The 144179-nt window shown below is 40.2% G+C and overlaps 2 protein-coding genes across 2 annotated transcripts; both read right to left on the bottom strand.

The window, feature by feature from the left end:
* Positions 1-33241: 33241 nt before the first annotated feature.
* Positions 33242-93238, bottom strand: LOC132828405 (plakophilin-1). The gene is made up of 14 exons (XM_060845474.1): positions 92861-93238; positions 91996-92099; positions 71211-71659; positions 63288-63417; positions 61872-62079; positions 60129-60294; positions 57107-57224; positions 54705-54875; positions 53901-54077; positions 45391-45544; positions 44233-44419; positions 41578-41662; positions 39204-39328; positions 33242-36554 (listed from the first exon to the last, which is right to left on the bottom strand). The coding sequence occupies exons 1-13, from the start codon at positions 93042-93044 to the stop codon at positions 39227-39229; spliced, it is 2235 nt and encodes a 744-aa protein (XP_060701457.1). The 5' UTR covers positions 93045-93238; the 3' UTR covers positions 33242-36554; positions 39204-39226.
* A 24510-nt stretch (positions 93239-117748) lies between these two features.
* On the bottom strand, positions 117749-133582 carry LOC132828204 (inhibitor of nuclear factor kappa-B kinase-interacting protein-like). The gene is made up of 5 exons (XM_060845150.1): positions 133205-133582; positions 130592-131205; positions 130262-130415; positions 123350-123470; positions 117749-120967 (listed from the first exon to the last, which is right to left on the bottom strand). The coding sequence occupies exons 1-5, from the start codon at positions 133478-133480 to the stop codon at positions 120708-120710; spliced, it is 1425 nt and encodes a 474-aa protein (XP_060701133.1). The 5' UTR covers positions 133481-133582; the 3' UTR covers positions 117749-120707.
* Positions 133583-144179: the final 10597 nt, after the last annotated feature.

Genomic DNA, 144179 nt, shown 5'->3' with positions numbered 1-144179 from the left:
ATTAGGCAAAAGCAAGATTAGCTGAGTTGTCTGGAAATGACAAAACAGATTCGAATTAGGCCAATCAGTTTAAACTATACCCCGAAAAATATCAAATTGCAATCCAGTTTGAATTCAGTATATTGACAATCTTAAAAGCCAGTGGCACAAACCATTGCTTTGGGAGCTTGTGGTCAGGATTTGAACTGGTTTAGACAGATTTGAATAGATTTGGGGTTACGAAAAGTCCCAACAGAGTTAAACACTTGCAGGTTAGAGTCCGAGATCTTTAAATAAAACGTTAAGTGAGACAATTTGTTTTGTTTCAATGACTTGTGATTGATTAAATTAAAAGTGAGAGAAATGGCTCTGAAAATTGCTAAAGAGGTTCTGGGATTTGCAGATGATACTCAAATTTGCCAAGAAAGTTTAGAAGGAAAGAAAAGGGCTATACTTTTAAAAGTAGCAAATAAATTACATTTGGGTTTAACCAAGGGCAAAAGTAATGCTGAAATTTTAAGGGAATTACTCAAACACTTAGGTGTGTCAGAGAAACAGACAAATGCAGTAGGGGTAGGAAAACTTTAATTATACCTGAGGAAAATGGAGCTAGAAGATAAAAGAAGAAGAGTGAGGGAGAGAGAGAAAAAAAAGAGAGAAGGAGAGAGAAAGGAAAAAGAGAGAGAAGGCTTTCAGCTGAGCAAAGAGAGAGAGAAGAAAGGGAGAGAGAAAGAGAGAGAGAGAATTTGAAATTGAGAAGTTGCAACTGAGTCAGCAAAGTCAAGTTAACAGGATGGAGTTTAAAAGAGAAGGTAGTGATATATGCAAAAATGTCAAAACTCTGCCACATTTTGACGAGAAAGATGTTGAAGCCTTCTCTATTTCATTTGAAAAACTGGCGAGGCAGATGGAGTGGTCTGAGGATTTATGGGCAATGCTAGTTCAGACTGAACTGGTAGGCAGAGCTAGTGAGATATTTGCTGCATTGTCAGATGAGGGTCAAGAGATTATGAAGAGGTTAAACAGGCTATTTTATGTATTTTTTTTGGTACCAGAAGCATATAGACAGCGGTTCAAAAACACAAAGAAGAAACCAGGTCAGACTTATGTTGAGTTCAAAAGAATTAAACATAGACATTTTGATCGATGGGTACGTGCTTTGAAAATAGGTAAGACTTTTGAGCAAAGATTATTTTGCTGGAAGAGTTTAAAAACTCACTTCCAGAGATGATAGGAATTCATGTGGAGAAACAGAAAGTTCAGGAAGTGAGAAGGGCAGCAGAATTAGCAGATGAGTACATGCTGGTGCATAAGACAAGCTTCTGGCCAGAATTTTGTCCTGTGAGGGATTGAAGTTGCGAGAAGGGGAGATCCTACACTACGAAACCATGAGTAGAGAGGGTAAAGTGGGCCACGAAAAGTCACAGTGCTGGTCGTGAAAGAAAGGCACTGTGGGAAAAGAAGCTAAGCCATGGCATTAGTGAAGGTAGTAAAGGAGACCCCAAGAAGAGCTGAGGAGCTGCAGAAGAGTGCACAACCTAGGCAGGGGCTGGGTATGGAGTTAGTACCTGATCTCTACAAAGAAATTGCCTCTGTGGGCAAAGTTTACTCAAAAACAATAGTGGGAGAAGGACAAGATGTTATAAATTTGAGAGATACAGGATCTAACCAGTTGCTGATAGTAAGGGATGAGCGAATATGCACTCTTTCTGATCTGTTACCTAAGAATGTGATAATTTGTGGGATAGATGGACAGAAATTTAGTGTTCCCTTATGTAAGATCAAGTTGGAGTGCCAACTCAAGACTGGGGAAGTTACAGTGGGAGTAATTGACAAGTGCCAGTTCCAGGAATTCTGTTCTTAGGAATGATTTGGCAGGATCCAAGGTGGGAGTGACTATCCCTTGTTGTGGAGAAGCCAAGGAATTTCAAAAAAACTTGGGGGTTAAAACAGAGATATCCTGGTATTTTCCCAGACTGTGTGGTAACCAGATCCCACTATCATAAGTCACAGCATGAATCAAAAAGTAAAGAGAAAGATGAAGAAGTTGAGGTTCAGTTAGCGGATACCTTGTTTGACGTAATGGTGCAGGAAAAACCTGAACAGACAGAGGGTCTGACAGAAGTGTTTAACCCTAAAAGGCTAAGAGACTTGCAACAGCAAGTTAGGACGTCAAAAGATATACATGTGGATGCATACTCCGAAAAGGAGACAAAGAATTCTAGAGGATTATTATCTGAAAGACAGAATCCTCAGATGGAAATGGCGACTACGGCAGGTTAGTGCAGAGGAGAAGTGGGCCAAAGTGCACCAGATTGTGTTGCTGGTAGCATTCAGACAGGAGGTGTTACCGATAACACATGAACGACCTGTAGGAGGTTGCCTAGAGGTATGAAAGACTCAGAGTGATTAACTTTTGCCGTGCATGTCATAGATGCCAAATGGTAGGTAAGCCACAGGCGGTAATAAAACCAGCACCTTTGTTGCCAATTCCTACATTTGCAGAACCTTCCATGCGGGTTAGCTTTCCCAAGAACTAAAAGTGGGAACCAGTACTTGCTAACCATAATGGATGTATCTACCAGATTTCCAGAGGCAATTCCATTACGGAATATGAAGGGGAAAACGGTGGTAGAGATGTTAGTAGTTTTCTTCACATGGTATGGGCTACCCAGAGAAATTCAGTCAAACCAAGGGTCACGTTTCACTGTTAGGCCTTTTAAAGAGGTTATGGATAGCTTAGGTATACAGCACTTTAAATCCAGTGTGTGTCATCCTGAATCCCAGGGAGCTTTAGAAAGATGGCATCAGACCTTGAAGACCATGTTAAGAACATATTGTCAAAACTACTCGAATGCTTGGGATAAAGGTATCCCATTTGCATTGTTTGCCATTAGAGATGCCCCAAATGAATTTACTCAGTTTACTCCCTTCAAGTTAATATTCGGGCATGAAGTGAGAGGTTCTTTGATATTAATTAAAGAAAAATTTACAGGACCAAAGTTGGAGATCTCACATTTAGATTATGTATCGGAGGTGAGGGAGAGATTAAATCGAGTAGGTGAGTTAGCTAAACAGCACCTAAGTAGGGGATAATGTAAAAAGAAGCAGGTGCAGATAAAAGCTAAGACCTGAACATTTTCCCAAGCAGATGACATGTTAGTACTGTTACCAGTGATAGGAGGTCCCTTCAAAGCCAGGTTTAGTGGTCGCTATCAAATTGAGAAAAAAATTGAGGCAAGTGAACTATCTAGTAAAGATGCCAGACAGAAAAAAAATACCAATTCTGTCATGTGAACATGTTGAAACCGTATTATACAAGAAAGAAAAAACTGGAGAAACAGGTATTAGTTACTGCCTGCAGAGTGAGTCAAATCCAGATTAAGTGGAGTTTGATATGCCTCAAAATAGATTTTAAAATGAAGAAGTCCTTGAGGAGTGGGATAGGTTAGTAAAATATCTGTCTCAGGAGCATTGAACACAGTTGAAAGATTTGTTACTTCAGTATAAGGACATATGTAAGAATAGGTTGGGGAAGACAAATGCTATTGTACATGAAGTAGATACAGGGAAATCTGCTCCGATAAAACCACACCCCTATCAGCTTAATTCTTTCAAAACCAGACTGGTCCAGATAGAAGTGGAAGCTATGCTCAACGAGGACATCATCAAACTAAGCCAGGGCAAATGGAGCTTGCCAATCGTCTTAGTTTCCAAACCGAACGGGACTCAACGATTCTGTGTGGATAATGGGAAAGTCAACACTATTACAAAATCGGACTCACATCCAATTGCTAGATTGGAGGACTGTATTGAGAAAGTTGGACAAGCCAGTTACATCACCAATTTGGACTTAATGCGTGGTTACTGGCAGATACCTTTATTAGAGAAGGCAAAATAAATTTCTACATTTGTAACCCCAAATGGGCTATATCAGTTTAAAGTGATGCTCTTTGGAATGAAAAATGCACCTGCCATATTCCAAAGACTCATGAACACAGGTGTCACTGGGTTACCAAACTGTGCAGTTTATTTGGACTATGAAATGATCTTTAGCAAGCTCTGGAAAGATCACATGGTACAGTTGGCAAAGCTTTTTGAATGACTATGAGAAGCAAATCTGGTGATAAACTTAAATAAAACAGAATTTGCAAAAGCAGTAGTGACGTTCTTGGGACATAACATCGGCCATGGTAGGTTGACCCCATGGAAGGCTAAGACAAAGGCCATCGAGGAATTTCCATGACCAACCTCGAATAAAGAGGTGCTTTGATTCTGAGGACTCAGCAGATTCTATCAGAAGTTTGTTCCAAACATCAGCAGTGTAGTGGCACCGTTAACCAATTTGCTGATGAAGAACAAAGTTTCGGTGGACAGAACTATGCTAGGAGGCATTTGGCCATTTGAAAGTCATATTAACCACCAAACCAGTTTTAGCTACACCAAACCTTTCAAAACCACCATCGATGCTAGTGACATTGGAGCTGGAGCTGTACTCTTCCAGGAAGATGAGAATAGGATTGAACTGCTGGTTGGTTACTTTCTGAAGAAGACCAACATCCACCAGAGGAAATACTCCACAATCGACAAAGAACAATTGAGATTGGTACTGGCCTAACCACATTTGAATACGTATGTCACAAACAATGTGTCAGAGCTGGTTGTGTACACGAATCACAATCCAGTTCCATTCTTATATCCTTAACTCTAAAGTGTTCTAAGACTATTTAATTAGAAACTTATGTTCACGATTTTTAATTTAAAAATCATATCTGTTGTGGGTTGTACAAATGCAATCAAAATGCATTATCACAGATTTTACTGATAAAGTTTAGATGATATTTATATTTATTTATTTTTTTATATATAGGTATGTGGGAAGAAATTAATGTGAACGTATATTAAAGTTATCTGTATGTTAGGGTAATGTGTTTAAAGAATAGAGAAAAAAATGAAGCCATCTTTTTATTATGAAGGTTCATTTTTTTCTTAATGGGAGAAATGTTCTGAAGATGTAGGTGTACTATATCTTTAAGAGAGTTAGAAGCTTGCAGAACTATGTGACAGCCCCAAGTGTTCTCAATAAGTTAACAATGTAACATTTGGTTGAAAGCTAGATTGGCTGGGTTGCCTGGAAAGATTAGTTCAGATTCCCTACAGTGTGGAAACAGGTCCTGCAGCCTAACAAGTCCACAACGACCCTCCGAAGAGTAATCCACCCAGACCAATTCCCCTATATTTACCCCTGACTATTGCATCTAACAATATGGGCAATTTAGCATGGCCAATTCACCTGACCTGCACATCTTTGGATTGTGAGAGGAAACCGGAGCACCCAGAGGAAATCTTCATAGGCACGGGGAGAATGTGCAAACCCCATACAGACAGTCACCCAAGGTTGGAATTTGCGCTGTGAGGCAGCAGTGTTAACTACTGAGCCACCGTGCCACCGTGCCACCCAAAACAACAAAACAGATTCAAATTAGGCCAATCAGCTTAAATTATGCCCCCAAAAATACCAAATTCCAATCAAGTTTGAATTTAGTACCTTGACGATCTTAAATGCCAATGACAGAATCCAATGCTTTAGGGATGTAAGATGGGGGGAAATTGAACAGTTGGGAGGAGAACAGCCAAGCAGCCAGCATGTAAAGATTGCCAGAAAAATAGCTCTCTTAAAAGGTACCTTTATCGATCGGTAACCTGTGAAGCAGAATGGCCAAGAAGAAAAAAAGACAGGAATACAGAGAAGAACCAAAAGCTACCTGGTCTTATGCTAAGAAGTTTTGTTTTGTAAATCTTAACTGGGATTTATATCAGACCAGTACTGTAGAGGGGACAATAAAAGATAGGTTAGAGGAAGGAGTTGTAAATAGTTGTTAGTTAATTATTCTCTGTTATACTTTAAGATATAAAGTTGTTGATTTTTACTTTAAATAGTTCTTGGCCTCTGGAATTTTCACAGATTACTGCATGGGATAAATCTTTTCTGTATTGCTGGTCTAAATTAAGCAGGAGGCTTTACCCCATGTCATAAAGTAAAAAGTGATGCAGTACATTTTGCACCATTGTGTTCCCTGCACCATCCTTACCTCATTAAAATAAATTCACCTGGATAGCACTTCTACAGTATCATTTTTAAGTGATGAATTAATTTTGAGGGCACAAAGCCACAGGACTAATCCTTGCCTTGCATCGGGTATGTTCATACTTTGATTGTTTATTTGGAAGCACTAGCTTTCAGAGTGCTGCTCCTTCACCAGCTGGTTGTGGAGTTTAAGATCATAAGACACAGAATTTATAGCAAAAGTTTACAGTGTGATGTAATTGAAATTATATATTGAAAAAGACCTGGACTGTTCGTTAAATCTCTCATCTTTTAGAATGGGCATGCTGGTGTCAGTTCTTTCATATGTAAATCCCAGAACTTCTTTTTAAAATAACATTAACAATAGGTGCCATGTTGTCTCAGATAAATCATTGAAGGTGTGAGGTGCCCTGTGTGAGGCTGTCTGTACCCCAATGTTCAGACTGGTTCTATTTCTAAGTCAGGGTTATACAGAATCTTACAAGGATTCATGCAGTTTTTGAGCAAAATAAAACATAATTCTCCAAGTACAAAACCACCCCACAAATTTGTGTGTGTGTGTGTGTGTGTGTGTGTGTGTGTGTGCGCGCGCGCATGAGGATGGTATGAGTTAAAAAGGTAAAAACAATGACTGCAGATGCTGGAAACCAGATTCTGGATTAGTGGTGCTGGAAGAGCACAGCAGTTCAGACAGCATCCAAAGTGCAGCGAAATCGATGTTTCGGGCAAAAGCCCTTCATCAGGAATAAAGGCAGTGTGCCTGAAGCGTGGAGGGTTAAGCTAGAGGAGTGTGGGGGTGGGGAGAAAGTAGCTGGGAGAGTGTGTGTATGTATGTGCATGTGTGTGAGTGTGAGAGTAAAGGAGTATAAGTCTGTGAGAGGGGTGCATGTGAGAGTGTGGAAGTGTATGTCATAGAGTCATAGAGATGTACAGCATGGAAACAGACCCTTCGGTCCAACTTGTCTAAGACGACCAGATATCGCAACCCAATCTAGTCCCACCTGCAGCACCTGGCCATATCTCTCCAAACCTTTCTTATTCATATACCCATCCAAGCACCTTTTAAATGTTGCAATTGTACCAGCCTCCACCACTTCCTCTGGCAGCTCATTCCATATACGTACCACCCTCTGCATGAAAAAGTTGCCCCTTAGGTCTTTTTTTATATCTTTCCCCTCTCACTCTAAACCTATGCCATCTAGTTCTGGAGACCTCCACACCAGGGAAAAGACCTGATCTATTTATCTTATCCATGCCCCTCATTATTTTTTAAACCTCTATAAGGTCACCCCTTGGCCTCCAAAGCTCCAGGGACAACAAGCCCAGCCTATTCAACCTCTCCCTATAGATCAAATACTCCAACCCTGTCAACATCCTTGTAAATCTCTTCTGAACTCTTTCACGTTTCACATCACCTTTCCGATAGGAAAGAGACCAGAATTGTACATAACATTCCAAAAGTGGCCTAAACAATGTCCTGCACAGCTGCAACATGACCTCTCTACTCTTGATAGAATTTCCTGTTCCTTGGATGCTGCCTAACCTGCTGTGCTTTAACCAGCAACACATTTTCTACTCAATATTCTGACCAATAAAGGAAAGAATATCAAAACACCTTCTTCACTATCCTATCTACCAGCGACTCTACTTTCAAGGAGCTGTGAACCTGCACTCCATGGTCTCTTTGTTCAGCAACATTCCCTAGGACCTTAACATTAAATGTGTAAGTATATGTGTGAGTCTGTGTGTACGTATGTGAATGTGTGTGAGTGTAAAGGTGTGTGTGAGTGTAAAGGTGTGTGTGTGTGTGTGTGTGTGTGTGTGTGTGTGTGAGTGAGAGAGAGAGATAAAGGAGCAGTGCTCCGAAACCTAGTGCTTCCAAATAAACCTGTTGGACTACAACCTGGTGTTGTGTGATTTTTGTACACCCTAGTCCAATACCAGCATCTCTAAATTATACTTTGATGGCACTTTGTAAACAATAGGAGAGGTTTCATTGTCAAACTTCACAAGTGAGGATTGTGGCAGAGGCAACAGTACAGTGCCTGTCTGGGAGGATGCAGCCCTCCTCATGATGTGCTAAATGGACACAAACGCTGTATATTAGACACTATCAATGAAAAAGATAATCAAGCAGCAGAGTATGTGTAATGAACTGACAGGTCTTCTGAACACCTGAACCTTTCTCCTGCCAGAAATACATCACTACATTAGGGGGAGGTGATGATCTGGTGATATTATTGCTAGACTATTCATCTAAACATGAAAAAAGAAGTGCTGGAAAAGCACAGCAAGTCAGGCAATATCCAAGGAGCAGGAGAGTCAACATTTGAGGCATAAGCATTTCATCAGGAATGTGGTGTGGGTGCGGGGGGTGTTGGTAAAGAAAGGGCACTGAGAGACAAATAGGAGGGTGAGTGGGGCTGAGGTCAGGTAGCTGGGAAGGCAATAGGTAAATACAGGTGGGGAGGTGATGGTGAAAGGTTGGAGAGAAGGGTGGAGCTGTTAGGCAGGAACAAAGATGGACAGGTAGGACAGTTCAAGAGGACAGATGCCAAGTTGAAGGGTTGGATCTGGGATGAGGTTGGGAGAGGGGAGATTTGGAAACTAGTGAGTCGACATTGATGCGGTTGAAGGGTCCCAAGGTGTTCTTCCCCCAGTCAATGAGTGGCTAGGATTTGGCAGTGGGATGATTTGACTTGCATGTCCTTGGTAGAGTGGGAGGGGGAGTCAAAGTGTCTTCCACAGGGCGGGGGGGTTGTTTGGCGCATGTGTCCCAGAGATGTTGGAAGAAACATTCCACGACTTAGTGTCCTGCCTCCCCAATGTAGAGGAGACCACATTGAGAGCAACTGACACAGTAGATGCGGTATTTGGATGAGCAGGAAAATCTCTGCTTTGGGGGAAGGATGCTTTGGGGCCTTGGATGGAGGTGATGGGAGAGGTGTAGACACATATTTTGCATCTCTTGCAATGGCAAGAGATGGTGCCAGGAATGGAGGGTGGGTTGGTGGGGGGAGTGGATCTAACAAGTTGTTGAGGGAATGGTCTCTGCGGAATGCTAATTGGGGTGGGGAGGGAAATTTACTTCTTGCAGTGGGGTCTGACTGTAGGAGGGGGAAATGGCAGACTACTTCAACTGCCCCTCCCACCCCCTGCCAATGACATGCAAATACTGGGCCTCCTCCACTGCCAAATCCCAGCCATCCGATGCCTGGAGGAAGAGCGCGTCATCTTTCACCTTGAGACCCTCCAACCACACGGAATCAATGTCGATTTCACCAGTTTCCTCATCCCCCTAGCTCCTCCCCCCAACTTTATCCCAAATCCAACCCTCCAACTTGGCATCCGCCCTCTTGAACTGTTCTACCTGTCCATCTTATTCCTGCCTATTTGCTCCATTGTCTGCTCCAACTTATCACAATCACCCCTCCACCTGCATCTACCTATCGCCTTCCAAGCTACCTTCCTCCCAGCCTCACCCCGCCCTTATTTATCTCTCAGTCCCCTTCCCCCTCCCCCACCCCACATTCCTGATGAAGTTCTTATACCTGAAACATCAACTCTTCTGCTCCTCGGATGCTGCACTTTTCCAGCGGCACATGTTTTGACTCTGATCTCCAGCTTCTGCAGTCCTCACTTTCTCCTATTAATGCAGAGACCCAGGTAATGTTTTGGGGGCCTGATTTTGAATCCCACCATGACAGCTTGTGGAACTTGAATTCAATAAAAATCTTATAATTGAGTCTAATTAAACTGCTACAAAAACACAAATTGCTGGAGAAAATCAATAGCTTTGGCAGCATCCGTGGGGACAAAACAGAGCTATCAATCGGAGTCTGGAGATTGAGTTCTGATGTACAAGGATTTTGAAATCAGTGTAAAGCATCAAAAGAATTACAGATCCAAGTGGGGAGAAACTGGAAAAGGGGAAGGTCAAAAAATTGCATCAAGGTTGAAAAGCAAAGTTCCTTGGGGCAAGAACAGGAACAAACAATGGGTCAGCTGAGGCATTCCGCTGACAAGGGTGTTGCTGTTGTTGTCTAGCAGGCCAACCTCTACAGTGCAGAGGCTGAGTGCCAGCTCTCAGATACTTCCTCCTATCTCCCCTGGACGATCACCCCACAATAGAACATCAGGCCCTTGTGCTCACAATGGTCAATAATCTCATTTCATCTGGTGATCTCACCCCCTACTCTGCCTCCAAGCTGATTGATCCCAACTCCACATATCTCCCTTCCACATCCTTCCCAAAATCCACAAATAGGTGGACCAATGGTTCCAGCCTACTCCAGCTCTACTGAACTCATCTCTTCCTACCTTGATTTGTTTTTTTTTTCTCACTGGTCCAGTCCCTACCCAATTGCAGCCAGGATTCCTCTGATGCTTTACGCCGGTTTCGTAATTTCCAGTTTGTGGGCTCCAGCTGCCTCCATTCCTTTGTGCATCCATTCCCACCAGGACTGTCTCAGGGCTGTCTGTTTCTTACTGGAACAAAGGCCTGAACAGTCCTCAACTATCACCACCGTCCTCTGTTTGGACAAACTTGTCCTCACCCTGAACAGCTTTTCTTTTAGCTCCTTTCATTTTCTTCAGTGGGGTGGCCATGGGTACCAGTTAAGCCTGTCTCTTTGTGGGGTACATGGAACAGTCCTTGTTCCAGTCCTATTTCCCACCCACAACTCTTTCTTTGATACATATCGATGCTGCTTTCCTCTCTCATCTGGAATCGGAACAATTTATCCATTTCTCTTCCAATTTCCACCCGCCCTCACTTTCACCTGGTCCACCTCTGACTCCTCTCCCCCTTCCCTCCCCTCTGCATCTGTGTTTCCATTTCTGGGGACAGGCTGGCCACCAATATCCATGAAAAACCCACCAACTCCCATCTTGACTACACATCCTTACTCTTTGCATCCTGTAAAGAGTCTATCCCATTTTCCCAGTTCCTCTGTCTGCCTCACATCTGTTCTGATGATGCCAACTTTCGACAATGGAGTCTCTGAAATCTCCACCTTCTTTCCCAACCGAGGATTTCCCAACACTAGTGTTGACAGGGTCCGAGTCATCCCTGCACTTCTGCCCTCACCTTCTCTCTTCCCTCCCGCAACAGCAATAGGGTCCTGACTGTCCTTACCTACCATCCCACCAGCATTCACATCCAGAGGAGCATTAACCGCCATTTCTGCCACCTCCAGTGGGATACCACCACCAGACACACATCCCCCTCCCTTCCTTTGTCTGTCTTCTATAGAGTCCATTCTCTTCTGGACACCCTTGTCCACTCTTCCTTCACTCCCAACACACCCACACAGCCCACCACACCTACCTTTGTAACTGCAGAAGGTTTGACCCATGCCTGTTTACTTCCTCCCTCCTCAGTATCCAAGGCCCCTAACACAACTTCCAGCTGAAGCACTTGCACTTCACATAATCGAGTCTACTACATTCATTGCTCACAACATGGTCTCATCTACACTGGAGAAACAAAGCGTAGACAGGATGACCGCTTCACAGAACATTTGTGTTCTGCCCACACAAAAAAGAGACTCTGAGCTTCCAGTTGCCGACCACTTCAAAACACCACCCTATTCCCTGGCTAACACTTCTGTCTCAGGCTTGCTGCAGTGCTCATGTGAAGCTCAGTGCAAGCTGGAAGAACAGCTCCTCATTTTCCACTTGGGGATCCTGCAATCTTTCAGACTCAATATTGAGTTCAACAACTTTAAGGCTTGAGTTATCCCATGTTCTCGCTCCTACTCTCACACTTGGTCTTCGTATCACATAACCTGTTGTTAGCCACTAAAATCCCCATTAACAGCTATTCGCCCTTCTAGCCCAATTGTTATCCACACTTTTGTCTGCCCAACCATTCATCTCTCTCTTTGGGCTCTGTCCCCATCTATCATTTACCTCTTATCCATCCCCCCACCCCCTACTTTCTGCCAATAAAGCAACATTTTCCTTGCTACCATCTGTTCTGAGGAAGGGTTACTGTACCCAAAACGTTAACTCTGATTTCTCTCCACAGATGCTGTCAGACCTGCTGAGCTTTACCAGACATTTCTGTTTTTATTCCCATTCGTGAATTTTGGGAAGCAGTACGAAGCAGGTTATATGGGATAGAGAGGACTGTTAGGTCAGAGGCTGCGCAGGAGAGATTCCCAGATGAGATGAAACTGGTAACAGTCATCGTCATAACAGCTTGATATTCAATAGTGGGGTCATTACCAAAGGACAGATAGGAAGCGGTGCCTGAGAGCTGACACTCAGCCCATGTAATGTCGAGTCAGTATGTCAGACAACAGCATCGTCCTTAGTATCAGGTTTGACAAATTCAGGATTGAATTGAGAGCAAGGAATGCAGTCAGTTCAGAGGAAGATAGGTTTAAATGGATCAGGGGAGCAGAGACATTAAGGTGACCTCTGCCACATAAACTGTTCTCAATGAATATCTGAGTGCAGGTAAAAGGCCAAAGGGTGGTGTCCAGGTGGAAGGAGAGTGTTGGAGCTGGGTGAAGGGGTCTGTGGGATGGGGAGAGGACTCTTGTCCAAAGAAATGGGCACAGAGGTCATGAAAAAAAGAGCCCAACATCATGTTGTGTCTGAAATTCATTTGAGTCAAGGGCACAGAGGGATAAAACTGAGACCTTTGCTGAGTACAAAATGTTCAGCATCAGGCAGCAGAAAATCAGAAGGGATTGTAAATACTTGACAAGAGATGGGATTAGAAGAAAGCATGGAGTTAGAGGGAATGGGAATGGAGGAAATGAAACGGTTGTCAATTATAGAGGGGGAAAACAATCTAGCCCATAAAGAAAGGAAACCTGCTGACCTTACCTGATGTGACTGCAGGCCCACACCAATGTGGTTGACTCATAACTGCCCTCTGGGCAATGAAGGATGGGCAATAAATTCTGGTCTCGCCAGCAACACCCATACCCTGTCAGTAAATTTTTAAATGTTGACACATGAATGCACATGAGGCATGCCAAACAGAGTAGCAGAGGAATCTTTTACAGCCATATGATGATCCATCCAGATTGTGGCTAAAAAATAACAACAGACCTATTCACAGTGCATGGGGAAAACTACATACTCGTGACACACTACTTCGCCAAATTTCCCATTGCTTAGTAACTTCACAACACAATGACGTGCAATCAGGGTAACTACTGTGTTCAATTTGTTCAGTATACTGGAACAAACAGTGTCTGACAATGGACTGCAATTCACTAGCAAACCATTTTAAAACATACAGCAAGTGATGAGGGGCCAATACCACACTGTTTCAGAAAGCATTGTTCGGTGACAATCTTGCAGAATGTATGAAATGAACTCTCAACTTCCTGCACATCAATAATTGTGCAACAAAATTTTAGCATTGCATTGCTGCATCCTGAAATACCAGTGAATTACCATCCCCAGCACAATGTAGGCTTGGAGGTTGAGTACAAGTAACCTCACACAGCCCAGCATTGTCCAAGTGTCTGAAACACGGAATATTCTTCTTCAAAGACAGAGGAGAATGAAAGAGATACATGACCAGGGGACAGTTAGAAACTACTACAATTGTGCAGTGGGCACAGAGTGAGAGTCAGAAATACAAGTGTGAACATCTGGATACCATCAAAGGTTTCTAGAATATGCAACCAACCCAACTTGTATCAAATCATTTCTAATCATAGTGTGACATAGTTGAAGGAACAGAAGTTAAATTAAGCTACTGGTACAACCTGCCATTCATGTACAAAACTCTGATGATGATAATTGTGCAGTGATATTATGTGACAGCAATTAACAGCAAGACAACCAAGTTATCAACTAAAAACAACGATCATGACAAATATATCTTCAGCTGGGTATGTGATCATCAGATCAGGATGAGTTATCAAACTTCCAGGTTGTTATTACTGATGTTTGAATTGTTAATTTTGCAATTTGTTTTTACTTGTTTATCCAGTTAATGAATCAACAACACATGCCGATGTACAACCATGTACACCTGTTTGTGATTGTCATTTTAATCTTTGGAAAACAGGGTGTTGGTTTCTGTCTCACAGCTAGTACGCAATATACTTTTAAGAGACATGCTCACAATATCATCATCGTATCTTGGCAAATGAGCTGATGACATAAAAGGTTCAGTCTCCACCTTAATTGGGTCCCCCTAAAACATGACACGTTGATAAGAGCATGTTACTATTTCTAACTAAATAGCTTAATATTAGCTCAGACATGGCAGTGCCTACGACTATAACACATACATATATCACAAGCTGTAATAAACATTGATTGAATCTCTCAATACCACATTTCCCGTATCCAATTCCTCAGTTACTGGAACTAACATAAGCGTTGCCTATTCAGTGACAAATATCTGCTCAAGGCAAATCCCACAATACAGTGGCAACCAAAACTAAAAAGAATATTAAAGCAGAAACTTTAGGGAGCAACAGTATTGGTTGGTGAAGAAGTGAGTGATATTTTGAGTGGGACTTCTACAGCAGAGATGTAGATGTCAACCAGGAGAGCAACTGATAAGTTGAGTCAGCTGGTGCCAAATGGTGCCAAAAGATTTTAGTGACAGATGCGCTGAGGTTGGGATGGATATGTCTGATGTTATGAACCGGGAAACAGGAGGTCCTTATGCTGGATAGAATATTGGGAGTAGAATCTTAGATTAGGTTGACAAGAAATCCAATATTGAAATGAGGCCAGTTCAGCTGGAAAAATAACCTAGGATGGCAAAGGTACAAAGTTTACAGAAGGAATGAAAATGATGACTTCAATCTTTCCCACCTTTAGCTGGATGAGATTGAAACTGGGAGTTGATCAACAGGTAGAGTGTTGTCAACGCAAGTTATGGTAAGAATGACAAAGAGGAGGAATGAAGGAGAATAAAAATATAATGGTAGGGATTGAATTAATCAATCAGGCTGAAAAGTTAATTTGGGTTTTATGTTCATGCTATTCACTCACTTCCCGATCAACATGATGACTGACACTTACAAATCTAGCTGGATTTCATGGTTTAACAGTTCTTAATGAGTTTACAAGTCCTGTAATGTTCCTGTAGTTGTTGTGGTTGTATTTTGGTTCTTTTCCAGTCACAATTGAGAAATAGCCTGCAGTAGTCAGAACTTTTGTTAGCTGATTGCTGTCTGACAGCCCATGATATCTTTCCATGGTCAAAACAATCTGCATACAGTCAATTGTTGTTTGACCAGTATGGCGGGAAGGTATTATCATTTCTCACAGCTCATACAATGCAACTAATCAAAGGAGTGCTTTATTTCCACTTGTGAACACTTGTTCTAAAATATATAATTTACTTAATTGGAAATGGTCAGGTCCTTGCCAACTTCAACTGAACATGAGATTATTTTGGAGGTTAAAGGTAATTCAATCCACTTTAATTAACGCATTCAGATTTACACAAATTTCCCTCACTGGAACATTCATTATTTATTCACCATTTCAGGAGGTTGCACTGCCTTAAAATCCATGGATTGATTGCTTTGAAGATGAACTCCTTGGTAACTGTTCTAAGTTTATGTTTTGCTAGTTGAACTTGTGTGACCTTATTCTACACCCTGTTAGTGTTGCAGCTGTATTTTTATTAACCATTTCAATGCCAAATATGATCCTAAGTACACTCCTAAGATGACTTGCGGGATGATGAAGGATAAGGATAATAGACGGGTGGTGGTGTAATCAGGATGAGGTCCACAGTTAACTTAGGTCACTTGCATGCGGACCTGATTAATATCAACACCACAGGGTCCACTTGCCATTTCAAACGAGGTCCACTTGGGGCCTGCTTCCTCACCGTATTTGCACTTGGCCATGTTTCAGTGAATAATCCCCAAGATCCTTCCTTCACACAGAGAATTTGGGTAAAAGAAAATGATGACCATTGAGAGGTCTCCTTTTTAAGCTGAAAAGCTCGAATTTCTTCAACATTATCGCATAATTCAGAGGCGTGTTATTAGAATTAGCCTTGTGGTTATTCCCTGAACGTCCTCCAGATTTTCGGTGTCTCCCTTGTTTCTTGGCAAGAATTTGGCAGGTACTCATTGTGTAGGTCTTACCAAACAATGCACAGTTTAATCATACCTTATTGGGATAAGTATTGTATTGTTTAGCCCACACTGTTAACAGACTATTCGAGTTTTTTTAGATGTGATCTGTTTTGGTTTGTTCTGTTTACTGTTGAATTCCACAGTCTCATTCAATCTCATCCTCAGTAGTTCAATAACAGTCATCAAGTACATCTCATTGTCATCAATATTTGGAGATCAACCCTGCATTTGTTTACCTATCTTTGCAGCAAGCCACATTAAGTATGCCAATATTCAAATTCCTTTCCTCCCACTGCATTAATTGGCTTTAACATTATTCAATTTTTATTACCATTTTCTGTTGAATCTTGGGATTTTCCGAGCTTTCCTTTTTCATGGAATTAAATGTTGCTATTTTGAATGCTGGTGCTTGAATATTTTGAATAGTTCAATAACATGGTTGAGTGGCAGATGTGGCCTTTCCCTGGTGCTTTCCTAACTAGGGGAAGTTCCAAACCTATCTATGAGGTCAGATATTTATTGATTTCCCACGGAACTTTGAAAGATGAAACCTGATAGCCGACTATAGGAATTTCCTTTCTGTCAGGAATATATAACATTCATTCGAATTTTATGGAAAAGGCATGGTTTCCTTACCAGAAATTGAAAAAAAAATCAATCCTGCAACTGTCATAATTATTTATGATTTCTCAAGGAGGTACCTTCTTTTACAATATTCCTTCTTGCAACATAAGTATCACTTACCCTTGAACATGCCTTAAGTGGCTTGCCATGTCATTTCAGAGGACAGTAAAAAGTCAGTCAACTTACTGTAGATCAGGGTCACATGTAGGTCAGACTAGCTACAGATGACAGGTTTTCTTCCCTAAAGGATATTGGTGAACAATATGGTATTTTGCAATAACTAACAATAGTTTAATAGCCACCGTTACCTAGAATATTTTTCAATTCCCAATTTTTGTTCACTTGAATTTTGTTAGTGGCCATGGTGGCATTTGAACCAATACCCATATGTCATTAGTCTAGATTACGAGGCCAGTGACATTACCATAAGGCAAGGGAAGAAATCCTTTTGTGAAATGGCTACATGACAAAATTTTAGATCTTCCCTTTGTCTTAGAGTGGACATAATGAGAAATTGTCCAAAGAACACCTTAACAGGAAGATGCCCTATCCCAATAAAAATATAGAGCCAAGCTGCTGTAAGAAACACATCAACATACAAACTCAATTAACACTTAGAGATTCTGGAAGAAGGCCTGAATAAAATCACTTCACTCAAAAAGAGCACTAAAGAGAGGAAAAGACCTATAAAAGATATATGGGGCTGTTAAGATATATTCAAGATCCAATGCCGATATCGAGAATAATTAGTAAACACATAGTTAATCTAGGGACTGATTTAATGGAAGTGATTCAGGCAGAGGTCCATAAAATACTGCATCATTATGTTGGCAACCTGATGTCATGCTGCCAATCTCTGATATTACAAAGCCTAATGGGGCTTGAAATTGGAAGCCCATCTGCCTTCAATAAATGAACAATTAGAGACAATTCAAGTCATTAACTGAGAAATTGAATGAAATTTTCGATTTCCCGCTCCATTGCACATAGCCCATAGTTGGTAGAACAGGCCCAAACTGCATTTATTCCAAGAGGGTAAATATAGCATCAAAATCTATTGCATAAATTGACAGTGTGAACCTATGGATCTTTGGATATCTTTGTAAGGTACCCCAGTTTAAAAGGGACCTATAGAATGAAGTGAGAAGTCAGGGATCCTGGACCCTGACAAGGAGAAGCTTTCAACAAGGTATCTGGAGGTTGCTTCTTCGATGGCAACTGTAAATTCTGGAAAAGGCTCTTCCAACAAAGAGGAGATCAGGAGAAGGAGTCTCAGGAGAACCAGGTACATCATGCTAACCATGTATGATAGGGACTTGGTGATACTCAAGTAGAAGAAGGGCACACGATTAACAGCAGCCAGAGATGTCCGCATTATTTTCCAAGCTGCAACACATCATCCATCAAGATGGTGAGAAGTCCATTTTTCAGTAGAGTGAATAACTTCATCACCCATGTAGTTCACACATGACACCCAGACACCTCTCATCTGTCACTGCTTCAAACCCCCTGTGTTTCATTGCCTGACCTCATTGCCATAGGGTGTCATATCTTAGGTCTCATTGACTAAGCCTTAATAAGGTGGCTGGCACTTAATCATTTTTTAACATTGAAGTGCATAGACATATGTGCACTCCTGAATTCACTCTTGACTCCTCCAGGAAATATAACATCTTGCTCCAGGGGTTATTTCTCAAACTTTCTCACCACTCTGCAGTTTTGTACTTTGAATCAGGGAGCTGGTCATCATAGGGTTGAGATCAGTTTCTTTTTGTCTGGTATCTGTCTAATTTCTGACTCAATAATAGCAGATTAAACTCAACCTTTCAGACAAAAAATATTAGTCAGCAAACATATAGTTTGCCTGAAGCACAGGAAAAGAACAACTTATCATTTTCATTTAATGGCATTATCATATTAATCCTTCACGTGTGTGTGATTTGTAAGTAAGCAGAGAAAATGGGTACTTTGTTTTTCTGAAGATGATATCCCTTAAATGGGAACAGAAATTGCTGGAAAACCTCAGCATCTGTGAACACAAAGCAGGGTTAACATTTTGGGTCCAGTGACGGATGGGTAAACAATTGGTGGAGAGGGAGTCCAGAGAGAGAGAATACATTGGTTAAGCAAACAAAAAAAAATGGGTGAAGGTCAACCTTTGAGAATAAATAACGGCTAATGGGGACCATTAATAGTTGGCAATGGGTTACTTATGATATTAGCACAAGGCCTGGTGCAGAAGGGTCACTGAACCCAAAATGTTAACTCTGACTTGTTTCCACTGATGCTGACAGACATGCTGAATTTTTCCAGCAATTTCCGTTCATGTTTCTGATTTCCAGCATCAATAGTTCTTCTTTTTAAATGGGGGCCAGTAGGCTCATTTGGCCAGATTACTAGACTTTGACTCAGATCTGATTTCCATTCTGGCTGAATGAAGCCTGACTCATCACCCCAGCCCTGAGAGTGGGCGGCAATAACAAACGACTACTGTCAAAAACTGCCGAGGGAAGCAGGTTGGGATGAGGAATCGGCAGCCAATCAAAGACCCAAGGACCAGCCTTCAGGTAGATCACTCATACCACACAGCCAGGGAGCATGAAATAATCAACACTCACTGTGCAGCCAACCAGGTAAAAGTGAATGCTTAGAGGCAGATAACACTAATAACTGCAATAGTAAAGGAAGTAAACAGAAATCGATGAGCTGGGGTGGTGGGTGAACTTATAAAAATGATCACCATTAATGGCTTATTGTTTTGATGAATGTCTGAACATACATAACACACCAAAATATCTGTCTGTCATGGGTGATCATTTTGTTGAGAGCATTGTTGTCTAGCTGGTGATCAATGACACAACACCCACTGCCAAGTTACAGTAATGCTTGTAGAGCAGATGATGTGTAATTTATTTTTGATTTTGTCACTTGTGCTGCAAATAGATGAATACAATCACAGCTACAGCAACAGTGATTTTGTTTGAAAGCATTCCAGACTCCACATGTAGGAACATAAGGAAACGGAGTAGGCCACTCAGCCTCTTCAGCCTGTTCCATCATTCAATGAGATCATGGCTGATCTGTGGCCTAACTCCACAATATCTGCCTTTGGCCCAAATTCCTTAATAAATTTGCTTAATAAAAAATTATCTAAGTGAGATTATACCAGCCTCCACCATTTCCTCTGGCAGCTCATTCCATACACAGACCACCTTCTGCATGTAAAAGTTACTCCTTAGGTCCCTTTTAATTTTTTTCCCCTCTCACCTTAAACCTATGCCCTGTTATAGGACTCCCCTGCCCTGATAGAGAGACCTTGGCTATTCACCCTATAATTGCCCCTCATGATTTTGCAAACCTCCATAATGTTACTCCTCAGCTAAAACACTGGTTTAGAAACACAGTCTCATCATGCTCATGTGTTGTCACCAAATTTGGATATACAACATTCTATGCAATTATTCAAGTCAATAACAAATAATGTGAATAATTGAGGCCTTAACACAAATCGATGTGGGACACCACAAGTCACATCCTGCCAATTTAAATATGCTGGTGATACATGGTTCTCTCTCTCATGATCCTTCTATGTCTCTAAATAGTCAAACTGCTGACAAGAAATATTTGAGCAGAGATATTCAAAGACTAAACATTGAAAAGACTAAAGCTATTACCTTCACTTCCATCACAAACTTTGATCTTAGCCACCAACTCCAACTCTGTCACTGACAACTTCTTGATGTTGAACAAGACCATTTGCAGCATTGATATTGTATTCATGTAAATAAGCTTCTGAATACAAAGACAGCTTGGTTTCACTTTTTATCATTACCAATGTCATAATTTTCTTAGTTCATTTTCTGAAAGCCCTCATCACTACCTCTGTTTTTTTTCCAAACTTTGCTATACCAATGCTCTCCTGGCTAGCTTCCTGACCTTTATCATAAACTGAAACTCATCCAAATATCTATGCTGCCTGCATCGTAATTCATATCAGGATTCAATGTCATCCTGTGCTTACTGATTATACTGGTTCCTGGTCTGGTAATGCCTAAACATTAATTTCTCTTTTTGTTTTTAATTTCTTCCATAGTTTTGCCTTTCTGTATCCCTCTATCCTCCTTCAAACCTACAATCCTTTGAAATCCTCTGGCTTTATGTGAGTAAAGTATATTTTTATAATTAAAAGCACTAGGTAAACTCTAATGATTATTATATTGTACTTGTTATGTTGTATATCGCAGCATGCCTCAAATTATAGAAGGGACATTTGCTTGGTGGAGCACTGACAACTCCTGAAGTTACAGTGATATCACAGCTTACTTCATAGGCTTATATTTATATGCATCAAAGACAGTCCCTGCTTTTTTTGTACATAATTCCAAACACAATGGAGGACATTATAAAATAGCTGTTCATAAGTACAGGAAATGTTTGTATCTCAGGTCTTCAAAATTACATAAATCAAAATTAGAATCAGATGCGTAAGTATGAGCATTCATAAGTTGCATGTTCATAAGTCAGGGCCCCTCTATGCTATATTTAAACTCTCCTATGTAGCTCAATATGAACTTTTGTTTGATAATTGCTTCTGTAAACTCCCTCACGATAACTTTGTGTGAACACAAATTGTGTTAAATAGTGAAAAGTGCTTCTTTTCTCTCAGAAAGTAGCATATCGTAATGCAATTTGGATACAGCAACCACAAGTTTGATAGAGCTGATTCCTCATCATGTCATTATCAACCACATGCCAAATGTTCAGTCTTGAATCTTAACAGCAAGCAGCCTTAATGATTCATGCACAGCTACCATCTGTTTCATACAAATGCATTTGGGTTTATTTGGATTTCTAGCTAATATATTGTTTTATCTTCATTTTTAAAGAAGAGAAAATAACATTTTACCAACATTTGTCTGAGGATGGATTAAATTGTTATATGTAACAGATTAAACTGGGTCAACTGTTCCCATATCAACACATCTGGGAAACCAACTCAAGTTGCCTACAGCTCCATTAAGTTCATTGTCAAACAAAATTGCACATATTTAAATTAAAATCCATGGTTCAAAAGTCATACTTTGTTGGGTGTTGTGTAAATTTATCATTCCAGTCATTCCAATGATGAGAGTGAAAACATTAAATGAAGATAGTTCTTGTCTGCCTCACACTCATGGACCAGGAGCACAGTGAGTGGAATTAGTATCAACCAGTAGCCTGAGATTGGCCGATAGCTAAGCCACAAATGTCAAATTAGAAGCTTAAGTAAATGAGGTCAGTGTAAAGGAGGCTGCCAATTCTTTATGAGCTCCTTTCACAGAGTTAATTTAAACTAATTTCATCACCATCATTAGAACGCTGTAATACTCAGTCCACAACTGTCAATGCAGTCATTTTAATACCTAGCTTAAAGTATTGTTAACCATTAAACTCTGATATTTTTTATTTTATTGCCTTGTTTTGGAAATTTGATAAAGTTTACTGAAATAATAGTTCTAATAACACTGTGAAAGGGCAAGTATTTATACAGTTCTGAATATACCTCTAATGAAATTCCATAACTTGACATCAATATGTATGATGCAAGTTAAAATATTCTAAGATTTATGATTAGATTCCCTACAGTGTTGAAACAGGTCCTTCGGCCCAACAAGTCCACACCGACCCTCCGAAGAGTAACCCACCCACACCCATTTTCCTCTGACTAATGCACCTAATGCTATGTCAATTTATCATAGCCAATTCACCTGGTCTGCACATATTTGGACTGCGGGAAGAAACCCATGCAGACATGGGGAGAATGTGCAAACTCCACACAGACAGTCACCCGATACTGGAATCGAACCTGGGACCGTAATGCTGTGAGGCAGCAGTGCTGACCACTCAGCCACCATACTGCCCAGTATATAGATTCATAGGTGTGTCTGGTTGGAATTTGGAGTATCCTGTTGGGAGGAGCACTCAGGTAAGTTCAAGGCAGGGAAGGGAAATTCAACAGCAGGACACTAACGTGAGATTTAACACCAGATGAGGTTATTACAGTCCAGCAATGGCCAACAAAGTAGCTCAATGGACAAATCCTACATATCCAATAACACTTTAAAAATCTGACCTGTTTATTGATGGGTGCTGCTCAGTCTGCAATAAATCCCCAAAAAGTCTGAGTGGACTTGTCTTGATGCCTGCTTTTGTTAGTACAGGTAGTTCTTCTGTAATGCGATAGTTGCATTCTTGTGCAATCCCCCATTATAAGAAAAATTGCAAATTTAGAAACAACACTTAAACCATTGGTGATGTAATCGTATTATAGTCAACACACATTTAAAAGTTCGGACTTTAGAAGCAGTGTCCCCAGTTCATCAATCATGCTACAACGAATTCACATTAACAAATTGCACTTTAAAGCAGAACAACCTGTGGTTAATTTCTCCATGCGGGTCCCTTAAATAGGCGAATCACCATTCAAATGTATTTCTAGGGCTGAGAACCTGTTTTAGGAAGAGTTTTGCAGTCAGATGAATGTAGAATCAAATAGGGAAGAGATTTTATCACTTCTAAATTCATCATTGTTACATCCCATTCATACCCATAAAGTGGGTGCACAGGAAATCCCTGATTTATGAACATCCGACTTACAAATGCTCATACTTATGAATGCAATCCCATACAAGGGGATTTTAAGGCAGCATTTGCTGATACTGACAACTGTGAACAATTATGCATAAATGTTCATTCCAGAATGTGCTGTTCCAAACACTAATGTCAAAATGTAGACTTTATGTTTGACAATATGAACAAATGCATTTCTGCCATACACTGGGAAGCATGTGTGGTTTTGAACCAGGCTTCAATGGTGAACTTGGGAGAGAGAAATCCCAAGGGACTGAGAAGGGTAGAGATGGAGAGCATGGGAGTGGGTGCAGGAGTTGGGGGGAGACAAGGAGAGTGCAGATGTTGGGAGGCCCTCCCCAACCCCCCCCCTTGCAAATCTCCTTCCAAAGTCCCCGGGCTATCTCCCCATTCCCTTCCCCTCCAGTTTTCTCCTGGATCCCAATTCTCACCTTCCTCAAAATGGCTGGATTCCTGTGCCTTCATGATCTCCAACCCACATCCCCACCAACCTTACCCCAACATTGGTCTTGATTTCTTAATCCCACTCCCTGTCCTGATCTCTCAACATAGAGTTTTACAAAATCATGAGAGGAATAGATAAGGTGAAAAGCAAAAGTCTTTTTTCCCTAGGGTAAGGGAGTTCAAAACTAAAGGGCATATTTTTAAGCGAGAAGAAAAGGTATAAAAGGGACCTGAGGAACAACTTATTCACACAGAGGGTGGTTTGTATGTGGAATGAGCTGTCAGAGGAATTGGTGGATGGAGGTACAGGTCAACATTTAAGAGACTTGTAGACAGGTACATGAATAAGATAGATTTAGAGGGATTTGGGCCAAATGCAGGCAAATGGAACTGGTTTAGTTTGGGGAACTTGGTCAATTTGGAGGAGTTGGACTGAAGGGTTTGTTTTCATGCTGTATAACTCTATGACTCTAACCTTCTGCCAATCTCTTACCCTCCCCCCTGCCATGTCCCGCAAAATCTTCACACGCACGATTTAAAGTGGTGCTCAGCATGCATGCATCAGTGTCAGCAAACACAGCCTAATTTCAAAGATACAACATACAAATATTTCCTGTACTTACAGACGGATGCTTTCTGTTGTCCTGCAGTGTTTCAGCTTGTGTGCAAATCAACATTTGAAACCTGGGGACTGCTTGTAATTTATTCTGCCACCTTCAATCTTCAACTCTGTTTTCATTGCTTGCAGCAATTGAGGAAACCTTATTCAAATTTCCATTGAACTTCACCTGACCCTCAATTCAAAGATATTGGGACTCATTGAGACTAACAAGTTTGGATCATCTTTTGTTTTGCAACAGTCTATAAAATTGTGTAAATCCATGAGTCAACATTTCATATCTTTATGTGAGCTACTGCTGTTGTATATTAACATACAGCAAACATTAAAATTTGTTTTACATTATTACAATCAGTCTCATTTCTACTCCATTTCAGAGAAAGCACGTGTGCTGAGAAACCCAAGAGATCTTTTAGTATTCATTCTGATATATCTTTATGTCAATCTATTCAAAGATGTTCTTAAGCACGTCTGTACCAGGTGGGAGTCGTAACCTGGACTCCTAGCTCAGAGGTAGAGTACTATCACTTTGCCACAAGAGCCATCAGCTGTTTCTAGAAGATCACCTGAGACAGAAACATGGGCAGCCAGCATACATATGGCCATAAGCAAGATTCAATAGGCACTCACATACCCTCTCTGCAACACCAAAACATAAAGTTTAACTTGTAATCAGAGTAACAAGTTTCTCCATAATGGCCAAATATCAGTATGCATCCTGTTCCAGAGGTAATGGCAGAGAATCAGGTGATAGATTTCTCAATAGCTATGATCTGTGTTCCACCTTTTAAATTGGCATGATGAAGTATATTATTATTTAAGAAACAAAAAGCAGAGCAATCTTAATAATGCATGAAACAGCAGGTACTGATTCACTATAAAGTAAAGTAATGAATTAGGGGTGCAAAATAATGATGCATAAATTAGGAATACTTTAGTAATGTAGACCACCAAGATATATTAATTCTTCTACAGGAAGGTGGAAGAATTTCAGTAGTCAACAATTTATGTGCTGTTCATTTTTGTTTTCCTGTGTTTTTGCGATCAATTTGACCTAAAAGTAGATTGAAACCATGCTTTCACATTGTTTTCAGAACATGGGTGGTAATATCAAGGTCACATGATTGTATCGCTCAAATTCTCATGAAAATCAAAATTTTTCCACAATTCCAAGACAAGAGAAGTTGGAAAATACCAAAATAATTACTGTAGATAAGTTACAATGGAATTTGACTTTAGATTTCAAAAATACTTTGTTTATTTTGACTTATGAATAATATATGACTTTTCAGAATGTAATACATCCAGTTCCTCACATAATATGACAGAAAATGCATTCAATTGTCTAAGTTATTAATTATGCAAAGACCATGTACTTGAAATAAGACCCCATGTAAGAACCAGCCACCAGCAAAACTAACCAGAAATAAAGACAGAACATTTAATTAATCAAAAAATGAAAGTTAAATCCCAACAGAAAATAAGGTTAAAATATCAGATTGAAAGCTAGTTTCTGCCTAACTTGCTATAAATGTAAAGCAAATTGCATAAAATTTTGTCCAGAACAGGATTTATATGACAAAATAAGATTTAAAATGGGCCATTGCATTTATTGGAAACTGAAAACTACCCACAGCAAAGGGTGTGGATGCATTATCATGGTTTAATATTACTGCTCATTTACGGACTTCAAAACGAGCATCAATGAAAGCAGTTCTCAACAAGCAAACTTCTACAACAAGTAGTAAAGGAATGAAATATAATATGAATGGAAGCTTGAGAAAAAAACCCTGATGGCTTTTCATTAAAGTACTTATTTCATGCCAAGTAGTAAGATGAGGTTGGGTGTGATAGGCCATAAAAACTGGGGAGTACTGATATGAATAAACTTGCACAGTGAGGATGTGGATTGTTACAGACCAGACCAGACCCCTTCAAAATATTTTAATAAAGTAGCCTAGAGCCTAACTTTTTTTCTGATTTTAAAGGCAGATGTGAAGTGGGTGTTCAAGTTGTGATGTACAACAACTTAACAAAGGAGCTGTTCCAATCCAGTAACATCCCATAAACACACCCCTTGGCAAAAAGGTAAATTGGAAACAGATTTGTGCAGGCAGGGGGGAACAACATCCAAAGAGATTTCAGACAGAAAGTCAATCAGAAAACATCTGCTGAAGCAGCAACCTTTCCTGGACTCCCACATCTTGTAACTGCCACATCTAAACCAAACTCGAAATAACCTTAAGTGGAAGAACTAGCCACTCCCCTGCCATTATTAAACTAGACTCTTCCTCGATCCCTCGGCACCTCTGCCTCTATGACTTCAAGGACAAAATAACTTTGTTAAAGAGACAGTGTAATTACAAGATGTTTCTGGAGGATGAATTAGCCATAATTATTAAGATTTTTGTTCTTCTTAATGTTGTTACTCTTCTCACCCACTCATTTCAATGTTGTCAGGGCAAAGGAAGATTAAGACTAAAACATTTTATGCCTGATCTTTGGTTGCAGTTAGGCTGTTCCTTTGGTTCCTGGCTTCTGATCAGATTCCAAAGAGCAGAACAGTATGATATCCCTTGAGAAAGCCACTTTGTGATAATGTGTGGAGAATAGGTCCAGTATGGTATTAGAATAGACTTACAGTATGGAAACAGGCCCTTCGGCCCAACAAGTCCACACCGACCCGCCGAAGCGCAACCCACCCATATCCCTACATTTATCCCTTACCTAACACTACGGGCAATTTAGCATGGCCAATTCACCTGACCCACACATCTTTGGACTGTGGGAGGAAACCGGAGCACCCGGAGGAAACCCACGCAGACACGGGGAGAACGTGCAAACTCCACACAGTCTGTCGCCTGAGTCGGGAATTGAACCCTGGTCTCAGGCGCTGTGAGGCAGCAGTGCTAACCACTGTGCCACCGTGCCGCCCGTAATTGGTGTGAACTAATTAAATAAATTCTGCAGAATGTGTAATTGCTTCTTAAATGTTTTGTGGGTTTGTTAGTCCTCTCTCTGCTCTTAAAACAACTGGCACCAAAGGATGTAGATATCTTGTGTCTCAAATATGGAGGACTTGAATTTAACTTTAGGTAGGATTAGTGCTTTGGAGAGGCCAGGGTGAGTGACATGCTTGCATGCTGAGAGCTGAAGAGATTTAACTTCTGGGCATGCAAGATAGTGATTCTACCCTATCCATCCAAGCTACAGTCACTGTCTAGTTGGCCAACAGGATCATGCTTTCAAATAGCAGGAAGCTGCTACATGAAATATTGACTCCAAGCAGAAGTACATTAAGGATAGGAAAGGTTTAGAAGGATATGGGCCAAATGGGGTTAGCATAGGTGGACATTTTGATCAGTATGGACCAGTTTGGGCCAAAGGGCCTGTCTCTGTGCTGTAGGACTCTTGTGACTATGACATTCAGCAAGTAGCTTTGGGTGGGATATTAAGGGATTTTGGGAGGAATCTGATTGTGTGGAGGAGGTATGGGGTGTATGTTAACAATTCATTTTGGAGGCAATCGGAACTCTTCTACTTTGGATCGACAAAGAAACAAAATATATTTTTAGAACACTCTTCGCTGGCTCTATCTTGGAACTGGGTGCAGTTAGTGATAAGCTCAGCAGTGCAGCACTAAAACAGTAGGCATGCCAATACTTTTTGTATGAACAATGCCTTTGGCTCGATCTTCAAATATTTCTGTCATAAGTTCTGGAATATCCTCCCTAAAATTTTTGTACTTTCACATCTCTTTGTCCTCCATAAACTCACTTATTAAAAAAAATACTTATCGGATTACTTTCCTTGGGTCATTTTACTATGTTAAAGGTGCCATTTCTTGGCTTTATAGGGAAAGTGACAGTTGTTGCTGCACTCAGGATCAGAGTCGAGAGTGTGGTGCTGGAAAAGCACAGCAGGTCAGGGAGCATCCAAGGAGCAGGAGAAGTGACATTTTGGGCAAAAGCTGTTCATCAGGAATGAGGCTTGTGAGCCAAGGGAGTGGACAGATGGGAGGGGGTTGGAGCTGGGGGCAAGTTAGTTGAGAGTGCGATAGATAGATGGAGATGAGGGTAATGGTGATAGGTCAGAGAGGAGGGTGGAGCAGATAGGTGGGAAGATGGACAGGTAGGACAGTTGCTGAGCTGGGAGGTTGAATCTGGGATAAGCCGGGGAGGGAAAATGAGGGATCTGGTGAAATCCATATTGATCTGTGTGGTTGGAAGGTCCCAAGGTGGAAGATGAGGCGTTCTGCCTCCAAGCGTCGGGTGGTTAGGGGTATGGCAATGGAAGAGATCCAGGATTTGCATGGTCTTGGCAGAGTGGATCAAGCCTAAAAAATGACAGACTGAGCCTCCATTGCCCCAGTGACAATTTGCAAAGTTAAAGACATTCCCAGTGGAATGGTAACTTTTAGTCTCTAAAATTTAAAATGACATTACACTATATCAGGATAGGAAAGGAGTAAGCAAATCTCCCATTTCATTTCAATTATACACCCCATATTGGACATGAGGTTGCAGGGGTTCTATTAACTTCTCCAGTTGGTATTTGCAACGTTCTCTAATTCTGAACTCAGACAAATTTGCTATCGGAGACTACTTAAAATACATCTGTTCAGGTCATCATTATCCATACCCTGCATAACCCTTAGCTGCTTTCATGATACAGGGCCTATTATAGACAGAGGACAAGATCTCACTGCCATTCAGCTATGTGGAAGGAGTCTTCTACTGCCAGGAACTCAAATTCAACAGTACCGCAACAAAAAGCATATGTTAGCTTCATTAAAGAAATGATTTTTTTAAAAATGTAGTATCTTTCAGTCAGTATACATCTTCTAGGAAACAGGTGGAGTGCAGAAAAGGCAATGGTAGACTCACTACTATGCCCCCTCTCCCTTTGATAGAGCAATGAGTACATTTTCCACAACTGAATGACCATTAGCCCCCATCCAGGGAAATTAACCATTTTGTCTTGTGTACTATCTTTTAAGTGGAGTAATGCATTGAAGGGATAGACAGGTGAGTTATCTTTAAATTCATTCAGGGGATGTAAGTGTTGCTGACTGGGTCAGCGTTTATTGCCCATCCTTTATTGTTTTCAAGAAGGTGGTAATGTCTGCTTGAAGAGCTGCAATTCATTTGGTGTAGGTAAGCCTACAATGCAATTTCAGAGGGAGCTCCAAGAATATGATGTAGCAACACTGAAGGAACAGTGATATATTTCCAAATCAGGACGGTGGGTTGCTTAGAGGAGAACCTGCAGGTGGTAGTGTTCCCATTATTCTGCTGCCATAGCCCTTCTAGTGGTCGTGGGTTTGGAATGTGCTGTCTTGGTGAATTTTTGCAGTGCACCTTGTAGATGGTATACACTACTGAGACTGAGTATCAGAGATGGAGGGAATGGATGTATTTGGATGTGGTGCTGATGAAATGAGCTGCTTTGCCCTAGATGGTGTGAAGCTTCTTCAGTGTTCTTGGAGCTTCATTCATCCAGGCAAGAAGGGTGCATTCCATTATGTTCCTGACTTGTGCCTTGCAGATAGTGGATAGGTTTTGAGAAATCATGAGTTGTTTACTGCAGGAGTCCTAATCACTGACCTGTTTTGTAGCCATGGTATTTATAGGGCTAGTCCAGTTCAGTTTCTCAATAGTAACTTTCATGACGTTGATAGTAAGGGTTTCAGTGATTATCATGCCATTCAATATATAGGGAGAATGGCTGGATTATCTCTTGTTGGAGATGCTCATTGCCTGGCAATTGTAAGGCATGAATGTTTCTTGCCACTTGTCAAGTCAAACCCAGATACTGTCGAAGTCTTGTTGCACTTGGACATGGACTACTTCAGTATTTGAGGAGTTCCAGGGAAGGGAGGAGAAAGAGTGCAACTAAAAATATTATAACAACCAGACATCTATTGGGAGACACCCCTGTCCAATTTCACTTATTTCTGCTACCAAGTTGCTTGCTAAATTCAAAGCTATGAGCACTGTACCAGGCAATTGTAGAAAGAAGGTATCAATAGCTATGAAAGCACAATTTGCCAGAAACATATTTTGACAAACCATATAATTTCAATAGTTACAAGCACATGGTCAAAAGTAGGGTTTTCTGTGGCAAGTTACCCACCTCCTGATTCTTTGCTTGCCTGAATGATTGTAACATACAGGACAAAACAACCCACATGAGCGGCATTCCATCTACAAATTTGGATGTTCATGCCTTCTATCAACAGGATTCAGTGTTTGTAGAATGTATGATACACTGCAGCAACTCACCAGAGCTTCACCAACAAATGTCACAAGTCCATGAATTCTATCAACCAGAGGGACAAAAACAACAGAGAATGCTACCATCGGATTCTTCACCAAACTAGCACATACCTTTGAAATTTTACCATTGCTCCTTCAACATTTCTTTCCTGGGTTAAAATCCCAAAATACTCCACCAAACAGCATGGTGAAGTACCTTGACAAGAGTTCAGTGATCCAAAGAAATAATTTCAGCATCATCTTCTCCAGGGAAATTAGGAATATCAGGTTTCATTGGGAATGTGAGATGCATTCTTGATTGGTAAAGGGATCAAGGGTTACATGGAGATGGCAGGAGAATGAGGTTGAGAAACATATCAGTCATGATCAAATTAAGCAACAAATTTAACGGGCCAAATGGCCTAATTCTTCTCTTAAGGCTTATTAGGTCTGGTCTTGCTAACAACACCTATGTCATTACTTATATAAAAGAGAGTCTTGGCTTGAGTTTTGTGTTGGATTTTTAACTCTTATTGAAACAGAATTAGAAGAATTCACCAATATCTCAACAATCATCAGTGCTTCATTAAATTTCCAGGCACAACATTAAGCATTCAGTTCCTATATACCACAGCTGTTAAATTGATAGCATAAGTTAGCAACACATGCTTTATTAAAAAAAACTGACATACTTCTATACACAAAAATTAACACTCTAATTATGCTTTCCTTGGATTATGACTTCACAGCTAAATCATGGAATGTTTGTCTCTAGCTCAGCCTCAAGTAAGTCATAGTATATCTGATGCTTTGAGATATGACTAAATATAAATGCAAATCTTTAAGAAATAGTTCAATATTAAATTATACTATTAACAGTGTTCATTACAACTGCATCTATTACAATTTCCTCCATTCTAATAGCACCAGACAGCCTGCAGTTTTATTCTAGAGTTTCCACATTAATGTGCATGGAATTCATTACCTGGATTTTTCTGTTCTCAGCTAGGTGAGCATTTCTTTGTTGAATAGTTTAAATCGGATTTCAACCCATTGCAGACCCTCTCTCCATTTTGGGAAATTTTCCATCCTTTGCAGATTCTCCAGCTAATAAACACATTTCCCCTTTACAGGTCTTCAGCCACACACCTCCACTCTACCACATTCTCTACCCATTTCAGTCTCACTTGCCTGCACAGCTACAGAGCCTTCCTTCTCTATACTCTTGCTCAGCGTCCTTCCTTCCCTGTCCAGCAGCCTCGATTCCTGCACTCCACCTTGCTGAACATTGCCAGCCAATTTGCTCCTTCAATTATTAAGCTGGTTCTCTCCTGAATTTGCTGGTGATAGATACACTGTAAAGCTATCAGAAGTACAGGAGAGAACCAGCATGTGATTGGCAAAATTCCACACTGTTACCTTCCATTCTCTTTCTGGGGGTGACTTTACTAATCAGCCTCATAACTAATACAGGCATTTTTGGGGGGAGTTTCAGGACACATTTACCCACACTCCCTATATATTTTGAATATTGCCACTGATCCAACATACTTTGTTTTGTTTTTAAATTAGAAAAATAGTAAAGGCTCACTTATCACAAGCTGCTCATGTAATCTGAACTAAATATTTAAACAAATATTGATTGATTATTCAAAAATTGCATATTTTAAATAAGTATGACATAGAAATTGCCTTTCTTGCTGCCAAATCACACTGGTGTCAATATTAGATCAAGTTCATATATAATCTATCAGGACTTGGTTAGCAAATGAAAAATGAATAGTGACCTCATACTAGACCAGTTTAGTTTCTTTGATATTTGAGGGTCAAAAATACACTATCAGCTTCAACTGGAGTGCTGCTTCCTGTTTGGAGCACGATGCTTCAGGAAGGCAGTAAAGAAGATGCCAAACAATTTTACAAGAATCGTTCCACAGAGGAGGAACTCCATTCGTATTTTCGACTGTTCTCCTTAGAAAAGAGTGAGGCTAAAGGGAGACTTGATACAATGACTTTGTATTAAAAAAAAATGCAAGACAATAGGCAAATGGTGAAGAGTCACACTGATTGTTCCTTCAGAATGGTCACTTTCTGTACCATAACCATTCTATCCCACATGGACATTATTCAAACACCATTGTGGGATTAGCAACACTTTCGTGCATGCTGTTTGCAGATGCTGTGCCCGTTGAACTTATGAGGGACAGTCCAATATAGAATTTACAACTCACTGGCTGTACATTATGAAATCTGGCACTCAAAACAGGCCACGACTATTACCATCAGCATGTTAGCTAGATAATGATGACATTCACATGAACCTTTATTTCACAATTCATTCTTAGTTCTAGATTGAAGTGAAGATAGAATCCAGATGGAACGTAACCACATCAGTTTGAACAGATCCTGTAATGCTGCTTGACCAGATTGTCTAGTCATATCTCTCACACTACACACAGATACACATAAAAAAACTTCAAATGAATAACCTCAACAAATTTGTGACATACCTTCATTTAATTTTTCTTTATTCAGAAAGAACTTAATGTATTTCCTGCAACATCTGAAATAAGGTATTTAACTGTACAGAATTTTAAAATGTTGTGGTTATACAATCTTAGATAAAACAAAAGACTTAATATATCGCATTTTGACAATATCAACACAGACTGCCTTATGTTAGATGTATTGAAGGCCTGCATTTTAGACCCCAAGCGCCACCCCTGGACATTTTCCCTCAAATCCCTGTGGTGCCACCTGCTTTGGCTTTTTAAAAAAACTCTTGTCAAAATACAACTCTTTCACACTTCCTAATGTGTTTTCTTTAGCTCAGCATCCATTGTGTTTTTTTTAAATTTGATTATATCTATACAAAACATTTTGGAAATCTTTCTACATTAACGATGCTAAATAAGTGCAAGATGATGTTGTTGCACCCTTGCAGATACAGTGAACTGGCTTCCACGATTTTCACCCTTTCTCTCTGCTTCTATTTTCTTAATTACCAGTTGTCCTGCAGCTTCCACATGATGGGAAGAAAACATAGCAACAGGCTGAGCTGGCAGGTGTAGCCAGGTGCTCCTCAGAAGTCTCACATTGACTGGTTTCCACATCCAGCCTAATGCCCCTAGTTGAACAAGGAAACTATTCGATACCAATTGACACAACATCTTGGTCAAAATTTCAATAAACGACAAGCTTTGCAACATATCTTTCCAAATTATCCTCTGATGGGAACACATATTCTACATGCTAATAGTGTATAATAAGTCACTCTTCACTGGTTCTGAGACAAATGCTTTCAATTAACCTAATTGCACTGAGTTTGACAAACTACTAGTATGTCTCCACATCGTCTTTATCAAGACAAAACTTTCAAGTATCAGGTCCAATACAATTTAGCATCAATGGCAATAACACTCACGCTTAATTTTAGTTTGTAAATATTCTACATGGTACAAGCTAGCAGGCTTTAAACTGACTGCCAAATTGCAACTCCAAAGTCTGATTTTAGTTTCCCCTATTTAAAAAAAATTGACATTCAGCAAGATGCAAATGCAGGAACAACAAAAAGAGAATCCCCAAGCAATTTACAACAACAGTTTGAACTCTACTTTTGCCTCCATAACCATAAAAAAATTCAATGCAGTTCATTTACAAGCTTTGTAAATATCTCAAACCATATGATTGTTAAAAGAAAATATATCATGCACAGCAGGATTGTGTGCATTGCAACACTCTTTAATATTCAAGAAAATATGTCTTTAATATTAAAACTAAGCTGAATGTCTGATTATGCTAATTATTTTACATATGTTTTGTCAGAAGAGAAATCTATCAAATAAGATAATGTAAAATACTTTTCTCTGGTCCTAAAGCATCTTGTCTAAAATCTGTACTAAAAATAGTAAATGCAGGAGATCACAGTGGGGCAGGCAATATCGATGGAGAGACAACAAGCTGATCTTTTGAGTCCACATGACTCTTCATCAGAGGCTGTGCCTGTTGACACAATCTGGGTAAGTCATATTGGAACTGTATTCATGTAAAGGGGTGGTAGTAAATTTGGAATGCACATCCACTAATGAATTTAATTAGTAACAGCCTGAAAGATTTGATATGCAATATTTAAGATAGATTAACAAACTACTTTCATGCTACGTTGAAAATGACAGCGGGGTATTTAATCAGAGCTATCATTAGTTTTTTTTAGTATTCTGAACAAAATCAGAATGAATGATTTTGAAAGGGTAATGAACAATATCAATGTTTTGTTTTGCTGTGGTCGGACACTGCCAGTAAATTTGGAAACTATCAGAAAGAAATCCAACATTGCTGACTGCTTCAGAGATCAAATCAAAAGGTAAAGATGCCAATAGAACCCATTGTATGGTTGTTTATGTTTGATCCTGTTTAAACTCAGGTATTCGAAGATTAATTTACTGTGAAATTGTTTTTAATATTTACTAAGTTTGATTTATTACTGAACTTGGTTTGTGAGATGCGTTTACATAGCAATCCCATTGAACCAAAAAGGTTATGGACATATGAGGCAAATAACAGGTCAAACAGTTATAAATTCCTACTTAACAATGGCATTTTAAGCAGGATTAAACTATTACTTTCTTCGGAAGAGATCAAAGAGAGTGTTATAATGTACATTCATAAACAAGGAACATGTGTAAGCAGCAGAACACACATGACATGTATGCTTAGAGTGTAAATCACAAATCAAAAAGATTCAATGAAACAGTGAACATTTTTACTTTGTCTTTCTGTTGCAGTTAGATCTGTTCATAACAAGTCAAGACTGTAATGTATTTGTCTTCTCAATGTATATTTGTTATTCTAACATTCTTAATTAATGTTTGCAGAGGCAAATATTGGAATAACAAGTTGGTGGCATCAGAAGAATACAAAAAAGCTTATGTGTTTATTGAAAGGATTGGAGATCTGAAGTGTCATCTGCTAAACAGCTAAGTTAAGTTATTCCTACTGAAATAAAGTAACAAAATTATCTGATGCTATTTTACATAGAACTTTCTAAACAGGTAGCCAGTGTACCCAAAGTCATGGTGCAACAATTTATCAACCACCTTGCTGTTACCATTAATTTAAACCTGACTAATAAGCACATTTGCCAGAATTTTATGTGCAGATGTCTGCCCTTGGCTTAAACAAAAAAAAAATCAGGGCAAGCCTTCTTTCAGCTCACCACACAGACAATTTACAGCATGTTAGACCATTAATTGGCTTGAAATAAATGACTCCTCCAACTGGAATTCCCAACTCAGATCAGCCTGCCACAGAAATGGTAAAGTGCTGGCACTACATGCAGTCCCTAAAAATATGCAGTTACTTAGCAATGGGCAACATGGGGTGGATCTATTTGGGGGCCTCCACTGGACAAAGGCTGTGGAGGACCCAATCCCAGCCCAGTAGTTAATCGCTTAGTTGAATGCATGTATGTATGTATGTATGTTTGTGTATATGTATGGATGTTGAGACAGACAAAAAATCATATTTGTATGTATACATGTTTGTGTGTATTGAGTGTGCACAAAATTGCAGCCTTGAAATTTTGTGGCAAAGCTTGTTGCCTGATGAAAATTTTCACACTGACATATGAATATATATCGTGAACTGTAAGCTTGCGATATTCAATTTTACGAGTTAAAGCAAAGATAAAATTGCGACCATTTTACTTTACCCCTCCCCACTCCCAAAGCACAACATTTACTTGTGGCTTAACATGCAAATTTTCTCCATAAATTCAGCATCATAGGAGTTCCATTGAAATGATCTTTAGTCACCAAAAGAGAATCCACCTGGAAAATAAAGTGAATCTTTAAATTTACAGTGATCAGATCTGATCTTAACAATATGTAACTTATGAATACTTGCAGATATAATTCAGATGAAAATGTGTTACAAATTGATAAATTCAGGAATGTTCTTGGTAGATTGCAGCATCTTTACAGTCATTCCAATTTTAAATGTTAATGGAGTTATGAAAGATAGATGTATTTCAAGAAACTCAAATAAATCAATTGAGAGGAAACATATTTTAAAAATATTCCATAATATCAAAAATATATTCCCCAAGAAATATGTAAAATGGCATCATTAATTTACAAAATGTGTGAGCAAAATAATTTAGTGCATTTCTACTTTAGAATAAGGTTTCCATTTTATAAAAAAGACTTCAAAGTAAACATCATCATTTGATTAGGTTGTTAACTTTTGAGCGCTAATCTGGCCAGGCATTTCATGGAGCAATACAAGAAAAGGAGGAATTTGTTGTATTTTCTATTGTACAGGATTCTCTTACCAGGGATTGGAAAATTAGGTTTGGTAATTAGATTTGCCTTTCAGTAATTAAACACATGATTGCGAGATGAGATTATTGACAATAACCTGTTCAAAGGCTGTTCTAAATATTATAAACTTGGACTTTGATTATCGATTTCAGAATATTCTTGGAGAGGAACACCAAGAAAACTCTTTGAGAAGACACATGCTTTTTCTAAACAAATGATTTGAAAGTGTAGCACTTTCTTGATTGTATATTGAATGCTTATTTACTCATTAATAGTTCATTAAGGAAGATCTTTGTACTTTAACATCTTTCATACACAACTGACTTTTATAACTACACAAAGACATGGCTACCTCTTCCTCATTTTACTAATGAGCTTACTTGATCATATAATAAGGGTATGTCTAATCTGATTGCAACCTCATATCCACAATCACATCTACTTATGATAACTCTTTCACCTCCTGTTAACTAAAAATTTATTGACCTCTGCCTTAAAAATATTCAAGCACTCTATTTTCACGATCATTTTCAGGAAGACTTTCAAAGAGCATCTAGAATCAGAGTCATGCAGCATGGAGACAAACCCTTCAGTCCAACCTGTTTGTGTTGACTGGATTAATCTAGTCCCATTTGGCAGCATTTGACCCATATCCCTCTAAACTTTTACTATTCATAGACCCATCAGGGTGCCATTTAAATGTTGTAGTTGTACCAGCCTGCAGGACTTCCTCCGGAAATTTTTTCCAACCATGCACCACCCTTTTCATGAAAATGTTGCCCCTCAGGTCCTTTATATCTTTCCCCTCTCACCTTAAACCTATGTCCTCTAGTTTTGGACTCCATTACCCTGCGGAAGAAAAGACCTTGCCTATTCACCCTGTCCATGCTCCTCATGATTTTATAAACCTCTACAAGGTCACCACTCAACATTCGACACTCCAGGGAAAAAAGCTCAAGCATATTCAGCCTCACCCTATAGCTCAATCCCTCCAGTCCCAGCAACATCCTTGTAAATCTTTTCAAGTTTACCAGTATCCTTCCAAAAGAAGGGTGACCAGAATTGTACATAGTACTCTGAAAGTGGCCTCACCAGTCTCCTGTATAGCTGCAACATAACCTCCCAGTTCCTGTACTCAATATTCACTATTCTGTTAACCTGCGACTCGACTTTCGAGAAACTATGAACCTGCACTCCAGGGTTTCTTTGTTCGGAAACACTCCCCAGGTCCCTACCATTACCTCGTCATGTTAAATAGCTAACACCATATTTGAAACAGTGATCATTTGCAACAGTCACGGGAATGACTGCAGAATTCTGAGGTCTAAAGTGATTTTGTATAAGAACCAGAACAAGTTAGTAAGCAGGAACAGCAAGTAAATAGGAAAGCTAATATGTTATCCTTTATTATGAAAGGAATTGAACAAAGAAGTGAGGATCCTGTACTTCAGTTACACAAAGCATTACTGAAGCTATATTTCAAACACTGAGAGCAGCTACGGTCTCCTTATTTAAGGAAGGATCTAAGTGTGTTGGAGGTGGTTCACAGGACATTTTTGAGTGATTTCTAGAATGAGAATGTTGCCTGAAAAGAATAATTCAATAGGCTGTTCCTGTTTTCACTGAAGTTTAGAAGAACGAGGGAAGGTCTTCTAGCAGTCATGATTCAACCTCTGAAAGAGGAGACCTAGGCTCAATTCTCAACTGTGAGAAAATGAAGACTGCAGATACTGGAGGGTCACCTGAGAATCCAAGGCTCAGGAAATAAGATGCTCCATAGAAAACTGTTTTGTGTCACTAACTGAGAAAGTGCTGTTAAATATATTTCCAGGATAAGCTATAACACTGGTCTTTTTGACTGCTATTTTAACAGTGATCTAATGTGGGAAGTCACTGCTGCTCCCTGCTACATGAAGATAGTGAATAGGGGCTTCTTCCTAAACTTGTGAATAATATGAATTCAATGGATTTCAGGCCAATTAAGAATGAAAGTCACAATAATTTACCTCAATAACAAATCAAGGCAGTCAAGCTCTGACAAAAAAAAAGACTTCAGAAAATGTGCTTCATCAAAAATTGGCATTTTAAACCTACACCTGTATCAAATCACAATCTAATTTAAGATCACAATACTTAAAGAATTACTTCTCCAGTTACCTTGAGAGTATTGAACATTTCAGTTAAAGGAATTTTTTGCTTGGGATCCTCCCTGCATTCTGTTGAGCTAATTTGACAGCGGCTGATGTCAGGTGATTTACAAAGTCCTTCTTGCTAAAACCCTCCTGTTAAAACACAAAAGTGTACAGTCATTTCAGTACATATTTGTTTTACAGTGGGGAGAAATAAATACATTGTAACAAAACATTTTGATGTGTTAGATAAAGAAAAATTTAAATGCTGTTACAAAACAAAACCATTCATCTATTAGCACAGCATTTAGACCATACATGGCTCAGTTCACAATACAGGGGTACAGTGAAATGACTCCACAGAGTCGGGTATCCCATCAACAATTCATCCTTTATTAGTATGTGGAAAGGCCTTGAGAGTGGTCCAGCTCCCAGAGTGTCAGACATTCCTGTTTTTTTTTGTCCCGTCACCCTTTATTTGCACATGCACAGTACATTGCACTGACCCTGCTAGCTCAGAGCCAGCTCTGAGAGTGAGCAGAAATCCTGACACTCCTGTTTATATCTGTAAGCCAGGACTCCCTGATTGGCCTAGATTAACAGCCCCAATCAGGAAACTCATATTCTATGAGGTCCACATTGCTGACCTCATTACAATCACTACACACAGCATTTTAAAATTTTTGATCTGATGCTTAAGTTGTTAATGTGGTACCCAATGTCTTATTTCCTTTATGTGAAAATGCAATCTCATGGGAGGTCATTTATTGTTATTCTTTCAAAACATTCTTCATTAATTAAGCCTCCACATGAGTTTTCAAATTCAAGCAGAAAACTGCTTAACTCTGGCTCTCCAAAACAACTCCATTACCTACACGACAAGTCGGGGTGTAAAATTCACTACTTGCTTGCATGCGTGGAATTATAACAGTGCTCAGGAAACACTCAGATCAGAACAGTCCCTCTGATCAGCCCACTATCTGAGATTGACACTTGCCTTCATCACTGGCACACAATGGCTATAGTATGTGCTATCAACAGAATACACTTTTGAAAACTTATCCAGGTTACTTTGACAACAGCGAAACAGGGGAACAGATACTTGCTATTCAGACTCCTCATGTCTGTCCCATCACCACAGCTGTTCAAAAGCTTAACTCTATTAATCTCCCTTCATTCTAATATTTCTCATTATCTTTACCTAACAAAAATCCAGTACTCTCAGTCTTAACATCCTCAGAACTCTCAACATCCACCAATTAAAAGGGCAAACATGTGCTTAGAAACAGCATTATGTAAAATGTTCCGTCTAAGTCAGCACAGCATCTTGATTTGGGCATACATAGCTTCAGCTTCATTGAGTCAAAATCCTTGAACTATTAAACAGCATTGTAGGAACCTCTGCACTTTGACTGGACTGATTCAAGAGGCCAGGCCACTGTTATATTCTCAGATATGAATTGTAATAGTACATCAGAACATAGGATCGCGGAGCAGGAGTAGGCCATCTGGCCCTATGCACCTAATCTGTCATTCAATAAGGTCATGGATGATCTTTTCGTGGGCTCAGCTCTATTTACCCCTGCTCTCACCATATCCCTTAATTCCTTCCTTGTTAAAAAAAAAATCGTAGCTTTAAAAACATTTACTGAAGTAGCACTAACTCCTTCACCGGGCAGGGAATTCCACAGATTTAAAACCCTCTGGGTGAAGAAGTTCCTTCTCAATTCAGTCCTAAATCAGCTTCCCCTAATCCATGCCCTCTTGTCCTAGCTTCACCTGCCAGTGGAAACATCGATCTTATCTATTCTCTTCATAATGTTATAAGTTTCGAAAAGAGTCCCCCCTCATTTTTCTAAGTTCCAACGCATATAATCCTAGTCTACTCAGTCCCTCCTCATAAGCCAACTGCCACAACTCTGGAATCAACCTAGTGAGCCTCCTCTGCACCCCCTCTAGTGCCAGTACATCCTTTCTCAAGTAAGGAAACCAAAACTGCATGCAGTACTCCAGCTGTGGCCTCACCAGCACTTTGTACAGCTGCAACATAACCTTCCTGCTTTAAACTCAATCCCTTTAGCAATGAAGGACAAATTTCCATTGTCTTCCTAATTATCTGTTGTACCTGCAGGCCAACCTTCTGCGATTCATGCACAAGGTCACCCAGGTTCCTCTGCATCATTAATACATAATGAATACCTTGTTAGTTAAACTCACATCTGCAAAGAAAGCAGCAATAAGAAAATCCACCACTTTTTGGCTTCAAGATTGGAACACCTATCAAATCCACCATGCATTAGCATGTTGGTGGATACATGAAACAATTTTTCACATATTAAATCTTCATGGACAAAAAAATTCCATCCAATATTTCAAGCAATATCCAAACACTTTGTACATACCCTTTTGAAGAAATTCTGCAAGTCTTTCTGTGCCCACATTTCATAGAGGAAGAGACAGGCAGCTTTACCAGCTGAGGGGTAGGCACTATAAAAATGAAGCAATAAAGCTTACAAATACAATGCAATTTAGATATAAGTAATTCTGATCAACACATCACACTGATATATTGGTGTGGAGTTTCTCGTGATGTTTGATCAGATACCAGTTTATTCCAAAAAGAAGTAAATAAATGATCACTAAAGCTCAGGATTTTACATTGTCTGGTTTAAAAGTTTATTCATGTAAAATATCCCCCCCACAAAACTGGCCACATCCCAATGACAGCGGCAAGCTTTAATTGAGTGTTGGTCACAATCTTAATGTCTCAAAACATTGATGAAATAGTTATTTGAAGCCAATTCAAAAATACGATCAAGAGTATTAAATCCATCAATTGAAGAATGATTCAAATCTTGGCAATCACTCTGTTGTGCTGCTGGAGAATGAACTTGTTTTTTCACAAGACAAAGTGACTACACTGCCTAATTACACTGATTGATAGGAGCCATTACAGGTACACAATCCTTTGTCCAAAATCCTAAAATCCGAAAAGCTCCAAGATCTGAAGTTTGTCTTATGAAGTTTTTTTTGTCCATAACAACATTGCTGGACGTGTAAACAGCTAATCCAACTCCACACCCACTCGACCCACGTCACATCTGAGTGACGTGGGGGTGTGGCCCAGCACTGGCAGGCATCAATTCTCTCTCAGCGCTCATAGTACTCAGATGTGAGTCTGCTGTTTGGTAAGATTTTTAAAATTTCACCGTTAAACTGTCACTTATTCCAAAACCTGAAAAATGTTGAATTCCGAAAACCAGGATTAAGGATAAAGGATTGTGTATCTGTATAAACAGGTTTGCACTGAAATTTTAGTGGAATTTAACCTTGGCAAAATTGGGGCATCATGTAGAGACTGGCTAGACTGAAAGGTGCATGTAATTTTCTTAGGAAAGAAGATCCCCTATTTGACTACCATAACCTTGGAAGTAGTTCAAAAACCACCCTCCAACCACTAGGGATGAATTCAGATTTCTACAGTTTCCTCATTTCCCCTCCCCCCACCTTGTCTCAGTCAAATCTCTCTAACTCAGCACTGCTTTCCTAACCTGCGATCTTCTTCCTGACCTCTCCGCCCCCACCCCACTCCAGCCTATCACCCTCACCTTGACCTCCTTCCACCTATCGCATTTCCAACACCCCTCCCCCAAGTCCCTCCTCCCTACCTTTTATCTTAGCCTGCTGGACACACTTTCCTCATTCCTGAAGAAGGGCTCATGCCCAAAACGTCGAATCTCCTGTTCCTTGGATGCTGCCTGACCTGCTGCGCTTTAACCAGCAACACATTTTCAGCAAAAACCCAGAGAAGCAGGAATTAACTAGTCACAGCCTTTAGATCCAAGATAAGATAGCCAATGTGGAAAATTGTTTAATAAATTCCTTGCAACTGAATTTTTGATTAGATATCGTTTTAAGATTCAACAATGGTGTATGAAATGCTCACTGATTCCAGAACAAAAATACTAAGAGAGACAGTTCCTCAGTGAAAACAAAGCAGAAAAAAAAAATGCATATATTTAGCACAAAGCATTTTGGCTGAATTTGCATTTTGTGGTCAAAGTTCTGACATAGGATGAACAGCTGTGAATTAATTCCATGTTATCATCACATCAAGAATAATGGGAGATCTATTGGCGTTAGAGGGCCAATAGAAGGCCCTCCAACAAAGGCATAATAGCAGGCTCAATCGCCCAGCTGGGAGTTGCCAATGCTGATAGGATAGAGCAAATATAGAGGGCATCAAGATACAAGTGCTCTCTGAAGCTTTCTTGGAAAAGGTAATAATAAAACTGGCCACAACTGCTGGACTGCCACTGAGGAAGGGAGCCCCTCCACTGAGTGGCTGTGAAAATGAACACCATGTTTGCAGCCACAGAGCTGGGTTGGGGAATCTGCCACGCGGCAAGTCCACGTGACAATCTTTCCTGCAGAATTCAACTCTGGAAGTAACCACTCCTTCATATTTCCGAATGAATACAAGTTTCATGATTTAAATCTGAAGAAATACGATTTGCCATTGCCTTAAGTTGTGCAGTTATAAGGTTCGAGGGATGGAAAATTGCATTTAGTGTTAGGAGTTGTGTTGTAACATCAACTTATAACAGGTAAGACACTGGAACATGGTACCTAATCAGCTCCAAACTGGAACAGCCTTTCTTGCTTATTAATACAGTTTTTTGCATCTTTCTTTTGAAACAGAGATGAAAAGAAAATAGCAAAACAAGAAAGATGATGGATCAAATAGGGAGGAAAATAAACACCAACACAGTATTGTAAGGAACAATGGCCTCATTCATCACAGCAATATTAATCTATTATTCAAAACAAACTTAAAATCAATTTTGTTAGGCAAAATAAAGTTTTCAATTAACGTCAGTTACAGGGTTCACAAAATTATATTGTGAAGAACACAACCAAAAAGTAAAGAGACTGAGAAGCATCAAAGCATTAACCCTATAATTGACATACTGCCATATTCAAATCACAATGGTTCAAAGGAGGATTTAAAAAGCAGTTTGGTTGCTATAATAGGTAAGATACTTATGATAATGTACCTGGATTTACTGAGGCTCATAAGATTATTCAACATCGAACCCTGTAGTACTGTTTTTGCTATGGCAGTATTATTGGGCACCAGATTTCGCATAATATTACAGGCGGAAGCAATGGTGTCATCCGAAGTCTTGGAGCTATTACCTCCTCCAGGAAGAAGTCGTGCTAACTCTGGCAATGTCTGAGATGCTGAGAGAAAGTTTGAAAATTGGTTAATTACTCACGTCTTTATACACCATTAAAATCTCAATGTTGACTTGACCAACTCTTATGTTCTCCCTATTTTATTCCTGCATCCAATACCACCCTGGGTTTTATAGCTGAATACATTTCACATGGACACAATGAGCATATTACTCAAGAACAGTATTAAACCATGGTGTGCAAACAATTAGAATCTAAATGCTATGCTTGTGCAGCATTCCTTTTTATAATTATTCTGACAGGCAGTTGACTTGTTCGATCATATTTTAACTGTACAGTAGCTGGGTCAAGTGATCATTTGCTAATATTCCCATGGTGTCACTCAAGGTTTATGAACTAGAAATGGTAACTGATCTAGGCATTCTGCAGAGTTCTCCACTCTCCTGCTATAACCTTTGTAGAAAGCTTTAGTGGAAGCCTCAGAGAAAAACTGATGGAATTAAAAAGACTCTTCTACAGAACATTGTAGCAGGAGTGGATCATTCTCGAGCCCTCATCTCTGTTAAATTTTGGAACAATTTCAAGGTTTGATGTATATCTCAATCTTACTTATGCACTGTTCATCCAGATTCCTCAAAACCTTACATTAGAAAACTCTATCTACTACTACCTTGAAAGTTTCAATGAATAGACACCCACAGTCTTTGTGGGAGGTTGTTCCAAACTTTCATTTTATTGACAGCAGGGGTTTAGGAGGTGGTAATGTCACTAAATGTCAAGGAGCGATGGTTAGATTCCCTCTTTTGGAAATGGTCATGCTTTTGCTACCACCTTGTTAACCAGTTCTGGTATTACAATATAGAACAACCATCTCATGTAAAATAAAGAGATTTTTCATAAAGTCACTTATGGGAATAGGTAAGACTGGCTGGTATCAGCTCTGGCTGAACAATGCCTAGCAACGTCAGTCTTGGTTGGCACATGCTTTGCGAGAGGACTGAAAACAGATGCCTCACCCAAATCTGGTTGAAGACTATTGTGCCTTGACATGTTGTTCAACAATGAAACTGCAGTTTTCTGTATGTCTGGGTTGCTCGACTGGAGAAGGTTTGCGATCCGAGGGAGTGCCCTCTCCTTGTTCACTATGTTTGAACTCATCAGGTATGATGACTTGAAAAAAAAACCAAAAGCAATTAAATATTTCCAAAACTATACAAATACTGTCAATATTTCCACTAAACACATGCCGATTTGCTGATAATTTAGATGAACATTAATAGGAAGCTTTAAAAATTGATATTGAAATAGGAAATCTGCATCATATCATACAGAAAGTACAATTTTCATTTTTGTGTAATAATTTGACTAATTGACAAAGCATCATTTTGCACAGGATTACTTCAATTTCCATAGAAAGGACACCCAGATCAGATAAGTCCATAAGATGTAGGAACAGGAGGCCATTCAACTCCTCATGCCTGCTCTAACATTCAATAGAATCATGGCTGATCTGATGTTCCTCACATTCACTTTCCTGCATTTTCTACATAACCCTTCATTTCCTAAAAGATCAAGAATCCATCTATTTATCCCAGCCTTAAATAGACACAGGAACTCTACCCCTACAACTCCCTGTAGCAAGGAGCTCTGTGATTCTCAACTTTGAGAAAAGAAATTCATCCTCACCTCAGTCTTAAAAAAAACCCTTTCACCTGGGACTATGCCCTTGGGTCAAAGACTCTCCCATCAGGGGAAACATTCTCTCAGCTTTTACCCTGTCAAGCCCCTAAGGAGCTTATGTGTTTCAATGAGATCACACTCTCATTCTCCTAATCTCTTATGAGTCGAGTTCCAATCTGTTTAGCCTTTGCTTATAGAACAATCCCTCCGAGTGAACCTTGACTGAACTGCCTCCAGTGAAATAATATTTTTTAAAAAAAGTAAGAGGATCAAAGCTTGTTGCAGTACTTCAGATGTGATTTCACCAGCCTCTTGTGCAGTCGCAGTGAGACTTCCCTACTCTTATACTCCAACCCCCTTGAAATAAGGGCCAACATTCTGTTGGACTTGCTGATTACCTGCTGCACCTGTGTGCTACTTTCTATGTCTCACATAAAGATGACCCCAAATCCTTTTGCGCTACAGCTTTGCTGTTTTTCTCCATTTAAATAACACCGTTCTTTCGTTCTCCTTTCCAAAATGAATAGTTTCACATTTTCCCACAATTTATTCCATTTACCAACTTCTTGGCCACTCACTTAGCAAACAAATATCACTCGGTAAGTTGTCTGTATCCCCCTTGCAACTTGCCTTTCTACTAATTTTGAGTTGTCATACACGCAACATTAGTGTCATTCCTCCAACTCATTAATATCTATTGTAAACAGATTCAGTCCCGGCACTGACCTCTGTAGAAACCAATTAGCTGAAAATACCCTTATCCCCACTTGCTGTGTCTTGTTCATCAGTCAATTCTTAATCTATATCAATATACTCCCTCCAACATACTTTATGACATAGTCTTTTGAGAGGTAGCTTACTAAATGCCTTTTGGAAGTTCAAATACATCACATCTACCTGTTTCCCCCTATCCACTCTGGTTGAGACTTTCTCAAACAATTCTACTAAATTAGTCAAATGTGATTTCTCTTTCATGAAGCCATGCTGACTCTGCTTGATTAGATTAATGATTTTCCAAAATGTATAGCTATTACTACCTTAATAATTGATTCCCAACAATAGATGTTAAACTAATTGGCCTATAATTACCTACTTTTGTTTTGCTCCCTTTTTGAATGAGGGTATCATATTGCCAGTTTTCCAAATACTCTGGTACTTCTCCACAATCCAAAGATATTTGGCAAATTACAACCAATGTATCGACTATCTATGTAGCTCTATCTTTTATGATCCTACAATTCCATCCATCAGGCAAAGAGTTTTATCTATGTTTAGCCCTATTCAGTTGTCTAATACTACTTCTATGCTTCCAGAAATGCTTCCTTACATCACCCTAAATAACTTAGCTCCAATTCAAGACTGGGTCTTCTTGTACTGTATTCCTTTTCTGGAAGAAACAGTCTTACTCCATTCTTGTTAGCAAGAATGAGGGCTGCACGATGGCACAGTGGTTAGCACTGCTGCCTCACAGTGCCAGAGACCCAGGTTCAATTCCCGCCTCAGGCAACTGTCTGTGTGGAGTTTGCACATTCTCCCCATATCTGCGTGGGTTTCCTCCGGGTGCTCCAGTTTCCTCCCACAGTCCAAAAACGTGCAGGTTAGGTGAATTGGCCATGCTAAATTGCCCATAGTGTTAGGTGAAGGGGTAAATGTAGGAGAATGGGTCTGGGTGAGTTGTGCGTCGGTGTGGACTTGATGGGCTTGTTTTCACACTAAGTAAACTAAATCCCTCAAATAGATTGACCACTTCATTGTGTCTGTAAACACCTCTAGCTGCATAGCCCGAACAGCTCAGTACCCTTCCAATTCTGGCCTGTTTGCTAGCTGTGATGCTCGTGCAGTGAATGAGGATGCCCTTAGAAGCTAAGATTCTAAGTTCTTGAATTTCATCTCTAAACTCCCCTCATCTTCACAGACATATCATGCAGTCATCTTCTTTAACAAAGTTTTGGCTATCTGTCCTAATGGCTCTGGGTTAAATTTTGTCCAATACTGTAAAGGGTCTTGGAATATTTTGCTTTGATAAAGTTGCTATTGAAATGGAAAATTGGCATTTTAAAGATGAGGTCAAATGATTTAATCAGGGTTTCAGAGATTAGTGACAAATGCTTATGACATAACTGCTGGGATGAAAGAGAATAGTTGGGCATCAAAATCTGGTGAGGTCTACGAGGAGAGGATGAGGTAAGGCATTGTAAAAGTTTTGCAGTGACTTATATGTATTGGTGGTATGGAGAACTGTCCTGGGACTATGAGGGCCGGGGGAGTGTGGAACTGTAGTTTTGTTAAGGGAATGTTTTTTGGAAACATTAAAATTCTGGAGGGCAGAGGCTTGGAAGGAAGGGTATCAGTGGATTATTGTCAAGTGCAAAGAACTTGGACCAAGGTTTAGTGGACAGGAAGCAGACTGGATGAATATTGGTGAGGAGTTTGTTAAATAAGTTCAATAAATTTTTCTTTATCAAAAATATGTAAATGTACCTACTAGAGAAGGAGCAAAACTTGACCTTTTCTTAGGGAAATAAGGCAGGACAAGTGAAGAGAAGTATTAGTGGGGAGCACTTTGGGACCAGTGATCATAATTCTATTAGTTTTAAAAAGTTATGGAAAATAACAGGCCTTATATAGAAATTAAAATTCTTAATTGAAGTAAGACAAATTTTGAAGATACGACACAGTAACTTTCAAAAATTGAATAGAGTGGACTGTTCACAGGTAAGTGAATAACTGGCAAATGGGAGGCTATCAAAACTGAGATAACAGAGTTCAGAGACAGTATGTTCCTGTTAGAGTGAAGAGTAAGGCTGGTAAGAGTTGGGAACAATCGCTAAATAAAAATATTGAGGTTTTGATCAAGAATAAAAAGGAGACATATGGTATAGACAACTGTGAGCAGGCTATTCTCCTGAAGAGTATAAGATGTGTAGAGCCGTTCCCATGAGGGAAATCAGGAGGACAAAAAGGGAAGATGGGTTTGCCTCAGCAGATGAGCTTAAGTATAATCCAAAGAGATTCTACAAGTACATGAAGAGCAAAAGAGCAACTAGAGAAAGAATAGGGCCCCTTAAAGGTCAATGCGGTCATCTATATGTGAAACCACAGAAGATGGGAGAGATGCTAAATAAATATTTCAAGTCAGTTTTAACTGGATGTTAGGGAACTCAGGGAAATAAATATTAATGTCTTGAAAACAGTTCATATTATAAAAGAGGAGGTGCTGGAGGCTTTGAAGAAAAACATAAAAGGTAGTCAAGTTAGGGATGAAATTACAGGGCCACTAGCAGAGACACTTGTATTACCTACAGCCACAGGTGAGGTGCCAGGGGACAGGAGGGTGGCTAATGTTGACCCTTTATGAAAAAAAGGCTGAAAGGAGAAGTCTGTATACCGATAAGTCTGACGTCATTGGTAGTTATGTTGTGGGAGAGGATTCAAGAAATAGGATTTACATGCATTTGGAAAGGCAGGACTGATTAGGGATGGTTAGCATGGTTGTGTGTTTGGGAAATCTTGTCTCACAAATTTGTTTGAGGTTTTTCAGACTGTAACAAAAACAATTGAAGGCAAAATGGTAGATGTTGTTTACATGGACTTCAGCAAAGCCTTTGACAAGGTTCTACATGGAAGAGGAATTGTAAAGTCATCTCACATGGGATTCAAAGTGAGCTTGCCAATTGGATACAAAATTGGCTTGATGGTTGGAGACATGGGTTGGCGGTGGAGGGTTGTTTTCGACTGAAGGCCTTTGACCAGTAGTGTTCTGCAGGGATTGGTCCACTGTTAGTTGTCATTTATATAACTGATTTGGATAGAAATGTAGGAGGGATGGTTAATAAGTTTGCAGATGACACCAAAATTGATGGTATAGTCGATAGTGAAAAAGGTTATCTAAGGTTACAAAGAGATCATTGCTCAATTGGGTCAATGGGCTGAAGAGTGGCAGATGGAGTTTAATTTGGATAAATACGAGATATTGCATTTTGGTAAAGCGAACCAGGGCAGGACTTATACTGTTAATAGTAGGGGCTTGGGTATTGTTGCCGAATAGAGAGAACTAGGGGTTCAAGTATATAGTTCTTTGAAAATGGCATGACAGGTAGACAAATACTTAAGGTGTTTAACATGTTCACCTTCATTGCTCAGCCCCTTGAGTATAAGAGTTGGAATGTCATGTGATGTAAGGGATGTTGGGGAGTCCTTTTCTGGAGAATTGTGTGCACTCTGGTCACCCTGCTGCTGGAAGGATGTTATTAAATTGGAAATGGTTCAAAATAGATTTGTCAGAATGTTGCAGGGACTGGAGGGTTTGAGTTCTAAGGATAGGCTGGAATCTTTTTCACTGGAGTGTAGGAGGTTGAGGGGTGACCTCGTAGATATTTATACAATCATGAGGGGCATTAATCAAGTGAATAGCAAAGGTCTTTTCTCGAAGGTGGGAGAGTTCAAAACTAGGGGACACATTTTTAAGGTGAGAGGGGAGACAGTTAAAAGGGACCTAAGGGGCAACTTTTTCATACAGAGAGTGGTTCATATGTGGAATGAATTTTAGATTAGATTAGATTAGATTCTCTACAGTATGGAAACAGGTCGTTTGGTCCAACAAGTCCACACCGACCCTCCGAAGTGTAACCCACCCAGACCCATTCCCTTACCCAACATTACCAAGGCTGAAATCGAACCCAGGTCCAAGGCACTGTGAGGCAGCAATGCTAACCTTTGAGCCACCATGCTGCCCCTGAACTGCCAGATGCAGATATAGTTACAACATTTAAGAGATTTAGATAATATATGAATAGGAAAAGTTTAGAGGGATATGGCTAAACGCAAACAGGTGGGACTAGTTTAGTTTGGGAAACTTGGTCAACATGGACAAGTTGAGGTAAAGGTAAAAACAAGGAATGCAGATGCTGGAAACCAGAGTCTAGATTAGAGTGGTGCTTGAAAACCACAGCAGGTCAGGCAGCTTCCAAGGAGTAGGAAAATCACCATTTTCCTGCAAAAGCCCTTCATCGGGAATAGAGGCAGTGTGCCTGCAGACTGGAGAGATAAATGAGAGGAGAGTGAGGGTGGGGAGAAAGTAGCATAGAGTACAATAGGTGAATGGGGATGGGGATGGAGGTGATAGGTCAGTGAGGAGGGTGGGGTGGATAGGTGGAAATGAAGATAGGCAGGTAGTACAGGTCATGGGAATGGTGCTGAGCTGGAAGGTTGGAGCTGGGGTGAGGTGGGGGAAGGGGAAATGAGGAAACTGGTAAAATCCACATTAATGCCATAGGGTTGAAGTGTTCCAAGGCAGAAGATGAGGCGTTCTTCCTCCAGGCATCGGGTAGCGAGGGAGCAGCGGTGGAGGAGGTCCAGGACCTGCATGTCCTCGGCCGAGTGGGAGGAGGAATTAAAATGTTGGGCCACAGGATGATGGGGTTGACTAGTGTGGGTGTCTCAGAGATGTTCCTAAAACACTCTGCTGGGAGGCATCCAGTCTCCCCAATGTAGAGGAGACCGCATCGGGAGCAACGGATACAATAAATGATATTGGTCGATGTGTCCGACCCCCAACGCCTCTTCTTCACCATGGATATCCAATCCCTCGACATCTCCATCCGCCATGACTAGGGCTTCCAAGCCCTCAGTTTCTTCCTCTCCCGACGTCCCCAACGGTCCCCTTCCACCGACACTTTCATTAGTTTGGCTGAAGTGGTCCTCACACTTAACAATTTCTCCTTTGAATCCTCCCACTTCCTCCAGACCAAAGGGTAGCCATAGGCACCAGTGTGAGCCCCAGCTATGCCTGTCTCTTTGTTGACTACATAGAGCAGTCCATCTTCCATAGTTACACCAGCACCACTACTCACCTCTTCCTCTGCTACATTGATGACTGCATTGGCACCACCTCGTGCTCCTGCGATGAAGTTGAGCGATTCATCAACTTCACCAACACATTCCACATTAAGTTCACCTGGACCATCTCTGACACCTCCCTCCCCTTCCTGGACCTCTCCGTTAATGACCAACTTGATTCTGACATGTTTACAAACCCACAGACTCCCACAGCTACCTGGATTACACCTCTTCCCACCCTACCTCCTGCAAAAATGCCATCCTGTATTCCCAATTCCTCCAACTCCGCCGTATCTGCTCCCAGGAGGACCAGTTCCACCATAGAACACACCAGATGGCCTCCTTCTTTAGAGACCGCAATTTCCCTTCCCACATGGTTAAAGATGCCCTCCAACACAGCTTGTCCACATTCCGGCCCCCCGCCCTCAAATCCCACCCCTCCAACCATAACAAGGACAGAACCCCCCTCACCGGTGCTCACCTTCCACCCTACCAACCTTCGCATAAACCACATCATCCGATGATATTTCTCCCAACTCCAAAGAGATCTCACCACCAGCGATGTATTTCCCTCCCGACCCATTTCCGCCTTGTACAAAGACCGTTCCCTCCATGACTATCTAGTCAGGTCCACGCCACCCTCCAACAATCCACCCTCCCTTCCTGGCACCCTCCCCTGCCACCGCAAGAATTGAAAATTGTGCCCACACCTCCTCCCTCACCTCTATCCAAGGTCCCAAAGGAGCCTTCTACATCCATCAAAGTTTTACCTGTACATCCACCAATATCATTTATTGTATCTGTTGCTCCTGATGTGATCTCCTCTACATTGGAGAGACTGGACGCCTCCTAGGAGAGTGCTTTAGGGAACATCTCCGGGACACCCACACCAATCAACCACACTGCCCCGTGGCCCAACATTTCAACTCTTCCCCCCCCCCCCCCCCCCCACTCGGCCAAGGACATGGAGGTCCTGGGCCTCCTCCACCGCCGCTCCCTCACCACCAGACGCCTGGAAGAAGAATGCCTCATCTTCCACCTCAGAACACTTCAACCCTAGGGCATCAATGTGGACTTCACCAGTTTCCTCATTACCTCTTCCCCCACCTCACCCTAGTTCCAAACTTCCAGCTCAGCACCATCCCCATGACCTGTACTACCTGCCTATCTTCCTTTCCACCTATCCACTCCACCCTCCTCTCTGACCTATCACCTCCATCCCCATCCCCATTCACCTAGTGTACGCTTTGCTATTTTCTTCCCACACCCACCCTCCTCTCATTTATCTCTCCACTCTGCAGGTACCCTGCCTCTATTCCTGATGAAGGGCTTTTGCCCAAAACGTCGATTTTCCTGCTCCTTGGAAGCTGCCTGACCTGCTGTGGTTTTCCAGCACCACTCTAATCTAGACTCTGGTTTCCAGCATCTGCATTCCTTGTTACCTTTACCTCAACGTGTCCATGTTGACCAAGTTTCCCCAAACTAAACTAGTCCCACCTGCTTGCGTTTGGCCATATCCCTCTAAATGTTTCCTATTCATATTCCTGATGAAGGGCTTTTGCCCGAAACGTCGATTTTCCTGCTCCTCACATGCTGCCTGAACTGATGTGCTTTTCCAGCACCACTGTAATCCAGAAGTTGGAGTGAAGGGTCTGTTTCTGACTCGTATGACTCTATCGCGGTACGATTACTACTTGCTAGGAGATCTATTATTTTGGAAGTAATTTATTAGAACTGCCTCATTACCCATAACCAGAACCACGAAAGCCTGTTCCCCAGGTGGCTCCAAAACATATTGCTCTAGGAAACTCTCTAATGAACTCTATAAATTCATTGTCATAACTACCATTTCCAACTTGATTGATCGAATCAACATGAAGTTCTGATTTCAGAGTTAAGCTGGCCAAATTAATACCCTGACTTCTCATTTTTTGTGTGTCACAGAATACTGTCTTGTTCGTTCATTTTAACAATCCCCTCTTCATCCTGCTATCAAAACTTTTTGTACCATTTTGTTGCTGGCGGTAAGGTTCTGCAGAGCTCCAGCACAAGCTTCCAACGTGGCATCAGACTTGGATTTACCCAAAAGGGATGTGTACATTTTGATTGCTTTTGAATGTGACAGGTTGTCCACACCTTTAGGGTTGTCATCCTCTTTCGGGAAAGGCATATTATCTAAATCAGGCTGTTGAAGGGAAAAAAAAAATGAAAAAAACAACAAAATTACAGAAAGGTCAATATAAACATATAAAGGACGGCTTATCATTTTTGTTTGCAGTGACAGCATATTGCTGCTTGTGGATTGGTCATCTGATTCTCAGTTCCATTAAAGCAGAAAATCAGATGGGGTATAGAACTGGAAAGCAAATCCATAAACTACAATTAGCTGCCCACTCTGGAACTCTCCACCCCATAAAGGTGCTGAGGCTAGGTTGATTAAAAGATTCAAAATAGAGATTGGTAGATTCTTATAAGCAGGAATATTAAGAATTCCAGAATTAAAGGGGACAGCTGGAATCAAGATACAAACATGGCTTAATCTAATTGAACATCACAACACTACTGAGGGCCTGAACAGTTTAGCTCTGTTCTTACACTCTTAATGTTCAGAGGTAACTTGTTAAAAAGATGAATGAAATGTATTCTATCTATTAATTCTGCTGCGACTGCACTTTATTGTAGTGCAAAGGATTGGTGAAATTCAAAACATGGGAAGCTAGACTTAAGATTTGAGGCCTTAAGACAGATCAGAATTTATTGGAAAATTGTAAAAGCAATACTAGCAGTAATTCTCGGAATTGATGCCGGTTACCTCATCAAACTGATCACTTCCCGGACTGAAACAACCCACTGAGGACTTCTTTGTTGTTCTGTTTTGGCTTTGCACATTTCCTTTCGCATTAATGTGGCTGAACACAGCTGGTACTTCAGTATCCAAGTGGTATGTGAGGTTATGTAGGATGCAGACACAGTTTTCAACAGACTGTCAGAAATGTAAAATGTATTATAGAATTAATAAACAAGAGGTTTATGCAATTAATGTTTATTATAACAAAGACTTGTAAGATCATACAGTCCAACATTGTCAACATAAAGTAACAAAAGCTTCACTCAGATTTTAACAAATTATATTGGAATATAAAGTATTACATTGTGTTCACCAGCTTGTTATGGCATCAGAGATAATCATATCAAGACCCAAACCCTTAATTTAGTTCCATAAAGTGAATCTTTGAGACATTGTCAAAATAAATCCTCTGTACTGTTGAAGTCAGAAGCTTGTATACTTATCTATTTGAGGTTTTTAAAAATGACAGAACTATTCAATGCAATAAGATAAAGAGATTACTTCTGTTGGTGGGGAATTCAAAACAAGGGATACAATCTTAAAACCAGGGCTAGGCCATTTAGAATGTAAACAAACTTATTCTTCTCTAAGAGTACTTCCATGAATTTATGACCATTGCCACTGTCAAGGCTTGAAATGAATTGAGTGTATTCATTGAAGGTGTAAAAGAATATGGATCAATTAGAGTTGAGGAACAGAGCTACCATGATCTCAGTGAATGAAGGAATGGACTCAACATTTCTAGACAGTGTCAACTGATGTGGAAGCATTGGTTTAACACAATTTCTTTAAATTACTTTGCTAAGAGAGTCAGCAGTCTAACTTGGAACAGAAAGGAATTAGAACCACGTGTTACCGATAGGATTACTGCTGAAAATGATATTCTAGTGCATTTTAAATAATATATGGGACTATTGTTACACGGAGGGACAGAAAATAGTGAAGAGGCCATGCCTTTGCTGAATGAAATAAAACAAATAATTTATAGGGAACCCTTGTTTGCAATGCTGGATCCCAAGTTTGCCATCTCCAGCCAGTTGAACTGGCCCCGTCAACCCTCCATTTTCCTAGAAGTGACAAAAAATGCCAGTGAGCATCCATTAACAGGCTTCAGCCCGATCATTTAGTTAGCACTGCCTCCTCTGATTCCTGTATTTATGAGGAAAGCAGCCAATGTTATGAAAAAAAACCAAGACGGCTGGTGTGCTGTCACCTCCCACCAAAGCTCATGCTTTTCCACTCTCCCAAATGCTTGCAAAGTTTTCCTTCACTTGCCCGAACCCTAATACCATTTAGCCTGCATGCCCTCTGTGCTGCCCACTCACTCGCTCGCTCAAGACAACTCCCCAGCAGCACCAAAAGTAACTTCTGTGTGATCCACTTTCACCACCCTTAATGCCTGCCTCTCCCACATTTCATGAGGGAAACAGCCCTCAATAGGACAGAAATAGAGTCATGATGGGAGAACATCCTGATTCTGACTTCTCTGAATGCTGACTTACTATGCCAGGATGCTCTGAGTGAAGACTATGATCCTTCACTTGACTGAGACCTGCTGAAAACCACTGGGTGGGATCTCTTTGGAGGGTAGGTTCACAGTCAATGGACCAAGTGGCCTCTTCCTCCACAGTAGGAATTCTTTAAAACAATGTAGTAAAATGCTCCTGACAGAGAGATCAATCTCACTAGAGTTCTTGGTTGTTTCTACTACAAATGTCATCATAACTCACATCAGTCAGAACCTTATAACATTCCACCTGAAATTTAATGCCAATTTTTTTTTAAACGGAGTTCAAAAGTCACCATCTGTCACCATGAAATTTAAACCCACGTCCAAAGAACATTTATCTGGACTGTGGAGTTCTAGCCGAGTGACTTTACTGCTATTCCACATTCTCTCTCTCTCCCAAATAAAATGTATCCTTGTGGTACTGAAATAAACAAAACTCTCTTTGTTAGTGTTACTCACATCAAAAATGCTGGCTTTTACATGCACAAAGTTAATGATGAATTTTGGTACAATTACAGAAGAGGTAACAAATTAACCTTAGTTTTCCTTTGTCTGATTTCTAGCCTTAAGCCTGCTTTACACATTAATTATGTAGAGAGTTGGCAAACAAGTAGGTTCTTCATTACAAGAAAGCCACATGTCATGTTTCTTCACCTTGCTCCCTGTAAAATGGGATAACCACAGAAACCCAGAAAACAAAATCAGAATTTGACGATTTCACCCCAACTTTTCTAGCTGGAGGGAGACAGCTAGGTGGTAAGTAGCTATCGGGTTCGGCTACATTTTCAACATTTAGTGATTAAATATAAATGTGCAAATTTATTATAATTAACATGGTTCATGATTATGATTTTACCTTTGCATCAACTTGGTTTGCATTGATACACGTTTGAGTATAAGTCATGAGAGAATCAATTAATCCATTGCAGTTGCGCATCAACTGCCGACCCTCTTGGCCAGCAGAGCTCAGGTTCCTACAGAACAAGATTTACATGATGTCATATGATTTATTTAAATTAAGTCCCTGGTGCAGAACACCAAAAAGGCAAGAGAGAGATAGAGACAAGAAAGATTAAATAAAGCTTAAAGTAATAATTACAATGATATGATGTTTCAAAAATAAAAGATTGCAGGGAATCAGCTGAAGACTTGAAGAATCCAGCATTTTAGTGTCTCGAAGAAATAGAGTAATAGAGTCTTACAGCATGGAAACAAATCCTTTGTTCCAACTCATCTAATCCGATCAAGTTTCCCAAACTAAACTAGATCCATTTGCCTGCATTTGGCCCATATCCCTCTAAACATTTCCTATCCATGTACCTGTCCAAAATGTTATATCTGTAGCTGGATCTACTACTACTTCTAGCAGTTCATTCCACAAATGAATCACACTTTGTGTGAAAAAGTTGCCCCTCAGGTCTCTTTTAAATCTTTCTCCTCTCAGCTGAAAAATATGCCTTCTAGTTTTGAACTCCCCTACCCTGGGGAAAAGACCTTTGTTATTCACCTTTTCTGTGCCCCTCAATTTTATAAACCTCTATAATGTCACCCCTCAACCTTCCATGCTCCAATGAAAAAGATCCCAACTTCCACCCATAACTCAAAGCCTCCAGTAACAGTAACACCCCAATAAATCTCTGCACACTCTCTAATCTAATTATACCCTTCCTCTTGCAGGGCAACCAGAACTATACACAACACTCCAACTTTTACTGTAACTGTACATGGTGGTGGTGAGACCACATCTGGAGTCCTGTGAACAGCTCTGGTCCCTCTATTTAAAGCGAGATATCTCCCTGTTATTGGCAGTTCAGACAAGGTCCATTGGGGGAGGGTGGGGCTCCCTGTATGGAGGGACTGTCTTATGAGAAAGGGCAAACTCCACTCTTTGAATTTTGGGAAAATGACAGGTGATCTCAATGAAGTATGTAGGATTTTTAAGGAGCTTGACAGGGTAAATGCTGAGTGGATATTTCCCCTGAAGTGAGAGTCTCGGAAGACAGGGCATAGGATAAAACGGTGCCAACTTAAGGCTGAGATAAGGAGGAATTCCTTCTCTCACAGGATCGAGTGTCTTTGGAACTCATTGGCACAAATATGTCAATGAACACACAAATGTTTACTTTCCTGTTTTAACCCTTACTAAGAACTACCTGAAGTTTTACTTCCCGTTTTAGGTTCAGGAATGAATGATGCTCAGCTTGGCTGACCGAACTATGCAGTTGATATCAAAATTAATTTAATTTCTAAACCTACAGCAACCAACTGAGTTAGTGAATTAAATCTAACCAAATCAAGAAGGATGGCACACTACAAGTTGTGCACTAAGCATTATTTAATCATTAACAAACCATAGTTCAATTTACATATGAACAACAAAGAGTCATTGATTGATGTTATGAGTTACTTAGCAATTGAATTCCAAACTGTTAATAGACAGAGGGTTTAACATTACAAAATGTGCATTGGCAATTCAATGGATCACTAAATCAACACTGATAACACACTCCAAAGGTGAGTGATAGCATCTCTGAACAGGCTGATTAAAAAATAAAAATTTTAAACTAGACAGACTGACTCTGATTGGTTGGGGCATTGTCCCGAGAAACTGCACCAGAAAATTACTGACACATATTTTATTGAATTGAGTCACAACACTAGTGGTGTTTGTCATTGACAGGATGGTGCTTTTAAACACAAAAGACATTCAGCATCTCACACAAATGGGTAATGTGTGAAATCATGTCAATCACCTATGCTTGACATTAGTAATGCTAAGTATACAGGCTGCACATCCCAAAAAACTGACAGATCATATCAAACAGTATATCTCTTTGACAACGAACAAGGTACAGATCATACCTAGCCAGCCCAAGTTTACAAAACTTTTCATCATTTATATAAATGATCTGGATGTGAGCATAAGAGGGATAGTTAGTAAGTTTGTAGATGACACCAAAATTAGAAAGGTAGTGGACAGCAAAGAAGGTTACCTCAGATTACAACAGGAACTTGATCAGATGGGCCAGTAGGCTTAGGAATGGCAGATGGAGTTTAATTTAGATAAATGGGAGGTGAAGTATTTTGGAAAAGCAAATCTTAGCAGGACTTATGCACATAATGATAAGATCCTAGGGAGCGTTGCTGAACAAAGAGACCTTGGATTGTAGGTTGATAGCTCTTTGGAAGTACAGGCGCAGGTGGAGAGGATAGTGAAGAAGGCATTTGGTATGCTTCCCATTATTGGTCAGAGTATTGAGTACAGGAGTTGGGAGGTCAACATTTTTTATGTTTTGACATTTTTGAGTTTCTGAAACTGACAGCACCTGCACATATTGCCTGCCCTTCTGGGTAGGTCTAACTTTGTGACACTGGACTCCTGTCACAAGAGAACAATTTTTTTTTCACTTTTCCACTCCTGATACTAATGCACTGAAGTATTCACCACAAAGATTTAAAAACTTTGTTTCAGTTCACATAAACAGATCTTTAGAGGGCCAAGATCTACTTAGAAAACTCAAAAATGAAATATCCTTCCCTTCTTAATGCACAATATAGAATTATAGAGGTGTATAAAACTTAAAGCATCACTTAAATCATCATTTTTCCACTTTAGAACAAGTTCCAAAACAATAATAGACTTTAACCCCCTAGCCTTCACCACCCTCTCTCACATCCCAACCCCATACTTCCACATGTTGGCTAGTTTCAGAAAGGAATTGAAGTTGTGAAGATATGCAATTATCTCCAACTTTTAATATTCCAGAGCTTTGAAATACTTAACTTTGGGGAAGGAGGCAATTTTTAAAAAAAAATAAAGTTACTGCCATCAAGAATTGAATCTTATGTCCCCACCAATGGAGTTATGACTATTATACCTTAGACATCCTGTAGCATTGTAGAAAACCTCAGGATCATTGATTCTCGGATTTCCATATTTCTCAGAAGTATGTGGAATAATTACAGACTCAGTCAGGGCTGGCAGGGCCTCCTTAATCAAGACATCCTTGAGCTCATCACATGATGAAAGATTCCACAAGAGTCCTAATAACATGAAAAATAGTCAGCAAACTGAAGATGACATGTACAACCTGAGCCAATGGTTCGGAAAGTAACATTTTTTGTCAAATCCTCATATTACCTCTCATGCCTAATTCCTAAATCTTAACGTATTTCAGGTCACTTTGATGAAACAGAGATCGTAGCAAAAGACCACCAATAGCCTGTACACTCTCAAATTTTAATCCTACAGAGAAAATCAATTCACAGCATCCTTTACGATGATTCACAGTGGCAAACGCTTGCAGTTTTACATTTATTTTCTTAATCACTCAAAAATGGTCAGAGAAATCGCCAAGTAAAATTCAACTAAAATAGCTGTATTGGCTAAGTGTATAAGTATCTGTGTAAAAAATAAAAATTGGCCTCTTAATGGCACATCATCTCACAGAAAGCATGCAGGTTAATTGATCTTCTGGATACGAGTCTTGGTGCCAGTTGTTTGAGGTCATACTGCTCCATTTTCAGTTCCTTAACGCAACTTGAAAATGGGCAGTGAAACTTCAGAAAATTCAGAAAACGTAACCCAGTGCTATTACAATGGTATTCCTTCGTGATCTCCTTTGTATCTTTCTCTTCATCTGGTCTTAGAACGTAGGAGGAGCTACACCTTAAATATAGTCTGAGTGTAATTTGTCTACTTACCAAAGCATCCTTCACAATATTTTCAAGAAATGTATTCTAAAAACATATCTAGCTTGGAGATGAGTGATAATTCTAGTGAACACCCCTGGCATCAGAGCAATGAATTATGTATATCTCTGATGCGCTTAACTCCTGACTCCTCAAAGCTGTTCCACAGTTTACAAATCTTAAATCAGGATTGCATGGGAGTGTGCACTACTGACCTGTACAAACAAACCCCAAAGTTTGCCAAGGCACACTAGTTAAATTGATCTGATCTCCTTTTAATAGGCTCGATAGCTATTCCCTCCAGCAGTGAACGTACGTAGTTATTAACAAGAGATCTTTGCACAGTCTCCCAGAGTTCATCCATTACATTTGAAAAATTGTAAGCACTTTCATACTATAGGCTAGTAACAGCCTGGAACATTATTGAGTGGGTGAGGGTATAAGTAGTGATGCCAGATTGACTAAGTTCGATTGCGTTCTATGACAGTTCAAATGTTAGAACAGATAAACTTAAGGTAATGAAGATTTGGACTGCTCTAAATGAATGCATGAGGCAGACAGTGCGAAAATGATGGGAAAGGACACAAGGGAGTGCGGTACTGGAAGTGGTTACTGCAGGTTGGTTGACAGAGTTTGGGAAGGAAGAGGTTGAGTAATGAAAGGACACAGGAATTTGAAAAAGATGTTGTTACAAGCATGTACTTGTTTGGTAAAATCATTGAGAATGGGAAATTACAGACTGAGTAGCCAAGGGAAGTTATCTCAGTGTGAAAGTTAACATGGGGCTCGGGATTGTGATAATGACAAAGAACTGAAATATGTGACAGGAAGGATGGAGAAAGAAAGAAATGAAAAGTTTAAGTGGCAAAGGTTGCAAAGTAATAAGAACAGAACTATTCCAAGAAGTCTTCCAATTAAACAATTTGTACCAGTTATTTGCTTCTGTGTTTCCAGGTCATTTGTTTCTCTCAGGATCTGAAGGATTGGTTTGATCCCACCATTTTTCTTTACTTCAAGCTTGTTGTTGACATTCTTGTAAACTGCATTTCGAAGAGCTCCACAGACAGATTGCTGAACGTTGTTATTTTTGATTCCCAAGAGGTTGATCAATTGAGGAATTGCTTTCATTTCAGAAATCTAGAAACAATATTTATTTAATCTAGCTGGCTATGTCATATTACGTTACAAATTACACACGATGACAATTATAAAGCTTAAGGGTCTCACAATTAAACAGTAAAGAGTCATCAATCTCCAAGTGCTAACACTGTTTTCTCCTCATAGTTGCTGCTGAGTTTCTCTGGCAATTTGTTTTAGTTTTAATCACTGAATAAGCTACCAAACAAGAAAGCAATCAGTCCCACGTGCTTAGAATATTGCGTTTATTGTAAATATTACCTAGTCGTACATCTTATTTTTAAAATTCTTTCATGGGATGTGGGCATCAATGACAAGGCCTGCAAATCTTCTTGAACTGATTGACCTAGCAAGGCCACTGCAGAGGCCAGTTAAGATTGAACCACATTTAACCATTTTGCGGAGGAGCTGGAGTAACATGGAGGCTAGTCCAGGCAAATTCTCCAGCAAAGGACATTAGTGAACCAGATGGGCTTTTACAATAATCATAGTTTACAATAATCGGCATTACTGAATCTAGCTTTCTAGATGTTATAAATTGGATGTAAATTACCCCATCTACCATGTTGGGATTTGGACCCATGTCCCCAGGGCATTCTTCTCGACTACTGGTTAACTTGTTCAGTGATATTGCCACCAAGCCACCACCTCAATGGTGTACACAGGACTTTGCTGTGAGCCACCTTACTGCCATATTTCTCTCAATACAGCAATAAATATTTCAACAGCATCAGTTCATAAATATAGATGAAAAGAGGCTTGCATAGTGCTCAGAAAGTGTGGAACTGGTGGGCTGAATAGCCTGTTTAAAATGCACTGCAAAACACTTGAGGAGATCTTGGGATCAAATTCTGCAAATGAGTATATTCTGTAAACTACAAATGATGAAGGAAATGGTACATTACACTATTTCCCAAAGCATGCAATTATATACTGAAAGTGTAAGAACCTGGCATATCCGTATTACTTACCAACTAAGATATTCTAGAATTGCTTGCAAATATATCCCTCAGAGATAACTGATATATGTACACATTTTAAGAGAGGATTACAAACCTATAATTATGTGCAAACTTTATCAATGAATTTTTAAAAGTCTCTGGATCAAAAACATTAGTGGGGAAACTCCCTTTACTTTTCAGTTTAGATATGTTACTTTATTTGATGTTTCCTGTTTCAAAAGATATATTTGTGATGTTTTACATTACCGCTGTTTTAGCCGTGTCCTCCTTAAAGCACTCATGCTGAATGTAAGAAGCAGCGTAGGCCAAAATGCTGGGATCCTGATCGGATAAAAGCATCACGGCTTTTTTTAGATTCATGCTGCTGTCAAAGTCTCTGCAAAAGGTCAAAGAAATTAACATGACAATGAAAAGATTGGCATATATGACTTTGAACTGATGAACAATGCACTTTTTTATTGACAGCCAAGTAACACATCAAAAAAATTAATAAAGGCCCCAACATATGGCGTTTATGTGATGGTTCAAAATATTAAGTCCAACAAAAAAAAACAAATGTCTAAGTGCAGTGAATTTTACATCATTTATAATCACAATGTGTAGTTACAGATCCCATAAATACTGCAGAATAAACAAAAAAAAGTAAAAATAAATTTAAAGCCAAGAAAATTAATGACAAATAGAATCTGAAACTGTTGGGTTTTTTTTTTGCATTTTATCCCCCTTTGTCACTCCAGGCTAGCTTTTGCCCGAAATGTTGAATCACTTGCTCCTCAGATGCTGCCTGACCTGCTATGTTTTCCCAGCACCACGTTTTCAACACTGATAATCCAGCATCTGCAGTCCTCACTTTCTTCTATATTCTGTATCACCACAGTGCAATCTATGCCACTTATAGCAGACATATTTGTACTCACTAGCAGTTTGTAACAATACCCATGATGCTCAGAGTAAACAGTGAAATTTCACAAAAAACAGATTCACTATAAAATGCTGTAAAACTATGCTTCTTTTCAGATTCAGCTTTTTTTTTGGTAGACATAATTATTGTATATTTTAGAACATTCCTTTAGGGCAGTTTAAATTATGGCATATGACACACTTGTAAACATAGGCAGTGATATTCGTATTTCACAAACTAAAGTTACTCGTCAGTTACTTCAGATTTTAGAATTTAATTGCTACCGAGGAGAGCTAGCTGTAATCAAACAGATTGAAGCTGCAAAAGCATAGTACTGCAGATGCCAGAAATTTGAAATAAATGGAAAAAATGTTGGTAATACTCAGCAGGTCTGGAAGCATCTGTGGAGAGGTAAACAGAGTTAATTAGCGGAATTTTATCAGAAATCACCCATGTGTCAATCCTTGTGAATTTCATGAAGGGTTTCAGTCCTTGAACCTGAGCAAGATTGCTCATGCTCCTCACTGAAATACACCTCATTACCTTTGTCCCATGCCTCTGTGCTTATGTTGTCCTAACTTCCTTTTTGCCAAAGGTGAAAGTACACGCCACTCCAGGAACTCCCAGGATTTGCATCACCATTTGTACAGCCCAGCTGTACACTTGACACTATCAAGTGAATGCCAGCCAGGAATTCCCTTCCCTGCACACTCAGCAAGGAAGAAACCAAATAGACACACTTCTCAATGCACACAGATGGCAAGGCTGACCATTTATTAGAAATACAAGTGCACATTCACAAATGGTTGGCATCCAAGAACCAAGATGGACAGGTTACAGGAGTGTTTTTTTTTCTAATTAGAATTAGGATTAGAATCTCAACAGTGTGAAAACAGGCCCTTCAGCCCAACAAGTCTACACCGACCCTCCAGAGAGCAACCCACCCTACCCTATATTTACCGTTAACTAATGCACCTAACTACACATCCATGAACATTGGCCATGCTAGATTGCACACAATTCACTTGAACTGCACATCTCTGGACTGTGGGAGGAAACGGAAGCACCCTGAAGAAACCCACGCAGACACAGGGAGAACGTGCAAACTCCAAACTGACTGTCGTCCAAGACTGAAATCAAACCTGGGTCTCTGGCACTGCGAGGCAGCAGTGCTAACCAGGAGCCATCGTGCTAACATTATTCCATCTTAGAACTATGTCTAAGTGGCTACTATTTTTTCTCTAAATCCCAATATAGTATAACATCCTCTCATTGTTCAATGTTCCCATGTACAGAAGCCTTCAAATGGTTGAAACATTTACATTTATTAGGCAACAGTGAAAACAAAGTAAAAACAATCAAAGCAGCATTTGCTCGAGGACAGAAAGAGACGATCTGTCTTCTGAGCAGAAACATTTTTACAGTCAATGACTGATTATTTCACCCAGCACATCTCTATTTGGAACCGTATATCAGTTAAGACCTACCTGGCTTGTTCTGCTTAACACTTTAGCACTCTATTATGCTGCTCACCTAGCTTTTCAACATCCATCATATCCTGCCTCTGGCTGCTCCAGTTGTGCAAAACACAGCATTCAAGAAGCATCTCCCAACATTGGCCAACAAGTCCTGGTACTACAACTGCATCATGCCAACCATCATGCTGTACTATCGCCCTGTCAAGGCCAGGTGGTGGTGACCAATAATCTCTTCCCCAGAGTTACACATGTCCTCACTTAAATTTGAGATTCCCCCTTTCATATTAATCGTGCTCTCTGCAATCCAATATGCTTCTTCTAGTCTCTGGAACAGACTTCCCCAATTTCCATATTGCAAGTTTGTGACAATCCCCTCAATTTGGAAATAGTGAGGACTGCAGATGCTGGAGAAGTCAGAGCTGATAAAGTGTGGTGCTGGAAAAAGCACTGCAGGTCAGGCAGCATCTGAGGATCAAAACAGTCAATGTTTCAGGTTTAACCCTTCATTAGGACTGGGGAGGGGGAGGTTATCGAATCCCCTCAGCTTCCACTGAGTTGTTCCCATTGGGACTGACAATAGCCCACTCACTGGGCTGTAATGATATAGACCACCAGACCTCGACCATCACAAGCAGCTGAATGTGTTGAAGCCCCAAAATTGATAGTGGATCACTCCTTGATGTGATAATACTGCTGACTGAAGGCCATGTCCTTTACTCTTTGAGACATGGCTTTCAGAGAGAACAGGATGTCTGACACTCCTGTTTATATCTGTCAGCCAGGGCTCCATGATTGAACCAGGTTAACAGCCCTAATTGGGGAACTCATATCCTACAAAAGGATCATCTGTCTGACCTCATTACAATTATTCCAACCCTATTTCCCAACTGAGTCACCAATGCCGATGTCATTTGGGGATTGGAAGGTTGTGCCCATCGATTAAGTTTTTTGATCTGAAACAGTTTCCAAAATATTCAGCATTTTTTGATCTCAGGCTATCCCAAGATCACGTTAAATGCCCTGCACTGTTACATGCTAGCTCCCAACAGTCGATATAAGCGGACATAGCTGCATCTAAATGTCTGTAAGACAGAATGCATTATTTATTAATTATTAACATTATCTTATCACTGAACATTTGCTTCTGCCTGAAATACCCAGCAGGGTGTAACATTCTAGTTGTGATAGTAGAAATAATTAGTGCATTTTGACTGATTAATCAATAACCAATGTAAACCTAGACGGTTTTATCAGTGGGGTCAGAGTTGGAAAACACTGGATAATCAAATGTCCTCATTTCCAGTGTCTGGAGTTAATCTCACAAGGTCTTCTAAGCTCAATTAATTTAGCAATTTATAAAAGGAAAACAGAGACTTAAAAGTAATGTGATTCCAAAAAGAAAATGCATATCCCAAAGAATTTATGACTGGAACCGATTCCACAATATGTTATTTTCAGGTCCCTCCCTCACCCAGATAATTATCTGCTGAACTAAGAATAGGTTTCATTTCAATGCTGACAGATATAGCCTGTAAAGTTTTCCTGTATTTGTGCAGATAAAGTGAACATTGGGAATGATAGATAATTTATAAATCAGCCATCAAAACATGTAATAACACCAGGTTGAACTGAAATCTAAGAAGGGGAAATGATTGGAGTTATACTATTCTCTGTAAAGCAGTGAAAATAAATCTGCTTAATTATCTCATAGAAGGAAAAAGACCCACCATTCTGATATCTCTTGTCTCGTCTACTGCAGTCATGTCATTTTAGTAAGAAACAAGTCATAATTTGAAGTCAAGTAGGACAGACTAGGGGTAAAGTTCTTCTCAAATGTTTCTGAGAAAATGGCAGGGTGGTTGCTTGCTGAAGAGGCTGCCCTCCCATCGCCCCACATTACCTCTACCAAAACCCAAACACGCTTGGACATAACTGACAGGACAAGGTTCAAAGATGCCTCACATAAATGCCGCTATTTACACTAAAATCACAGTCAGTTTAAGTTATGCTTGTGAAAAAAGATGGCAAGTTACCCAGATGACTTGTCAAATGAGGACACACACTTTGTTTGAGGCATCATGGAAACATTCTGAAAACGCAGTTGCATTAGTAAGTAAATGTCAATAAAGCTGTCTTTCAACAGTTTCTAATACAAAACCTTCTTGTCACATCTCTGTTATAAATCCTTATCCTGTGGTTTAAACTGGGTGTTTGTACATTTGTCCTTATGCTCTAGCCAGAAGAGCAAGTGAGAGAGGCAAACTGAATTGATTTCGACCCGACTAGAAGCACTATACACTCAAGAGTCTGCACATCGTATTGTTGACCGCATTGCACTCTAAGAGTTCTTAGAAATGATTTAGGAAATAACGTTATTGCAAGGTGGCTTTCAAATGGCTTCTCAAGTACAAAAACAGTCAGAAACTTTCGGGTTGTAAGTGATCTATACTGCACATACATATTTGAATTATTTCCTCATTTGTCATGCGTCTTTGCGTTGTTCCGGTCGTACCCCAGTGCTGTTCTGATACTCAGAAATTAGATAAACAAAGGGATTTGCATGCAACGTGTTAGCAAAGAGCTTCTGGAGCTCAATATGTCCATTAAATCATCCAATTTGAGGCCTGGAAGATATTTTCAACAGGTGATGTCAACAATGTAGTTGCACATCCTGGTCCTGCATCTCCAGAGTTACGAGCAGGAATCAGACGAGCTGGTTAATGAAATCATAGAAGGACGGTATCACAAAGTTACGACCAGGTATGTCACTTATTTAATTTCCTCGATTGGAATGTTCAACAATTGATGCAAGGAAGGCCTCCTGATATCAATTATATAACTTGACACCCTTAGCATCAGTGATCTAAATGTTGCAAAAGTCACTTTCTATTGTTTTAATCAAAATCATTGATTGATTTATTATTGTTACATGTACGGTGACATAGTGAATAGTGTTATTTTGCTTGCACTACAGGCAGATGATAGAATCCCTACAGTGTGGAAACAGGCCATTTGGCCCAACAAATTCACACCGACCCGCCAAAGAGTAACCCACCCAGACAAATTCCCCTACATTTACCCTGATTAATGCAGCTAACCTACATATTCCTGAACACTACAGGCAGTTTAGCATGGCCAGTTCACCTGACTTGTACATCTTTGGATTGTGGGAGGAAGCTGGTGTATCCAGAGGAAACCCACGCAGACACAGGGAGAATGTGCAAACTCCACAGAGACAGTTGCCAGAGGCTGGAATTGAACCCAGATCCCAAGGACTGCGAGGTAGTAGTGCTAACTACTAAGTCACCGCACCATCATTCATTACAAAATGCATCAGGATACCAAAACAGTGCAGAATACAGTGTTACAGCCACAGGGCAGGGTGCTCAGAGAGAAGAGATCAATACTAATATTTGAGGTCCATTCAAAACAATGGGGAAGAAACGGTTCTTGAATCTGCTCATATGTGTATTCAAACACTTATATCTTATGCCTGATGGAAGAGGGTGGAAGACTATATAACCAGGGTGGGAGGGGTCTTCGATTATCTTGGTTGCTTTCCCGAGTCAGCAGGAAATACAGATGGAGTCAATGGATGGAAGGCGTGATGGACTGGGCTGTGTTCACAACTCTCTGTATATTCTTGCAGTCTTGAGAACAGCGTAATCTGTCAAAATACATATTCTAAATGCACTAACCAATTTAGAGGTTCTATAGTTGGGCAAGGGTGACAGGGGCATGTGGCGGGATGGACAGAAAGGTTTGTTCTCCCACATCAGGTCAAAAGTACCATGTTGCATTCTTCCCCAGTCTTTGCATTTAAGGTGCCATCGAACTCACAACATGACAGATGCTACCTGGCTTGGGTCCTCCAAGGTGACTCTCAGTGCCGGTGCAAAAAGGTGACAATGTTGATTCAAAAACACCCTTTTTCTTCAGCAAGTCACCTGGCTCAGGAGCCAGGGGCTGACTGACTGCAGTGACTTCAATCTCCACTCATACTTTCATACTTTCACTCTCTACTCTTTTGACATCAGCTAATGGACAAAAGGATGTCACGCATACAAAAATACTGCAAAAAGTCTCAGCAAAGCAAGTATTCCCCTTGGCTGCTCTGATGTGGAAGTGAAATTAGTACCACAATGAAGTCCTCAGGATCACGGTATTCATTGTCATGTTCTTTATAGTACTTCAGCAGCTGGTCTGAACTAGCTTGCGTGACACGTCCAACATCATCAGTTACACAGATGTCTAGGTTTGGCTCTCAATTTCTTTTTGCTGGTTGCCTTGATCTGGTCATTTACTTCATTGTACAAATTTCTTATAGTGTTATAGCAAATAACTCTATTCCAGGTATTTTTCAGTTGCACCACCTACCTTTCCTCCAACACAGTCTACAACCTTCCCCCACCATCCCTGCCCCACACCCTATACTCTGCTCTCCTTCAATCCCACACTTCTCTTCCATTCTAATATTTTCTGACTTCACTCTCTTCAATGGTCTATTTGAAATCCAGCCTTTACATGTGCTATGTCTATACTGAAGACAGTTCAGGTAATAAGTCAATTGAAACAGACAGTAAGTTTCAGTAAGCCAAGAATGCTACATTATGCTTGATCTTAATTCTAACTATGCAAAATCACAATATTCTGTACAATATCAAACCTGTGGCATTTATATTCTTTATGTTTTTTTGCAGCATTCACTAAAATAAAAAAAAAGTGTTACACAGAGAGATTTGACTCATGCATTATGACTCATGCATTTTACCGTATATATAATCGTGTTGCATTTTGAGTTGTGCAATATTTTATCTTATAAAATGCCAAATCTCACCATCAGCTGATATTCTATATTAACTTCAATGGTGAGAGAACAAGAAATGAATCACCAGTAAAATTAATGCTGTCATTTTCTTCCATCATTATTATATGATGGATATGACAAGGAACAATGTCACCTTTAACACTCAGCACCATATGCAATCAGTTGTATTAGTGAAAGAAATAAAGTTCAACATAAAAAAATTACCTCTAGTTTTGTTCCTGACTTAATCAGTAACTCTTGATTGAGAGGAAACGTGTGGACTTTCCGTTATTGCTGATATAGCAATGTTGCATGGAAGGAACAGCAGTATAATAATGGTGTTCAGCTTACTAGGCAGATTGTTTGGAAAGAGGATAACTTTCAAATCCAATCAGTGATCGTGAAGCAAAATGTTGGGTAAATTTGGAGGTTCAAGAAAGGCCATATGTTAACTTTGATGAAGGGGAGCAGGCAGGCCTTTTCACTCACAGCGCCTGAGACCCGGGTTCAATTCCCGACTCAGGCGACCGACTGTTTGGAGTTTGCACGTTCTCCCCGTGTCTGTGTGGGTTTCCTCCGGGTGCTCCGGTTTCCTCCCACAGTCCAAAGATGTGCGGGTCAGGTGATTTGGCCATGCTAAATTGCCCATAGTGTTAGGTAAGAGGTAAATGCAGGGGTATGGGTGGGTTGCGCCTCGGCGGGTCGGTGTGGACGTGTTGGGCCGAAGGGCCTGTTTCCACACTAAGTAATCTAATCTAATCTAATCTAAAAAATTCACACCCAGCATAGTTTGGGTCCACATGCAAGTAAAACCACCACTGGATAGCTATCAAAAATGTTTCTAATTAAGCAGACCATATAGTATCTCTTGGAGCTAGGTTCATGTTCATCAGGTGGGGTAGAAATTATGCTCATCCACACTTCTGGCAGCATTATTATCAATGAGGAAAATCAGTCACAATATCTAATTACATTAGGCTTACCGTATTCCATTTGCTGTTCTATAAATAGTACTTCCTCTTTTAGTACTTTGAATCCTTGAAGCCTGTAAGTTTAACCTTTCTTTTTCCTGACTTTTAGTGTCTGGGAGCATTGCAGAATGGTGGACAATACTTCGCCTTGCATAAAGGCTCTTGGTCCGATCTGGAGGGCGGTACTTGCTTCTCAGCCTTCTTATAGTCTGTGTATTTTGCATATTTAGGAGATCTGGTTCACTTCGACTGCTTGCCATTTGTCTGGAGAAAACTTCGTTGTCACCCATTGGACTTTGTGGACCTGAATGTTTTCGATAGTGTGATGGCATGCTGATTGTTCGTTTCCCCTTCACACTAAAGGAGCTAAAATGACTCTTTTGCTGGTATTCTCTTGGGACTCCTGTTGCATAAGTTTCTGTGCTGGAAAATTCTTTCATGGTGCCATCATACTGTGAACCCTTAAAGAAAAAGAATACGTGAATCCAACATTTTTAGTTTTTAATAAGCAGTTTAAAAAAAAACACAAATTATTTACTGTACAGTTAAAGCAGAAATCTAGAATTGCAAGGAAAATAAAAGAGCATTGAGTACAAAACATAGATAAGATCCATGGGGCTCTTGTGGTACAGAGGTAGTGTTCCTATCTCTGGATCAGGAGACCTAGTTTTAAGTCCCATCTGCTCTGCAGTTGTGTAATGGTGTCGCTGGACAGGTTGATTAGAAAATATAGTTAAGAGATAGATATCGATCTATCTACCTATAGATCTAAATTTCAAGTTGTTACATCCATTTTGTAGGCCTAAAATCGTAACAATTACCAATTTTGCAGCAGAGACTCATAGTTAATCTACACTTTGTGTCCCTTCTTTAAAAGGATTTTACAAATGAACAAATATCAAATTATAAAATTACTCAGCTTGTTTCTGATTCACACTGTTGTTTTGTTTGACTTAGTATCAAAGTACCTTAAAACACAGAAGACCATAAAACCTAGCATTCCTGTGCCATATCTATCCAGTTCCAGTTGTGACAATGTTGCTCCTTAACAAGGTTATGTTGTTCTTGGTTTTTTTTCCCAGAGAGGTCGTAAAAGACATAGGTTCTGAAATGTCTGGGTTTCGATGATTTAGGGCCAGTTTGATGATAGCTAACAGATACTCAAAGTCCTTAGGCAAAAGGTTTTCAGGTTTTGTTTAAAAAAAAAAACACTTGTACAATGAAAGGAGAATGGCCAATTCTCCCAGCTTGGCTTTTCTCTGTCTGGTTTGGTCTGGCTATTCACTGAAAGCAGTCAGGCAGTTGTCAAAGCTACTGGACTCAAAGAGGCAGGTCCTGGCCGATCCTCCTCTCTCTCTCTCCGACACCTATCCCGTCAAACCCTGTGTTTTATTTTACCTTTTGTGTCAAGGGATGATTAGGGGGATTGTCGTAAGTATTTGGAACAGCATCATTAAGTTGGGATGAACTGTTGGATTTTTGGATAGGCTAAGTTATTCAGTATTTGTTCTCTTTTGTTTGTGTTTCTTGTAAATAAATTCTGCTTGTTTTAAGCTATGTGGCCTTAGCCAACTGAATCCCTCTTGGGGTTACACCTGCGGAAAAAACCTGACAAAATTAGGGTCTGTGTTACTTTCTTGAAATGTTTTGAAGGGTCTAGCCGGGTCCATAACACAGTGGACTGCAACTGTTTCCTCCAAGAACTTATCCAAATTCCCTTTGAAGGTATTATTGAAGTTGCTTCCACCAGCCCTGAAGGAAGTACATTGCAGATTGGTATAACATGCTGAGTATAAAGTGTTCATTTAGTAATTACTTCAAATCCATGTCAGCCCCTTTACTACTCTGAATAGTTTCTTCTAAATTTCTCTCAAAACCCTTTCCAATGTTGAGCAACCAAATTCTTACATTCCCACTCTGCTCTTGAGGAGAATGTGACACCATTCCATTAGTACCTTCATATACTGGAAATATTTCATTGTCACACAAGTTGTGTAGCTTGCATCTTTTAAAGCCTTCAACATACCTTCTGAAGTGTGGTACATTGAACAGATTAAAACATTCTGGCTGAGGTACAATTAAGCAGTCTTTGTTTTTAAATCAGGGGTGCGCAAAACCACCTTGATTAAAGTTTTGCAGAAGGGAGTGGAAAGTGTAATATTTTGATATGGATTCTGCGCTGTGTGAATAATCACAATTCAACGAATATGAACTCTTAGCTTAACAGCCTTCCAATCAGCTCACTGGGAGAGGCCAGAAATATCCAGAATCAGAGCTCGTTGAATGACTTAAAATGTTCAATTCAGGAATTGTAAGTCAGTTACTGACTGATTTCTTTAAAAAAGTCTCCAGGCTGAGTCAATGGCCTATGTTGGATTCTTCATTCTGTCTCCAAGTTGCTGGCTGGAAAGAAGCCTACACTTTGCCTGTTGAAAGCAAAACTGCTGGGCTCAACTCACCGAGAACACTATTGTTGGACAGTGAACTCTGAGAAATTGCTACTCACTTTAACTAAGTTTTAATACCTCAATGTATAAAAACCTTGAATTATCAATTTTCCATCCCATTGTCTTCAAATTTCCCAAGTGATTATGTGCGAGTGAATGAAGTAAACAAGCATTTCCCGTGTTTTTAATGGTTTGTTAATAAACTCTGCCTTTTATTTAAAATTAAGGGTTCCGCTGTGGTGTTGATTTAAAAAAATTATTTCAACATCCAAAACCCAGAGTTTGGGTGACACCCTTCAGCCCATCTCAGTAAGGACTGGGAGTTACAAGTAAAAGGAGTTAAATTAAATAATAACTTGCTGACACAGGCTTAAGAGCAGAAAAGCAATTATAATTAAAATTCACTCCTTTGCGTCATAGATAAAGATTGATTTATGGTTACACATACTATATTACAGCAATTTCTAGCTGGCATACATATAGGATGAAGAGTTGATAGCTCTTTAAAGTTAGAGGAAAAGGAATTTGTTAAAAATCAACTAGAGTAATAGAATTTGAAATTTAATGAAGATAAATCATCGCAAAAGTTTTATAACTCAGAGGGAAGTGATTTGATCCACTGTGCCTCCAACAGCACCACTACTGGAATGTTGCTTCAAGTTCAATTAGAAACATCTATATACAACTAATGTTCTCCATTAGTCAAAGAGAAATTTAAATTAGAAATAGAAACATTCAAAATGTCAAGACTGAACTTGTTTTATCGATCATAGAATCCCTACTGTGCGGAAACAGGCCCTCCAGCCCAACAAGTCCACACCGACCGTATGAAGAGTAACCCACCCAGACACATTCCCCTACCTTATACTTACCCCTGACTAATGCACCTAACCTACACAATCCTGAACACTGGGGCAATTTAGCATGGCCAATTCACCTAACCAAGACACAGTCATAAGATGTACAGCACAGAAACAGACCTTTCAGTCCAACCCGTCCACACCGAGCAGATATCCCAACCCAATCTAGTCCCACCACCAGCACTCAGCCCATATTCCTTCAAACCCTTCCTATTCACATACACATCCAACTGCCTTTAAATGTTGCAACTGTACCAGCCTTCACCACTTCCTCTGGCAGCTCATTCCATACACGTACCACCTTCTGCATGAAAAAGTTGCCCCTTAGGTCTCTTGTATATCTTTCCCCTCTCACCCTAAACTTATGCCCTCTAGTTCTGGATGTCCCCACCCCAGGGAAAAGACTTTGTTTATTTATTCTATCCATGCGCCTCACTATTTTGTAAACATCTGTAAGGACACCCTTCAGCCTCCGATGCTCCAGGGAAAACAGCCCTTCCTGTTCAGCCTCTCCCTGTAGCTCAAATCTTCCAACCCTGGCAACATTCTTGTAAATCATTTCTGAACCCTTTCAAGTTACACAATACCGTTCCGATAGGAAGGAGACCAGAATTGCATGCAATATTCCAACAGTGCCCTAACCAATGTCTTGTACAGCCGCAACATGACCTCCCAACTCCTGTACTCAATACTCTGACCAATAAAGGAAAGCATACCAAATGCCTTCTTCACTATTCTATCTACCTGCGACTCCACTTTCAAGGAGCTATGAACCTGCACTCCAAGATCTGTTTGTTCAGCAACACTCCCTAAGACCTTACCATTAAGTGTATAAGTCCTGCTAAAATTTGCTTTTTCAAAATGCAGCACCTCGCATTTTTCTGAATTAAACTCCATTTGCCACTTCTCAGCCCATTGGCCCAACTGATCAAGATTCTTTTGAATTCTGAGGTAGCCTTCTTCGCTGTCCATTACACCTCCAATTTTGGTGTCATCTGTAATGCTCACATCCAAATCATTTATATGAATGACAAAAAGAAGTGGACCCAGCACTGATCCTTATGGCACTCCACTGGTCACAGGCTGCCAGGCTGAAAAACAACCCTCCTCCACCACCCTCTGTCTTCTACCTTTGAGCCAGTTCTGTATCCAAATGGCTAATTCTCCCTGTATTCCATGAGATCTAACCTTGCCAACCAGTCTCCCATGGGGATCTTTGGACTGTGGGAGGAAACCGGAGCACCCGGAAGAAGCCCACACTGACACTGGGAGAATATGCAAACTCCGCACCGACAGATGCCCAAGACTGGATCAAACCCAGGTCCCTGGGACTGTGAGGCAGCAGTGCTAACCACTAAGCACCATGCCGCCCTTTAGCGCTTATAGAGTCAGAGAGATGTACAGCATGGAAACAGACCCTTTGGTCTAACTTGTCCATGCCAACCAGAAATCCCAAACCAATCTAGTCCACCTGCCAGCTCCTGGCTCATATCCCTCCAAACCCTTCCTATTCATTTACCCATCTCGACGCCTTTTTAATGTTACAATTGTACTAGCCTCCACCACTTTCTCTGGTAGCTCATTCCATACATGTACCATCCTCTCCATGAAACAGTTGCCCCTTAAGCTCTCTTTTATATCTTTCTCCTCTCACCCCAACCTATTCCCTCTTGTTCTGGACATTCCCACTCCAGAGAAGAGATTTTGTTTATTCATCCGATCCATGCCCCTCATGGTTTTGAAAACCTCTATAAGATCAGCCCTCAGCCTCCAACGCTCCAAGGAAAACAGCCCCAGCCTATTCAACCTCTCCATATTGCTCAAATCCTCCAGCCCTGGCAACATCCTTGTAAATCTTTTCAGAACCTTTTCAAGTTTCACAATGTCTTTCCGATAGGAGGGAGACCAGAATTGCACACAATATTCCAACAGTGGCCTAACTAATGTCCTGTACAGCCGCAACATGACTTCCCAACTCCTGTACTCAATACTCTGACCAATAAAGGAAAGCATACCAAACACCTTCTTCACTATCCTATCTGCCTAGGACGCCACTTTCAAGGAGCTATGAACCTGCATTCCATGGTCTCTTGTGTGCAAAAGATCACTAATATAGAGAAAAGAAGCATATATCTACCTAATAATTACACACCCATACAGTCTGTCAAATGTTAATTACATACTTAATTACTAGATGAAATTTTGGGCAGATTCTATTTTGGGTGTGTGAGTGTTTCTGGCTCTAGTGTGCATCATTCATGTGATCCTTTAAGCACAGGTGTCGAAAGGAAGATCTTCCCTATTTAATTCAATTGCTCATCCGAAGGGTGGGGTACTGGAATATATTCATACTTCCTATAAAAAAGCAATCAAAATATCTACAGCTAATATATTAAGTTCAATCATAAAAGAAGTTTTCAAGATTTAAAACTGCTATTTTTTGGCCGCCCAAATCGATCACTTTTATTTCCACTTTTTGACTGCCCTTTCTAAAAAAAGTAAAAAGACCTTTCCTAAATAATTCTGTCATCATCCTCCATTCCTTCACTTTTTCCCCTCAGGTACTGTGCCCTTTCAATCCCATCCTAATTCTTCAGTACTCTTCAATTTTTCTACTTTCCTGGCTCCTGGACAAGGCTTGACTTCATGTTGAATAAATATACAGTTTTCCTCTTTGCTCTTCCCAACATCATCCAACACATATTGCATGCTGCTTCATACAAGAAGTGACCCAAATATCCCATCCAAATAACATTTTCCAGTTCTGACTCTGTGGACTCTGTCGGTGGATCAGTAATCATTGTCTCTCACTGAATCTCCCTCGAATGTGAACAAGGTACTTGCTGTCAATAAGCTTATTATCTATAGTTGCAGCAATATTGCAGGCTAAACATTAACCATGGATTGATGATGCATTGCCCTTAAATGAAACTTCTCTGTCTATATCTTCCACCACCTGTACTATGAAGATTGCAGCAACAACCCACACCTTGTAGTGAAATCTGTTCTTCCAATTATCTCACCTTGTAAAGACTAACCAGTCTGCAACTAAAATTCTCAAGGACACCCTCAATCCAGCTTTGGCCAACTGAAGTGATGGACTGGATCTATTTTTTTTTGGCTCATTCCGAATTGCGTTGTGCTTTTTGGAGGGATCCTACCATGAGGCCTCGTACTTTTTCTCATTGTATTTTGCCAACCTTGCTTCATTACCAACTTTATCCTCCCACACATCCGATTCTGGTCCATTTCTCACCGTGGGCCATTCCTGAAACAACTTGCCACTCAGTGGGTATCAACCTCACATCATGACTGCCTGGATAATAATTAAGTGTGGATTCCTATTCCACAGAACACCAAAAACGGACAGCAGAATTTCTGTAAAATGTTATGAATGTCATGCAGAAAACAGCACGTATTAATGTCAATCCCCTAGTTTCAACTATTCTGGCAACTGGTCTAAGATTTGATCAAGATTTACGGAACATCCAAATAAGCAGTGATAAAATACAAAATTTGGCAAAGCAAAGCAGAAAAAAAGAACAAGTTGCCACCCACTATCAATAATGAACTTGGTAAAAACAAAAGGCCATGTCAATTCTCCTACTTTTGTTGCCTACCCACGTTTTTGCACTTTGGAACATTATGACCACTTAGATTAGAAACTGAGTGTATTGGTACACTATTTGACTGTAGCTAAAATTCCTACTATTGCACTTTCAAAAGCATCATCCTTCAGTGATCAAAGAATGAACATTTTGGTTGTAATTATCCTTGCTTCCTTAATCCATTCTCTGGATTAGTGGTGCTGGAAAAGCACAACAGTTCAGGCAGCATCAGAGGAGCAGTAAACCTGACGTTTCGGGCAAAAGCCCTTCATCAGGGATACAGGCAGAGTGCCTGAAGGGTGGAGAGATAAATGAGAGGAGGGTGGGGGTGGGGAGAAAGTAGCATAGAGTACAATAGGTGAGTGGGGGAGGGAATGATGCGATCTCCTCTACACTGGGGAGACTGGACACCTCCTAGCAGAGTGCTTTAGGGAACATCTCTGGGACACTCGCACCAATCAACCACACCGCCCTGTGACCCAACATTTCAACTCCCCCTCCCACTCGGCCGAGGACATGGAGGTCCTGGGCCTCCTTCACCGCCGCTCCCTCACCACCAGACGCCTGGAGGAAGAACGCCTCATCTTCCGCCTCAGAACACTTCAACCCCAGGGCATTAATGTGGACTTCAACAGTTTCCTCATTTCCCCTTCCTCCACCTCACCCCAGTCCCAAACTTCCAGCTCAGCACTGTCCCCATGACTTGTCCTACCTGCCTAGCTCCTTTTCCACTTATCCACGCCACCCTCCTCCCTGACCTATCACCTTCATCCCCTCCCCCACTCACCTATTGTACTCTATGCTACTTTCTCCCCACCCCCACATTCCTCTAGCTTATCTCTCCAAACTTCAGGCTCTCTGCCTATATTCCTGAGGAAGGGCTTTTGCCCAAAACGTTGATTTTAATGCTCCTCGGATGCTGCCTGAACTGCTGTGCTTTTCCAGCACCACTAACCCAGAATCTGGTTTCCAGCATCTGCAGTCATTGCTTTTACCCCCTTAATCCATTGCCTACTGCCCTAACTGGATATTTAATATCAACTAGTCCACTGAAGTAGCAAACCAGTTTTATTTTAAAAAGCGTCCAGACTTTTGTCAATAGAAGAATATAACTATAGTTCTGAATCAGAAGAAAAATAAAAACAGTAATTTATTTCTTCAAAATTAGCTTAAATTTGGCTTGGGTCATCCCAAAGCACTTATATAAGAGTGCACATCAGAGTAAGAGAAGGTGATTTGACCTACAGCTATTTTCTATCCAACTCATTTTCCTTCTGCATAGATTTCCAAGGTCCATATGTAGCAGTGACTTCAAAAATCATACGCCAATGCTTGGAATGACATTGGTATACTGATCTGCACGCACTGACCTTGGAGCAGCAGCACAGTCATGTAGCTTACAGTTAACATTACCATCAAGCTCACTCCACAATTCAATACAAATAATGCTGAAATACAACAAAAAGGGTAAAAAGAAACACCAAAAAGACAAGCCTAAAAATATTACATCTGAAGAAATGAACATTTTCAACAGGGTTGACAAACTAACAGTACAGATAGTTGTACAGGACACAACATGTTTGTGATTACAGAGAATTGGCGACAGCATCATCAAAGCTGGGAAATGTGAACATCAAGGATGCATTCAATTTTCAGAAAGGACAAACAAAAGAGAAATTGGGGTGGTGGGGGTGGTGGCGTTGTTAGTGAAAGATGAAATCTTTGTCCTAATGAGAAAGGATATTGACACAGGAAAATCTGGATGTGGAATCAGTCTGGATTGAGCCACAAATCAACAATGGGAAGGAAACATTACTGGAACTTGCCTGTACATCTCCAAGCCATAGTGGTGAGGTAGCATTAAACAGGGGATCAGTGATGTATTCAACAAGAGTACTACAGCAATGATGGGTGACTTCAAATCAGCTACACTGTATTAATAGTGTTACATATGAATTCCTGGAGTGCGTACAAGATAGACTAGTATGTTGAGGAACTGAGTGCAGACTTTCACAGATTCAGTTTTGTGCAATGAAAAAGCATTCATTAATTACTTTTGTTGCAAGAGGTCCTTCAGGGGTAAAAAAAGGACCATAATATGATAGAATTCACCATTGGTACAGGAAGTGAAGTAGTCCAATCAAAAACAGGGATCCTCAAACTAAACAAAGAAAACTACGTACCAGAAGTGAGTCAGCTGCAATAGACTTCAATAAAAGACAAGTCAGTGAAAAGACAATGGTTAACATTTAAGAAAAGAACAAGGCAAAAAGGCACAACAGGAAAAAAAAAGAGATCCAAATACAGTTAACAAAATTAATCAGCAAGACTATTAGATCCAAAGAGGAGTCATATAATGTTGTTCAAAAAGGTTGCAAACTTAAGGACTGAGAGCAATTCAGAATCCAGTAAGGTGAACTAAGAGTTTAATTATTTGGGAAAAATAGTAAATGCTAATAAAATAGAAATAACAACAAGAACAAAGAATAGAAAAAATGACAATCAAACAGTTTTGTTCTGTCTTCGCAGAAGAAATACAAACATTTCCTAGAAGTTCTAAGCAAACAAGGAATTTTTTGGGAAGGAAGAATCGAAGACAAATAACATTAGTTAAAAAAAATTCTGGAGAAATTACTGGGACTGAAAGATGATCAACTCCAAGTGCCTGGTAATCTACATTCCAGAATACTAAAGGAAATGGCCACACAATAATGAACGGATTTGCTGTCATCTTTCAAAATTCTGTAGACACTTTAAAAAAGAGGGAGGGCAAAACTTGGAGTTACAGACCAGCTGGCTTAATATCAGTAACAGGAAAATTGTTGGAGCCTGTAATAAAGGATGTGGTAACAGGATACTTTAAAAATCCTAACAGGATTAGAAAAAGTTAGCATGGATTTATGAAAGGGAAATTAGGTTTGATAAACCAACTGCAGTTTTTTTTTAAAAAGAATATAACTAATAGCATAGATGAGGAAGAACTGGTGGATGTATTTGGATTAAGTCCCACAAAATAGGTTACTGTGCAAAATCAAAGTACGGGGGATTTGTGGTAATATACATGGATTGAGAATTGGTTAGCAGACAGGAATCAAAGTAGGAATAAATGGGTCATTCTTAGAATGCAAGGTGGTAACAATTAGGGTACTGGATCAGCAATTTAGCCCCAGCTATTCACAGTATATATCAATGATTTGAAGAGAATCAAATATACTTCCAGTTTGCTGACAACACAAAATACAGTTGGAATATGAATGGTACGAAGGATATCAAAAGGTTTCAGAGTGATTTAGACAAGTTGAATGAGTGGGCAAATAAATGGTAGGTGCAGTATGTTGTCCATTTTAGGAAGAAAAACAGAATGGCAGAGTGAACTTAAATGATACATTCAACTTATACTGATAAGAGTTCAAAAGAATGACAGGATCTCACTGAAACACCGTGTCATATGGACTTTGCAGGGTAGATACAGAGATTTTGCTTCCATTTTTGGTAGAATTTAGGACCGGGGCTCAATCTCAGAGTAACAGGTTGATGATTCATACAGAGATAAGGAGGAATTTCTTCTCTCAGAGGGTAGTAAATTTGTGGAAATAAAATAATATAAACTAAAACAAAATAAAGAGCCGTAAAGGCTGCATCACTGGCTGCATTCAAGGCCAGGATTTTTAATCAGTGCAAGAAGCAAGGGTTATTGGGAAATGACAGGAAAGTGGAGTTGAGGATTATCAGGTCAGCCCTGATCTCACTGAATGGCTTACTTTTCTTTCTACATTTTATGGTGATAGATTGGGAAAGGCGGATGTAAAAAGGAACCTGGGATGTCCTTATTTACTGGTGAATGAAAACAAGCATCAGTTTCTGCAAGCAGCTGGGAAGACAAATAATTTGTTGACGTTCACTGCAAGAACAAATAAATACAGCAGCAAGGGAAGCCTTACTTGATGCAATAACACCTGGAGGATTCAGTATGGATTTGGTCTCCTTATCAAAGAACATATATACTTGTCATAGAGTGAGTGCAGTGAAGGCTCATCAGACTGATACCTGGGATGGCAGGTTTGCCATATGAGGAAACATTGAGTCGACTGTGTTATATTTACAAGAGTTTAGCTAAATCAGAGGGGATCTCATTGAAAGGTTCACCACTGCCAGAGCTGGAGAAACTGGATGCAGCGATGATGTTTCCCTTGGTTGGAGTCATGGTCTCAGGATAAATGGTGGTCCATTTTCAATGGAGATACGGTGAAATTTCTTCACTCAAAAGACAGTGAACATTAGGAATTCTTTACCGATGAAGACTGTGGAGGTAATATCACTGAATATATTTAGGAACCTTATAGATTTCTGGAAATTAAATACGACAGAGTTTATGGGAAGAGAGGAGAGGTATTCATGTTGAGGTGGATGATCAGACATGATCTAACTGACTGGCAGAGCAGGCTTGAGAAGTTGAACAGCCTACATCTGCTCTGATTTTGTGCGCAATATGGGGCAAATAAAAGTGACATTATTACTGTTTTGACTTTGACCAAACTGATTTAGAATATGATGAGTAAGCATCAGGAATTTCTCCAAGTGTTCTACCAAAAATCAGCATAAAATCTAATTATGCTTGCACGTACAATTTTCAGTAACCACTTAAACTTTCAGTGGTTGATTAAAGAACCAGAAAACAAATTCTAGAAGTGTGACAATTTTCAAAAAAGGAGCTGGATTATATATTCAGAGGAGAAAGATCTACAGGAATCTGGGGAAAGTGGGGAAGTGGGAAAAACTGCAATGCTCTTTGAAAAAGTTAAACTTATTGAGCTAAATTGCTTCCTTCTATACTGAATACCACGTACTATGATTCTACCAGAAAGTCGTCTGAAAAGCTGCAAACTCCTTTTATCTTCAGGCAAGAGTAGTGGTTTAAAATTTAAGGCAAGAAACAAGCAATTGTACTCAGACATCTTGTAGTAAAACTAGTTTCTTAACAATAGAAGCCCCGGTCACATTTTTAGTGTTACACCCAAAAACTGGGTGGGGAACAGGTGTGGCACAATTAAAAAGAATACCCCTTTGTCCCACAGGTTTGAGAATATCAAATCTGCAAAATCAAACATGTCAATCAGTAGCAAAACTGCTTTCATCTACATTTGAGGCATTAATTGCCAATATTACAGAAAGCAGCCCATGTCCTATTAGGTGTACAATAACAGGCTTAATCCAGACAAGTAACAGAAAATAGTTGAAAGCTCATTAAAACACAATCAAAACAGGCAAGCATATTCATGTTTTTTTACTTCCCGTTCCTTCTAATATTCTAATAGCCTTCTAATGTGTGTTAATATTTTAACAGGGAAATAAGATATTGACATATTAATATGAAATTATTCATAACCAGACTTATTTTTTCCTAAATGCAATGTTGCATCATGACTGTAACATTTAATAATTAGATATTTCCAATTATGCAAGTCAAGCAGTGGGTACATTGGCTGGAAATTTCTGGCTGAATATTTTGAATAATGGAACTTGTTAACAGCGGAAGAATGGAACTTGTTAAAACACACAACTCTTAAGTACTGATTTTGGTCAAAATGATACTATTCATAAATATGGTATGGCTGAAAACCACTGGGGACTAGATGGGGTTTATTCTGCCCCAAACAGGAAAAATAACACAGTGAAGTGGCTTTTTTCCCCATCACCAAAACTGGAAATGTCTTCTTTCATTAAGACAATTAAAAGACATTTTTTAAAAAGGCCAGAAGTGTTATGTCTCATCTGCATTCAATAGTTTCTGCTGGAAATGAGGGTTGCTAGATATGAAAACGAACTGGTTCCACTTAATGCAACCAGAGTCAAATAACACACCTGATACCTACTGCCAGGTACTAATCAAAGGGCAGAGAGAGGTTCTATTCTTGCAAAACTGCTGTCAAACAACTATGCATAGATTTCATTTCTACTTTGGACTTACGGTGAGAAAAATGGTTGCCATGTTTCCCACAGAGTTAACCACACACACACACACATAGTTAAGGGCTTTAACAGGAAAACTTGTTAAGATCAAGATTTGGAGATGCCAGTGTTGGACTGGGGCATACAAAATTAAAAATCACACAACACCAAGTTATAGTCCAACAGGTTTAATTGGAAGCACACCAGCTTTCGGAGCGACGCTCCTTCACCACCTGATGATAACCACCTGATGAAGGAGTGGCGCTCCGAAAGCTAGTGTGCTTCCAATTAAACCTGTTGAACTATAACCTTTGATTTTTAACATTGTTAAGATCAAGTTATAGTTCATTTATAAAAATGTTAAGCGATAGAGGTGCCGAACAACTGGAGGCTGGCTAGCATGGTGGCACTATTTAAGAAGGGTGGTACGGACAAGCCAGGGTACTATAGAACAGTGAGCCTGACGTTGGTGGCGGGCAAGTTGTTGGAGGGAATCCTGAGGGACAGGATGTACATGTATTTGGAAAGGCAAGGACTGATTAGGGATGGTCAACATGGCTTTGTGAGTGGAAAATCATGTCTCACAAATTTGATTGAGTTTTTTGAAGAAGTAACAAAGAGAATAGATGAGGGCAGAATGGTGGACGTGATCCATATGGACTTCAGTAAGGCGTTCGACAAGGATCCCCATGCAAGACTGATTCGCAAGCTTAGATCTCTTGAAATACAGGGAGAACTAGCCATTTGGATACAGAACTGGCTCAAAGGTAGAAGACAGAGGGTGGTGGTGGAGGGTTGTTTTTCAGACTGGACGCCTGTGACCAGTGGACTGCCACAAGGATCGGTGCTGGGTCCTCTACTTTTCGTCATTTATAGAAATGATTCGGATGCGAGCATAAGAGGTTTAGTAAGTAAGTTAGTAATTTTGCAGATGACACCAAAATTGGTGGTGTAGTGGACAGAGAAGAAGGTTACCTCAGTTTACAATGGGATTTTGATCAGATGGGCCAATGGGCTGAGAAGTGGCAGATGGAGTTTAATTTAGATAAATGCATTTTGGGAAAGCAAATCTTAGCAGGATTTATACACTGAACGGTGAGGTCCTAGGGAGTGTTGCTGAACAAAGAAACTTTGGAGTGCAGGTTCATAGCTCCTTGAAAGTGGAGTCTCAGGTAGATTAGGATAGTGAAGAAGGCATTTGGTAAGCTTTCCTTTCTTGGTCAGAGTATTGAGTACAGGGGTTGAGAGGTCATGTTGCGGCTGTACAGGACATTGGTTAGGCCACTTTTAGAATAGTGCATGCTATTCTGGTCTCCTTCCTATCGGAAGGATGTTGCAAAACCTGAAAGGGTTCAGAAAAGATTTACAAGGATGTTGCCAAGTTTGGAGAATTTGAGCAATAGGGAGTGGTTGAATAGGCAGTGCTGTTTTCCCTGCAGCGCTGGAGGCTGAGAGGTGACCTTACAGAGGTTTACAAATCATGAGGGGCATGGATAAGAACAAAGTCTCTTTCCTGGAGTGGGGGGCATAGGCTTAGGATGAGAGGACAAAGATATAAAAGAGACCGGGGGGGGGGGGGTAACTTTTTCACATAGAGGGTAGTACGTATATGGAATGAGCTGCCAGAGGAAGTGTTGGAGGCTAGTATGATTGCAACGTTTAAAAGGTATCTGGATGGGCATATGAATTGGACAGGTTTGGAGGGATATGGGCCGGGTGTTGGCAGGTGGAACTAGATTGGATGGGGATATCTGGTTGGCATGGACGAGTTGGACCAGAAGGTCTGTTTCCATGTTGTACATCTCTCTAACTCTACAATTGCACTGGACCATATTCAGACATAATGAATACTTAGCTTTTTCAACTGCAACAATTTTTAATTACAAATGTTGGTAGTTCTTCTCTAACACGATGATTGCGTTCTTGTGCAACCCCGCATTATAGAAAAATCCCGCTTAAGAAATAGCGCTTAAAGTGTTGGCAATTTAATTGCATTGCAGCCAACACACACTTTAAAATTTCACGCTTTAGAAACAGTGTCCCCAATTCAGCAATTTCCTAACAGCAAGTTCATGTTAACAAAACATGCATTATACCAGAACGATTGGTAATATACAATACACTTAGTTTTATATATCACCATATTTTATGATCGTTAATTTTTACTTTATGCATAATTTAAAGAAAAACTGATCATCAATCCATTGTGGATTAGAAGCATCTTTCAAAATGGAAATCAAACAATGTTTTGAACAGTGAATTCTGTGATTAACTAACCTTACAAATGTACATAAAAGTTGTACAAGTCATAAATTTACAGGGAAAATCCATGCAGAAATGTTCTTTGAAACTATCAGATACAAGTTTAGTCCAAATTTGGAATTGTATTTTGTTCCACGAACAAATTCTCGAAACAGTCTACTCTGATGCTCCCAAAGACTGAGGCTGAGACACTATGCGGTGCCCCAAGTTCCAAGACAGAAATAGCTGCTAAAACGCTCTGCCTGCACCCACCAACCCCCAGCTAATCTTGGCAGATTTTCTCTTCCTCAGTGCTTTCTTTACCACCATTCTGGACTCAGCTAGACAGCTTGCAAGACATTTACAAGCTTAAAATTGGGTCACAATGTGAAACTTTTTTGCAAAGTACTGGTCAATTCTGATCAATGGAAAACTTTTTTTTAAACAAATGCTTTGTTTTGTACAGGTCTATTCTGTTAGTTGTGGTAATTTGTCTCATATTAAGTTAGTGCTTTGTAATGTTATCCTTCTGAGTTTGTACAAATTTGAAGTAAAGGCTGATTTGACAGCAGAGAAAAGTTACAGTTCCAGGGTGAGTAACATAATCAGTGCGTTTCAATTTCTTTAGTTAGCAGAAGCATTGGTGGCGATCTTGAAAGATTCTGTAGGCGGTGAGTTGACAGATTACATAGAAATTCTTCATTAACTCTTCCGAAAGGTTATTGGCTCTGGCCCCTTCCTGCAATTTTCATTGGCAACCAGAAATCAGGTAAAATGCTAGGCAACTTTGCAGGGATGGATATGTGGAATAGGAAATCTAAGCAAACAAATTGAGTGAAAGAGATTACTCTGACCCCAAATGACTTCTACCTTACATCATAAGGTAAAAGGCTTTCTAAAGGTATACCAGGAATAAAAGAATGACAAGAGTAAGATTAGGGCCAATCAAGGATAGTAGTGGGAAGTTGTATGTGGAGACAGGAGAAGCATTAAATAAATATTTTTCATCAGTATTCACACTGGAAAAAGACAATGTTTTTGAGGACAATACTGAGATACAGGCTATGAGACTAGATGGGATTGAGCTTTACAAGGAGAAGGTGTTAGCAATTCTGGAAAGTGTGAAAATAGACAAGTCCCCTGGGCTGGATGTGTGTTATCCTAAGATTCTCTTGGAAGCCAGGGAGGATATTTTAGAGCCTTTGGCTTTGATCTTTATGTCATCATTGTCTACAGCACTAGTGACAGAAGAGTGGAAGATGGATTAGATTGCCTCTAATCCCTTCCTCAAGAAAGGGATTAGAGGCAAACCTATTAATTATAGATCAAGATTTGGAGGTGCTGGTGTTGGACTGGAGTGTACAATGTTAAAAATCATACAATACCAGGTCATAGTCCAACAGGTTTGTTTTTGAAGCATTAGCTTTTGGATCCCAGTGATGGGTTCAGTTGTGGGTAAAGTATTGGAAAAGGTTATAAGAAATAGGATTTACAATCATCTAAAAAGGAATAAGTTGATTAGGGATAGTTAACATGGTTTTGTGAAAGGTAGGTCATGCCTCATTGAGTTCTTTGAGAAGGTGACCAAACACGTGGATGAGGGTAAAGTGGTTGATCTTGTGTATGTGGATTTCAGTAAGGCATTTGATAAGGTCCCCCATGGTAGGCTATTGCACAAAACATGGAAGCATGGGATTGGGAGTAATTTAGCAGTTTGGATCAGAAATTAGATAGCTGAAAGAAGACAGAGGATGGTGCTTGATGGGAAATGTTCATCCTGGAGTTCAGTTACTAGTGGTGTAATGCAAGGATCTGTTTTGGGGCCACTGCTGTTTGTCATTTTTATGAAGGATGTGTTAGTAAATTTGCAGATGATACTAAGGTTAGTGGAGTTGTGGATAGTGCCCAAGGATGTTGTAGGTTACAGAGCGACCTAGCTAAGCTGCAAAGCTAGGCTGAGAGATGGCAAATGGAGTTTAATGTAGAAAAAAGTGTAAGGTGATTCACTTTGGAAGGAGTAACAGGAATGCAGAGTACAGGGTTAATAGTAAGATACTTGGTACTGTAGATGAACAGAGAGATATCGATGTCCACGTCCCTGAAAATTGCCATCCAGGTTAATAGGGTTGTTAAGAAGGCATACCTTTTATTCGTAGAGTGATTGAGTTTTGGAACTATGTGGTCATGCTGCAGCTGTACAAAACTTTGGTGCGGCCGCACTTGGAGTATTGCATATCATTCTGGTCGCCGCATTATAGGAAGGATGTGAAAGTTTTAGAAAGAGTTCAGAGGATATTTACTAGGCTGTTGCCTGGTATGGAAGGAAGGACTTATGAGGAAAGGCTAAGGGTCTTGAGGCTGTTTTCGTTAGAGAGATGAAGGTTGAGAGGCGACTTGATTGAGACATAGAAGGTAATCAGAGCGTTAGATAGGGTGGACAGTGAGAGCCTTTTTCCTCGATGGTGAAGGCTAAATCGAGGGGTTTAAATTGAGGTGTGAAAGATATTGGACAGATGTCAGAGGTAGGTTTCTTTATTCCGAGTAGTTGGGGTATGGAACAGCCTGCCAACAGCAGCCGTAAACGCGCCAACTTTAAGGGCATTTCATTGGTCATTGGATAGACATATAGATGAAAATGGAGTATTGTTAGTTAGATAGGTTTCAGATTGTTGCGCCACACTGTGAAACCATCGACAGCCGAAGGGCCCGTACTGCACTGCAATGTTCCATGTTCTATAATTTATAGCCATAATCTAGACATTAAACATTTCATCACCCATTTGAATCTAACAAATTATTTATTCGTACAGTAACTTTTAAGTTACAGTATCTAAATTGCACCATTTCCAAACATGGGAAATATTAGATACTTGGTGTTGAAACAACGAAAAATGTGCAGCTTCTGTTCTTTTGTTCCCATTCATTATCCAATCGATATCTAAACACTTAAAACAGCTAAGTTATATTTACTTTAACTGAATCAGTGATTCTGGATAATGAAAATTTTTTAAACATCAATAACTGAAATCAATGAACAAAAAGAAAGCTAATCATCTTCAAAATCCTAAAGATATGAGTGAGATTATGATTTTAAACATGGTATTGGCTGAAAAAATAAATTAAGGATCACAAAGACCATTGTTTTAGTTTTCAATTACAGTTTTAATAGCCTCAAAAACAATCCTTAAAATTTTCCTTCATATCGAGATATATTTTCCAAATTTTAGCACCTATGATTTAACATGTTTTTCTAAAACAGCACTGATAACTAGTTTTTTGCAACAACTAAGTAGCACATGTTTATTAATCGACTAGTATCATTCAAACAATAAAACAAAGTAATATTTCATTAAAAATGGCCATTCTGAAGTGTTTGGTCAAGTTGCATAAGAACTTACTAAATCTTGGTAATTGTGGGTTATGACATGTGTGGTGTTCTCGTTGCAATACAAAATTTATTGTAGCAATCTTAATTGTAAACATTATTGTCAAATTGCAATATTAATGTGTGCGCCTTTTTGTTCCAATGGGGAAAAAATGGCTTACAGCTCCAGTTAAGGCAACAGACTTCAGGTGATAGAACCAGAAGATCCAGCAACAGATTGTTATATTTGTAAGTAGTATAAATCAAATATTTGAAAATAGTAAACATTTTTTTTCTCCCCTGGTTTGGGTTGGTAGTCCATTTAATTCCAAGGTCAAGATAACTTTTAAAAAGGTTAGTCAAAGGATTCTATTCAGCTTTTGATTTGCATTGTGAAATCATTGTATCTCACACACAGTTAGGCACATTGGTTCACCACTGCAGGACTTTTAACGTTTTCAGCTTGTGAAAAGCTGTGAAGTTGCAAAAAAATAATGGAGACAAAAAAATTCCACTGCTCTGTTGGAGTTGTTGCTGGGAAATATCTCTATGCCCTGAATAATATTCCTTCCACATCAAAACCAAAAAAAAAATCATAATTGTTTCAGACATTTTAGATTAGCTGTTGACTTTATATAATTAATGCTAATTATCTGTGCTTGGCAGTGCTGCACAATTCAATCAACTCAGGTTAGTCGCATCACAGATATATTCATTCAAAAATTATTTTTTGTGATAAAGATCAAATTAAATATTTTCAATAAAATAGTACAGAAAGAGATTTTTTTCAATAACTCCACTGATTTCTGAGCATGACCTATTTATATTACATCATTTTATCATCATGCTAAATTTCTTATGTGCTTAGATGAGTGGTAAAAAAGGAAGGTAATAGAAAGAGTATTTGAAAACTTGGTCAAGGCCATTAAGGGATATCCTAAATGAAAAGAGGAAGAGTTGGAGGGAATTATATGGTCGACATTGCCCGAAGTGGGGAGGTAGAGTGAAAAAAAGGGAGATTAGACAAGATAAGTTTGTGAATGAGGTTTGTTGTACTCCAAAGTTATAACAGTCGCAAAAGAATCCTGTGAGAAAACTCTGGGATCAAATGTTGGACACCACTCAGTTGGTAACACTGTCATATTAGAGTCAGGAGTTTGTGGGTTTCAGCCCTCGTTCCTAAACTCTTATGCATAATTAACTAATATTAACACATTGCAGGACTGTTGAAGTTTTGTCAAAGTTTCTATCTTTCTAAAATAAAAATTGGTAAACCATTCCTCCAATTGCTTTTTTCTCTGCTGGATATTAGGTATTCCACTGTAATATTGGAGCAGGCTGGAAAATGTCTCTATTTACTGCTCAGCATTGCTCCCATTAACCTCATTGACAATTTTGCCAATTACTCATCTCATGGTCGTTTGAGAAACCTTGCTTTGTGCAAACTGGTTGCTACCTTTGTCTGTAAAGAACACTAATGTTTGAGAAGTTACTGGGAAATTTTGAATTACTTTCCCAGCACTATCACAAGGCTTGCTATTGCTTAAGTAGATCCATCATTACTTTTTTGGCACAGGGAGGTGTGCCACACCTCATTAAATCATAAACGCGTACATTGTTTTCCAGAAATTTTCATTTCTGTCTCAATAGTTCTGCATTTTACACTGTTCTAACTAATAATTTGCATTGTTAATCTGGATGATATTGGAATTAGATTCCAGATCAAATTTTGTCATAGTGAATTTTAACCATCGCGTAAATGAAAATCTGTTGTCAAGAATAATTATATCTTATTTCCATTCTTAATATTTTTTTTAAGCAACCTTGTTGGAAATTAGAGGGTCTTTTAGATGTGTTATCTCCTTAACTGAAAAACATAGGGCTGCATTAGACTATATTGCAAAAGTGAGTTTATTAAAATTCCTACAGTGCAGAAACAGGCCCTTTGGCCCAAAAAGCCTACACTGACCATCTGAAGAATAACCCACACAGACCCATTCCCCAACTAATATATTTATCCTGACTAATGCACCTAACCGCCACATCTCTGAACACTATGGGGAATTTAGCATGGTCAATTCAATTAACGTGTACATCTTTGGACTGTGGGAGGAAACCGGAGCACCTGGATGAAACCCATGCAGACACAGGGAGAATGTACAAATTCCACATAGACAGTCACCCGAGGCTGGAATTGAACCTCGGTCCCTGGTGCTGTGAGGTAGCAGTGCTAATAACTGAGCCATAGAATATTCTATATCTCCTTAAAGACTATGTAAGTTGATTTGCTGCCTATCACAAATCAAAGAAGCTTGTTTTTAGAATTACCTTGCGCCTCTGCGTTCCTTGATTCTTGATGGTCATACTTCGAAATGAATTTCCAAAATCAAAGATCTCTCTTTGGTTCATGTTCCACTGACCATTTGCCAATTCTAATCAGGCAGAAATACAGGAAAAACATTATAAGGCAATTTAACAAAAACTCAAGCTGCCATTTTATATTGAGGGTTTGATCACTTAAAACATCTCCAACTACTTGTCAGTCGTCAATTCTCGCATCTTTCCCCAGATCAGAATTGTAGCATAATTAAAGTATCAGATGCTGATTTAATAATTGCACTGCACTTTCTTTCAGCTAACTTAATGTAAGGACCAAAACAATTATAATGAAAACAACAGTAATACTGCTAAGACCCACTTAACACAATTTTATTAAAATATGATAAGAATCAAAAAGGTGTGACATTTTCACTCAACGGTGTGTGTTGAACTGAGGAAATCATGGCTCCAAAAATATTCAGCTCAAAGAAACCTCCACAGAAGTACTGTAATTCTCAGTATGCCAACATTTAATTAATGAATCATATACTAAAGGCAAATTGTAATGATAAAATAAGTTTTCTGTTCTGGAACAAAGGACGTATTTACGTGTGAAAACGCTGTAATATCATTGTTGCTAAATACATTTGTGAGATATTAATATGGGAATGATTATATTTTGCAAATGCATTGAATCAATGGTATTAAAATCAACCCAACACCATGAGCCGAACAACGAAATATTCAAGATAATCGCTACCATCATTATAAGATGCAAGATTGTGATAACGCAGTAATTCTGAACTGTGTCTTCAACTTCTACAGAAAACATGTTTTGTCAAAGTGAAGGGGAGGAAAGCTGGGTGTCCCATACCTTTTTTAACAGACTTTTGCTGATTTCGCTTATTCTCCATCATCATGCGCACCTGGCTGCCGACTCTCTTCTCACTGTCCATTCGGGCCAATGTGCTGAGCTTGTCGGCGGGTGGCAGAGCCAATGTAGAATTAGACTGATTGCTAAAACATTCCCCGGCTGTCACTGTCTTCACATAAGCCATGTTTATGTTATTGTTTTCGCGACCCCGCTGGTGGTTGTAATCACTCTGGAAATGTGTGCTGTTTGATTCCACTTGTTCGTCCGCCTTCCCCAGACTTTCAAACACAACTGCCTGGCCTCGCCCAGCACTTTGCTCATGAAGAGTCAACGCCTGGGTGGACACATCTGTTTGGTTGGTTCTACTGTCAATCAAGCCCAGAGTATTTGAAGGGCTTGTTTACATAAAGCGACTTTTGGGAAGGGAAAATGCTGTAGTTGTGTGTGAAATTGAGTCACGCAGCAAGCAGGTTAATAAATTTCTATCCATCTTTTCCCCCTCTTTGCCACAATCAGCCTATATTTCTACAAGCCAGCCCAGTGCAGCTGCTCACTAGATTATGTTGATATTTATATTTGCACTGAATGGATCAATGTTGTAACCACTCACTGACCTCGGTTTAAAACATAAGGTGAGAACTGCAGTGTATGTTCAAAGCGCTTGCATAACATGTACAGTTCAAATATTTTAAAGGGAGTATTTGTGGTTCATTTTATTCAAGTTTGTGCAGCTCTGTTAAAACAGGATTACCAAATAAAAGTTTACGTCATCAAAACGTCATAAACATTCTTTAAAAGTAGCAATTACTTCCTCTAATTAGTAGCAATAGTTAACAGCTTGAACGATCATTTCATCAAATGGAGGGTCAAAATCTGAAAAGCTACATTGCAGATTAAAAAATAGGAAATAAGCTGTTCAGGCCTTCAAGCCTTCTCCATCATTCAACTAACCCACAGAATCCCTATAGTGCAGAAAGAGGCCATTCAGCTCATTGAGTTTACCTACACCCCCATCAAGACTCGCCCACCGCAGCCCTATAACTCCACATTTACCATGGCTAATCCACGGAGCTACACCTACCCTGGACACTACAGGACAATTTAGTATGGCCAATCCACATAACCTGGACATCTTTAGACTGTGGAAGGAAACTGAGCACCTGGAAGAAACCCACACAGACATGGGGAGAACGTGCAAACACCAAAAAAAACCTATTACCCAAGGCTGTTGTCAAATCTGTGTCCTTGGTGCTGTGACGCAGCAATGCCAATCATTGAGCCACTGTGCCATCCATCTTAGCTGATTTTCTACCTGAACACCATTTTCCTACATCATTCCCATATCCTCAATATCATTAATATCTATAACTCTCTCTTGAACATACTCATTGACTGAGCCTCCATAGTTCTCGGGGGTAGAGAATTTCAGAAATTTACCATTTTTGAATGAAGATATTTCTCCTTAACTCAACCCTACATTTTCCTTTATTCTGATTCTGTCTTTCACTACTAGAACTCTACTACCACCACCCCTCCCCACCTTCCAGCCAGGGGAAACATACTGTATTAACCCCATGGAGCTTCAATGGGATTACCTTTCATTCTTCTAGACTTCAGATAATCTGAAAATTCACATTTACTGAAAGGTAAAATTCATATTTTGCCACTTTACCAAACATTGTGAGCAATTTTAAAATAAAATCCAGTCATTACACCTTTACTAATCCAGACTCCACACCTTCCAGTTTTCTGCTTGGTTAACAGTTTTGTTTTAGTATTTGCTGTAAGATCAGACGGTTGACTCACTTTATCAGGAATTGTTGAGGTATGAAATTACCCAGCCAACACTTAGCTAGCTGCATTCTGAAACATATAATGTGAAGCATGCATGATAAACACATTCCAAAATCCAGCAAGTCAAGATTTAACAAAACTTGATCTTAAATGGGTCACTAAACAACTTAAGAGAAATATAGCTTTTAGAAATGACATATGGGGGAAAGAGGAGTGTCTTTTAAAAATAAAGTAAAAGCATATCAAACAAAAAAGCTCGTATCTTGACTTATTCAATATCCCAAAACAGGTGTGAGCAAATCAGTGCTCACTTTTTTCATATTTTTACCTTTATATCACAAACAGATGACTCATTATTAAGTGTCTAACACCATCACACAATATCAGGTTGTAAACTAGAGGCTTGGGTAAAAAGGAATTGCAGCTGAGGTAAATAGTTCAATTTTTTTAAAAAGGCATGTCCGCTGATGTAATAAGTCATTCAAAGAGCTGAAAATCATTAAAGATTCAAATATGCTTACAACAGCATGTGAACATCGATCATAACAATTTTCAATTATGACTTCCTTCACAAAGATTAGAATTGTACAGCAGAAGGAGGTCACTCATCTCATATTTGCACAGTCACTTTCAAAGATGAATCAAAATAGTCTCAGATCTAAATAGTCACATGCGTTCGCCTACTCTTTCCAACATTCCTTCAATGAGGAAAGTCACTTTTGAGGACTCCTGTTCAACCTGTATGCAGAACCACATTAATAATCACATTGTAACTCTTAACCATTCATCGTGTAAAGATATTTTTCCTCATGTCATCACTGTTTGTTTATGCCAATCATCTTAAATCTGTGCTGTGTGCTTAAAATTAATCAAATGCAATTGTTTTTGTTACCTACATAGATCTCAAATGAGCCGTAGAGAAGGGCACAGTAAGAGCAGCAGATGCTGAGACATTGAAGGGACAATAGTGGTGTGAGAACCCATTAGATATGGGCCCAAGGCCCAAGGGCACAGCAGCCATTGTGAGGGTATGAGAGCATAGTGGGAGCAGTACAGGCCAAATGGTTTTGAGAGAACAGGGCAGATTCAGCTGAATGTAAATTCAAGAGCAGTTAGAGCCATTCAAGGGTATAGAACTGAATTGCAATTTGGATAAAAATAATGAGAGTAATAGTAGAATAGGAAGAGAAAGACAACTTACAAAGAACAATAGGGCAATTGAGCAGGCTAAGGCTAAAGACCTATGAAAGAACAAAGCGCTCACAACAAAATGGCTGAATTAACACCACAGATAATAATAAACAGGTTAGTTGTCAGGCTCATTATGGCAACATGTTTACAGCATGGAACAAGGAAGATGGGGATAAGTCCAGGGAGCTGGAGTTGGAATTGAAAATCAACTATGATTTTAGAAAATGGTGGAGGCAGCTTAAATGGACAAATTATGTATTCCTACTCCAATTTCTTAGATTTTTATCACTTTAAATATGGCCTAGGGGAGAGTGACAACTGCAGATGCTGAAGGTCAGAGTTAAAAAGTGCGGTGCTGAAAATGCACAGCCGGTCAGGCAGCGTCAGAGGAGCAGGAAAGTCGATGTTTCGAGCATAAACTCTTCATCAGGAATGTCTGACCAGGGTACTACAAGTCTCCAAGATCACTGAAAACTGTATATTATTTCCCTTATTTAACTCATTTAATAAAATTAGTTCAACTCAGCCAGATGTTCTTTAAGATAACTGGTAATGACCCCACTTGAAATTAAAGGATTTCCATTTGTTTCTTTATTGCATCAGGTTTTGTCAGTTTACATCTGCAACAGGTTACCATTAAACGACTATGCTGTTTCACAGGAGCAGGAATCATCTGACTGAAAATGCAACTTTGGTTTGAATTTCCACTAATTCAATAATATTTTGAAGGTGTTATTGTCAAGAAGCAGTTTGAATGAGGCACACCCTCTTGAATTTTAACAGTTGTAATCCCTTCCAGCTCAGACTTGTCATCAACCTGAGCTACAAATCTTCTCAAAAATCGCGAAGTTGTAATCCCTATAACAGGAGCTGCATGCTTGCATCTTATTCAACGAGAATAAAAAGTTAAAGACAGCAAGAACATAGAACTACAAGCAGGAGTATGCATTTCAGCCTCTCAAGTCCTATCATTTCATAGAATCATGGCTAAACTCACTCTTATCTCCACTTTCCTGCTTGTAACCCTTAAACTCTTTACTATTTGCAAATGTGTCTATGTCCTCCTTTAAATTTATGCAGTGTTCTCAGGTCCACCATACTCTGCGATAGTGAATTCCACAAATTCATGATCCTTTCAGAAAAGTAATACCTCTTCATCTGTTTTAAATCTGCCACCTCTTAGCTTAAAGCTGAAGAGTCATGGAGTCATACAGCATGGAAACAGACCCTTCCGTCCAACCAGTCCATGTTGACCATTCTCCCAAACCAAACTAGTCCCAGCTGCTGGCGCTTGGTTCATATTCCTCCAAACATTTCTTATTCATGTACTTATCTAAATGTCTTTTAAAAGCCTATGACCTCTCATACTCCATACACATGGAGAAAAATTCACCTTATGTTTACTTTGTAAATCTCCTTTAGCATCTTATACACCACAATCAGATTTCCTCTCATTTTCCAAAACTCTATTGAGCATATGCCTGAAGGTCAATCTGTTTATAAAGCAAACCTTTCATCTCTGGAATTAATCTCGTGAACCTTCTCTAAATTGCCTCCAATGCAATTACATCTCGTGTAAGAGACCAAAACTGTATGTAATACTTCAGATACCCTCTCACTAATTCCTTGTACAGTTGCAACAATACTTCCCTTTCATTATAATAAATCTGAAATAAGAATATAAAACATTGGAAATATACAGCAGATCTGTTAAGAAAAAAGACATCAACCTCTGATTAGCCTGAAATATTAACATTTCCACTCTATTAAAATTCCCAACATTTTTGTATATTTAAGCAGAATCCCAACATGTTTGGTTTTTAAAATGATCAGCAACCTCAACATCAGAAACATTACCTTGAAAAAGATATTGCCTTAAGAAGAGAGTTGTGGTTCAAAGTAATATTATTTTCAACAAAAACTCTGAGACAATTAATTACACTATCCAGAATTAGTAATCTTGCCATTGCCTTAACATTGCATATCTCTAACCTGAAGTCTCCACACCCACAGTATATCACTCTCTATTCCTAACTTCAGTCTCTTTCATGTCCTTGGCTACCACCTACTGTTGGTTGTACACTAATCATTTGAGTCCTATTACTTAGAATTTTTTTCATAAAAGATGATATACATTTCAGATATGGTCCAAAAAAAAGGAAAATGAGATGACCTGCCATAGCTGATTACGAGGAAAGGCATTGCATGCTGTTTAATTATGCAATGTGTTAGTTTTTGGAAGCTGTAAGAGGGAGAATTCAAAACTAAGTGATGATTTATTGTCACTTGAACTCTGCAATGAACAACAGAGTAAATACAGTGAAAAGGTTTGACTGATGCCACAACCAACTGCCACTTGAATATTTTAAGAATAAAAAGAACAAAACGGTCAAGGTGAAAGTTCATCTTTGTTCCACTGCCTCCACAATGAGATATCAAAATTAAGTGGCATCAAGAATCTTATAAATTAAAGATAATCCGTCTGACAACAGACCTCTGATCCAGCTGGAAAGTATTGACAAGAACAGCAGAGTGGTAGAAACATCCAGATCCTCATACAAAAAAAAGAGGATTTGAACAAAAGAACTGATACAAGAAAAGATCAAAGTGCACCTGACTAACCATCGAATCAAGGAATGACTATCACTCTACAGGAAACAGTGTATCACCATTTCAAAAATCAAAAACATTGTGACAAAAAAGTAACTTGATCTTCGGATTTTGTTCATTCTGTCTATAATTTTGTTCCCACCCACAATGTATGTGTTAAACAGTTTACCTTTTTGTGACTAAGTGATTTATGATAATTTATTATAACTTGAACTCTACGATGAACAACAAAGTAAATACAGTGAAAAGGTTCAACTGTTGCCCACATCCACTGCCATTTGAATATTTTAAGAATAAAAAGGTCAAGGTGAAAGTCCATCTTTGTTCCACTGCCTCCAGAATGAGCCCTGAGCTGGCTGACCAATAATGCTAGTGTAAGACCCACCAATGGTGAAGTCACCTCTCTTCAACGCCATCTCTTCACCACTGGGTCCACCTCACCAAAAGCTACCGATGCCAAGTGCCATTCTGGACCCACACTTGCCCTGCAACCAGGACACCCAGCTCCGCTGCTGCTGCCACCTCACCGATAACTGGGAGTCTCTGCTCTGGGCCTACACCAACCAAGAGACCCTGGCTTCAATGCCAGGCCAGGCCATTGCCTCTCCAAGAGTCCGGCTCTGGCTGCTCTCCTCCGTGATGTTACCTTCTCCATCACTGACAGGAAGAAGATGAAGATGTACCCTCGAATTCTGTGGGAAGCTAGGGAAGTGGTTGCTGGGCCTCTTGCTGAGATATTTGTATCATTGATAGTCACAGTGAGGGGCCGGAAGACTGGAGGTCGGCTAACGTGGTGCCATTATTTAAGAAAGGTGAAAAGGAAAAGCCAAGGATCAATAAACCGGTGAGATTGACATCGGTGGAGGGCAAGTTGTTGGAGGGAATCCTGAGGGACAGGATTTGCATGTATTTGGAAAGGTAAGGACTGATTAGGGATAGTCAACATGGCTTTGTGCATGGCAAATCATGCTTCACTGACTTGATTGAGATTTTTGAAGAGGTAATAAAGAGGATTGATTAGGGCAGAGTAGTGGACATGATCTATATGAACTTCAGTAAAACATTCCACAAGGTTCCTCATGGGAGACTGGTTAGCCAGGTTAGATCTCATGAAATACAGGGACAACTAGCCATTTGGATACAGAACAGGCTTGAAAGTAGAAGACTTCCCATGGGGTGGTGGAGGGATGGTTTACAGACTGGAGGCCTGTGACCAGTGGAGTGCCGTAAGAGTCGGTGCTGGGTCCACTGCTTTTTGTCTTTTTGTATGAATGCTTTGGATGTGACCATAGGATGTATAGTTAGTAAGTTTGCAGTTGACACAAAGTTGAAGGTGTAGTGGACAGTGAAAAAGAGTGGATCAGAATACAATAGGATCTTGATCAAATGGGCCAAATGGCCTGAGGAGTGGCAGATTAAGATAAATGTGAGGTGCTGCATTTTGGAAAAGCAAATCAGAGTAGGACTTATACACTTAATGATAAGGTCTTGGGGAGTGTTGCTGAACAAAGAGACCTTGGAGTCCAGGTTCATAGCTCCTTGAAAGTAGAGTTGCAAGTAGATAGGATAGTGAAGAAGGTGTTTGATATGTTTTCCTTTATTGGTCAGAGTATTGAATATAGGAGTTGGGAAGTCACGTTGTGGCTTTACAGGATGTTGGTTAGGCCACTGTTTGGAATATTGTGTGCATTGCTGATCTCCTTCATATCGGAAGGATGTTGTGAAACGCGAAACGAGGAGTGAACGTATAGAGGTTTATAAAGTCATGAAGGGCATGGATAGGGTAAATAGACATGTCTTATCCCTGAAGTTGGGCAGTCTGGAACTAGAGGGTATAGGTTTAGGGTGAGAGGGGAAAAGTCTAAAAGTGATTTAAGGGGCAACTTTTTCACACAGAGGGTGGTGCGTGTATGGAATGAGCTGCCAGAGGAAGTAATGGAGGCTGGTACAATTATAGCACTTAAAATGCATCTGGATGTGTATATGAATAGGAAGGCTTTAGAGGGATATGGGCCAAGTGCTGGCAAATGGGACTAGATTAGGTTAGGGTAACTGGTCAGCATGGACGAGTTGAACCACAGGGTCTATTTCCATGCTGTACATCTCTATCACTCTAAAAAGAGAAAGAAGATGAAAAGGGTAAAGAAGGAAATGGGGAAGAAAGTAGACACCTAGAGCAGATGGCCGAGGAGCCTGAATGCAGCTTACTCTGCCAGCAGTGGGTGTGGAATTTGAATTTTGAAGAAGTATATTCTAAGTTGCATAATTTAGAAAATAGAGTGTTACAGAAATAGGGCCTTTTGTTAAACTGTTACTGAAGTAACCTGGTGTGAATTGTTTTTGTTCTGAGTAACGATCAGACAAATTGGTCAACAGAAGACTGATATCAGACTTCAAACTTGAACACTGTCTCTAACTCCATGGATGCTACAAGACCCTTGTGAGTTTTTCTAGGAATTCCTGTTTTGATTTATCATTTTTGGTTCTTTTTGTGTTCTCACTAGGATTTTATACACTCATGTATTTAAAATCATTTGTGGAACAGTGCAGCATGATTACTAGTGCAGTCCTCTCTGTTAAGACATGACATTTCTCTCAATTTATTTGCATTGTCACTTTTCTTATTGGATATTGCTGGCTGGAGCAGCATTTGTTGCCCATCATTAATTACTCTGGAGAAGATGATGGTAAGCTGCCATCTTGATTTACTGTACATCTTAGGATGTAGTAACACCCAATTATGATGTTATGGAGGGAATTCCACTATTTTGACTCAGCAATACTGAAGGAACTATGATAATGTTCTACATTAGGATGGTATGTGATTTAGACAGGTACTTGGTGTTGGTGTTCCTATGTATCTGCTGCCCTTATCCATCTAAGTAATAGAAGTTGGGGCTTTGGAACATACTGTCAAAAGAGGCTTAGTGATCCACTGCTGTTCAGCATGTAGATGGCATACAGCTGCTACCATTGTGTATTGGTGGTAAAGAGAGTAAATGTTGAAGGTGCATGAATCGGGTACCAAGCAAGTGGCTGCTTTGTCTTTGGTGGTAATGAGCTTTTGGAATATCATTGTAGTTGCACTAAGCCACATAATTACAGAGTATTTCTTCACACTCCTGTCTTGTGCCACGTATTTGGGGTTATAAAGTAAGGCTAGACAGGCTGGGACTTTTCTCATTGGAGTGTAAGTCTATAAAATAATGAGGCATAAAAATAGAGTTAATGGTAATTGTCTTTTCACCAGTCTGGGGAGTTTCACAACTTGGGGCAAATTTTTAAGGTGAATGGAGGGGGATTTAAAAATGATATAAGGGGCAAATGTTTTACACAGAAGGTGGTTCACAAGTGGAATGAACTTCCTGAGAGGTAGATGTGGGTACATTTGCAATGTTTCAATGACACTTGGATTAGGTACATGAATAGGAAAGGTTTATAGGGATATGAGCCAGCACAAGGCAGGTAGGACTATTTTTGTTTGGGGTTATGTTCAGTATGAAAGGGTTGGACCCAGATAGTCTGTTTCCATGCTGTATGATTCTATGACTAAATACCAGGCACTAGGGAGTTAGGAAGTGAGCTATTCCTTGCAGAATTCCTTACTGCCTACCTGCAATTCTTGCTACTGTCTTTATATGACTAGTCTAATTCAGTTGCCAGTCTTTGGTAACCACCAGGATGCTGATGGTGGGAAATTTGGTGACGGTAACGCTATTTATATCAATGGACGATGGTTATTTTCTCTCTTGTTGGACGTGGTAGAGCAGGAAGATCCTCAAAAGGTATTCTGAATCAAACATGTTATTTCTAACCAAAAATTTTGAGCCAACTCAGATGAATCTTTCTCAACCAATTTCACCCCATCAAGCTTGGACCAGAACCTTTTACTATAATCCATGGGATCTGACCCAGCTGCTTCTCAGAAGATACTTTATTTTGATTGGCTCTGGTTTGAATGTTGCAAAGCAGGGACTTTCCAGAGTGTGCTCTCTCCCCGATATTGGATATGAGCTCTATTACACAATTTAGGTCTGGTGGGACTCTTTAGCTATCTTGAGTCCACATACCAGCTGCCACTACAATGGTGTGCTGGCTCAGATCTTGAAGAAAATTGTAACTGTTTGGTCGAAGCTTGGCTTTTTGTTCGGGTTTTTCTGTGGTCTGACATGGAGCCCCTCTGTTCTGGATATGTCCTGAATGAGGTTATGCAAAAGCCTTCACTCAAGTGGTATTTCCCAAGCTCAGTCAGTCTGGTGAGGGTGTCCACTTCCATCAGAATACCCTGCACCTCATATGCTCTATTAGCTGAATTTCCACAATCGTAAAGCCAGCTGTAGTACCTGTTTGAAGTCCACTTGGGCTTCAGCTCGTGGGCACTTTTGCACTACAAAGTTGTGAATGATAGTGTAGATGGTAATTAAAGCATTTTTACATTGCAATTAAAGCATAATTAACAATCTCCATTAATTGAGAATTGATTAATTGGTTGTATTCCCAACAAAAAAGTAGAAATTCCAAATAAAAGTGATGAAATATGTTTCTGAAGCAGAAAGTCTCATCAATTGCACTTTTCCTGAATCCTTTGATTTGGATTTTAGGTGCAATTAATTCAAGATTTTGAGATTTGGAAATCAAGTGAGAAATAACAGAGAAGGAGATGAGTGAAGATTCCACAAATCAGAGTGATGGAGAAACTCAGCAGGTCCAACAGCATCTGTGGAGAGATACAGAGTCAATATCCCATGTCTGTAATAACTCTTCTTCAAACCATTACTGGCCTGAATTTTCTTGTCCTGTGCCTCCTTCAGTGGGTTGGGGAGGCTGGTATGTTTGGGGGAATGGTGGATTGGTGGTAGAGCAGGAAGATTGTGCTGGGGATCTTGTGAGGGGAGTGGAAGAGAGTGAGAATGAGATTCAAATCTCAGCAGCATGGCATGCATTGATTTAGTGCTGCACATCCAAACTGCACCTGTAAATGCATACATTGGGCAATGTATCAGGCGTTCACCCAACAATTTCTATGAACTTCAAAATTCAAGATCTAATGACATAATTTAAACTGGCACAAGGGATGACAACAAATAGTTTCTGTGGGCGTGGTTTTGAAGACATCAAGTCCAGCAGAAGACCAACCAGCTATTATTTTTCATTGAAAGCAGGACAAGGAATATGAGACTGAGTTTTATCAGTGTGACCTGGTACAATATATTACATTCTGAATTAGATACTTGCATTTTAAAAACAATACAAAATGCAGTCAATGCTGGAAACCTACAAAAAGAACAGAAAATGTTAGGAATACCAGATCAAGTAGCATCTGTGGAATAAGAAGTAGGCTTAGTGTTTCAGGTGAAAACCTTTATAATCAGAATACAATATTCGCCATTTTTCAGTTCTTCAAAAAGTGTTTTGCCGAACAATCTTCTGAACTTTAATCTGATGCGAAACTCTTGTATGCTTATGCCATATTCCAATGGATTATCTAAAGAAGAAGGCTACTTAATGACATTCTTAGATAATTCTATTATATAGTTATCTACACAATGATCTATAAAATATTATTCTGTACTAATGAAAGGAATACACCCACTTTGTCATACAAACCCATGAATTAAATACTGTATTCAAAAAGCTATGATTAACAGCAAGCACATCTTTCAATTAAACAAATGATTCACATAAAAGGATGTCAATGATTCAGCTAAAATACTGCATGGTTTACTTTGCTGATGTTATCGTCCTATCTTAAATATGAATGGCAACCTAATTATTGCAATAATGTAGAATTGAGTTTATTATTCAGTAATTAGTTATAGCATGATTAAACATTTGGTTACCAAGTGAGATTAATATGATATTCTGTTTAACTGTGGTCAATGAAAGACACTGATATCATGAGATCCTTTGTGAATGCATGTCTGTGCATTAGTGGAGAGTCACTTTGTATCGTGTCAAAATCAACAAACTTTAGAAAATTGATTTTATAGTCCAAACTAACCAACTCACTGCTGGAGGAATCTCACTGTTTACAACCTATTGTTTTAGTTCCTGCTATTGAGGGAGTCTGGTGAAGATTCACCAGACTAATTCCTGGGATGACAGGACTGACAAATGAGGAAACATTGGATCTACTGGGCTTTTACTCACTGGAATTTAGAAGAATGAGAGGGGATTTCATTGAAACATATAAAATCCTGATGTGATTGGACAGTCTCGATGTGGGAAGAATATTCCTGATGTTAGGAAAGTCTTGAGCTGGGCTTCACAGTCTAAGAATAAGAGTTGTAGTCCATCAGGTTTATTTCGTAAAGGAGCAATGCTCCAAAAACTACTACTTCCAAATAAACCTGTTGGACTATAACCTGGTGTTGTGTGATTTTTAACTTTGTCCACCCCAGTCCAACACCGGCACCTCCACATTAAGAATAAAGGATAAGCCATTAAGGACTGAGATGAGAAAGAACTTCTTCAATCAAAGTGTTGTGAATCTGTGGAATTCTCTCTCACAGAAAGTTGTTGGGGCCAGTTCACTAGATATATTCAAAAGGGCATTGGGCCTGGCCCTTGAGGCTCAAGGGATCATGGGTATGGAGAGAAAGTGGGAATGGGATACTGAAATTGCATGATCAGCCATGATCAAACTGAAAAGTTGTGCAGGTTTGAAGGGCCAAATAGCCTACTCCTGGACCTAATTGCCATGTTTCTATGTTTAGCATCATGGAATGGTTTAGTTTTGTAAATTAATTTGTTCAAAAGAGTAACAGTTAATTTATGTAAAGGCATATGCACATACATTGCATTGGAAGAAAGATCAATAATTAGTTTTAAAGCATGGTTTCTTAAGACAATCCAGGCTATACAGTTTCAGAATAATGATAAAACTTGATTCTTGTTAATGGAATTCCCCTTTTTCTAAAGATCATAAGAAGCAGTACTCTTTTGAAAGTGATCTTTCAATTATTGAATGGTTCTTTTTAACTAAAATATAATGATAGGTTTTGGAACAGTCCAGAACACTTATATTTGTGTTTCGGGATAGTACTTATCGTTAAGGAGAAAGTGAGGTCTGCAGATGCTGGAGATCAGAGTTGAAAATGTGTTGCTGGTTAAAGCGCAGCAGGTCAGGCAGCATACAGCGTATCATCCGTCGTCATTTCCGCCACCTCCAAACGGATCCCACCACCAGGGATATATTTCCCTCCCCTCCCCTATCAGCGTTCCGCAAAGAGCCTCGCTCCTCCAACCGCCACCAAGACAGAACCCCACTGGTTCTCACCTACCACCCCACCAACCTCCGTATACAGCGTATCATCCGCCGTCATTTCCGCCACCTCCAAACGGACCCCACCACCAGGGATATATTTGCCTCCCCTCCCCTATCAGCATTCCGCAAAGACCACTCCCTCCGTGACTCCCTCGTCAGATCCACACCCCCCACCAACCCAACCTCCACTCCCGGCACCTTCCCCTGCAACCGCAGGAAATGTAAAACTTGCGCCCACCTCCTCCCTTACTTCTCTCCAAGTCCCCAAGGGATCCTTCCATATCTGCCACAAATTCACCTGCACCTCCACACACATCATCTATTGCATCTGCTGCACCCGATGTGGCCTCCTCTATATTGGGGAGACAGGCCGCCTACTTGCGGAACGCTTCAGGGAACACCTCTGGGACGCCTGGTCCAACCAACCCAACCACCCCGTGGCTCAACACTTCAACTCTCCCTCCCACTCCACCGGGGACATGCAGGTCCTTGGACTCCTCCATCAGCAGAACATAACAACACGACGGTTGGAGGAAGAGCGCCTCATCTTCCGCCTGGGAACCCTCTAACCACAAGGAATGAACTCAGATTTCTCCAGTTTCCTCATTTCCCCTCCCCCCACCTTGTCTCAGTCGGTTCCCTCAACTCAGCACCGCCCTCCTAACCTGCAATCTTCTTCCTGACCTCTCCGTCCCCACCCCACTCCGGCCTATCACCCTCACCTTGACCTCCTTCCACCTATCACATCTCCATCGCCCCTCCCCAAGTCTCTCCTCCCTACCTTTTATCTTAGCCTGCCTGGCACACTCTCCTCATTCCTGATGAAGGGCTCTGGCCCGAAATGTCGAATTTCCTATTCCTTGGATGCTGCCTAACCTGCTGTGCTTTAACCAGCAACACATTTTCAGGTCAGGCAGCATCCAAGGAACAGGAAATTCGACGTTTCGGGCATAAGCCCTTCATCAGGAATGAGGCCTCATTCCTGATGAAGGGCTTTTGCCCGAAACGTCGAATTTCCTGTTCCTTGGATGCTGCCTGACCTGCTGCGCTTTAACCAGCAACACATTTTCAGCTTAGTACTTATCATTAGGTGATGATGTTACAGATCCTCTAAGCAGACATAAAGTACATTTGTGATGCATACTTATTTTGCTAATTTTATGATTCTCTAAGATAAAGAATAAATGCTATAAGAGAAAGGGTAGTACTTTTAAGTAACTTACAGCTCAGTGAAAGAGTCATGTGATAGTAGGATATAATAAGATACGATCAATTAAGTGACTATCACTGTTAAGAAGCCAACCATGAACTGGGCCATACTGCCAAGCCAACTTGAGAATGATCATGTGCAATTCATGCATGGGTAAGCCAACTGAGTATAGGATGTCACTGATCATGTATGTGTTAGTGGTAAGCAAGTTGTAATGTTTAATGGCTTGGTGTACAGAAACAAGACTGGTGGAGAAGAGAGATTTCAATTAATAGAGCAGAAAACATGCACCCAGTAAGCCAAAACTCATGAGCTGGTTATCCCAATAGAGTTATAGAGTCCAATGCACCACCAGATTCCTTCTGCAAGCATCTGTATATTTTTGAATCAACTTCTTCTAAGATGTTATTACATACTTGTGGAACAGTAGAGAGTGGAACCCAAGCCTCCACGCTCAGAGGTCAGGGCACGACTACTGTACCCGAAGAATGCTTCTGCATGCATATATGCCTAGGAAAAGCATTTTAAATTTGTGTGTGAATGGAATGAGCCTACCTTAATTGGCTTCATAAAAGTGAGAGCAAGTGTTGAGATTATTCACATTCTTCTCCTGGTGGGTAGAACTTGTTAATTGTTTGTTTAATTTGTAACACAAGTGATTTTGTTGGTGGTAAAACAAAAGTCTGGAGGTGTGTAATAACATCTCTGAACAGAGAGATAAAGTAATTAGATTCTTGACAATTCCAATCTTCTCAATGGGTTTTCCAAAAATCTTTATCTTATGCTTAGTACAGCTCAGATCATTACTATTCCATCAGAGAAACCTGAATGCTTATAATTCAAAAGCCTTACATTCTTCCTTGGTTCCAGTCTTTTCTCAGAGATATTTACTCGGTTTTCTCAGCCAACAAGATAAGATTTGTTATTGCAAAACCCAATACTGTTTTTATTTTCCTCTAAGATTTGGAATATTCAATTTATCTTCAATTGTAAGTCTAACATCAATTACAATTGTAGACTGACAATAAATACAAAATAATGTTACTAAACTGGATGGTTGGTGATTAGAAAATATATTATTGCTTGCAGACGGTTTCTGGTGGTATGCCCTTGCTCTCAGCCAGGACATCTAGTTTAAAGTCCCACCTAGCCTAAATATGTATCCTAACAGTCTGAACAAGTTAATCAAATAGCTTCATCTAGGACATTTGTGGCTCAGTAATATCTATATCTCTGGGACATAAGGTCTGAATTTGAAGCCCACCTGCCACAGAGGGGTACCATGACATAATGTGTTGATTTGGGCCAAATGCAGGCAAGTGGGATGAGACTGGTTTAGAAACATGGTCGGTGTGGACTAATTGGACTAAATATATTGGTGAGACAGGCCGCTTACTTGCGGAACGCTTCAGAGAACACCTCAGGGACGCCCGAACCAACCAACCCAATCACCCCGTGGCTCAACACTTTAACTCCCCCTCCCACTCCACCGAGGACATGCAGGTCCTTGGACTCCTCCACCGGCAGAACACAACTACACGACGGCTGGAGGAGGAGCGCCTCATCTTCCGCCTGGGAACCCTCCAACCACAAGGTATGAATTCAGATTTCTCCAGCTTCCTCATTTCCCCTCCCCCCACCTTGTCTCAGTCGGTTCCCTCAACTCAGCACCGCCCTCCTAACCTGCAATCCTCTTCCTGACCTCTCCGCCCCCACCCCACTCCGGCCTATCACCCTCACCTTGACCTCCTTCCACCTATCCCACCTCCATCGCCCCTCCCCCTAGTCCCTCCTCCCTACCTTTTATCTTAGCCTGCTTGGCTCTCTCTCTCTTATTCCTGATGAAGGGCTTATGCTCGAAACGTCGAATTCTCTATTCCTGAGATGCTGCCTGGCCTGCTGTGCTTTGACCAGCAACACATTTGCAGCTGTGATCTCCAGCATCTGCAGACCTCATTTTTTACTAATTGGACCAAAGGGTCTATTTCTATGCTACATGATTCTATGACTCTATTGGGATAACTCAGCTCATGACTTCTGGCTTACCGGTGCATTTTTCCTGCTCAGTTAGCAAAATCATTTTCTCCCCCAGTCTTCCTTCTGCACACCAAACCATTAGATATTATGGCTTGCATGCCACCAAAACATGCATGATCAGTGACATCCTAAACTCTGCTTGCTTACAAATGCTTGAGCTGTACGTGATCCATCTCGGATTGTCTAAACAGTACATGCCTAGTTTATGGTTGGTTTCTTAAAAGTGATGGCCATTTAACTGATCATATCTTACAGATAGGATATTCTATCACATGACTATTTCCTTAAGCTGTGTGTCATTTAGACAAGCTACCTTATAAATTTAAAGCATTATAGCACATCTCTTTTATTTTAGAAATTCATAAAAAAAGGATGCAGTGCAAAAATTGTAATCCATTACGTTGTAAACAGTGAGATCCTTCCAGCACCGAGTTTATTAGTTTGGGCCATAAAATCAATTCTCTAAAGTTTATTGATTTTGACAAAACACAATGTGACATTCCATTTGATTCACAAAGGATCATATGACACCAGTGTCTTCCACTGAACACAGTTAAACAGAACATAATATTAATTTCACTTGGTAACCAAATGTTTAACCATGCTATAACTAATTACTAAAAAATAAAAAAGGAGAAAGTGAGGACTGCAGATGCTGGAGATCTGAACTGAAAATGTGTTGCTGGAACAGCGCAGCAGGTCAGGCAGCATCCAAGGACCAGTTCCAATACCGTGCAGCCCAACTCCTTCTTCAAGGACCGCAATTTCCCCCCAGACGTGATTGACGATGCCCTCCACCGCATCTCCTCCACTTCCCGCTCCTCCGCCCTTGAGCCCCGCCCCTCCAACCGCCACCAGGACAGAACCCCATTGGTTCTCACCTACCACCCCACAAACCTCCCTATACAGCGTATCATCCACCGTCATTTCCGCCACCTCCAAACGGACCCCACCACCAGGGATATATTTCCCTCTCCTCCCCTATCAGCATTCCGAAAAGACCACCATGACTCCCTCGTCAGTTCCACACCCCCCCACCAACCCAACCTCCACTCCCGGCACCTTCCCCTGCAACCGCAGGAAATGCAAAACTTGCGCCCACACCTCCTCCCTTACTTCTCTCCAAGGCCCCAAGGGATCCTTCCATATCTGCCACAAATTCACCTGCACCTCTACACACATCATCTATTGCATCTGCTGCACCCGATGTGGCCTCCCCTATATTGGGGAGACAGGCCGCCTACTTGCGGAACGTTTCAGAAAACACCTCTGGGACACCCGGACCAACCAACCCAACCACCCCATGGCTCAACACTTCAACTCCCCCTTCCACTCCACCAAGGACATGCAGGTCCTTGGACTCCTCCATCGCCAGACCATAACAAAACGACGGTTGGAGGAAGAGTGCCTCATCTTCCGCCTAGGAACCCTCCAACCATTTCCCCTCCCCCCACCTTGTCTCAGTCAAATCCCTCGAACTCAGCACCGCCCTCCTAACCTGCAATCTTCTTCCTGACCTCTCTGCCCCCACCCCACTCCGGTCTATCACCCTCAACTTGACCTCCTTCCACCTATCGCATCTCCAACACCCCTCCCCCAAGTCCATCCTCCCTACCTTTTATCTTAGCCTGCTGGACACACTTTCCTCATTCCTGAAGAAGGGCTTATGCCCGAAACGTCAAATCTCCTGTTCCTTGGATGCTGCCTGACCTGCTGCGCTTTTTCAGCAACACATTTTCGGCTACTAAAAAATAAACTCAGTCTGACATTAATGCAATGATTATGTTGCCACTAATATTTTAGATAGAGCAATAACATCAGCAGAGTAAGCTCAATGCTGCTTAGTTGAATCATTGACATCCTTTTATTGTGAATCATTTGTTTAATTGCAAGATGCACTTGCTATTAGTCACAGCATTTTGAATTAAATATTTAATTTCTGATTTTACGTGACAGATTGGATATATTCACTTCATTGGTGTAATGTTTCATAGATCATAATGTAGATAATTAGTATAATTATCTATCATCATGTCATTAAATAGCCTTTTTCTTTAGATAACCTAATAAGATACAAGCATACATCAGTTTGACATTAGATTAAACTTCTGAAGATTGTTTGGCATGACATGGTGGTTCAGTGGTTAGCACTGCTGCCTCATAGCACCTGGAGTTCAATTCCAGCCTCAGGCAACTACCTGTGTGGAGTTTCCACATTCTTCCCCCATCTGTTGGTTTCCTCCCCCAATACAAAGATCTGCAGGTTAGATGAATTGGCTATGCTAAATTGCCTGTAGTGTTCAGGGATGTGTAGGTTAGGTGCATTAGTCAGGGATAAACACAGGATAATAGTTGTAGGTGAATGGATCTGGGTGGGTTAGTCTTTTGGAGGGTCAATGTAGACTTGTTGGGCTGAAGGACCTGTTTCCACACTGTAAGGATTCTATGAAACACTCTTTAAAGAGCTGACAAAGATGAATATTCTGATAGAAAGGTTATTCACATGAAACACTAACCCAAATGCTACTTGATTTGGTATTTCCAACATTTTCTGTTCTTTTTGTAGGTTTCCAGCATCGGCTGCGTTTTGTTTTTTAAATGATGGTGTATAATTCAGAGTGTAGTATCGTATACCAGATCACACTGATAAAACTCAGTCTCATATTCCTTGTCCTGCTTTCAATGATAAATAATAGCTTGTTGGTCTTCTGCTGGACTTGATGTCTTCAAAACCACGCCCACAGAAACTATTTGTTGACATCCCTCGTGCCAGTTTAAATTATATCATTAGATCTTGAATTTTAAAGTTCAAAGAAATTGTTGGGTGAACGCCTGATACATTGCCCAATGTATGCATTTACAGGTGCAGTTTGGATGTGCAGCACTAAATCAATGCATGCCATGCTGCTGAGATTTGAATCTCATTCTCACTCTCTTCCACTCCCCTCACAAGATCCCCAGCACAGTCTTCCTGCTCTACCACCAATCCACCATTCCCCTAAACATACCAGCCTCCCCAACCCACTGAAGGAGGCACAGGACTAGAAAATTCAGGCCAGTAATGGTTTGAAGAAGAGTTATTACAGACATGGGATATTGACTCTGTATCTCTCCACAGATGCTGTTGGACCTGCTGAGTTTCTCCATCACTCTGATTTGTGGAATCTTCACTCATCTCCTTCTCTGTTATTTCTCACTTGATTTCCAAATCTCAAAATCTTGAATTAATTGCACCTAAAATCCAAATCAAAGGATTCAGGAAAAGTGCAATTAATGAGACTTTCTGTTCCAGAAATGTATTTTGTCGCTTTTATTTGGAATTTCTACTTTTTTGTTGGGAATACAACCAATTAATCAATTCTCAATTAATGGAGATTGTTAATTATGCTTTATTGCAATTTAAAAATGCTTTAATTATCATTTACACTGTGATTCACAACTTTGCAGTGCTAAATAATGCATAATTTGGAGATGCCAGTTTTGGACTGAGTGTACAAAGTTAAAAATCACACACCAGGTTATAGTCCAACAGGTGATAGTCACCTGATGAAGGAGCGTCACTCGGAAAGCTAGTGTGCTTCCAATTAAACCTGTTGTTGTGTGATTTTTAACTAAATAATGCAGTGGTTGTAATGAGATCGGCCAGGTGGAGATTATAGAAAACGACTTCCCTGATTTGAGCTGTTAATCATATTCCTTGTCGTGCTTTGCTAGTCCTTTTCTGGGCTTGAAATTTTCAAAGCTGGCACTGTTGCTCAGTGGTTAGCACTGCTGCCTCACAATACCAATGACCCGGGTTCAATTCCCACCTTAGGTGACTGTCTGTGTGGAGTTTGCACATTCTCCCCGTGTTTGCGTGGGTTTCCTCTGGTTTACTCCCACAATTTGAAGATGTGCAGGTCAGGTAAATTGGTCATGCTAAATTTCCCATAGTGTTAGGTGCATTAGTAGGGGTAAATATAAAGTAGGGGAATGGGTCTAGGTGGGTTACTCTCCGGAAGGTTGGTGTGAACTTGGGGTAAAAAGTGAGGTCTGCAGATGCTGGAGATCACAGCTGAAAATGTGTTGCTGGTTAAAGCACAGCAGGTTAGGCAGCATCCAAGGAACAGGAAATTCGACGTTTCGGGCATAAGCCCTTCATCTTCATTCCTGATGAAGGGCTTATGCCCGAAACGTCGAATTTCCTGTTCCTTGGATGCTGCCTAACCTGCTGTGCTTTAACCAGCAACACATTTTCAGCTGTGAACTTGGGCCAAATAGCCTGTTTCCATACTGTAGGGAGTCTAAAAAAAAGCCATGTTCACATGAACTGTTTGTTAACATCCCTTGTGCCAGTTTAAATTATGTCATTAGATCTTGAATTTTGAAGTTCAAAGAAGTTCTTGGGTGAATGCCTCTTATGTTGCCCAATGTGTGCATTTACAACATGGGATATTGAATCTCAGCCTCGCTCTCTTGCAACTCCCCTGACCAGATCTCCAGCACAACCTTCCTTTTCCACCACCATCCACCATTCCCTCAACCATACGAGTCTCCCCAACCCACAGAAGGCTGCACGGGCGGAGAAAATTCAGGCCAGTAGTGGTTTGAAGAAGAGTTATTACAGACATTAGATGCTCACTCTATATCTTTCTCCACAGATGCTGTCAGACCTGCTGAGTTTTTCCAGCATTCTAATTTGTGGATTCTGCACTCATCTCCTTCTCGGTCATTTCTCACTAGCTTTCCCAATCTCAAATCCTTAAGTTAGTGGTACCTAAAATCAAAATCAACTTATTCAGGAACAGTGCATTTGATGAGCCTTTCTGCTCCAGCAGCATATCAACTAATATTCTGAGGCTTTAGCTGGAATTTCTACTTTTGTTTTCGGTAATCAATCTGTTAATTGATTCTCAATTAATGCAGATTGTAATTAAAGCATTTTTTAAAAAAATCACGGGACGAGGGTTTTGCTGGTTAGGCCAGCATTTATTGTCCACCCTAATTACCCACAGGGCAGTTAAGAGTCAACCATGTTGCTGTGGGCCTGGACTCACATGTAGGCCAGATCAGGTAAGGATAGCTATTTCTTTCCCTAAAGCACATTAGTGACCCAGAGGGGTTTTTGCAACAATAAACAATTAATTTTTGATTGTCATTAGATTCTTAATTCAAGATTGCAAATTCAATAGCTTTTTTAACTATGCATTAATTACCATCTGCAAAGTCGTTCATTGTTTTGCAGTGCTAACTAGTATTGTGGTCATAATGAGATCAGCCAGATGAACCACCACATTGAATAAGACTTCCTTGATTGGGGCTGTTAATCTGGTCCAAACTGAGCCCTCGCTGACAGCTATATACAGGAGTGTCAGAGAGTCTCCAGAAGAAGAAAAAAAGAAATAAATAAGATAATCAGAGATTATGTTCACTCTGAGCTCTGGTTCTGAGACAGCTGGATCCAATATCCACACATAAATAAAGGATAATTTGGCCTCTGTGGCGTTATTTCCATAGTGATGAGAGAAAAGCGCGGTTCTGAAGAAATTCACTTACAACAGCTGTTTTCGAATTGGGGTAAGCATTTATGGAATCACGCTGTTACTTGAAAAGCTTGACACCCTCAATCCTACTGTCCAAGACTGGGCCCAGCATGTGCAAAGAATGTGCATTTTTTTTCTGGGCAAATGACATTAGGGCAGATGAAAAGTAACGAGTCATTCTTCTGGCAGCTTGTGAACCCACTGCTTTTTTAATTATTAGGACTGTAACTTTCACTGAGGCACCAGGTACTAAAACCTTTCAAGAGTTAGTACTTTCAATTAAAGATTATCAGCACCCCAAGCCTGTCCTAATTCAAAAGATGCTCTGAGTTTCACTTGGCAATTTGAGAACCAGGAGAATCCATACCAGGAATTCTGGTTAGGTTACAGCAGCTTGCGACAAAGGGTTAACCCTTACTGATATGCGGACAGATTGGTATGTGGGATTAGTGATATAACCATGCAAAAGCACCTACAAGCAAAAGCCCATCTGCACTTCAAATAGGCATGACAACTGTATTTATCATTGGAAAATGCAGCAAGTGCAGTATATGAATTGCAAGGTGTTCCAATGAAAGTAGATATCCTTGCCAGTTCAACTGAGCCTGGGGAATACCACTTGAGTGAAGGTAATTGCATAGCCACACTCAGGACATATCCTGAACAGAGGAGCTCTAGGTCAGCCCACAGCAAAATCCCAAAACAAAGCCAAGCCTTTGGCAAACAGTAAAAATTTTCTTCAGGATCTGTGCCTGCAAGTCTTTGTTATTCTTGCCAGTACGAGGATTGGAGACAGCTATCTACTGGGCCTAAGTAGAGTTAGAGAACTCATAGGCCAGTAACCAGGAGAATGAAGATCCTGGAAAGTCAACCTACATCTGGTTTGCAGCAGTTAAATTGCTTAGCAACATCCAAATCCGAACCGAAATAAATGCCTGGTTAAATGGTCACCTGGTTCTAATGGAGGTCAATAGTGATGTGGCTGTTTCAGTGATCACATTCAGACTTAAAATTTGCACGAGGTGCCAACCCTTACATTAGTGCATGACCTATACTGGGGAACCTTTACGGATTAAGGGCACAACTTTGATTCTGGTCTCTAATGAGAAGCAGCTGGTTCAGTTACCACAGATTGCAGCAAAAGGCTCAAGAAGAAGCATAATGGGGCAAAACTGAGTGTCACTTAGATTGAAAAATGTTGAGCCAATTAGAAAGCTGCCTGAGTGGCTACCTTAAGCAGTGTTCTAAAACCTAGCTTTAATGCAAATAATATTCAACAGTAGATCTCTTTCCTGTCTTTTACAAACTCCATGGGTTTGTATTAGGCATTCCTTTGGGTTATGTATCACAAATCTCAGGTAATTTTTAAAATTCCTGTCAAAAGCAAGAGGGGCTTAAGAATTGCAGTCTGCTAGTTTGTTGGCATATTCCTATTGTTGTTTAAAAATATAGTTTGCTCATGAGACATGGAGATCACTGGCTAGGCTAGCCTTCACATTTATACACATTTCGAATTGCTTAGTGTTGGAGTCAATCACATTGCTGTGGATCTACAATCACATAGAAGCAGACCAGGTAAGGATGACAAATTTCCCTCAAAAAAAAGGACAAAATGAACTGGAAACCTTTTTTGTACAAAAATTGGAGTGTTCACCACGAGTTCAGCTTTTAATTCTAGACATTTGTTGTACTGAAATTTCATCATCTCTTATGGTGAGGTTCAAACCCATGCCTCTAGACCAATAACCTGGGTTTCAGAACTTATGAACTGTTACCATTACGCTATCATATCCAAGCTATTTTGCTAGCCAAGGTTTTTGAAGTAATTGCTAACCACCCACAAGCCGTGGGTATCCTACCTGATATTTGAAAGGCCAATTAAAAGTTTACAGTACAACTGTGAATCCATGTGGCTGATGATAGAGGAAGCGGAGGGGTAGGATGGGGCAGTGCTTCTTTATTAAATTTTAACCTCAACCCACAACTGGCCAACTTAGATGGTTACAGCCACAGATCACTGAGATCAGGATGTCCCTCTACAATAAAAGGTTCATATCCTGTGGCCAGTTTTAATCTCACTTTCAGCTCTCTCCATTTTAAAAAGTACTCTCTCTTACCTGCATACAGGACTGTACTCACCTCATATTAGATCCAAAAATAACAGAATGATCTTCAATTGATTCTCCAGTCTCAGAAGTAAGGCTACCAAATTGAAATGGGTGAAGAAATAAAAAATTGGATCGCAAACATAAAAAGTGACTGACTTTGTTCATAAAGAGCACCATACACGCCACTTGTGAAATCCAGAACAAATAATCTAATAAACAACCTATCATTTTCGTCAGGGCTCATTTACACAAGGCATCACTGAACAAATTGGTTTTAAACTCATGGGCAGAGGACAACGATTGGTGGTGTTGTATTTGCACAAGATGCTCTTAGAGAAGAGGCAGAAAGTCTCTTCTCTTACATGTAGCTGCCTCTTGGATTTCAGTTGTGAACAAATGGATTATTCTCTTTCCCTTATGGAAGGTGATGTGCTCATTCAATTTGAAACTAAGTGAGTGTTGACAACTCATTAGTATTGGAATTATTGTTTGGCAAACCACAAAGTTTTCCTGATTCTTTCAAGTTTGTACAATAACTTTAGACCTGTTGAGCAAATATCAGAGTTCCACTAGTTAAATAGATTTTTTAAAAAAGTAGTACACATGCAATTGATATGATGATTCCCATTTTATGGAGTAATTGAGATACTCCCATATTTAAAGGTAAAAAGCATAACATGCAATGTGTTCTAGATATATCATGAGTGTTTGTGTTTTGACTAATTTGAGCTCTTTGAAAATATAGTAAAGTATTATGAATAAAAGGAGGACTTAAGAGTATTTGGATTATCAGAGACAAAAGGGTCACTTCAAAAAAGGTTGTTCCATAAATTAGGAGCTCATGTCGTCTTACTGGAGCATCTCCATCATTTTCTGTTTATTCAAATTTATCATCATCTTGGATGGGATTAATTTGTACACTTCCCATAATAAATAAGTATAAAAATAGAATACAGGAAGAAACACTAGTAGAGTCATGTGGAACATTGTGAATATACTTTATCCACTGGCCTGAGTTATTTTAAATTCCTAACGTTAGATGCTAGCTGGATGCTGCAATATGTAGATGCATACAGATCACAAATAATTAAATACATATTCCAGATGCATGTGGAAAATAATGACTGGATTGTGAAGGAAACCAAATCATTCAGATAATGTATTTATTAACTACATTAAGTATGTCATGAACACACAGAGCTGATCAACAGGCAGCTGCAACAACAAGCATGATTACCATAGTATTAATCAAACAAGTACTTCATGTTGAATTATTGATCATGTATATCAATGAATTAAGTCAAAACAAACACTGCTCACAATTTAGTTTTAAAAGTATACAAATTCAGTAAACTGTTTTTTTCCTGTACTGTATCAACCAAAATTCTCTTGTACCCCAAATTTTCAAAAATTACATTTTATTTTTTTTAAAGCCAGTGTGTTCTGATAAAGAAATTCTTTAAAAAAAAGACAGTCTGCAGAAGTTGTGCTTTTTCTTTATATCAAAATCATTAAATTATTAGGTAAGTTTTTATTCTTGTGCCTGAACAATGGAACAACCCTTGGAGGACCGGTCAGCGAAAAAGGCAGTGAGTTATATTTTATTAAAACCAGTCTCAAGGTCCTGGTGTAAGTTGTGGTATCAGCCTGGTCTTACTTGTGGTAATTTTACTGTGATACCCTGCTAATTCCAGGTGTGCCTACTTTATCTTCCAAAACAGAGCAGTTCCTTGACTTGTGTCCAGATTAACAAAAGACCCTGTTAAAAAGATTTTATTAACCAGCATCACCTATTCCTGGTGCATGTGTACAACTGAAGTTTTACTGTAACAGTTCAGCATTTAAATGAAACTGACTGTAATTAAAATTAGAGAGTCACAGAAACCAGAGATAGTTTTTGACGAGTAATGGGAATGGAGAGGTCAGATATCAAGAGTTATTGTTTAATACATTCCCTAAAAAGGTAATTTTGGTGCAAGGAAGGATTTAATATGGTGGGTGGCAAACAAGCTATTTTGTACCTCCTCCTTGATAAAGTCTCTGGGCACAAATCTATGACATGGGAATTAAGAGCCATGGAATGAAATCATTCCACCACTTGGTATTGACTCACCTTTTGGACAGGGATCACCACATGTGGAGCATGACAAGTTTCTGGAGTGGGACGGGTGGAATTCTTTCACAGGCACTCCGTGGGTAATCACACAACCTAGCATTGGGAAGGGAAGGGCTCACTGATATCTCCCTCAATCCACCTTCCATGATCGCTCAACCTGAACTGGAATCCAAGAACACAAAGCCTCAGTGTTGTTTTAGCAGCAGCCATTACCCTCCTAGTGGTGCTGCTGTGCAGTGGATCTGGCAGTTAAGTACCCGAGTTGTACTTCGTTCAGCAAGTTTTTCCTTAAAGAGGATTTGTCAGCAGCTGACAGACTGGTCACCTGTGAGATTATGACAGTTAGAGTTTACACATAATGTGATGAGTGATGTTCCTATGGATATATTCTGTGGCTTCAACATTTTACTGCGTTTATTTATATCTTGGGTGAAGGAATGGAGGGATACCGTTTGAAGTTTGCAGGGTCAGGGGTGGGAAAATCAGAAGTAGGGCTGAGGGTGAAGTTAAAGAAGCAAACGGAGATTGGTTAAGTGAGTGAAATTATGTTGATATGGGTGAGGGTGGCATCATCCACTCTGAATGCAAATTTTAAAAAAACAAAGTCGTTTTTTTTTCTACATGGTCAGCAACAAAATTTCAGATGAGCAAAAAAGGCTTAACAGCCTGAGTGCACAAATTATTAAAAAGTAACAGACAGGCATTAAAATCAAACAAACAGTTAAATGAAGTACTGACCTTTATCTTAAGTCAGCTGGAATACAAAGAAAGTAAATTAAGCTTTGTTTTTGCCTTGGTCAGAGTCCATTTGCGGTGCTGTATTCAATGTTGTGCACTGCACCTCAAGAAGGGTAGTTGTTTTAAACAGTTTGGGCATGTTATAACACACCTTAGGGTCAAGTGGGACTTGAACCTAGACCTTCTGGCCTAGAAGGACAGACATTACCACTACACCACAAAAAAAAAGTCTTCCTGACTTATATTACCCGGAGCATAAATTTGAGGAGTAATCTGATTGAGGTATTTAAATAGATTTGATCTTTTCGGATTCTACCCCATTTCATTATGCAATAGTATTACAAACAAAGGCCACAATCTTAATTGGAAACATGCCATTTAGGAGCAAAATTAGGAAGCACTTTCCCCAAACACAAAACGTAGTAAAAATCTGAAAGTTTAATAAAAATAAAGTAAAAAGCTTCAGCTGCTGAAACACTTCAAACTTTCAAGACAAAAGTATTATCAAGTCTTGTTTAACAAGGGAATCAAGTACTATTGAGTAAAAGGCAGTTTACTTATAGGTAAGCCAGGATAAAATTGGATGGCTCAAGAGCTTGGTACTGTATCTTAATATCCTTACATTCATCCTGAAGATGTGACCCTTCTAGTTTCACTCATTGGTGAGACCCCAAACTGCAGCCTGAAATTTCAGTATAACATTAAAAATCTTTGGTTAGGTTTTTCGTATTTAGCATTAGCATTTCAATAAACTTCAGCTCCAAAATAAATAAGAGCAGAATAACAATACACGTGAGGTTACTCAGAACAGAATAGCTCCTCAGGGTTATATTCTGTGGCCTCAGCCTTTATCTATGGAACATTCCAATAAAGTGCTCCACCAAATCAGAATTTCTTAAGTAATCCAAGCATGGTGTCATTATTCTAATAACACTATACTACATAGCTGTGTGTTCTTATTTTAAAATTGTTATTTTGTAAAGTGAAGGTTTGTTTATTGAGTGCAACTCCGACCCAATATTCTGATGGAAATATATTTACACCCAGTCCATTTGCAATGATAGAATGTCAAACAGTTAGTAATAATTAATTGTAAACCCATTCATTGATTTAGTTGAATGAACTCTGAAAAACAGTGTCTTCCTATTGATTATTAGTTTCCAGAAAGTTTTCCTTTTCACTTATTCATTGAACAGTTGGTAAGTCAACTGGATTCAATTCTCAAGGCAACTTGCAGATTTTGAGCCATTTACATTACGCACATGCCATCCAGTTTATTCTCACAGTTGAGAGCTTATAATTACCAACATTATTGATTTGGATCTTAAAGCCAGAGTCTGTAATATCAACAGCCTTTACTGTTACACCAATTGAATCAACTGAGCTGATTTCAGCCAAGCTCAGCACAATCACAGGATCCTTCAATATGCGATGAGGGAAGTTAACTTCACGAATGTGTGGCCAAGCACAGTTGTCCGATGTTTCACAATAAGTTCTTACTTCACCTGAAAGACCTGTTTCAAAACAAAAGACAAAGAATCACTGCTAGGAAAAACTTGTAGCCACCCAATTATCAACCCTGTACAATATATTTGCTTTAAATCTCGCTAATTGAAATTTGTTACTTTTTAAAACAACAAACTTAAATTGCAGTTAAAGTACAAAATACAATTTTATATTAATATGAAAAAAGCATAGATTGTATTTTCTAAATAAGAAAAGTGATCCACTCTTTCTCAGTAACTAAGCGACATTTGCAATAACTGCCTGAGGCCTAAATAAAAACAAAGGCCGAAATGAAAAGATTGCCGACAGCACAAGTGACTCCATCACAACAACTGACTTCAAAGTTAAAGCTCTGGATTTGATGCCACCCAGTAGCATGTTGCAAAATGCAATAAGTGATCTGTGCATCGTTGAACTATCTCCCATTCTACAATGAATGGTGGAGATGTTGGGTCGTCCTCTCATTCTTGGATGATTGAGGAGAGACTTTATAAAGCTCTGGTTAGGCCCCATTTGGAGTAAAGTGTCCAGTTTTGGTCCCCACACCTCAGGAAGGACATACTGACACTGGAACGTGTCCAGCGGAGATTCACAAGGATGATCCCTGGAATGGTAGGTCTAACATATGAGGAACGGCCGAGGATCCTGGGATTGTATTCATTGGAGTTTAGAAGATTAAGGGGAGACTTAATAGAGATGTACAAGATAATACATGGCTTGGAAAGGGTGGACGCTAGGAAATTGTTTCCATTAGGCGAGGAGACTAGGACCCGTGGACACAGCTTTAGAATTAGAGGGGGTCAATTCAGAACAGAAATGCGGAGACATTTCTTCAGCCAGAGGGTGGTGGGCCTGTGGAATTCATTGCCACGGAGTGCAGTGGAGGCCGGGATGCTAAATGTCTTCAAGGCAGAGATTGATAGATTCTTGTTGTCTCGAGGAATTAAGGGCTACGGGAAGAACGCTGGTAAGTGGAGTTGAAATGCCCATCAGCCATGATTGAATGGCGGAGTGAACTCGATGGGCCGAATGGCCTTACTTCCACCCCTATGTCTTATGGAATTAATTAGCTACAGTAAGGTGCCGTATCTGACCTTCTTCCATTATTTTACCCATGGTACAGGGAGACCCATGATATGTGGGTCACCCAGCAGTGTTTGCTGTGGGTTAGAGTTGGGTAAGGGATTGGGTTTTGGTGAAACTCCTTTGGGAATCCCATGTGCCCAGAGATAGCAGCTGTAAACACAGTATCACCTCCCCGCACGAGAGCCACCCCCAACAGATGCTGCCAACATGCCTTCAGGCTTCCCATATTCTTGGCTTGTCTAATCTGGTCTCAATACGATTTCTTCAAATTGAATTCAATTCTAGCAGGAGCACTGCTTGATCCTGGCACTAAGACTACAGAACTATAGGGCGATTCCCACAGTCATTTTCCACAGTTTCAGCTACCCACTGTTTACCACAGCCCAAACATATTGTAGGGAACATTCCAGAACCAGGGACCAGGAGGCTGGCAGGAAGATATGTTTCCCATTTAAATGTATGGTCTGCTTCTATCCACTGTAGATCTTAGAATGTATACTGCGGGTATATTGCGAATACCGTACGACTGAATTGGGTGGCAAATGTCAGAGCTGAGACTGTTCTCCAAATGGAAGTGCAAGTCTCAGTCTGAGCCAATTAACACCATTTTATGGGTTGGTGCACAACATTTCAGTCGGTTATGGAGGGGAAGGGTGGGGTCAGTGAGGGTCAGAGTATCCTGTAAAACACAGAACCGGGGCAGGAGAAGAATCAAAAATACACAGGATTTCAATTATTCATTGGTTCGTTACTCAGCAATATCCATCCGTCTGGGTGGATGTTGATAGAATGAGAACAAAGAAAGAAGATGGAAAACACAGCAGATCAGGCAGCATCCAGGGAGGGAGAGAGCGAGATTAGATGACTCTTCAGAGCTTTGATACTTTGGGGGTTTGGGATGGAGGGGAGGTGGGGGGAGAAAGTAGTGGTGTGTGAAAAGGCTGCTGATAGTGCAGATTGTAGATAGGATGCAGAGTGTCAAGATTAAGATGCTGAATAGCTAGGAGGACTGCAGATGCTGGAGATCAGAGCTGAAAATGTGTTGCTGGAAAAGCGCAGGAAGTCAGGCAGCATCCAAGGAGCAGGAGAGTTGACATTTCGGGCACAAGTCCTTCTTCAGGAATTCCTGCTGAATAGCTAATCAATATTCAAATTTGGAGAGAATGGGCCTGTGCAACCAAACCTAAATGTGGCTTCAATCAAAGATGAGAACGTTTACAAACTATTTTTAAAATACCCAAGGCATCACAGAATTTATTTTATGACAATGAAGATTTTTAATTCTCTGATGTGACCATACTTACACTGTTCAACAGTGCTCTTAACAGCTGTTTCAATCTTCCCCAGGTTTTTTTGCACAGTATGAACTGCTTGATCCAAGGCATCTGCGAGCTGCTTATTTTGATTAATCCCATTATTTTCAACCTGAATTTCAGGGGAAAAAAAAACTTGCTATCAATAGTGAAATTTATCTTCCTTATAATCGAACTCAGCTACGATAAGCATGTGCATCTTGCACTAAATTTACTCTGCTGAAATCCAGTTCCCCAGTCAGAGTGGATCTGCTACTCCACAATTACATGGGCCATGATGTTGTGTATGAGGATCTGTATAATTTAATAGGGTGCATATGATAATTAGCAGGAAAACTAAGATTAATATCTCTCCACTATTACAAATATTTAGTTTGTCATACCTTACTACTTGTCCAAGTGCAAATAGGATGTTAACTGCAAAGGTTATTTGAATGGTGGAAATCCAAATGAAAGTTTGTCCATTTAGATGACAGTTTAATACTGCCATTAGTGTTGACTATATACAGAGCTTGGGGTTACCTTGAGACCATTACACTATTGTTTTTGACTTGATAGTTATCAGTAACATGAGGGCAACAGTCTCATACAATATTCAATTACACAATGAAATGTGTTCAATGTTTCCATTTACTCTTAAAATTTCACCATTCACCTTTGAACATTTGATGACTTTCTGTCAGTATAGTTTAGGAGGACAAGTCTTTAAATATTCTGCTGCCATTGGTGAGATATCTTTCATTTTTCTTTCTATTTGTAAGTCTTCCAATTACACCCATTGAGGATGTAGAAATACAGTGTTATAAAAGATTAAGCTAAATTCAGGATGTAGGTTTGCTCACTGAGCTGGAAGGTTCATTTGCAGACGTTTCGTCACCATACTAGGTAACATCTTCAGTGAGCCTCTGGACGAAGCTCTGTCAGCTCGGCAAGCAAACCTACATCCAGAACCTCAACCTGAGCTACAAATCTTCTCAAAACTCACCATAGAGCTAAATTACTTAATGTCACCTACAGGACACGTGAAAACACAATCAAACAATATTTTAAGTATTCAAGTATCTATAGAGACCTTTTCCCCCAGACTCGTCTAACTTGGATGCCAAGTGAAGCCAGCCACAGTATAACTTGCACTATTTTTGTGCAAGCTGAAGAAAAATGACAGCTCAAATGGTGGATGGTTTGGTCCTGGGTGGAAGTTGCTACACATGCCTGCACAGACATGTTTAGATAAAGTCATTTGTATAGTCAGCTTCAATCTGGCAGGGAAATAGCTGAAATGTGGACACAAAAGCAGATGCCTTGAACATGACAATCTGTACAAGACTGCAAACAAGAGGTGTTTCAGCTAAATCCAAACAGACAGTTTGAGAACAAATTGTGCAATATAAAAGCATAATTGATGTCAATTGTGTTTTTCTTAATAATAAAAATATCATAAACATCATATTAAACTGTTTGTTTAACAATGTGCACTGCAGTCAATCAAATTATCCCAATAACTACCAAACCCACATAAATGGCAGGTTATATTAACAAACTGATTTCATTCCAAGCAGACAGCAGAGTGCCAGATTTTACTGAATAGCAGATGTTCTTTATATTTACTAAAACGTAAGACCATAAGATTTATGGTCTTGCGATAGTAAACAATTTGTTTGCAGCTCCTGGCTGCACTTTAATATTCAGAATACAATTACAATATCAAGAAATTTTAAACATGCTAAGTTTTAGACATCTTAAAAATAAACCCTATTTGGACCTTGAGATCAAGGACACTCCACATACTTAATGCTAAACTCTGCCCATTCTTCATTTTGTTGAGTTTGATGTAATGTATTTTTTTTTATTATGACTTATTTTAGAGCTTGAATTTTGAACCAGTGGCACATGGATTTTGATTTGTGTGCATGAGGGAGTTTGATGATTAACTAATCAGTATTTCTGGAACCATGCTAAAGCAGTATAAGAGATGGAGACCCCAGGTAAAATGTGGTTTGCTTACATTGAGAGACTTATGATGTGCAGACAGAGTAAACATTGAGGAATGCTTTTCAGATGAAAAGGATCAAGTTTTTCCTCCGTTAGGGGAAACACCTATATCTTGGAGTGTTTGTCAGTTTGCTGAAGTGCTTGCTAAAGTGAAATGTATGAAATGTTTTCTCCTTGGGAAAGGAGTTTGTATAAAATTGTTCGGAAATAGGTTACCCCAATCTGAAGCTTTTAGTTTGGATTCTATTCCAGAAAATGTTTGGTTAGAATGCTGAAGGGTTATTTTAAGTTGAGAAAGTCTAAGCTCAACTGTGTGACTAATCTAGGAAAAAAAGCTACCAAACTCTCAAGACCATAAATTGATAGGAATATTTTAAATTAAACCTGTAGTTGTGATAGGGAAGCAAAATCTCTTATTTTTGAGTACAGTGATGGTTTTGAAATAGATAGAATCATATTTTTACTGCATGATAAAATCTTTCAAGTGGTTTTGTAAGTAGCTGAGCTTATTCTATTTTATCTTTTCAAATAATTTATTTTATTGTTAAAGCAAAATCTACAATATTGCATGCTGGTGTTTCAGTGAAAGAGCAGTTTAGTAAAATCCCAGGTTTCAAACTGGGATCTAACTACAAAGGCAATACTACCAGCTGGAATGGTAATGAGTAAATGTGTGTTAATTCTACAATATTTTGAATTAACAAGGATTCTTCACGGTTCCTGTTTTGTCATAATTTGGTGTTACAGGAACATAGCAAAAAGATATCTAAGATAAGAATGTGCTACAGCAATCCCCCACACTCCACTCATTATATGTACCCATTAGATCACTCTCTCCCCACCCCCCCAGCAAATATTCAGATTCAATGTACATTTCTTTTAATTTTACTGTCCATTAGATTTCCATTTGGGTGAAAATGCACTCTCATCTTGATGAAAAATAATCTGCACACAGTCACATTAAAATATCTCATGTTAACATTTCAGCAAACAACTTATACAGCAGGTTACCCATTAACAAAGTTAAGAAATTTTATATCAATATTTCTTATTCTGAGCTGGCTAAAACTCAAATTACATTTCCTGTATGCTCAATCAATAGAGGATTCAGAGTCAGAGATGTACAGCACCCTTTGGTCCAACTCATCCATGCCAACCAGATGATATCCCAACCACACCCCCCAATCTTTTCCCACCTGCTAGCACCCAGCCCATATCCCTCCAAACCCTTCCTACTCATATACCCATCTAGATGAGTTTAAATGCTGCAATTGTACTAGCATCCACCACTTCCTCTGGCAGCCCATTCCATACACATACCATCCTCTGCATAAGCCCTTAGGTACCTTTTACATGTTTCCCCTCTCACCCTAAACCTATGCCCTCTAGTTCTGGAGTGCACCCCAGGGAAAAGCCCTGGTCTATTTTCCCTATCCATGCCCCTCATGATTTTATAAGCCTCTATAAAAGGTCACCCCTCAGCCTCTGACATGCCAGGAAAAAACAGCCCTAGCCTATTCAACCTCTCCTGATAGCTCAAATCCTCCAACCTTGGCAACATCCTTGTAAATCTTTTCTGAACCCTTTCAAGTTTCACAACATCTTTCCGGTAGGAAGGAGACCAGAATTGCATGCAATTTTCCAGAAGTGGCCTAATCAATGTCCTGTACAGCTGCAACATGACCTCCCAACTCTCGTCCTCAATACTCTGACCAATAAAGGAAAGCCTTCTTCACTATCCTATCTACCAGTGACTCTATTTTCAAGGGGCTATGAACCTGCACTCCAAGGTCTTTGTTCAGCAACACTCCCTAGGACCTTACCATTAAGTGTATACGTCCTGCTAAGATTTGCTTTCCCAAAATGCAGCACCTTGCATTTATCCAAATTAAACTCCATCTGCCTCTCCTCAGCCCATTGGCCCATCTGATCAAGATCCTGTTGTAATCTGTGGTAACCTTTTTAACCTATAAATGTACACCTATCTTACATCAAACAATTTGCTCTTACATAATGTGCTTCATATTTTCTGAAATAAAACTGCCTTCTAAGAAAGGAGTGATTTCCTCAGAAGTGGAAATTCATCTATGTCACTGAAATAATGCATGGCAAAACATGGTTATGTTTTGCATCAGATTTGCTCACTATTTTCTTTAGAATATCAATTTAGCCAAACGGAGAAGTGAAGTGAATTACAGATGGAAAGACCATTTAAAAACAAAAAAAAACTTAAGCGGAGGAAGATGTATCATAGAATTAAGCAATGATAATCTTTTTAATTAAACTTAAATAAATTGAAATATTGAATACAAATCTTCAGGCACATCTACAGAATTATTTTGTCTGTTAATTATATAATTTCTAAGGTGATTTAGGACAATTTCCTCAAATTGAAGCTGTGAAAGGTCTTTGAACAGCATGGATCAGCAACTGAACTTCTGCAGTGTGGAAAATTTAATTTTATTCAATACTTCTCTTAAATGTGCATTCGTACATTTCAATTGAAATGTCAGATGCAAAGCTTTGAGCAAATTTTCCTTAAAGCCTTACTACAACCCTGTATTACAATAGAAATCTGCACATATTACATTTAGAACAAAGGCAAAAGTAGAATAAATTGGAATGAATGGTTCTATCATGCAGGACGTGAATATAATAGACTCTAGTATCAACATTTTTTTTTTTGCACAGCCTACCCTTGAGGCATATTAGCTACAAGTTTGTAAAGATCTCAGGAAGCATATTTCCATTCCAGTGAGCTGCAAAACAGAAGAATGCCTTCTTCAATCAACATGATTATTCAAAATCTCTAATTTCTCACAACTCCCCCTTTTTCGTCAGTGACATAAAAGCTTTCAACTTAGGAGATCTAAGATTTACGTAACAATTTTAAATTTAAGGATTTCCTAATTACTCATTTATGTGTTCAGTTTCTGTAAGTTTTGAGTAGATACCAGACTGATGAAATCAGATTCTAAATCATTCCGAAATGGGATTTAGAAAAGAGTTTTGATAGAACTTGTAAAAATATAAGTTTGCCATCATAAAATCCATCATCACATGAATTGGAGGGTGGAAATTATACAATGTGACAAGAGATCTTCTGGATTAATTGTCAAATACAAAACAAAGCTTTACCTAGTTTGGCTAACATCTTCCTCCAATTTCTTTCAACTCATGAATTCTAACAAATAAAAGACATGCACACTGTTTTGAACATACTCAATTCTTCGATATTTTTGAATCAATCAAATTTGCTCAGGTATATTATGATACAGCTCTGGAGCAGATGGGTCATGAAACCAGCCTTCTAGCTCAGAGCTAGGAACAATACCATTGCACCACAACAGACCTGTCTCTTTACTTATAACAACTGTAATCAATTTTGAATAATTTGCAGAGTTAACACTAACATATGATTAGAAATCCATCTTGTACGCAAACTACAAATGATTGGATTTTCCAATTGGGACCTTATGCCAGGCTCATTTGGAGGATGAGTCCATGTATGTTGTCAGTATACTGTCTGAGGCAATCCTCTGGTTTCTCAGTTGGCTTTCTATGTTCCCCACGGATTCCCAAGTGCAGGGCTGGCTAGAGTGCCTAAAGTAAAGTCAGACTAGCAAGCTTCATGGTAGAAGTGGTCTTGCTAAAGAAGGCAGATGAATTCAAGGGCACATCAACAGAGGAAGCAGCCTCAATTTCATACCCAGTACCATCCTATCCAAGAGCTAAGAACTGTTACAGCCATTACATTCAAGGGAAAACCCTCTGCAGATCTATTCATGGTCAAGGCTTCAGCCAAATTGGTCTACATCTCAACTTTGGTGTTCATGGAGCTCTCTGTACACTGCCCCTTCCCTTGACCTGCCACCAGAAGCCCACAATAACACTAGTAAAATACCAATGGTATTTTATGGTCCCAGTGGGCTTTAACTGGACTAAATATTTGCCCACTTCCATGAAACAGGCAATCATCCAAATCCCTGGGGCCATCATTTGTAAAGCTGTCAAAGCAGAATGGTTACTGGGAGCAGAATGTTAACTGGGAGCTATCCCAACATGATTTGCCCTATTTTTTTTTCAAGAAACTCTTATCTAACATTTTGCTTGAAAAAGCACATAGGAAGAATGGTGTCCTGCCATTAAATACCTTATTGTAACCTAGAAACCAGCCAGGCCTTTTATTTGCTCTGACAGTATACTTCCTTTTGTACTTTAACAACACTTCAATAACCGTACAGACCTGTTTCTCTAGCTTCTGTTTTGGCAATATACAAATAGAAAAGCTTCAAGAATCAGATCATTAAAGTCCAGAATGGCCCACTTTCAGTGATTTAATTGGCTTTCAACAATTTTTATTGCAGTTCAAACAGAAAGGAGGAGCAGGAATAGGTCACTCAAGTCAATAGGATCATGGATCATCATCCAACTCACTAACCTGTTCCTGCTTTCAGCCAATACCCTTTGGTCCATTTAGTCCTTAGAACTATATTTAACAGCCTCCGGAAAACATTCAATGTTTTGGCCTCAACTGCTTTCTGTGACAGAACAGCTCACCATACTGTGTGAAGAAATATCTCCTTGTCTCAGGCCTAAAAGGTCTTTCCCTATAGCCAGTAAACTCCTACTTCTGGACTCCATGGTCATCAGGAGCATCCTTCCTGCATTTTTCCCTGTCTAGCCCTGTTAGACTTTTACACATTCCAGGAAATCCTCATTCTTCTCAACTCCAGTTAATATAACCCTAACTGACTCAGTCAGTCAATCTACAAACATCAGTCTTGGCATCGCAGGAATCAGGCTTTGTGGCAATCCCTCCAAAGCCTCGCACTGAGAAGACCAAAACTGCCCTGTACAAGCCCAACAATGAAAAGGTGATTTTTGTTATTAAATATTATAGCATTTTACCTCTATAATGTGATTGTGTAGATTGGCTATCATTTCATCCATTTTATCATTTCTGTTTTGTAGCTGGCCAAAGTCATTAGCTACAATACTTTGTACTGCATTTCTGAGTTCTTCCACAGAGATCTTCTCCTTTTGCAACTGAAGAGTCAGTTCCCTGAAATAGATACAATAAAAAAAGTGGTATTATTCAAATGGGACTCACTAGATGCAAACAACTCAGGGGTGGGATGAATCCATAGGAATTTAGCGGTTGCTGCATTCCTTTTCAATATTTTGTTTCAGTGTTTCCAAACACAACTTCCCACCTCAATTACATAAATGTCATTAAACCTGATATTTCGCAGCTCTTCTTTATCGGAAAGATGTTCTGCTTGTTGGGCCGAAACAGTCTCTTTAAGTCCCAGTAGTTCATTGCTATGCTGTGCTACCTGTGACTGTATAGTATCAGTCAGCAGAGTTGTCTGATTTAATTGTTTCGTTAATGCAATCACACCATTGGAGAGGGAAGGAAGATTATGATCCACAAAGTCTTTGACTGCATTCATCTCCTCAGCACTTCGCTGAAAAGCTTGAAGGTCCTGACTCTCATGTTCTAGGCTTGTAATTCGATCCATTAAACTTGACAAGGACACAGAGAGGGAGTTTACACTTTCTTCCAATTTTGAATTTGTAGACTTCACACTTGCAATTTGCTGCTCAGTCCGTGGAAATTCAGTTTCTCTGAGACGTTCAACTGTATTCTCCACATTCTGCAATTCAGTTTTTGTTAGCGAGTTCTTCCTGAGCTCACTCATTTCTGTTTGAAGAAAAGCCAACTTACTTTCCAGTTCAGAGGCTTGAACCTGTGCCACAGCTGCTATTGTCTTATCCATTTTACGTTCTGAATCAGACTGAGCAGCTTCGAGATTCAACAACTTTTGTTCATATTCTTCAGCAGTCAACAACTAAAATAAAAGAAAAAAATCTCTCAGAACAGGTAAGTATTAAAAATGTACTAACCATTTCTACTTTCCATCTATCTGTATTTCTACTTCAGAGCAATTAAAATGTTGGATACTTCAAGGTTCTCTGCACATTTGACAGAAAGAGAAACACAGTTGACCATCCTCATTTTCAATCTATGGCCTAAATTCACCTCTATTTTCCTTAGCACATTCTCGATTTTAAAATTGCTCTGCCATTGGTGGGTATGCCTTCCATTATATAAGCCCAAGTTTTGGGATACCCTCTCTACATTTCTGTGCCCCAATCATTTTTTAAAATAAAACTCACCTCATGAAGCAAATTTTTGACCTAATACCTCAAGTGGTTTGATGTCCAATTTGTTTTATAATGTTCCTGTGCAGTGCTCTGTCTTTTAAAGGTCCGTTTCCACGCAGTACAACTCTATGACTCTTAATGCACAACATAACCAAAACGATGGTGCAACTTGGGCTGCACAGTGACAACATCTCTGACAACTATGTTCAAGACTCACCTACTCTAGTGGTGCATCACAACATTTCTGAACATGCTAATTGTAACCCATCAATAAATAAGATGCATCCATAATTAAGCCAACTAAGTATGCGTTACTTATTGTTTCTCATTCTCTCCTTTTACTCTTTAATCTCAGTTAGTAATAATAAACCCAAGTTTAGTAATTAGCACAAGTTTAACACTCATTTATCCTAATTGTTTATGAGATAAAGACTTTAGTGGTTGATTTTGCTGTTTGGGATGCAGGGTTGTGACAGTAAAACTTATTTTTAAAAGAATCCGATGAATTGAATCTGACGTTATCCCAGTCCTGATTGGATTTTACTGTGGTTAGGTTTATGCAGCTATTACAGAGCCCCAACCTCGAAGCAATGAATTGGAACTTATATCTAGCTTTACAGCCCCAATGAAATATCACATCATGGACACTTCCATAAAGACACTGCTGAATAGGAATCAGATAAATGCAATGTCAATTAGAAGCAATTTGGGGGCAGCACGGTGGCTCAGTGAGTAGCATTGCTGCCTCACATCACCAGGGACCCAGGTTTGATTCCGGCCTCGGGCAACTGTCTGTATGGAGTTTGCACATTCTTGCCGTGTCTGCATGGGTTTCCTCCAGATGGTCTGGTTTCCTCCCACAATCCAAAGATGTACAGTTTGGTGGGCTGACCACACTAAATTGCCCATAGTGCTCAGGGACGTGAGGTGCATTGGTCAGTAAATGTAGGGTAGGGGAATGGGTCTGGGTGGGTTATTCTCTGGAGGACCAGTGTGGACTTGTGGGGCCAGAGGGCCTGTTTCCACACTGTAAGGATTTTATGATTCTAATAAAAAGAACTGCAGAAACTGGAAAGCGAAAGCAAAAACAAAAACAGAAATTGCTGGAGAAACTCATCAGGTTTGACAGCATCTGTGGAGAGAAAGGACAGTTAACACTTCAAGTCCAGTAACCTTTCTTTGGGACTGATTGTAACTAGAAAAGGTTGGTATACACACATATTGGGGTTCATTTCCACCAACCGGTAACTTCTCACCGCCTACTCCTTTGGCATGTATACACTAAAGGGAAGCGGGGGTGGGTGAGAGTAACTGTTCCGTGGAAATGAAGCCCAATTTGAAGTAATCAACTAGGACAAAGTGAGGACTGGAGACGCTGGAGATCAGAATCAAAAGTGTGGTGCTGGAAAAGCACAGCGGGTCAGGCAGCATCCGAGGAGCAGGAGAGTCATTATTTTGGGCATAAGCCCAATTAGTTTTTCAACAGCGAGACTTGAATTGGAAATGTGAAAATCCGGACTATGCCCCAGAAATGTAAACAAAAAATCGTACTAAAGAATTGCAAGTTATGATGAACAAATGGTTTCCATTATCCCTTTTCTCCCCAAACTCCATTCGCCAGGAATAACTCATCAGGCTAAAATGAACAAATCACTGTGAAAGCCGACCGTGATAAATACACACCTTCTGGCTCAACTCATTCACTTGAGCCTGGATCTTCTCGAACTGAGACAGTTTATTTTGCAGAGCTTGGATAGTCTGATCGAGGCTGGCGATGGTTTGGAGCTGCTGCTGGATGTACCAGCCAGCAATGCTCCCGCCGGCCAGCAGCAGCAGAAAGAAGCTCCACAGCAAGGAGACGCCAGCTGGGGCCGAGGGCGACTCCGCCACATTCTTAGTCTCAGAGCTGCCGGAGTGATCATCGCCGCGCTGTCCGCCTTTCCCCTTCCGACTTCTCATCGTTCCCAAACTTTCTGCCAAAAACTTTTTATTTCTCTCTCCAACTTTTCCACCCTGGATCCACAATTGACACCGAGGGGGCGGGTCCAAGTCAGTGATAGGCTGATCTAGTCCAATCAGAGATCAGACACCCTTTGTCAATTGTCGGGACCAACCAATAACACGAAGACACCGAAATTTGGAGCTCGGTCCTTGTACCAATCACATCATTTCAATTGTTTTCAGCGTATGATGTGCTCAATCTCGCAGACATCAGCATGCAATATCTTCTGGTGATCCATGAATTATTTTGAAACAATACTGTGGATGCTGGAAATCTGAAACAAAAGCAGAAATTGTCGGACAAACACCACAAACCTAGCTAGAGAGAAAGGGGAGTTAAAGTTTCGAGTTCAGTGACCCGTTTTCAGAACTGGGGTAGCAATTTTTGCTTGTCATGTACAAAATATCTGTGAAGCAGTTTTGGATGTCCAAAGGGACTTAGCAGACAGTGTAAAAAATGCAAGCTCTTTCTTGGTTTAGTTTGTTACTTGCTTAACATTGCTGTTTAGGTAGAGAAAGCATTTTTGACTGCAAAGGAAATTTGGCATATCCATAAGGACAATCACCAACTTCTACAAATGCACCATTAAGAGCAAACTGCCCGGATGCATTTATTCCTGATGAAGGGGTTATGCCCAAAATGTTGATGATTAGATTCTCTTCAGTGTGGAAACAGGCTCTTCAGCCCAACAAGTAAAAAATGAGGTCTGCAGATGCTGGAGATCAGAGCTGAAAATGTGTTGCTGGTCAAAGCACAGCAGGCCAGGCAGCATCTCAGGAATAGAGAATTCGACGTTTCGAGCATAAGCCCTTCATCAGGAATAAGAGAGAGAGCCAAGCAGGCTAAGATAAAAGGTAGGGAGGAGGGACTAGGGGGAGGGGCGATGGAGGTGGGATAGGTGGAGGGAGGTCAAGGTGAGGGTGATAGGCCGGAGTGGGGTGGGGGCGGAGAGGTCAGGAAGAGGATTGCAGGTTAGGAGGGCGGTGCTGAGTTGAGGGAACCGACTGAGACAAGGTGGGGGGAGGGGAAATGAGGAAACTGGAGAAATCTGAATTCATACCTTGTGGTTGGAGGGTTCCCCAGCGGAAGATGAGGCGCTCCTCCTCCAGCCGTCGTGTTGTTGTGTTCTGCCGGTGGAGGAGTCCAAGGACCTGCATGTCCTCGGTGGAGTGGGAGGGGGAGTTAAAGTGTTGAGCCACGGGGTGATTGGGTTGGTTGGTTCGGGCGGCCCAGAGGTGTTCTCTGAAGCGTTCCGCAAGTAAGCGGCCTGTCTCACCAATATAGAGGAGGCCACATCGGGTGCAGCGGATGCAATAGATGATGTGTGTGGAGGTACAGGTGAACTTGTGGCGGATATGGAAGGATCCCTTGGGGCCTTGGAGGGAAGTGAGTGTGGAGGTGTGGGCGCAAGTTCTACATTTCCTGCGGTTGCAGGGGAAGGTGCCGGGGGTGGAGGTTGGGTTGGTGGGGGGTGTGGATCTGACGAGGGAGTCACGAAGGGAGTGGTCCTTGCGGAACGCTGATAGGGGAGGGGAGGGAAATATATCCTTGGTGGTGGGGTCCGTTTGGAGGTGGCGGAAATGGCAGCGGATGATACGTTGTATGCGGAGGTTGGTGGGGTGGTAGGTGAGAACCAGTGGGGTTCTGTCTTGGTGGCGGTTGGAGGAGTGGGGCTCAAGGGCGGAGGAGCGGGAAGTGGAGGAGATGCGGTGGAGGGCATCATCGATCACGTCTGGGGGGAATCTGCGGTCCTTGAAGAAGGAGGCCATCTGGGCTGTGCGGTGTTGGAATTGGTCCTCCTGGGAGCAGATGCGGCGGAGACAAAGGAATTGGGAATATGGGATGGCGGATGAAGGAATTGGGAATATGGGATGGCGGACGAAGGAATTATAAACCGACTGACTCCCACAGCTACCTGGACTACACCTCCTCCCACCCTGCCCCCTGTAAAAACGCCATCCCATATTCCCAATTCCTTCGTCTCCGCCGCATCTGCTCCCAGGAGGACCAATTCCAACACCGCACAGCCCAGATGGCCTCCTTCTTCAAGGACCGCAGATTCCCCCCAGACGTGATCGATGATGCCCTCCACCGCATCTCCTCCACTTCCCGCTCCTCCGCCCTTGAGCCCCGCTCCTCCAACCGCCACCAAGACAGAACCCCACTGGTTCTCCCCTACCACCCCACCAACCTCCGCATACAACGTATCATCCGCTGCCATTTCCGCCACCTCCAAACGGACCCCACCACCAAGGATATATTTCCCTCCCCTCCCCTATCAGCGTTCCGCAAGGACCACTCCCTTCGTGACTCCCTCGTCAGATCCACACCCCCCACCAACCCAACCTCCACCCCCGGCACCTTCCCCTGCAACCGCAGGAAATGTAAAACTTGCGCCCACACCTCCACACTCACTTCCCTCCAAGGCCCCAAGGGATCCTTCCATATCCGCCACAAGTTCACCTGTACCTCCACACACATCATCTATTGCATCCGCTGCACCCGATGTGGCCTCCTCTATATTGGTGAGACAGGCCGCTTACTTGCGGAACGCTTCAGAGAACACCTCCGGGCCGCCCGAACCAACCAACCCAATCACCCCGTGGCTCAACACTTTAACTCTCCCTCCCACTCCACCGAGGACATGCAGGTCCTTGGACTCCTCCACCGGCAGAACACAACAACACGACGGCTGGAGGAGGAGCGCCTCATCTTCCGCCGGGGAACCCTCCAACCACAAGGTATGAATTCAGATTTCTCCAGTTTCCTCATTTCCCCTCCCCCCACCTTGTCTCAGTCGGTTCCCTCAACTCAGCACCGCCCTCCTAACCTGCAATCCTCTTCCTGACCTCTCCGCCCCCACCCCACTCCGGCCTATCACCCTCACCTTGACCTCCCTCCACCTATCCCACCTCCATCGCCCCTCCCCCTAGTCCCTCCTCCCTACCTTTTATCTTAGCCTGCTTGGCTCTCTCTCTTATTCCTGATGAAGGGCTTATGCTCGAAACGTCGAATTCTCTATTCCTGAGATGCTGCCTGGCCTGCTGTGCTTTTACCAGCAACACATCTTCAGCCCAACAAGTCCACACCAACTGCCTGAAGATTAACCCATCCAGACCAATTTCCCTCAGACTAATGCAACTAAGAATATGGACAAATTAGCATTGCCAATTCCCCTAACCTGCACCTGGACTGTGAGAGGAAACCCACATAGACCCAGGGTGAACATGCAAACTCCACACAGTCACCCACGGTCAGAATTGAACTTGGGTCCCTGGCGCTGTTAGGCAGTAGTGCTAACCACTAAGCCACTATGTGATACTCCTGCTCCTTGGATGCTGCCTGACCTGCTGTGCCTTTCAGCATCACATGCTTGACTCTGATCTCCCTCATCTGCAGTCCTCGCTTTCTTCATGGGTGCATAGTGGCAACTGCTTTGTCTAGGAACATAAGAAACTACAGAAGATTGTGTGCGCAGCCCAGACCATCAAGGAAGCTAACCTTCCATCCGTGAACCCTATTTAAATGGCTCGCTGCTGCAGAAAGGCTGTCAATATCAACAAAGATCCTTCATACCCGGTAATGCACTCCAACAACCTCCTCCAGCAGGCAGAAGATGGGCAGCACGTTGGCACACTGGTTAGCACTGCTGCCTCACAGCGCCAGAGACCCGGGTTCAGTTCCCGACTCAGGCAACTGACTGTGTGGAGTTTGCACATTCTCCCCGTGTCTGTGTGGGTGAATTATGGAAATGAACATACTGGTCATGCTGGAGCACTGTTCTGACAAGTCATACAAGAATGCATAATACACAAATTTTGCTATTTCTTTTCTGAGTCAATTGCTTTCCTGAGCAAACTACCAAAGTCATTTGGCAGAATGTCTCGTACAAAAAAACATACAAACAAGCACAAATATGTACCTTGGCTGGTGGTGTGAAACGTCCTTGCTGCCAGATCCTTCCTACACACCCGAAGTCTGCATGTTGCTCTCAAAGTCGCTCTGGTGGGGAAGAGATTGTTTGCCATTTCCTTTTCAAATGTGCCTTTGCAAAGAAGGTCTAGATAGAAATGCAATGGTATTTGTTAAGTTTCATATCAGTGAGCTGTGCGACTCAGGATTTTCTGCTGTATGTTCCAGGGATGCACATCAAGACAACAACAACTATTCCTGGAGAACTATCCCTATTTGGGGCGGCATGACGGCTTAGTAGTTAGTACTACTGCCTCACAGCACCATGGTCCCAAGTTCAATTCCAGCCTCGGGCAACTGTCTGTGTGGAGTTTGCACATTGTCTGTGTGGGTTTCCTTCCACATTCCAAAGATGTGCAGGTCAGGTGAATTGGCCAGACTAAATTGCCCATAGGTTAGGTGTGTTAATCAGAGGGAAATGGGTCTGGGTGGGTTATTCTTCGGTGGGTTGGGATGGACTTGTTGGGCTGTAGGGCCTGTTTCCACACTGTAGGGAATCTAATCTTACTGTTATGAGGAAAAACAATCAACACTCTTTGGTCTACCATGATCTGTTTGTTTTCAAGTGCAAGAGGTTGTCCTCAACCAAGAGTTGTGATACTGGCACATTCTAAGTTTGAGGACTACACGCTGAGGGATGAACTCCAGCTTGGGACAGCTATTGCAGAGGCACACTGAGAAAGAGTGCCAGCCATAGTAAACTTGGAAACTACCATCCACCTCAGGCTGTGTGTTTTTAAGAACATATGTCGTAGGTCAAGAGTATTAAAAATGAAATGAGGTACCTCAGAGTGAAACATGTTGCCTAAAGAACTTCCTTTTTTATTGATTACATGATTTGTAATTGAAATGGAAATTTGTAATTTGCCCCGAGGACTGCATATCTGAGATTGAATATATTTTTTCAATATGAAGACTGTTACAATTGTAATAGTTTTTGCAAGTCCTGTAGGATTTAAGTCAGTGTTTTCATAATGCTTGTCTTGAAAATTATATGAATACAGTATCTCTTTGTAAAAAAGTGATTTTACCTCAGTTGTTGTGGGTATGTTCGCCAAGCTGGGAATTTGGTTTGCAGATGTTTTTCCTCCTGTCTAGGTGATTCCATCAGTGTTGTGGAGCCTCCTGTGAAGTGCTGCTGTATTATGCTGGTTTCATTCCTGTTGCTTCTCATTCTTTGTTGCAGTGGTTGTTTTATCAGCTGTAGGTCAATGTGTTTCTTGATGAAGTCCGTGAATGAGTACCAAGCTTCTAGGAATTCTCTGACTGTCCTCTGATTGGCTTTCCTATTATTGTTGTGTTGTCCCAGTCAAATTTGTGGTCCTTGATCTCAGTGTATATAGATACTAAGGATAACTGGTCATGGTGTTTAGTGGCTAGTTGATGTTCATGACTGCAGGCTCAAAATTGTCTGCCTGTTTGTCTTATATTTATTTCAGTTGATTTTACCTCAATTCCATTTAGAGGCATACAGCATGGAAACAGACCCTTTGGTCCATTTCATCTGTGCTGACCTTGTCCCATTTGCCAGTATTTGTCCCATATTCCTCAAAATCCTTCCTCTTCGTGTACCCACCCAGATGCATTTTAAATGTTATAATTATATCCATCTCAACTACTTCCTCAGGCAGCTCATTCCATTGTGCTCTAGCCTCTTTGTGAAAAAATTACCCCTCAGCTCTTTTTAAATGTTTCTCCACTCATCTTAAACCTATGCCCTTTAGTGCTCTCACCCTGGGAAAAAGACCTTGGCTATTCACCCTACCTTTGCCCCTCATGATTTTAGAAACCCCTATAAGGCCACCCAATGGCATCCAAATGAAAAAAGCCCCAGTCTATTCAGCCTCTCCTGATAGCTCAAACCCTCCATACTTGGCAACATAGAGTCATAGAGATGTACAGCACGGAAACAGATCCTTTGGTTCAACTCATTCATACCGACCAGATATCCCAACCCAATCTAGTCCCACCTGCTAGCACCCAGTCCATATCCCTCCAAACCCTTCCTATTCATAAACCTATCCAGATGGGTTGCATTTGTATTAGCCTCCACCACTTCCTCTGGCAGCTCATTCCATACACATACCACCCTCTGAGTGAAAATGTTGCCTCTTAGGTCTCTTTTATATCTTTCCCCTCTCGCACTAAACATATGCCCTCTAGTTCTGGACTGCCCCACCCCAGGGAAAAGACTTTGTCTATTTATCTTATCCATGCCGTCATGTTTTTATAAACCTCTATAATGTCACCCCTCAGCCTCCAATGCTCCAGGGAAAACAGCCCTAGCCTATTTTCTGCATCATTTCAAGTTTAACAAAATCCTTCCTATAGAAATACAACTAGAATTGTATATAATAATCTGAAAATAGCCCCACCAATGTCCTATACAGCCACAGCATGACATGTCACCTTCTATGCTCAATGTTCTGACCAATGAAAGCAAGCATACCAAATGCCTTCTTGACCATCCTGACTGCCTTCAACTCCACTTGTAAGGAACTATGCACCTGCCCCAATAGGTCTCTTCATTCAACAACACTCCTCAGGGCCTCCAAATTAGCTGTATAAGTCCTGCCCTGGTTTGCCTTACCAAATGCAACATCCTACATATATCTAAACTAAATGCCATTTGTCACTCCTCAGCCTTTTGGCCCATCTGATCAAGGTCTCATTGTACTCTGAGATAATCTCCTTCACTGTGCACTACAGCACTATTTTGGTGTCACATGCAAAGTTACTAAACATGCCTCTTATATTCACATCCAATTCATTTATAGACAAGACGAAAAGCAATGAACCCAGCACTAATCCTTTTTGACACACTGCTGATCAATGGTTTTCAGTTTGAAAAGCAACCCCACCACCACCCTCTGTGTGCAAAATTCAAGCCGATCTTGTATCCAATTGGCTAACTCCCCTGGATCCCATCTGATCTAACCTTACTAACCAATCTACAATGCAGAATCTTGTCAAACGCTTTGCTAAAGTCCATATTCCATCTACCACTCTGGCTTCATCAGTCTTCTTTGTGACCTCTTCAAAAAACTTAATCCATACACTGAGGCATGATTCCCCACACACAAATCATGTTCTCTATCCTTAATCAGTCCTTGCCTTTCCAAATACATATAAATCCTATCCCTCAGAATCCCTTACAACAACTTACTCAGTACTGGTTTTTCATAACAGCCTTTCTTAAATAAGCACAATCCATTAGCCAATGTTCAGTCTTCTGACATCTCCCTCGTAGCTGCAAATGATACAAGTACCTCAAAAAGAAGACCAGAAATCCCTTCCCTAATTTCCCAAAAAGTTCTTGGAAAAACCTGATCAGGTTTCATCTTTTATGCATTTTAAGACCTCCAGTACCTCCACTTCTGTAATATGAACTCTTTTCACTATTTATTTCCACAAGTTCCCTCCCTTCCTTGAACTTCTCCACAGTGAATACTGATGCAAAGTATCCATTTAGTATCACACCCATCTCCTTGGTTCCACACACAGACGACCATGTTGATCTTTAAGGGACCTCATTCTCTCCCTAATCTTTGCCCATTATGTACTCTTAGAATCTCTTTGGATTCTTTTTAATTCAAGTGTCCTCTCCTTTGGAATTCAGATCTTTGCTTTCACTTTAAGAAGTAGCCTCTCTGAATCTCAGTTGTGCACTGCCACTTTATTATTTGTGGGTTCTGAATTCCCTGCATGAAACTCTGTCCCCAGGAGTATCAGATCAGTAAATGTTTGTAAAGAGAAAACATCTCCCCAATTAATCCACTGCTACTGAACTCAGTTTTCTGAAAATCCAAAGGACTCACACACTGACTCTAAGAAGCTACACAAAAGTCACCAACTTCCACTGACAGGGCGACTGAAGACAACGAGGCGTGAGTTTCAATAAATAAGGGTGGAAGGTTTGATTAGCATCAAGTTGTATTGAAGTTATATGCAAGTGGGAAATTAAGCACATCAGTAAACTTCCTGCTACTAACAATGAGTTTCCAATTTCCTTCTTACTTTGATTGAATCATTGACTGTTTTCCCACAGTCAGGATTCTGGCCTATGCCCTCTTGCATAATTCACCATGCTTGCCTGCTATCTTTCGAGTTCCTCAAAATCTAGCACACTATCATTTAAGGCATTTAAGTTTATAATACATTGGATAATGTCCTTAAAATACACCACAGATAAATGTAAAAGCAAAGGTGTTAACAAGTTGGCTAAAAATAATGCAGATGCTAATTTCAATTTTATTTTTCTTTATTTTTTAAGCAAATTAATACATTGGCTGTTTTTATTTAAGTCAATGTTATACAGCACTAATATTCAGTTCTTATAGTCACTGTATTCAGATTAAAATAACATTACAATGTGACTTAAGGCCAACTCCTTCACCATTATTACCATTCCCAACCACAAATCCTACAATAAACACATACAATAATTGACATTATTGTACCTCCAGGTATTGATATTTGTCTAATCAATCTGTTCAGGAATGTCATTACACAGCTCTGAAGCAGGTGGAACTTGAACCCAGCTTCTCTTGACTCAGTGACCAGAGATATTATCATTGTCCACAGGAGACCTACCCTCCAATTATTGAAATGTATCTGTTAAATGTGTATCGGATGAGTGCAATACAGAGATCTATTCATTCTATAGTACTCAATGCTTGGTAGACACACTGGTATATGCATAGGGATGGAATGAAAGCTGACTGAATGGCTAACTTCCTTCTTTGGTAGTAATATATTGTTAATTACTTCAGATAGCTATCTTCATGGAGATGGTTAACATGTATCCCACAACTACCCAGTCAGTATTCTGTTTCATTTCAACAGCTTATTTTGTTATACCTTTTATTATAATGAGACTCAACTGTAAAATTGGAGGACTACTCAGACTTATTGCAATACATCTGAATTTTCATCAAGTGTTTGGACTCCTCCTCAAGAATTTTCAAAGGTAAGAAAAAGGTTGAAGCATTTCATTCTGAATTCCATTTGAGAAATAGTGCAAAGTCGTAAGCTTAAAATATCAATATCTGAAGTTTTCACTGTGGTCAGGATTCAAAAGAAACATAAATCAATCCCTGATTTTAACATACAAAACTCAAGGGTATATGTTTCCAAACTGAAGTTCATGGAACTGAAAAGTTAATGAAGAATGGTAGGGAGTTTGTAAGACCCAGAGATTTCTGACACAAACAGGGCATGCCAGTTCCACATGAGAAGCTCCCAGAACATCTTGTACTTCTTTGGCACTTTTTGTGTCTTTGCTAATTTCCCCAGTCATTTTGTTTCTGATTTTTGAGTCATTGCCAGTGATAATGGGTGTTCTAGCAAAAATATTGACATTAGCAGAGGCTACCTTATACTGAAATTTGCATACATTGCTCTAAACTATGATTCTCCTTACATTTTTTAGGATGTTTTATTTTCTTTACCATACATTTATATAATTATAAAATGTAATTTATTATACATTAACTCAAAATCCTTTTAAGAGAAAAATTTTCATAGTCTATATTATTCTATATTGAGTAAATATAATGAACATTGAATGTATTCTATATTGATAAACAATATTTCTAATAATGTATTTAAATTACATGTTTTCTCAGTTGTACAATACCATTATATTATAATAGCAGGATAAAATAAATTATGGCTAGTTCTTGATCAAATTGACTAACTTTATAACTGAATGAAATCAAGCTGACTATATTGTTGTAAAATATTGAATAGCATTATTCCTAGTAGCTCTGCATGTATTTCTGGATTGGAAAGATCATAATAAGGTGGTATGGGTGAGGCACTACTTCAAGAAAATACAAGATAATACCATGACCAGTGAAAGAATTTCTTTTGCCAACTTAACTAAAATAAAACATGGCTAAGTAGGAATATAGAAAACAAATAATGAAATAATCCGGTCACACAATTCTTTTCCTTGGCCTCAGAAGACTATCTGTGTGGAATCTGCGTATTGTCCCCTTGTCTGCATGGATTTTTCTGGGTGTTCTGGTTTCTTCCCACTGTCCAAAGATGTACCATGGGAAAGGCAGAGCTACAGGGAAAGGGTGAGATGCTCCTCAGATGGTTGGTGTGGACTCGATGGGTCAAATGGGCTGTAGGGATTCTATGATAACTGATGAAGGTTGCTGTATGACACTACAGGGAGACTACAGATGGCTTTTACAGGGTTTTTGGGCCTAGGCACCCAGCTACAAATTGCATCGTGTCAGACTGGGCACCAAGAGCCTCAGTTGGCAATAGCAGGGCACTCAGTGCTGGGATGGTGAGTGATGTCATCCTGAGAGAGAACGGTAGATTCTTGCAAGTTGTTTTGCATGGTGATAAATTGCAGGTTGCATAATCTCACTCCAAGATTCCACTACAATACAGAGCTGTCATATGGTGTCTGCTTGTGCTGCAAATAAACTGGAGACATCAGAAGCTGCATCATGGAGTGTGAATACAATATTTCTTATGATGATGGCTACAGAAGCCAGGACTGAGTTGATGTCTTCATGCTCCCTGACAGAGACAGCAGACCTGCCAATTTACCAAGCGTTTCATTGGACATATACATCAGTGTCTTTCCCTACACTGTCCCATCCTTCTTACTCCTGTGTAACAATATCTCTGCAACTTTGGCCTCTAGTAATCTAATATCTT

The sequence above is a fragment of the Hemiscyllium ocellatum genome, chromosome 26 (genome assembly GCF_020745735.1).
Source record: "Hemiscyllium ocellatum isolate sHemOce1 chromosome 26, sHemOce1.pat.X.cur, whole genome shotgun sequence".
Classification (NCBI taxonomy): Eukaryota; Metazoa; Chordata; class Chondrichthyes; order Orectolobiformes; family Hemiscylliidae; genus Hemiscyllium; species Hemiscyllium ocellatum.
The sequence above is the reverse complement of the archived record's forward strand: the minus strand, read 5'-3'. Positions and strand labels throughout refer to the sequence as shown.

Excerpts from the sequence above, each read along its gene's own strand:
- LOC132828204 (XM_060845150.1), bottom strand. The coding sequence starts at position 133,480 with ATGAGAAGTCGGAAGGGGAAAGGCGGACAGCGCGGCGATGATCACTCC. Across the intron at positions 131,206-133,204 it reads TGAATGAGTTGAGCCAGAAG|TTGTTGACTGCTGAAGAATA; the intron begins GTGTGTATTTAT and ends CTTTTATTTTAG. Across the intron at positions 123,471-130,261 it reads TACACAATCACATTATAGAG|GTTGAAAATAATGGGATTAA; the intron begins GTAAAATGCTAT and ends CCTGAAATTCAG.
- LOC132828405 (XM_060845474.1), bottom strand. The coding sequence starts at position 93,044 with ATGGCTTATGTGAAGACAGTGACAGCCGGGGAATGTTTTAGCAATCAG. Across the intron at positions 71,660-91,995 it reads AAGGAACGCAGAGGCGCAAG|GGTTCACAGTATGATGGCAC; the intron begins GTAATTCTAAAA and ends TTTTTCTTTAAG. Across the intron at positions 44,420-45,390 it reads TAGTCTTCAACCAGATTTGG|CATCTCAGACATTGCCAGAG; the intron begins GTGAGGCATCTG and ends ACTTTCTCTCAG.